Raw genomic sequence first — 142361 nt, 5'->3', positions numbered from 1 at the left:
ACTCACCGGTGAACAGAACCAGAAAACTCGTCCAGAAGAATTTGCAGTTTTGAAGGTGTTGGGGGCCGGTGCGTTGCCAAGTCTCTGCCCGGGGCTGAGGAACGTCTCTCAGGCCTTCCCCTGGGCAGGACACTCGACTCCGCGCCTGGTCTCCAGGCACCGGTGGTCGCCAGGTGCCCTAGATTAGGGCAGAATCTCTCTGGGGCCTGCAAATGTTATGGTCTGAGACTCAAGAAATGACCACCTAAAGTCCGAATTGAGCCAAATCAGGAGTCTGTATTAGCCGGCCAGCGACTACCCTCTGCACTGCCCAAAGGTGGCACAGAGAGCAGCAGGGAGCCTTTGAAACAAAGTCTTTATATTGTAAGTTTGTGGGTGGACAATTACTAAGACAGAGCAAGCAGGGGTACAAAAAGCCTTGAGTAAGCATGATATCATTGTCTTGTCTTTGGTGTAACAGGATCTGGGCAGTTTGGGCTCTGGGCCATATCTTGTTCACACAAAACATGAATGTCATAATAGCTTCACGTAAAACGTGGGGGCTGTAATCATTTACCCACCTGCCTTTGTTCTGAGGACTCACTCCCCCTCACCCGAGGATTAACACCTGACTCTCCTTTGTGTGACTTCGGGTGCACCCTGGGATGCTTTCTAGGGATTAAATCAGTATTTTGGTAGGAACCTTTCAAAGATAATTTATATTATTTTTGTCAATTAAGGATACTCCTTACATCTATAATTAAAAAAAGACAAAGATGGTCATGACACAAGCATTCAAAATCTATGGGATCCAGAAAAAACAGTGTTAAGAGGAAAGTTCATAGCCTTAAATGCTTATAGCAAAAAAACAGAAAGATTACAAATTAAAAACCTAATGTCACACCTCAAGGAACTAGAAAAAGAACAAACCAAACCCAAAGCCAGCAGGAGAAAAGAAATATCAAAGCTCAGAGCAGAAGTAAATAAAATGGAAACAAAAAAACAATACAAAGGATTAACAAAACAAGTTGATTCTTTGAAAAGATAAACAAAATCGACAGATGTCATGTTAGATTAACTAGAATTAGAAAAGACCAAAATAAGCTCAGTCAGAAAAGAAAAAGGAAACATTACAGCTGATACCATAGAAATACAAAAGATCATCTGTGCACACTACAAAAATCTCTACACATGCAAACTAGAAAATGTAGAAGAAATGGATAAATTCCTGGAAACACACAAACTCTCAGGCCTAAATCACGCAGAAATAGAATTCCTGAACAGACCAATAACAAGTAATGAGATTGAACTGTAATGAAACTCTTCTAAGGGGGAAAAAAAAAGCCCCAGATCCAACAGATTGACAGCCAAATTCTAAAAAGAGGAACTGGGACTTATCCTGCAGAAATTATTTCATAACTTTGAGAAAGAGGGAATTCTCCCTAACTCATTCTATGAGGCCAGTATCATTCCAGTACCAAAGCCAGGAAAGGATACAACCACCACCACCAAAAACTAAAGACTATCCCTTAAGAACATAGATACAAAAAGCCTCAACAAAATACTAGCAAACCAATTTCAACAGCACATCAAAAAGATAATCTACCATGATCACATGGAGTTCTCCTCAGGGGTGAAAGTGTGGTTCAGTATACACAAATCAATAAACATGATTCACCACATAAACAGAATTAAAAACAAAGACTATATGATCATCTCAATAGATGCAGAAAAAGCATTTGGTAAACTCCAGAACACTTCATGATAAAAACCCTCAACAAACCAGGTATAGAAGGAACATACCTCAAAATAATAAAAGTCACATAAACAAACCCACAGCCAACATCATACTGACTTGGGAAAAGCTGAAAGAATTCCCCCAAAGAACTGGAACAAGACAAGGATGCCCACTGTCACCACTTCTATTCGATATGATACTGGAAGTCCTCACCAGAGCAATCAGACAAGAGAAGGAAATAAAGGGCATCCAAATTGAGAAAGAGGAGGTCAAAATACCCCTGTTTGCTGATCATATGATCTAGAAAACCTTAAAGACTCCTCCAAAAGGACTCCTAGAATTGATGAATTCAGTAAAGTTTCAGATTACAAAATTAATATACAGAAATGCTCTTGATTTGTTTATACTATAGTAACAGTCAAGTTGAGAGTCAAATCAAGAACTCAATACCATTTACAATAGCTACAAAGAAAATAAAATACCTAGGAATATATTTAACCAAGGAGGTGAAAGATCTCTGCAAGGAGAACTACAAAACAGTGATGAAAGAAACCAGAGATGATACAAATAAATGGAAAACATCCCATCCTCATGGATTGGAAAACTCAACATTGTTAAAATGTCCATACTTCCCAAGTGATTTATAAATTCAGCACAATTCCCATCAAAATTCCAATGTCATTTCCCACAAATCTAGAAAATACAATCCTAAACTTCATATGGAATCAAAATACCCCAAATGGCCAAGGCAATCCTAACTAAGCAAAAATAACAAAGCTGGAGGCATCCCATTATCTGACTTCAAATTACACTACAAGGTTGTAGCAACCAAAACAGCAGGGTACTGGCATAAAGGTAGACACATAGACCAATGGAACAGAATAGAGAACCCAGAAATAAAACCACATAGCTATGCCCAAGTGATCTTCAACAAAGCAGACAAAAACATACACCGGGGAAAGGAAGCCCTATTCAACAAATGGTGCTGGGAAAACTGGATAGCCACATGCAGAGGAATGAAACTGGGTCACTGTCTCTCACTACGTATAAAAACTAACTCAAGATGGATTAAAGACTTAAATATAAGACCCAAAGCAATAAAAATTCTGGAAGAAAATGTAGGAAAAACTCTTAGACATTGGCCTAAGAAAGTAATTTATGAGTAAGACTTCCAAAGCAAATACAGCAATAACAAAAATAAACAAATGGGACTTAAACTAAAATGTTTCTGTACAGCAAAGGAAATAATCAACAGAGTAAATAGACAACCTACAGAATAGTAGAAAATATTCACAAACTACACATCTGACAAAGGGCTAATATACAGAATCTTTAAGAAACTCAAATCAGTGAGAAAAAAAAACAAATATCTCCATCAAAAAGTGGGCAAAAGACATGAACAGACTCTTCTCAAAAGGAGATAGACAAATGGCCAACAAACTTATTAAAATGTGCTGAACATCACTAATCATCAGGGAAATGCGAATTAAAACCACAGTGAGATACCACCTTACCCCTGTCAGAATGACAATAAAAAGCCAAACAAGGATAGATGATGGTGAGATGTGGTATCTGGGGACACTGATACACTGTTGGTCGAAATGTAAACTTGCACAACCTCTATGGAAAACATGGAGATTCCTCAAAGGACTAAAAGTAGAACTACCATTGGTTCCAGCAATCCCACTGCTGGGGCTCTACCCAAGGGAAAGGAGTCGTTTTATGAAAAGACACTTGTACCTGAATATTCATCACAGCACGATTCACAGTAGCAAAGATGCGAAACCAACCTAAGTGCCCATCAATTCAGACAGGTCTCCTCTGTGTTGTAAACTGTTAAAATTATTTTCCTATGCAGGGAGTCATCCTACTTTTGCAGAAAATATGTTAAATCACAGTTGACTTGTCTAAAGTGTGGAATGAAAGTGAGTTGTTAGTGTTGCCACCAAGGTGCCCCGGGGCAGCCTGTGCCTCTGTGAACCCACCTTCTTTCCATCGCCGGGCACGACGTCGTGGTCTTGCTGATCCAGTGGCTCAAAAGGAAAACTCATCTCCTTTTAAGAAAACAGAGGTTGAACCAGTAAAGTTGTACATAAGTGTACACGTAAGTGTACAAATACATTCACAAATTATCAAGTAGCGATACCAACCATGTGGGACAGTCCTTAATAACATGATCTCACTCATATATTATCTTTCCTAAAGTGCATTTCTGCATAATCATTGCTTTACCAGAATTGGGTTGGTTTTTATATATAATTTATTTTTTCAAAGTTTCTGCAGCATATCCTAATGGTATGATTTTTTTTTTTTTTTGGTTAAAGTAAGCATTCAAAATAAACATTTTGATCCCTTTGCTGCTTAAAAAATATTAAATTAACACGTGATGACAATTCCTGCAGTCCAGCTATTCAGCCTGGTGGCGTCTCTGCGTTTTGCTGTGACATAGCCCTTCTGTAGCTGTTCGATTGTTCATCGCATTGATCCCTTACTAACGACAAGCGAGACGGAAATGCAGAGACGATGCCTGTGAGGCACAATGCTGGCTCCGTGACTCCGGACACACGCTTTTAGCTTTCAAGTGTTTACAGAAACAAGTCTGTACATTACTTGTGGGGAAAAAAATATGAAAATTTCAACAAATGCAATGAATAATTCCTTATATCTTGGTAAACAACAAAAATGTACTGAAATTGGCCACCAGGAAGCTGAAGGTGCCTGCTGTGCTGTACATGCTAGCAACATGCCAGTGGGGACACGTTTTAAAGCAATATTTAAACTCAAACATGTAACATGCCAAAGACACAGAGTGTTAATTCCGAACCCCAGTGGCCAGCATGAGATCAAGACCTCACTCTTGTTAGTAATCAAGGGAAAAGTGCATCGACTCACCCTGTGATACCATTTAAACTTGCCGAATTAAAAGCACAGCAACAATATTAAAAACAGTGATAATTCAGCCATGCTGAGGTGGTGGGAGGGGTGTGTTCACAAGTGCTGGTGGCACCAAAATGACAGGGACGCTTGCGGGAAGAGAGGTGAGCTGTGTATGTAGTCGGTGTCCTGTGACCCCCTCTCTGCTGGGAGGGCTCGGAGACGAGGCGCCTGCAGGAGAAGGTGCTGTGTGCACAGTCCAGGGTTGGATCCAATCCAGGAGAAGGTGCTGTGTGCACAGTCCAGGGTTGGATCCAATGCAGGAGAAGGTGCTGTGTGCACAGTCCAGGGTTGGATCCAATGCAGGAGAAGGTGCTGTGTGCACAGTCCAGGGTTGGATCCAATCCAGGAGAAGGTGCTGTGTGCACAGTCCAGGGTTGGATCCAATGCAGGAGAAGGTGCTGTGTGCACAGTCCAGGGTTGGATCCAATGCAGGAGAAGGTGCTGTGTGCACAGTCCAGGGTTGGACCCAACGGCTCACAGAGGGAAACCAAGCAGGGTCCGACAGCAGAACACAGACCCACTGGGGCAGTCTCCTCCTGGGTACGGCACTCCTGCGGGTGCAGAGCCCAGTGATCCCGGGTCAGCAGGAACACACAGTGGTGCATGTGTGGTGACCACACGTCAACACCATGACACACACATGGTGTGAACACGGAAAGGGCAGTGACCAGTGAATTCAAGGGATTCTGAGTAGTGGGCTTGTGTTTTATTATTTAATTTTCCCTCATAGTTGTTGTGATTTAACAAATACGTGATTTCTTTAACAACTAAAAGTTTGATCAAATAATCTGAGGGAGGCGCGCTTAGGGCCGCACACTTACTCGCTGCGGTGGGTGTTCCTGGTCCTTCCACCCCGCTCTGTGGCCCCGTCCTGACAGTACCGTCACTGGCTCTGATGACAGTCATGTGCCGCGCTGTGAACAGGCTTGCCCACGTCACAACGTTGTGGCTGACAGGCGTGGGGACTCTGGGGGAAGAGGACTCATCGCTGGCACAAGTCCCGGAAGAAAGTGTCGCTGGTGTTTCGGCGCCAGCTTCCGATCGCAGCCATCACGGCAACGTGCTTGGTGGCCCCTGGGGGCTCTTCTGGGTGTGGATGGTTATGACAAGGTGCCTTTCTGTCCACAGGACACGTTCTGACGCCAAGTCCGCACGGCCAGGCACGGAGAGAGGCGGAAGGGTAACCTCCCGAATGGGATGCGGACCAGGTCAGGAAGCGGGGGTTTCGCAGCCCGGTGTCACGGCCCAGGACGTGGAGCAGGTGGGTTTGCCTCTGACCTGTTGCGGGTTTAGGATGTGCCGGGTCCTTCCAGCCACACCCAGGGGTCATCAAGCAGCGCTCGGGTTAGCGCCGCACGCAGCCTCCGCCCCGCACTCTGTGTCCCTCGCGGTCCCTGCTCAGTTCCGCACCTTCCCCTGGGTTTTCTCTCAAACAAAATCATAGTTATAACAAGAATAATTTGTCAGGATTTGAGCCTACTTTATAAAAAGTGTAGACAAAGCAGAATCAGTAAACCAGAGGGAGAAGAGTGAAAATGCCTTTCGCTTCTGCAAACGCCTTCACAGCTAAGGGGTGTTTGCCTCGTCCTGACCCGAGAGTTGGCGGGAGGTGCTAGGAGATTAGTTAGAAGCTGAAACAAAATACTGACTTTTAAAATTTGCTTTTCTAAATTAAATAATTATAATCAGTGTGGGAAAAAAAATCAGTCTAAATTTACCTTATACCATTTTTACCTTGCATGCCAGACCCTAAGCGATGGCATCTTAAAAAGTCACCTGTGTAAGTTTGACGTTTGAGCTTAAGGAAGCAGAGAGCAGGTGGTGTCTTCCGGGTGGGACATTGGTCAGAGGACACAGAGTGTTGGTTAGACAGAAATTTATGTGTCTGAGATCGATTGCATGGCGTGGTGACCATAGTTAGAAATAATAACATATCTAATGTATCGTTATGTTTCAAAATTGCTAATAGACTTTATTTTTTTAGATTTTAAATGAACTCACTACAAAAAAAAGTGTGTGAGGTGATATGTTAATTAGTTTGATATAGTCATTCTGCAATATAAACTTGCATTAAAACGTCACATTTTACAGTGTAAATATATGCAATTATTATTTGTCAATTAAACATAAACATTTAAATGTAAAACATCACGTACACATGAGGGCCCTCTCCGACATGATCCACCCACCTTCAGACGTTCAGCTCTGGGCAGACCTCGTCCGTGGAGGCGGGTGGAGCCCCCCGGACACTCTGCTGAGAGCAGGTTGTCTATGCACCTGCTGCCCAAGCATGAACCAAAAATACCCCAGCCTGGACGTGAGGCTCTTCGCAAATGTCATGCACAAATGACAGCTCCTCCAGCCACACGGAGGGCAGGGCTGCACCACCCACTGATTGGCCTGCTGGGCACGCAAGGGCCAGAGCCCGGTGTCTCGCTCATCCCTGTGCCAGCAGGTACTGTGTGCTCACCACGCCTTCTCTCCTGCAGGGCCCTGGGGCCGGATCCCAAATCCTTCTCTGCAAGTAGGAACCTTTGCCCCGTCGGGAAACGCGGCATTCACAAGTGGACCCTCAGCTGCCTTGCAGGAGCAGGTGGTGCACCGTGGAGTCAGGGGCGTCCTGGGCGGGCTGTGAGAAGGAAGGTGGGCCGTCTGCTCAGGGGTCCTTGTGCAAGCCGCTCCTGTCTCCGGCGTTGTCCTGTGTGAAGCGTGGGCTGCACGGAAGCCGTCAGAAGTCGCTCACTGTTAGTGTCTGTGCTGAGCTTGCGCGTGGGCGTGGGCAGGTGAGGGCCGGGACACTCGCGCTGTGGACTCCGGCAGAGCAGCTTCGTGCTCCAAAGATCACCAGTGAGACTTTCCCAAACAGACGAATCTGGCGTGGTGCTCCGGTTTCTGTGAAGCACAGACGTGAGCGCGGCAGCCGCACGCGTGTCCGGCCCTTTGCTGTAAGCGTGGCTGATTCCTTCCCTCGGGGCTTTGCCATAAACATGTACTTACATATTACACGTGTTTATCATCCCTGGAAACATTATTTTCGCCATAATCGTGTCTGGGTTTTGGTGACCCCGACTCTGCTCCAGTTTGCACTTTGCCCCTTCGCCGACCTCCCTGTCCCACCCGGCTGTGGGTTTCCCGCGTGCTCTGGACTCACCTCTTCCTCCTCCTCCTCCTGGGAGGGGGCTGGGGGCTTCCTGCTTGGCTGGTGGGGGGAGGGCTGTGATTCTGGGGGAAAGGCCAGAGCCTGAGGGACTGAAAACGTGACTGGTGCAACACCCAGGGCTTTGCTGACGAAACGAGACCCAGAGCCGAGGCCGAGTGCGCCCAGCGTGGCACACGCCGGTTTAGCTCCGCCCGTCTCTCCTCTCCCTCGGGGAACACAGCCCCGTCGCCCCTGGGGGCCGCTCCTTCCGTCTCAGCTCGGGGCTGTCTGGGGAGCCGCAAGTCGCTGCCACCCTGTAGAGCAGCCACCACCGTCACCCTCGTCCCACACGAGGGGACCGAGTCGCAGAGAGGGCCGCCCTCACCAAGGTGCCCGGGAGCTCCAGGCCTTCCTCAGCCTCACCCCAAACACTAAACCTTCTTTCTGCGCGAAAACCAAAGGCAGGGGTATCACCCTGGAATTCTGTCTCCCTGGGAGCGCGGGGCAGCGAGTCACCCGGGACGGAGCCGCACCACCGGGCTGCGCCACCAGGCGGCGCTCCGTCTGCACCGACGGCAGGGGGTCCTGCGAACGCTCTGCCTTCGGACCTTTGTTACAGGCTGTAGCCTTACACAGAGAAAGCAGGTGTCACTTGTAACCAAAAACTACTGGGCTGTCGTTTCCCCAGGTGCTGGGCCATCCTATCCTGTGTGTCCAGAACTCACATTACTGTTAACATAACACCCTCTAATGATGTGACGATTCAGCCAATATTGGAGAAACCCTGGCAGCTCCCGCCAGTACCCTGCCTCTCAGCCCTGCGGGACGTGCTGGCCACCGAGGGGAGCTGCCGGGACGCCCAGCAGACAGCGGGGGGTGGAGGGAGGAACAGGCACCTCAGGGCCCCTCAGTGGGGGGCGGAGGGAGGAACAGGCACCGCGGGACCCTCAGCAGCTCTGGGCAAGTTCTGCGGGAAGCAGGGTTGGAACAACAGCGACTGGGAACAGCTCGCCTTCCCCTCTCTGGGCCTCATGCTGGCGTCAGCAGCCAGGAGACAGTCCCCGGCTTCTCTCCCTCTGCCCCGAGGATCTTGGTTTCTTATATGTCTGATTCCTGGTCATCTGGTGCCCCGTGGCAGTGTTACTGAACGTCACCAGCCAGAATGAGCAGTCCCATCTTAGGTGTGGCCTTGACTGCATTAGGGACACCTGCATTTCTGGGTCTGGCTGTGAGGGTGTTTCTGGAGGAGGCTGGCGTGGGAGCCCGTAGACACACGAGTGGGGAAGACCCGGCCTCAGTGGGGGGGCGGGGCACCGTCCCCTCACCTGGGTGCACAGACGGAACGGAAAGGATCTCTCTGTCTCTCTCCCTCTCTCTCCCGGAGCTGGGACACCCTTCTCCAGGCCTCTGGACTCCAGGCCTTGCACCAGGGCCCCCGGGTTCTAGGCCTTTGGCCCTGGCCGAGTTATGCTCTCAGCTTCCTGGGTCTGCAGTGGGGAGACGGCCCCTCCAGGGACTTGTCAGGCTCCGTAATCCCAGGAGCCAATTATCCTAATAAATCCCCTCTCATCCATCCCCCCATCTCTCCCTCCACCCATCTCTCCCCCTCTCTCTCTGCCTACCCTGTCGGTGCCGTCTCTGGAGGACCCTGACTCGCGCACGTACAGTAAGAGCCCCAGAATAACCGAGGATTCACGACTCACCTCCTGACAGTGTCCAGCTCGGCTGACGTGCGGACGGGTCTGTCCCGACGTGTGCCCTGTCTCCTCGGTGCTGCAACCCTAACACTCTTTGGAATCGGACTGCCTGGGGTGTTCGTTACTTACTGCTGTAATGGTCCTAGTGGATCTGCCGCCAGGATAGGTCACAGTTTTGCCAAGCATTGATCTATTTAGAACTCTGAACTGGAAGACTTTGCACTGGCTGGGCGTGCGGGGAGTGGACCAACTTCCACCCAGGCCTCTCTGTCCGCCTCGCCGTCCGCGCACTTCTGTGGTGTCTTTTGGGCCATTCGTGGGAGTCCACCGTGCAGGGCGGCAGTGGTTTGTCCTGTTACTGGGATAGTTGGCAGCATGTGGTGTTAGCACTGGACGCCACCTCCAACCACTGTGTGCAGCCCTTTTTTTATAGGGGAATAGTCGAGTTCGGTGCCTGAGAAGAGAGTTTCTGAGAGTCACACACCAATTTAAAGTTCAAAAAGAGATGAAAACAGTTCACAGTCAACACTTAGTGTGACCACATTGGCCCTACTGTGGAATTAACCGTCCACCATCCCTGCCCCAGACCTAACTGTTCCAAATTGTGTGTGCTCTTCACATTGCTGCTTCTTCCTTATTAAAACTTCTGCTATTCCTTAACAGCTCTGGCCAAACCAACCAGAACCACACCACCTCTCGGTCTTACACGCCCGTCCTTGGTGGATGTTACACACCCAGGAACACCTTGACCTAGAGTCACCTGGGAGCTCCGGTTCTGAATGTGTGGACCCCTGCCCCCACCCTTGCCCACCTCGACCCTACCCCAACCCCTAACCCTAGCCCCACCTCTGACCCTACCCCAACCCCCACCCCTAACCCTAACCCACCCACAACCCTACCCCACCCCGACCCTAGCCCAACCCCTAACCCTAACCCCACCTCTGACCTTATCCCACCCCCGACCCTACCCCCCACCCCTAACCCTAACCCCACCCCGACCCTACCTCACCCCCTAACCGGTTACTACCCCTGACCCTATGCCCACCCCCACCCCTACCCCCGTCCCCGCCCTACCCTAACCCTGCACACGAGTCCTGACCGTCTCACTTAGGATGTAATTTCTGAGCAAACTGGCCCTTCCTCAGCGGAAAGGCAAAAGGGAGACTGGATCCTGGCAAACGCCACAGTTCCCGGTAGCAGACAGCACCACCTTGTGGGTAGCCTGGAAAATAGCAAGTCACTGTTTTCCTGACCTAGCATTTTTGTTCTAAAAGAACTTACATGTCAATTTGATTTTCTCGTGCTTGATTTGCATGGAAACCTTTTTATTTTTCTCTATTTTTTTCGCTTGGAGTTAACGTCCCACATTCTCACCGTGCTGTGAGCCGGAGGCACCTTCCTTCCTGCACCCACAGCCCCATGTCCGCGGCCGCTTCTCAGAAGCCACAGGCCCCAAACGCGCCACGGGCACGACCCGCTCTCACCACTAACGAGCCTGCCTGCTCACCTGCACGCCTGCTCGCAGCACACGGATGCAGGAATGCGGACAGAAGGCCGTGGAGGACAGACGGTGGCAGGCGCTGGCCGTCTAGGACCTGCCGCTGGCCGCTCAGCTCAGCAGGTGAGGGTGTCTGACCCCAGGCCAGGGGCCGCCGTGCACCAGGGAGGTTTGCAGCAGCCTCTCCCTTGGCAGAGAGACTTTCTCTCTGTAAGATGCATCTGCGCAGCCTCGGCCTCAGGAGCCCACCGTCCTCCCCGGGAGCAGACGGGTGGGACGTCGCAGCGCTGGGCAGGGGATGGCGCCGGCTCTCAGAGAAAACACGGGACGATGAATGTGTGGAGCCGAGGCCAGTGCACACGGGAAGGGCAGCAGGTCACAGTCTCTCCTGTCATGATCTCCACAGCCAAGAGTGCACTGGAATCAGGACACCAGGCCTGGGGGAGGGAAAACCACACCCGGGGGAGGAGGGAGCACCACACCCGGGGGAGGAGGGGAAAAACCACACCCGGGGGAGGAGGGAGCACCACACCCGGGGGAGGAGGGAGCACCACATCCGGGGGGGGGGAGGAGGGAACACCACACCCGGGGGGGGGGGAGGAGGGAACACCACACCCGGGGGGGGGGAGGAGGGAGCACCACAGGGGGGGAGGAGGGAGCACCGCACCGGAGGGGGGGAGGAGGGAGCACCGCACCGGGGGGGGGGGGAGGAGGGAGCACCACACCCGGGGGGGGAGGGAGCACCACACCCGGGGGGGGAGGGAAGAACCACACCCGGGGGAGGAGGGAGCACCACATCCGGGGGGGGGGAGGAGGGAACACCACACGGGGGGGGGGAGGAGGGAGCACCACAGGGGGGGAGGAGGGAGCACCATACCGGGGGAGGAGGGAAGAACCACACCCGGGGGAGGGAGCCAAGTCAATACTGACTTCTCAGTAACTATGAAAGTCCATGATCAATGATATAAGAAGAGCATGTGTGTCATGTGTAGTGACACACAGTACACATACATGCAGACACATACACCACACCATCCACCACCTGCCACACATACACCACCCGCTACACACACACATCACATACGTACACAGGTCACACAGCCCCTTCACATACACACACCACACACACATCACACGGACACACACAGACACCTCACGACACACACACGTTAACGTTTGCCTCTTGCGCTAGACTCAGAGCCCACGGAGCTGGAATCCACGTCTGGTCCAAGCACCCGGTGCCACCTCCTGGCGCAGTGCCTGGCGCGTGGGCTCACTCCGTACTCAGCGTGCAGAGAACCACCGCATGAACCAACGTGTGGATGGAGGTACAGACAGGCGGGCAGACGAGTGCATGGAAGTGCGCTGGGACCCAGCTTTGGGGGTTCATTTGGCAAAGCTGCTGCCCGCAGGGGGCTTGACAACTGAATGCCGTCCCCAAGGGGGGCGGGGGGTGGGGGCAGGCGCTTTCCTGCTATGAATTTAAAATGAGCAAAAGTCCCAAGTCTTCTAAAGCCTGAAATTTTTAAATCTGAACTTTCTTTATTTAACTTACACTAAATATGGACTTTGCCCCTTGATAAATTGCAGACGATCCTGACACATCTGAAAGGTTGATTTATGGGCAGTTTGGGCGGCTCATTCTTCCTGCCACAAAATGCGCTGTGTCCTGAGCTGTGGTCCCTGCCAGGCCCTGGCAGGTTCTGTCACAGTGAAGCCCCCTCGCTTCCCGGCAGAGCCTGGGGGCTCCCTGTCACCCTGCAGTGAGGGCACAGGAGCCCCCGGAAGGACCGCGTGGCGCTCGGTCAGTGGTGCTCAGCTGGAGGGCGATTCCTAGTCAGTGCACCACCGGCACAGAGACAGCAGGAACAGTGGCTCATTAGGAGAGCAGGGAGGCCAGTCGCCCGCGCCCTCGAGGGAGAGCGAAGCCAGGAGTGAGGGGCCGCTGAGGGGGAGGGGACACCGGAGTGTATTTTTTTTTTTTTTTGACCATTAAAAAATGTCAAATGCACTTTTTATCAACCAGCTATTCTTGTAGGCAATTTCATATGCGTCGTCTAACCTGCTGTCAGGACTCGGAACCCGACATCCCAAAAAGGAGCCCCTTGGCAAGCTGAGCACTTCACTCTCGGGGACATCGGGGAGTCACAGAGCAGGAAGCTCTTTCTGACCTCTCTGCCCCCTTCCCCTCGCCGGGCATCGCTGGGCATCACAGAAACTGGAATCCCCTCCCCCAGGGCAAGGCGCAAAGCCTGGGGGGAGTCGCCACTCTCAGACCCCTCCCTTCCACTGTGCCCAAGGCCGGTGTCGGCAGAGAAAGCACGTGTGGCCCAGTGGCAGGGCCCTGGCTGGCCGCCATTCCATCACACTTTCTGTCCAATCATGTTTCTCCACGACTCCACTTATTTCCTCAGACTTAATATAAAAACAGTTTCCTGGGTCTTTGGGTCTTCATTTCTGAAGTGCCCATGTCACGTGGAACTTGGTTAAACAAGGGCTGTGCCTGCTCTCACTCACTTGGTGTGGGCTGTGGGGTGTCAGCTGTGACCTCGCGATGGGGAGGGACAGGTCTCACTGTCCCTGCACTCCCTGCTCCGACACCGTCAGGGGACACTCACAGCTGCCCACCTGCTGCCCTGACCTCTGGTCTCCAGGAGCAAGAGGTGGGCGCCTGGCACCGGCAGGGCTGCCGCTGCCGGTTGGTCTGGGTGATTGGCTGGGGCGTGGGGGATCTAGGGCAGCCCGGAACTGTCACTGCTGGAGGGACCCTGAACAAGAGGGACCCAGCGTCACCCGGCTGGCGGCTGGAGCCCACCGCCCACCAGTCAGGACGGTGCAAACCATCCCACGGGGAGCACTGGGCGGGCAGGTGGGGTCCAGCCCTGGGGGAAGGGTCTGGTGGGCAAACCCAGCAGAGGGGGCCACGCAGGCCACTGGGCGGTGCCTCCTTAGGGCGGGGCGGGGCGTGTCTGAATTGCCTTGATTTCCTACACAAGTCCCTGCAGGGTGGAGCTTGTGCACAGACTGTGGGGGGAGGGGAACGGGGGACACACAGGCCACCCCATGGGCAGGAGGGCCTGGGACTCCCCCACGTCCTTCCAGACCTGGAACCCCTCAGAGATCAACTCACGTGAGCAGTGGCAGCAGCGCCCCAAGGAACCACGTCCCCCTAGGGCAGAAGGATGGTCACAAGGTTGGCAAGGCAGAAGGACGCAGCCCCAGGGAGAGCTCACCCCGAGGGGGCAGGGAGCTGGCACCTGTGACTTGCAGCAGCGGCACCTGGCGGGGGACTCAGGCCAGAGACGGCGGCCAGAGCAGCACCTGCGGGAGCCCCTCCTGTACCCGCCAGTGTCACCACAGGGAGCTGAGGCCCAGAGCCGCCTTCCATGTGAAGAGACATTGTTACTGCAGTGGCCGAGCTAAAACGTGACGCTAAAGCAAGAATCCCACCAAGAAAACATTCAGAGCATCAGGAAACAGAAAGTTCTTTTTGTGGTTAGCTTTAGCAACTTTGTTGATAGAATTTATATCTCCTTTTTTTTTTTTTTTTTTTTTCAGATGCCTCTCAGGGTCTAACTGCTACATGTTGTTGTAACAAAGTATTCCTTAAATAGTTTTTAATTTGTTTTCAGTCTGGAGAAAGAACATTGTGTATCTGCCCATGCAGTGCCAAAAACTGTCAAAAAATTTTTAAAGGCCCTATCAAAACAATTGCATAACTTAATTTTTTCACAACTAAATACATCTGACAGTTTTTATTTCTGTTAAATTTCACTTTGTAATGACTTTTGGTAGAGGAAAAATGCACTTCAACAATAGTTCTGAAAGGCCAGTGAAAATTCTTTTGCACATTCTATGTTTTCCACTAAGGACTCTCTATTTCAGTGGACTGTGCTGGAGCGATGCGGAAAGTGAGGGAAGGGCATCTACCCCAGCATCTCACGTCTGACTCGGTGGCTCCTACACAAACAGCGGGTGAAAACACAGTGGGCCGTCCACCCCCCGCCCCACGTCACACGAGATGTCAGAGTCTGGCTCTCAGCCTAGCAGCAGAGCCCAACACAATAAAAAATGTGGCCAGAAGTTGGTGAAATTTCAACAAAGACCACTTTTAAATAGAAAATGTCATCATTTTAAGTTCAGCTCGTGCTTAACGGCAAAGTAGCTGCCCGTCTCATAAAGACACCAGCCTGGGACGAAGAACCCCATTTCCAAGGGCCTCTCCTTATCCTAGTGAGACCAACAAAGGCCAAAAGTCTAGCAAACGTCAGGAACTTCCAGAGAAAATCTAGCTCTCCAGGGGTGACGTGTTCATATTTATGATCTGATTATACATTTTAAACTGATCCAGTTCTCAAGTCGATCTTTGGTGAAACAGTAAAAATCACAAAATACCTTTTGTGGCGCAGGAAACACGCTGTGCTCATTTGTTTATTTCATCAGCACCGAGGAAGTTTTGCCACGACTGGTTACTCCGTTAGGGATTTGGAGAACAAGACCCGAAAGACAAGTCGTTCCTCGGTAGGTCGAGGGAGAAAGTGAAGACGTCACGACAACAGTGACGTTGCTCCCTCACTGAAATCTGCGCCGTCGCTACCTGGGGTGCAGGTCACCAAACGGTGTTTGCACTGAGACTATTCGCTACACTGTGCACAAGTGGTTGCACCTTCAGCACGTCGTACACTATACGTCAAGACTTTAAAAAGTGGGCCGGGCGTGGTGGCTCACGCCTGTAATCCTAGCACTCTGGGAGGCCGAGGCGGGTGGATCGCTCAAGGTCAGGAGTTCGAGACCAGCCTGAGCAAGAGCAAGACCCCGTCTCTACTAAAAATAGAAAGAAATTATATGGACAACTAAAATATATATATAGAAAAAAATTGGCCGGGTATGGTGGCGCATGCCTGTAGTCCCAGCTACTCGGGAGGCTGAGGCAGGAGGATCGCTTGAGCTCAGGAGTTTGAGGTTGCTGTGAGCTAGGCTGACGCCATAGCACTCACTCTAGCCAGGGCAACAAAGTGACACTCTGTCTCAAAAAAAAAAAAAAAGACTTTAAAAAGTGGGAAACAGGAATGGGTTAGACTAAGATGTAAAACTAAGAAAGTATTGTTAAGAGAATAAAACGTGCAGAAGAAAATGCCGTCTCTTCCTGTTTGTAAGGAGAAGTGGGCAGAGGAGTCTGCTCACGCAGGGTGGCCCTCGGTGACAGGGCAATGGTCGTCAAGAACGAGGGACTGTCATTGACCAAAGGTAACAAAGAAAAGCCAAAAACTAGTAAAACAGAAAAATATGCATTGTGTAACAGTAAGTGAAAGTTAGAATACAATTTCTATCTATGCAAATGGTGGAAGTGTATGAAATTAAACATTGAAAAATATTAAAAGGCAAAACAGACCAATGAAAACATTGATTTATCTATAAAATATATTAGGGTAATTATGCTGCATCTTCCTAATTATTATTTCATGTAGATTTTAATTTTTATAACATGTGGATATTTTTTGTTATTTAAATGTAGATTCCCCACAAAAAAAGAAAGAAAAATATGTCATAATATTACAGACATATTTCTAAAAGTCTAGCCAAAACGAAGTCTGCCTTCCACGGAGGACTTGCTGGGTCTTTGCTGCTGGTTTTGATGTGGGGGGTTTAATACACAGCAGCCACCGGGCCCCTCAGCGCCGGGAGGGGAATCCGTTCAACAGAAAGGCCACGTGTACCAGGTGCGGAGCGATGGAGAGCCGTGGGCCCTTCCCTTCCCCGAGAACAAGGAGGTCACCAGGTGCAGAGCGATGGAGAGCCGTGGGCCCTTCCCTTCCCCGAGAACAAGGAGGTCACCAGGTGCAGAGCGATGGAGAGCCGTGGGCCCTTCCCTTCCCCGAGAACAAGGGGGTCACCAGGTGCAGAGCGATGGAGAGCCGTGGACCCTTCCCTTCCCCGAGAACCAGATCACCACCTTGAAGCTCCAGCACCGAGACCTTCCTCTGAGAGCAACTGGCTGAGCTCGGAGAGGGACCTGCCCACCTGGCCCTGGCAGCCCGACATTGACAATACACCTGGTCACCCCAGATCTCTGATGGAGAGGTACAAGGAGATTAGTGTTTTCATTCTTGCTAATAAAGCACCCATCTGCAGCCTGTGGATCAGGGACTAACTTTGACTTTCAAGTCTCAATTGAGGAACACATTTCATAAGACTCTAGCTATGAGGAATCGTAGAGGATTCCTCTGAAGGATCTGGGTAAAATCAATTGAAAACTTTGTGGAAAGGATTCACCTTTCTAGATGCTATTATAGGATTCATGAGAGGAGATAAAAATATCAACATTAATAGGATTGAAAGAATTTGATTTCAACCTCTTGGATAATTTTGAGGGGTCCAAGACTTCAGCGGAGGAAGTTACGGCGGATGTGGTAGAAACAGGAGGACTGGAATGAGAAGTGGAGCCTGAGACTGGGCTGAATTGCTGCAATCTCATGATCAAACTTGAACGAATGAGGAGTTAGTTCTTATAGATGAGCAAAGAAAGTGGTTTCAACACCCTTTTATGATAAGAACACTTAACAAAATAGGCATAGATGGAGCTTCCCTAAAAATGATACAAGCCATATATATGACAAACCCATAGCCAACATCATACTGAATGGGGAAAAATTGAAAGCCTTCCCGCTTAGAACTGGAACCAGACAAGGTTGCCCTATAGCACCACTTCTATTCAACACAGTGCTGGAAGTCCTGGCCAGAGCAATCTGACAAGAGAAGCAAATCAAGGTATCTAAATGGGGGCAGAAGAGGTAAAACCGTCGCTCTTTGCTGACGATATGATCTCCTATCTAGAAAACTCCAAAGAATCTGCCATGAGACTACTGGAATTGATAAACAAATTCAGCAAAGTCTCAGGTTACCAAATCAATGTACAGCAATCAGTAGCAGTCCCATATGCCAACAACAGTCAAACTGAGAACCAAGTCAAAGACTCGATGCCCTTCACAACAGCCACAAAGAAAATAAGACACTTAGGAATATATTTAACTAAGGAGGTAAAAGACCTCTACAGGGAGAACTACGTAACACCGAGGAAGGAAATAGCAGAGGACGTGAACAGGTGGAAACCATACCATGCTCAGGCGTCGGCAGAATCAGCATTGTTAAAATGTCTAAACTACCTGAAGTGTCATCTACAGAGTCAATGCAATCGCTGTTAAAATACCAACATCATTTTTCACAGATATAGAAAAAATAATTCTATGCTTCATATGGAACCAGAGCAGACCGGCCCAGGCTGGTGGTGCTGGGCTGAAGTTCCCCAGCAGCCCCTGAGCGAACCCCACGTGGGGCCTGTTGGGTGCCCTGGCGGCTGCGCTGAGGAAAGGGGGCTGGTCCTCCAAGGCCTTGGCCTCTCCCTGGAGTGGACCCCGCACGTCCTTCTGGGGCTGCAGCCCTGGCTCGCTGGGAGCCCAGCCCCAGAGCTCACCTCCTCCTTCCCGCCTGGCGCTCCCTGCAGACTCCTGGAAACCCGCGGGCACACTGCAGTCACCGGAGTCCCCTGTGTTCTCACTCGCGTCCCTTCTGCCCAAGCCTGCGGCACCAGGCTGGGCCGCGTCCACAAGCAGGGGTGCTGCGGCCGCGCGGTGCCACCGGTCCGCAGGGCAGCCGGCTGGGAAGCTCCCTCCGGAACAGCAGAGCAGCAGAGCGTGGAGCTTCATGGCAGAATGGACGTGTCGCGTAGATCATCCCCACAGGACTCTCTGAGAATCTCTTTTTCCAGGAAACATTTGCAGCCCTTCTTAAAATCAGGAACGGGTTTCAGAAGCCATTTTTCCTTAAGGCCTGAGGAGAAAAAGAAATACTGGAACGTCCTGTATTTTTCGACCTCTCCCTCTTCCCCCTTCCTGCCCCACACAACTGCCTCCGGGAAGCACCCTTCACGTGCTGAGCCGGATTAGGGGCCCTGGGTGCCAGCACTGAGTGCCAGGGGCTTCCCAGGCAAGAGTCCATGCAGATGCACCCCGTGTGCAGGTAAGGCGAGCCCAGCGCGGGTGCCTCCTATATGCAGGTAAGGGGAGCCCAGGGCAGGTGCCTCCTATATGCAGGTAAGGTGAGCCCAGTGCACGTGCCTCCTATATGCAGGTAAGGCGAGCCCAGTGCTGGTGACTCTTATATGCAGGTAAGGCGAGCCCAGGGCAGGTGCCTCCTATATGCAGGTAAGGCGAGCCCAGGGCAGGTGCCTCCTATATGCAGGTAAGGTGAGCCCAGTGCACGTGCCTCCTATATGCAGGTAAGGCGAGCCCAGTGCTGGTGACTCTTATATGCAGGTAAGGCGAGCCCAGGGCAGGTGCCTCCTATATGCAGGTAAGGCGAGCCCAGTGCTGGTGACTCTTATATGCAGGTAAGGCGAGCCCAGGGCAGGTGCCTCCTATATGCAGGTAAGGGGAGCCCAGGGCAGGTGCCTCCTATATACAGGTAAGGCGAGCCCAGGGCAGGTACCTCCTATATGCAGGTAAGGGGAGCCCAGTGCAGGTACCTCCTATATGCAGGTAAGGCGAGCCCAGGGCAGGTGCCTCCTATATGCAGGTAAGGGGAGCCCAGGGCAGGTACCTCCTATATGCAGGTAAGGCGAGCCCAGGGCAGGTGCCTCCTATATGCAGGTAAGGGGAGCCCAGGGCAGGTGCCTCCTATATGCAGGTAAGGGGAGCCCAGTGCAGGTGCCTCCTATATGCAGGTAAGGGGAGCCCAGTGCAGGTGCCTCCTATATGCAGGTAAGGGGAGCCCAGGGCAGGTGCCTCCTATATACAGGTAAGGCGGGCCCAGGGCACGTGCCTCCTACATGCAGGTAAGGGGAGCCCAGTGCAGGTGCCTCCTATATGCAGGTAAGGGGAGCCCAGTGCTGGTGCCTCCTACATGCAGGTAAGGGGAGCCCAGTGCAGGTACCTCCTATATGCAGGTAAGGCGAGCCCAGGGCAGGTGCCTCCTATATGCAGGTAAGGCGAGCCCAGTGCTGGTGACTCTTATATGCAGGTAAGGGGAGCCCAGTGCAGGTGCCTCCTATATGCAGGTAAGGCGAGCCCAGGGCAGGTGCCTCCTATATGCAGGTAAGGCGAGCCCAGTGCAGGTGCCTCCTATATGCAGGTAAGGGGAGCCCAGTGCAGGTACCTCCTATATCCAGGTAAGGGGAGCCCAGGGCAGGTGCCTCCTATATACAGGTAAGGGGAGCCCAGGGCAGGTGCCTCCTATATACAGGTAAGGCGAGCCCAGGGCAGGTGCCTCCTATACGCAGGTGAGGGGAGCCCAGTGCAGGTACCTCCTATACGCAGGTAAGGGGAGCCCAGTGCAGGTACCTCCTATATGCAGGTAAGGGGAGCCCAGGGCAGGTGCCTCCTATATACAGGTAAGGTGAGACCAGTGCAGGTGCCTCCTATATGCAGGTAAGGGGAGCCCAGGGCAGGTGCCTCCTATATACAGGTAAGGCGAGCCCAGGGCAGGTGCCTCCTATACGCAGGTGAGGGGAGCCCAGTGCAGGTACCTCCTATACGCAGGTAAGGGGAGCCCAGTGCAGGTACCTCCTATATGCAGGTAAGGCGAGCCCAGTGCAGGTACCTCCTATATGCAGGTAAGGTGAGACCAGTGCAGGTGCCTCCTATATGCAGGTAAGGCGAGCCCAGGGCAGGTGCCTCCTATACGCAGGTAAGGGGAGCCCAGTGCAGGTACCTCCTATACGCAGGTAAGGGGAGCCCAGTGCAGGTACCTCCTATATGCAGGTAAGGCGAGCCCAGTGCAGGTACCTCCTATATGCAGGTAAGGCGAGCCCAGTGCTGGTGACTCTTATATGCAGGTAAGGGGAGCCCAGGGCAGGTGCCTCCTATATGCAGGTAAGGGGAGCCCAGTGCAGGTACCTCCTATATGCAGGTAAGGTGAGACCAGTGCAGGTGCCTCCTATATGCAGGTAAGGCGAGCCCAGTGCTGGTGACTCTTATATGCAGGTAAGGGGAGCCCAGGGCAGGTGCCTCCTATATGCAGGTAAGGGGAGCCCAGTGCAGGTACCTCCTATATGCAGGTAAGGGGAGCCCAGGGCAGGTGCCTCCTATACGCAGGTAAGGGGAGCCCAGTGCAGGTACCTCCTATATGCAGGTAAGGCGAGCCCAGGGCAGGTGCCTCCTATACGCAGGTAAGGGGAGCCCAGTGCAGGTACCTCCTATATGCAGGTAAGGCGAGCCCAGTGCAGGTACCTCCTATATGCAGGTAAGGTGAGACCAGTGCAGGTGCCTCCTATATGCAGGTAAGGCGAGCCCAGTGCAGGTGCCTCCTATACGCAGGTAAGGGGAGCCCAGTGCAGGTACCTCCTATACGCAGGTAAGGGGAGCCCAGTGCAGGTACCTCCTATATGCAGGTAAGGGGAGCCCAGTGCAGGTACCTCCTATATGCAGGTAAGGCGAGCCCAGTGCAGGTGCCTCCTATATGCAGGTAAGGCGAGCCCAGTGCAGGTGCCTCCTATACGCAGGTAAGGGGAGCCCAGTGCAGGTACCTCCTATACGCAGGTAAGGGGAGCCCAGTGCAGGTACCTCCTATATGCAGGTAAGGCGAGCCCAGTGCAGGTACCTCCTATATGCAGGTAAGGTGAGACCAGTGCAGGTGCCTCCTATATGCAGGTAAGGCGAGCCCAGTGCAGGTGCCTCCTATACGCAGGTAAGGGGAGCCCAGTGCAGGTACCTCCTATACGCAGGTAAGGGGAGCCCAGTGCAGGTACCTCCTATACGCAGGTAAGGCGAGCCCAGTGCAGGTACCTCCTATATGCAGGTAAGGGGAGCCCAGGGCAGGTGCCTCCTATATGCAGGTAAGGCGAGCCCAGGGCACGTGCCTCCTACATGCAGGTAAGGGGAGCCCAGGGCAGGTGCCTCCTACATGCAGGTAAGGGGAGCCCAGTGCAGGTACCTCCTATATGCAGGTAAGGGGAGCCCAGTGCAGGTGCCTCCTACATGCAGGTAAGGGGAGCCCAGTGCAGGTGCCTCCTACATGCAGGTAAGGGGAGCCCAGGGCAGGTGCCTCCTACATGCAGGTAAGGGGAGACCAGGGCAGGTGCACCCTTGGGCAGGTAAGGGGAGACCAGAAGCCTTATAATGGTGTGAAATCCCCTTACAAACTCCATGTCATGTTAGCATCATGATTCTAATTGTCTTCCCAGTTAGAAGGTGTGTGCTGCACAGGCCCAGTTTTTTAGAAGTCTTTACTATTTACTGTGCTGAGGGCTGTGGGAACATGTGAAATGTATCTTTACATGTCAGGAAGCTCCTGCATTGACAGCTCACCATGTGCCCAGGGCTACTGACAGGGCCGGAAACAGTAGCCAAAAACAAACAGCAGGAACAAGGCACCTCACGACACCCTTGGTCACCTGCTCTGCTGAGCAGGAGACAGCACGGTGGGCTGCAGCCTGGAGCTGGCCCGGGCAGGCCGTGGACAGTGGGCAGCCGAGGGTCTTAGGAGCTGCAGGGACGCCAGTGTCCGTCTGGCCGGGCAAAGCAAGGCCACCACATATCGCAGCAGAGGCTGACATCACGAGAGGGTCCTTGACCACACCGGGTGGAAGGAAGGGACAGAGGTCACAAAGCCACGGAGCCCTCCAAGGCCCGCTGTCCAGGTAGACCAAACGTTCAGTTCCACAACACTGACCGGGGGCCGTCTGTGTGGCAGGCCCTGTAACAGACACAAGAAATTACACTCTAGTGCGTGTGCATGACTATCTTGGATCCAAGTGCAGGCGCCCTGACCTCTGTGACAGACGGACGGTGTCATCCTGCGGAAGCCCCGACCATGAGCCCCGGTCCTGACTGGGCTCCTGAGCTCCCAGGCAGCGTCGAGAGTGCCCGGAACCCGGCACACAGGGCCGGAGGCCGAGGGCGCCACACCTGCCCGGCGGTCTCTGCTTCACGGACTTGGAGCCAGGCAGGCTCGAGATAAACAAGCTCAAAGTTCTCCTTACACTCTCGGGTCCCACAAGGCCTCTCCTCGTCTGGAATCCAGTGCCCCCCGCGGTGCTGGGCGGAGCCTCCCGTTCCTGGGCGGGGACGACCACCCGTCCTGCCAGGACCGGCAGCCTCCCCTGCGTGACCTCTAGAAGGAACAGGAGGTCGCACTTCTCAGCATCACACTCTGCCATCCACACGCCCCCCCCTTTCCCCGAGACCACTGGCACCTCCAGGACACGGGTGGCCTCCAGTGTGTGTGCCCAGGGTCCTGCCATGACGCTCAGGTTTGCTTCCTGGGTGAAGCAGAGGGGACTCGGGTTCTGGAAAGTGTTGCCATGTCGTCAGTATTAGCTGTTCCCTCGAAACACTGGCAACTGTCTGGGCTGCCTCGGGTTAGCCGGAAGCCTGGCGTCCCTTCCTGACTACACCTGCTTTCCATCACGCTCACCTGCCCTAACCTCACAGCTCACTTGGTCTAGGAGGGGGTGGAGCTCATGGAGTCGCGCCCCTGCCTCCAGGGACGACACCTGCTCCAGGCACCACAGCTGTGGCACAAGCTGCCCGGAAACGGTGCGGTGCAGGAGGACCATGCGTGTGTCCGTGAGGTCTCCGGGTCGGGACCCACAGGGGCAGGGGGGCTGCCCTCTTGTCCGGGACGGCGGCCTCCGCGGGGAGACGAGGCTCCTGCTGGCTGTGCCGGGGGCCCCGGTTCCCGCCCTCACGACTCTCCCAGCAGACTGGGGGTGCGGGGCGAGGGCGGGAGCTGGCTGCCCCCCGCCCCCCGCCCCAGCACTCGGCGTAGCGTGCGGGACACGTGCTCTGGGGCTGGCATGTCCCGGGGAGGCTGACAGGCCTGCAGCGTGTCTGGAGCAGGAGGAGGCCACGGTGGTGGCCCTGCTTTCCCGCCATGAGGTCTATGCCAGGCCTCACCAGCGCCTCTCTCAGGAATGAGGGAAGTGGGTGCGGCCGGATTTGGGGGCACAGCAGGCTCAGGGGGAGCACGGGCTTTGGAGCGGCCAGGCTCAGTGGCAATCTGAGAGGTGCGCGACTCGCACGCCCTCCAGGACCACCCTCTGAAGTGCAGACCTCAGGACTGACGGCAGCTTGGGGACACGGCATGGTCCACACTCAACACTGAGAAACCGTCACTGATTCACCTTCCAACCGTGCGGCACCCGCCGCCCAGAGCCCCCGGGGCCGGCCGGCTGGCAGGAGGAAGGCTGCGCCGGCACGGAGAGGTGGAGGATAGACGTGTGTGGGGAAACCCTGCAGAGAAAAGGGGGAGATGGCAGCGGGAAGTTCACAGTGACGCTGGAAAGTGTCAACACACTGTCCTGCTTTACCCAGTTTCAGGAGTCCGATGACTACTTTGTCATCTAAGGCAGGACGACCTAACGGCTGAGCAGAGGGGCTCAAAGCTCAGGACTCGTAGGCAGCGCTGTGCTGGGGCTGGTTCCTTAAATTCTGCTGACTCTAAACTTTCCGGGAAATTTGTGGGCTGGTTGTCAGGTTTAAAGCCCAAAATCAAGGACAGGGGAGAGTTCACACCACACGGCAGGGCCCCTCCCCGCCTGCAGAGCCAGGTGCCGCCGAGCACCCGCGGGCCCCGGGCAGACTCGAGACTTTGGGCAGGAAGCTCGGCTTCCTGAGTGTGGCCACTCACCTGCAAGGTGCGGGGCGCGGGGCACGGCCCTCCTGCGGGCTGCTGTGAGGGTCATGGCAGCGAGAGCAGCCCCTGTGACGGGGCTGACAGCACAGTCAACGCTCACCGCGTGTCCTTGCTGTCACCTCGCAAGCACCACAGACGTCGGGTCACCGGCAACCTTTGCAAAGTTGGCTGATCAGACAGAAACCCGAGCTGGGAACTGTTTTCTTAAAGGGCGGAGAAGGTGCCACAGAATTTTTCCATAGACTTAAGGAAATGGGTTTCTTCCAGTTTCTGGAATTCATTTCAGGGCAGGCAGAGAGCCGGCGTGTGTTTCTCGCGAGCTCGCCGTCCGTCCCCGAGAAGACGAGGCCCCGCGTGTCTTTCAACCAGCCTCAGCCCTGCGCTCCCGGCCCCGCCCCACCACGCCCAGGTGCCTCGGCCGCCCCCACGGGGCCTGGGGACGTGGCGCGGTCCCAGGTGGGGCTGTGCTGGCGCCCACCCGAGTGGCTGCATGTTTTCTGGCAAAACCCGAAGGACCCTGAGCTCTCCGGGACATTCAGGCCCTGCCGCCCCCGCCCCATTGCAGCCAGGAGGCAGCCACGGGCCCACCTAGCAGCAGGTGGGCACCAGGTGGGCACCAGGTGTGCTTCAGAGCTTCCCGCACACCTGCTGATGCTGCCCCAGAGACCAAGGGCTTTGTGGGTGGCAAAGCGCTCTAAGACACGCGCCTCTGGTCTCCCGGCCGAGCCGGCACCTGGCAGCCTCCCGGTGGGTTCTCACCAGCTCCAAGGACAGCTCGCATCAGCAAGGGACCGGCTCTGACCACACCCAGGGACACCTGCCGTCACTCCCACTCTCCTCTCAGGAGCATAAAAGTCCCCAAAATGAAGGGGCGAAGGCAGGCGGGTCCCTCGCAGAGCACGGCCGAGCCCACAAAGATGTGCCCCTCCTTCCTGCCACCTCCTGCGGAACAACCGCGCCCCGAGTCCCAGTGCGGCAGCTGGGAGCCACGCCCTTCCTTCCTGAACATCCCAGAGTTCCCGCCTTTCATTCCATCAGACAGGCAAGGGCACTTTGCTTTATTGAATAAAAAAGATACAAGCATTACAAAACTAAAACCGCAGTCCCGCGGAAACACTGGCTGTGGATCCGAGCATGGCCGGTTGTCTGCAGATTTCTCCAGAAACACTTTGGTTTCGTTCCTGTCTTGCCTTCCTGGTGACCGGCCAGCAGCGGCTGTGACCGGGAGCTAATTTATAAATTCGATTAATTCGGTTCTTCTCATGTCAGCTGACCTTGCCCCGGTGCACCACGCCTCGGTATCGTGTGTGTGTGTGTGTGTGTGTGTGTGTGTGGACCTACATGCACACTGAGTCACAGTGGACGTGTCATTGCAGACAACATAAACCCACTTCAGTGTGGACATCAGAGAACACCCGGAAGCAGGGCACAGTTGTGCAGCCACCCATCACGCTGACGGGCGTGCAACAGGTGGTCACTGAGGTGGTCACTTTGAGGAAAGAGGGTCGGTGTTTCTCCGACATCTAACATCGGCCGACACGTGCAGGTGGTCCAGCTTCTGCCCTGACCGCCCGGCAGGTCCTGCAGCACCAGGACTCGGAGCTCCCACCGGGGCTCAGAGCTCGCTGGGGCTCCAGCCCGGGCAGACCTGGGTCCCGCAGACGACCAGAGCTGGAGCCGTCGCAGAGGGCGCTGCCCACACTTCCCTGCTGGTCACTGCATAATTGCATTTGCAGGGACAGCGAGGACAAAGAAACCGCAGTTCAGGCGACTCAGACTTAAAGAATGTCCCCTGGGGAAAGCAGCCCTCCGCCCACCACGTTTCCCTGCTGGGAAAGTAGGCGGCTCCACAAGTTGTTCCCTGGGTGTCTGAGGTCTGTTGAGGACGGGGAGCACAGTGCCCGTGTCTCCCGTCCTTAGTTCCCAGACTGCCGGTGACTCAGCCACCCTCTGCCTCCAGAGGAGCCGGCAGAGAAGTAAAAATAAAACCAAACAGAAAACGGCCGCTGACGGCCCCACCCAGGACCCCACGACCATCCCACTGCCCCCCTGCCGGGTAGACCCCGACGGCTGCCCTTCTGCACCCCAACCTGCCTGTGCGATCGGCAACGTGGACACTCAAGCCGGCAGCCGCTGCCGGAGTCACAGGTGCACCCCGGGTGAGGTCAGCGGAGACTGCGGGGGGTGAAAGGAGAAGCCCCCACAGAGCCAGGGTCGGGCACACGCCCAGCAAGCTAGTTCCGCTCGTGCTCCTCAACGTCCCTCCCCGTCTGAGCCTGGCCCGACAGGCGTGGGCAGAGCCGGCGATGGCAGACCCAGTCCCGCAAGGCCTGCGGTCAGGGGCTGCAGGGCACCTCACCGTGTCACTGGTGTCACTGGAGCTACTTGGGGCCCACGCCAAGCACTGGACTCACCGTCAGCACCGACGCAACGCGACCCGTGTGCGTGGCCCAGACCCGCACGCTCGGCAGGAGAGCTGAGTGGGTGTTCGTGAACTTAAAATACACAAAACCGTAAATAGTGAATTTTTACTATGTGATAACCATTGAAAAATAATAAAAATGTATAATAATAAGCTAATGAGGGAGAAATAGAATAATAAAAACCTTGATTAAATTCACAATAAAACGTAAGGAGATAAAGGAAACAAAAATCACATGGGGCACATGGAAAATAAATAATAAGTTTAAAATAAAATACAGTATTAGTAATAGCATTAAGTATAAATGGATTAAATATACTAACTGAAAAACAAAGATTATCTCTCTGGAGAAAATAAAAGATTCCAACGTATGCTGCTCATACCGGAGCCACATTGAACAAGAACACAGAGGAATAACAGAGAAGGCTGGACCCGGTGGACCCGGAGGTTCAGAACAAAGCAAATTCCAGACACGATGTAACTAACGAAGGGAAGAGAGAGGCTTTGAAGCAGGAAGTATTGCTGGCGATAAAGAGGGATGTTTCATAAAGATAAATGGTTCAGTTCGACAGAAATATACAGCAATGCTAAATATGTTCGAACCTAATACAGAAAGCCAAAATTATAGTTGAAAATTTTTAAATATTTCTCTCAGTGGTTGATAAATACAAGAGACAAAAACTGTAAGAATTTAGATTTGAACAACATAATCGACAAATTTAATCTAATTAACTAGAACACACCAACAGCTGCATAGTCCATTCTTTTTAAGTTCACACAGAAAATTCACTAAAATAGATTCTATGCTAAAACTCAGCGAATTTCCAGGCGCTGAACAGATACAGAGCACGTCCTGTGTCAGAAGTGGAATTCAGCTAAAGATCAGTGATAAAAGATAACTAGAACAATATCCAAATATTTGGAAATTAAGCAAAATACTTCTTAATAGCCCATAGATCAAAGAAAAAATCAAAATGTGAATTAGGAATATTTTCAACTGAATAATAATGAAGTTATGAAACATCAAAACTAGTAGAATGCTGCTAGAGCAATGTCTGCAGAGAAATGTATTATCATAAATATATATTTTATTATGAAAATCAGTAATTTGTAGATTCATCTCAAAATCTAGAAAAAGAACAGCAACCTAACCTCAAGGAAAGCAGAAGGAAGGAAATTGTAAACATAAGGGCCTAAACCAAAGAAAGAAAACAAGGGAAATTCAACCAAAAAACATGTTGTTTGAAAAATTGACGAAGTTGGCAAATTCCTAGTCAGACTGCCTGGGAGGCTGAAGTGGAGTGACCACTCGAGGCCAGAAGTTGGTGACCAGCCTGACGGATGCAGCGAGACCCCAGGAAACAAACAAAAAAAATAGGCAAGACACAAATGACTGATACACAGAATAAAAAGGCAGACAGACCATTACTACATAGTCAACAGTTATGGAAAAGATGAGGACATTATAAATAATGTTATGCAAAAAATATGAAAATGTAGGTGAAAGAGACAAAATACTTACAAAATTCTACTGACCAAAATTAAAGTTAAAAAAGATAGAAACTTTTAATACTCACATCCATTAAAGACATTGACTCTGTAATCTCCAACTTTCCTACAAAGCGGGATGGCTTAACTGGTAAGTTCTTCTAAACACAAGGCCAATCTTGTACAAACTCCTCCAGTGAGTAGAAGAGAAAACACTTCCCAACTTGTCTTGAATGCCAACAAACATAATCTCAATATAAGAAAAGGGAGAAATAAGCAAAACTTACAGATCACTCTGTCAGGACTACAGACAAAACGTTACCAAAATATAAAAAATGAATATGACACTATGCAAAAAGAATAATCTGTTGTGCCTAGTGGGGTTTATTTTATTAATGGAAGTTGGCTTAACATTTAAAATCAATCTCAGTAATGCAACATAGTAACAGAATAAACAATAAAATTATAATATAGTATCAGTAATTACAGAAATACGTGATAAAATTCAACATCCATTCATGATTCAAATAAACAATAACCACAATTAAAAAAAAAAAAACCTTCAGTTACCCATAAACAGAAAGGTGTGTTCCGACTGGGACAAAGGGTGTTCCAGGGCTGGGATTCCGAAGGCGCCACCGTGACGCTGGGAATGAGAGGAGGATTTCCACAACCCCTCCTTCAACTCTGCACTGCAAGTCCTAAGTGAGGCAGTGAGGTAAGAAAAAGAAATTTAAAAATTAGGGCCAGAAATAAATAAATGAAACTGTCCTCATTTACAAGCAACATGACTGAATATAGAAAATCCAAAAGAATATTACAAAAACTATTTTAACTAACAAGTGAGTTTATTAAGATTGCTGGATGGTACGTCAACACCCAACAAGCAATTACATTTCCATGCACCAGCACCACACATCTAGCAAGTGAAATTAAAAAAGAAAAAACAAAAAACATTTACAATAGCATAAAAATATCAATAAACAAATCTAATGAGAAGGTGCAAAATCTTTACAAAAGACGACAGCAAACATTTCTGAAACCTATTACAGACGTCGTAAATGCACGTAGGAATGTGCCCTGTTCCTGAGTCTGAGGACTGAACATTGTTAAAGGTGTCACTTGAGCCCAAATTGATTTATAGATTTAATACGATATCAATCAAAATTCCTGCAGGCTTTTCCTTTGTTTTGGTGGAAACTGCCGAGCTGATATTAACATACGTGTGGAAAGGCCCGGGGGCCGGAACAGCAGACACCCTGGGAGAGCAGGAGCAAGCCGGGCCCTGGCGTGAGCAGACGCCGGGAGAATGTCCACAGACCTGCAGCGAGGAACGTGGTGGTGGCGCAGGACACGCAAGCCCAACGCAGGACACGCAAGCCCAACGCAGGACACGCAAGCCAAACGCAGTGGGAATCCGGGAGCCGGCCACACCTGGGCAGCCCCGGTTACGATGGGGCCGGGGGCAGGGCAGTGGGAGGCGCCCTGGAAGGAGCGTGGGAAGCTTCACCCCAAAGGTGACTCCTGGGTGTAGAAAGCATTTTGAATTAAAGGCCTCAGAGATCAGCAGGCCTTGGGAGGGGCTTTCCCTCCATCTGCATAAAAAACAGACCCATCAAAAAGAACGACCGGCTTCCCTCCCCCCACCCCGTTATCTCAATATGTTACAGGAACGAAGGCCAGGATGCCGGGAGACCTGGCCCATCATTTCAACTGCAGCACCTGTCTCGCGGGTTAATTTAACTTCCAAGCAGTCATCTGGGAGCCTGTTTCCCCATCCACAGAGTCTCCCACGTGTGTATCCATCCTCCCTCCTGGCAGTTTTTTACCCCTCAACAGAATCGCTCCAGTTCTCCTCCCAGCCCCCACCCCCGCGAGAATGAGAGCTTTAAATGTCTGTCCGCACTGGGACGCTGCGTGATCACCGCTGAGCGTCTCGTGTGCACGATAAACAAGTCTCTTTCCGTGTTACCCTGTTTTACCGTGAGTTGGTCTTCAGCGAACCTCTGGGGGACGGGCAGGCTTCCCTGACACCCTCCCACACCTGTCCCTCGAGGTCAGCCGGCTGAACACGTGTGCCCACAAAGCGCGGCACTTAAAAGTCACTTCCAGTTACACAGAACCAAATACGAAAGGTGAAATTATTAAATTTCTAGAAGACCAATAGGAAAATATCTTAATGTTCACTGAAGTATCTTAAACAGGACGCAAAAAGCCCATAAAGGAAAAGATTGATGAGTAGGATTTAACTAAAATTAGGATATTCTGTTCAACAGGAGATACTACTAAGAGAATGAAAGGCACAAATTGAGAGAAGATATTTGTGACACATATATCTGGAAAGGGACTCATGTCCAGAATATATTTCTAAAAACACTAAAAAAACCAATAACAAAATGACAAAAACTTATTTTAAGTGAGAAAAAGAGTTAGACGGTTGACAAAAGAAGATATTCCGATTCCCGATAGGTGAGTCTGAAGGCACTCGGCCTTGTGACTATCAAGCCACAGTGACATATATCAATACCACTCGCTCCTAGACCGGCTGCGTCCGAAAGCTGTGAGCACCGAGTGTAGGGAATGACCTGGCTCGGTGGGACTCGGACCAGTCCTGGTGGGAATGCAAACTGGAAAACCCAGTTTGGAAAACCTTTCGGCAGCGTCTCGTAAAGCCGGAGGTGCACGGACCGCATTACAGCAGCAATTCCATGTCCACGCAGACGGGCTGAAATCCTGCGCGTGTGCACGGAAAGACGTGTTCATATCCACGTGATCCCTAACAGCCTAAAACCAAAAACAGGCCGGGCACGGTGGCTCACGCCTGTAATCCTAGCACTCTGGGAGGCCGAGGTGGGCGGATCGTTTGAGCTCAGGAGTTCGAGACCAGCCTGAGCAAGAGCGAGACCCCATCTCTACTAAAAATAGAAAGAAATTATATGGACAGCTAAAAAAATATATATAGAAAAAATTAGCCGGGCATGGTGGCGCATGCCTGTAGTCCCAGCTACTCGGGAGGCTGAGACAGGAGGATCGCTTGAGCTCAGGAGTTTGAGGTTGCTGTGAGCTAAGCTGACGCCACGGCACTCACTCTAGCCTGGGCAACAGAGTGAGACGCTGTCTCAAAAAAAAAAAAAAAAAAAAAAACCAAAAATAAAATAAAAAATGCATCAGTCCTGGGATAGTTAAGTAGCTGTGGGATATTCCTCATGACAGACTTTGCAACAAGGACAAAGGACAAACCACAGACACACAAAACCACGTGAGTCAATCACAGACACGCTGTTTAGTGCCAGAAAGAGAGTACATGCTGTCTGGTTTTATTTGGCAAAACTCATGTCTGGTAACAAATATAGGAGTAAGGTCACTTCGCAAGGGGAAGCTGCAGGATGCCAATGTTAGTGGGAAAACCCAAACTCTGTAAAATAATTCAAAGAGGTTTATTCTGAGCGGAACGGGTGTGACCGGCCTGAAGCACAGGACTTCAGGGTCCTGGGGAAACTGCTGAGGTGGCTGGGCTAGTTTGGTTAGTTTGGCTAGTTTGGTTTTACTCGTTCCTGGAGACAGGAGCTCCACTAAGACCCCACGTCAAGACGAGGAGGGCGTACATTGGTCTGGTCCAAAAATGCGGGACATGGGGGTGGGGAGTTTCCAGGGTTAGGGGGTTTAAAGATGCTTTGATGTGTAATTGGCTAAAGAAAAGCTTTGTCTAAAGGCCTGGAATGTTTTAAGTTAAGGTAAGGACGTCTGCTAGTCAGAGATAAACCACTGGACCGAAGCTCAAGGGGTTTACTAAGCAAACCGATGGCCTGTAGGTGTGGCTCCAGCTTTGTCTCTCGGGTGAGTCAGCACCCTATTGTCACCAAGGATAATCTCCGAGAAGGGAGGCACATGAGGAGGCGTCTGACCTCCCTTCTCGTGGCAGCAACTCAGCTTTAGGGTTTTTCTGGGGCCCTCTTGGCCAAGCGGGGGTCCATTTGGTCAGCTGGGGGCTGAGATCTTATTTTAGTTCTCAGCAATATTCTCTGTCTGGGTGGTGGTGGTTGCTTGCAGGTGCTAATTAACACTGTCGCAATTCCCTGGCCACCGCTGAGCTCTGTGCATGTGCTCTGTGGGCTGTTAGGCTTGTTCCGGGTAGGGACCCGGAAAGTATGTATGGGACAGAATGTGGTTAATGGAAAACTTAAGCTCGTAAAACAATAGCCACCAGAGTCTGCAGCCTCCGTGAGTTGTAAATCTAACCGCAGACGACAGCCACAGGACCACAGACAGCCGCAGCCAGGCTGGCTTTCCTATCCCCTCCCCCATAAGGACAAAGCCACCCCTTCCCCTATCTCCGCAGGTGTTGCTCACCCACCCCCCCAGGCCCCAGGAACCCTCTGCAGAACCCCAGGCTGGCCCCTCCCTCGGGGTGGGCCCCCCTGGCCTCCCCCATCTGCACCCAGATGCCAAACTAGAGGGCGTTTTGCTACACCTGAGGCTTGTGTGTCTCCCTCGGGCCCCAGACCCGGCAGGGCTGCGCTGCCAGGAAGCTCACCCACCGTCTCCGCTCTGGCGTTGGCAGCACTGCAAAGATCGTCTTCTTTTAGAAGGGAGAAACTTTTCCAGAAAAAGAAGCCTAGGAAATACCTCTCCAAAGGAAGTTGAAAGTCAACGCGAAGAGACAGTAAATGGGAACCAAGCAGAGGGCAGGTGCCCTCTGGCCACCGGGGACGGTCCCTTCTCCGCCACGTGACACGCCCGGGCGCCTTGTGGCTGCTCCAGTCCTGCCATCGTCAGGCGATTCCTCGAGGGCTCCCACGTGACCCCTGCGGGGGACTCGGTGCCGCGGGCTGCGGTTGACCCAAAGCGCGGTGCATTCCCGTGTTCACACGCGCGGCTGCTCCCCACCAACTTAGCAGACCGTGAAGACCGTGTTTCCTCCGCCCAGTCCTCCCCCTCGCTCCTCCCACCTCCTCTCTCTCTCAGCCTCCACAGGCTCCCTGGCAGCTGGGTCCCCAGCGGCGGGTCAGGGCATCTCTGCGGCTTGGGAAGTAAACGTCCTCGGCCTTCTCCCCCAGCACAGCCCTGGGACCCAGCTCGCTGCAGCAGGGACGCGCCAGTCACCGATGCCCAGCACCCCCGAGAACTCGGTGACGCGACCACCCACCCACTCCACCCTGTGGGACCTGTGTGGCTGAGTTGGGTGTTTCCAGGCTTTTCTCGGCCGCCACGTGGTTTTCCTCCGGCTCCTAGAACCCGGGAGCTCAGCCAGGCCTTTCTAGCAGACACGACAGCTCATTTCTTGGGGACTTTGTCCCACTCCAGCGTGAGGACTGTTCTGATTGGTTCATAGGAGACGCAGGAAACATCATGTTAGCATGTGCGTTTCTGCTACGAAAGTTTCCTCTCCGATCTGGCAGCCGGAGCCCAGCTGTCAAACCTGCCCCGACTTCCAGTTCCAGCCTGGAGCAGAGCTCGGGACTTCCTGCCTGTGGGACCCGGAGCTCCAGCTCCCCCTCCCGGTGCAGAAGCTCAGACCCTGGGGGACGGGCAGGACCACAAGCCGCGCTCCCTCCGGGTGCGAAAGGCCTTCCGAGCAGGGCGCAGCCGCCTCTGCGCCCCCGAGGCCGTGGCTCCTGCAACCCGAGGGGCGACCTGTCGGCTGGAGTGGGACTGGACCCGGAACTCCGTCGGCCGCCAGGCACGTGTGGTCACCCACGGTTTTCTTCGGTAGAAGCCGGCACTGTCACCGGTCCCTGTGTGTCTGTGTTCTGTGCCCGGGGCAGCGGGCGGGCACCGCCAGGCTGCTCACTGTCCCCACAGCCCGGTGCCCGCCGCCAGCGGGGCCCCTGGCACAGCCGCCCAGCGCCCGTGTCCCACCCTCGCCTGGGGACCAGCTGCCTGCGGTGACGCCTGTCCTGCGTCACTCCCGGGTCACTGTGCTCACGGTTCTGAGGCTGCACCTCAGGCTGAAGGTGCCGGGAGGGGAGGACACGTCCCCCGCCCCAGCCCACCTGCCCACCCGCGCGGCGTGTGCTCCACACCCCTGGCTCCCCCCAGCATCTGGGTCCCTTCCATGCTGCCGTCCTGGCCAAAGCCTGGGACTGCGGGGACGATGACCTGACTCAGGAAATCCGGCTGAGCGGAGGCGGCAGAGGAGGAAGGAAAAGGAAAATCAATCAGAACATGGCAGAAGAAACAGACGTATGAGTCTCTCATTCACAAAAATAAACCAAATTCGTTCCGTTTACCCCAGTAAAGCATGAGACTCACAAGCCAGGACTGAAGGGCTATTCCAATAAGCCCTTATCTGCCGGTCTGAAGAGTCTATTGTCTCAAACTGTGCACACAGACAAGCCCATTTAAGTCAATTCCTTAAAAGTACAGTGGGCCCCACCGCACAGTGACGGCACTTCCGCTCCAGGACTCTCACGCTGAAATCTGCCTTGTCCTGCTCGGGAGTGTGGTTTCCGTCCTGCACACGCAGCCTCACGGCATGTCTGTGTCTCGCCCCGGTTCCCAGGGGGACTGGGCCTCCCGCCCACGGAACCTGTGGGCAGCAGAACCCACGCTGGGTGGAAAACGTCCCATGAGTCAACTCAGGGAAAGCGCTAAAGTCCAAAGGGAGAGCACCTTGTCCTGGATCAGAGGGAGCAGCCCCCACCGGCCCCTCCCCCGCAGCTGTGCGGAGGTTGCCAGGAGGGAGCCGTCACCCCACGGTGCAGCCACCACCTCACCTCGTCCTGAGCCCATGCTTGGCCCCGGTCCTGACAGAGTCCCACCTTCCCCCCACGCTGCAGCCTGTCACCCCTGGGGTGCCTCACTGCTGGCTGGGACCTCCGTGGCCTGCGGGTTCCCCACCTCCCTGGAAAGCCAGCAGGCCCCGAGCTCGGCCCCACACAGCCCCCGGCACAGAGTGGAAAACGCCCCCACACGCCCCTCACCTGGTCGGGAGGGCGGCTGTGGAGACCAGCGTTCCCCTGTCCTCCGGCAGGTGTCTCCTGCCAGGCTTGGTCCTCTGGCAGGTGTCTCTTGCCAGGCTCGGCCGGGCCTCGGAGGGCCCCAACCCTGCCGGCCCCTGGTCTTGGACGTGCAGCTTCCAGAACCCGGAGGAAATACGTTCCTGTGGTTTTCGCCGCCTAATCCATGCTGTTCTGTGACGGCAGCTCCAGCTGACTAATGCACGTGTCAGTTAAATATTAACACCAAAGGCTACAAGGCAGGTGACGCCCCACTGTGACAGGAGCCTGGGGCGTGGAGAGGAGGGTCGGCAGGTGGGTGGCCAGGCGGGTCACCTGGGACCCCACCTGGAGGTCCCTGCCTGCAGGCCTGGGCAGGTGGCCGAGCCCTTCCTCGCCAGACGGAACCTCACCCATACCCTGTGGGCCTGCGCGCCTGTGTCCCCAGCCCAGGGGACAGTCCCGGCATCATCCCCAGAGACAGTCGGTGCCTCGAAGCACATGACCCCACTCGTCTCTGTGGCCTTCACGAGGCTGCAGAGAAAACCAGAACTCAAGGCCCATGAGGAGAGAAACCGCAGCAAACCAAGTCACCGTGACGGACCGATGTCTAGCGTGTCTCAGGCATGTGGCCGAGTGTCTCCTTCGGGGTCGGGTGGCCCAGATCCCGCCAGCTGCCCCCCACAGGGAACCCCAGCTCTCCTCCCACCTGCTTTCTACACCTCGGATAGAAACCCACCCAGGGACGCAGAAGAAATCCCAGAGGACCTGGGTGTGCCCCGTGGAGCTGACGGACCGTGCGGACCCCGTAGCAGGTGCCCGAGGGTCCCACCCAGGCGCCCTGTGGGGACGGTGTCTGCCGGTCAACCCGACGTCAGCGGCACAGCTCACACCACGGCCACCTGAGACCAGACGCAGCCCCGGCTCAGAGGGGAGCGCTGGGAAGACCCCTGTCCCGGGAAGGCCGTGAAGTGCCCAGTCCGTCCCAGGGAGGGGCCGGGGAGGCCCCTGCAGGAAGGGGCGGGACTTCTGGCCACACGTCAAGTTGAACCAACCCCGAAACTATGGCTAAGATAGGTGGACCAGGTGTGTAAGCCCAGGTCGACCGGAGAACACAAGCCTTAGGGAAGTGACGCCGGCCTCTGTCCAGGGGGACCTAACTGTGCCCCTCTGGTGGCTGAGCGCCAGGCATGGGGGTCTCTGCCTCCAGGACCCCCCTCCCTGCACCTGCCCGGCCGCCTGCGCTTCCGGCCCTGGGCAGCCTCTCGGAGCCGCTGCCCCGCCCAGTCTGCTTCGTAAACAGCCCTGGCCGGGCAGCACCTGGCGCCCGGGCCCGGCCAGCACCTCCGTGCGGAGGACTCGGGCCTGTCTGGGTCTTGAGTGAGAGGAACCAGCCCGTGAGAAATGCACTTTCCACTCCAACAACGGTTCATTGAGAATTTGCCGCATTCCAGATGCCGTGCGAAGTGCCAGAGATTTGGGGAGAACAATTCATACTCTCTCTTCTTGGAGCATGGATTTCAGACAGAAACAATTTGTGGCAATTTTCTCCTTTTTCTTACTGATAGAATCTGTTTGCCATTTCACAGGCAGCAATTTGCCCGTCTGCAAACTTGTGTTTCTCAGCCCGTCTTGCAGACGGAGCGGCCAGAGCCACAGTCTGGCCAGAGAGAGGTGCGTGGGGGGTTGGGGGTGAGATTTCTACGGAATCTCTTGGGGGGGATGAACCTAACTGGCAGCACCATTTGCTCTTGACCCTGTCACTTCCTGCTGCTTGAAGCAAATGCACAGTGTCAGGAGCCCGCAGCCTCCCTGAGGACGAGGACACGTGTGAGGACACGCTCGAGGACATGGGCCACACCGGCCCGAACCCCGACCTCCAGGCATCCCAGCCGATGGGAGAAAGCACCTCAACCTCTCTACAGTGACTCGCTTGGGCTTTCTGCTGTAATAGCCCGCTCTTACCTGGGAGTCCAGCGGCCAAACTCGAGCCCTCAGGCAACACAAGCAGACAGATCGGGAGGGTGAGCTCAGCTTGGCGTAAATGCTGCCGAGGAAACTCCTGGGAGAGGGACCCGCAGCGGGGGAGGCACTTTGCATCGGAAGGTGGGAGAGGCGCAGTGTGGCTGGGAGGCCCCGCCGGGTCTCCCGTAGCTCGGTTCAACCTTCGAGGAACTGCCTGTTTTCCACCGTGGCTGCCCCAGCTTACATCCCACTGGCAAGGAGCGAGGGCTCCGATTGTTCTACATCCTCCCCAACACTTGTCCTTCTTACTACAACCATCCTGGGGGGAAGGTGGTACCCCGTGAGGGTTTGGTTTGCGTTTCCCTAAGGACTAGTTGCGTTGAGCATCTTATCACCTGCTTATCGACTATTTGCATATCTTGTTTGGAGAAAGATCTATTCCAATCCTCTGCCCATTTTTAAATTTGATTTGTCCTTTGTTGTGAATTTGTAAGTGTTCTTTATATATTCTGGGTATTAGTCACTTACCAGATATAAGATTTACAAATATTTTCTCTCATTCTGTAGGTTAATTTTTCATTTTCTTCATAGTGTCTTTCGAGCACTACAGTTTTAAATTTTGTTGATGTCCAATTTACCTAATTCTTCTTTTCGTTGCTTGTGCTTTCGGTATTGCAGGCAAGAAACCGCCACCTGATCCCAGGACAGGAAAACTTACAGTTCAGCTTTCCTGTAGGAGTTTCGCAGTTCCAGCTCCCATAGTTCAGTCTTCGGCTCACTGTGAGTTAATTGTTATGCGGTGCAGGTGCAGACCTGTGTGGACGCGGCATTGTCAGGGCACCACTCACTGAGGGGTTGGGTTTCTTGGCGTCCATTGGTGTTAAACGTCCGCTGCCCATAAATGCCAGGTGGATTTGCGGGCTCTGAGACCTGTTGTCCACCTGCCGCAGACGGCACTGCGAGTCTCGGCTGCTGTGCTTCCAGGTAAGTTTTCAAATTCGGCTTTGCTCTTTCTTCCTTTCTCGGTAGCGGTGGCCGCGCTGGGTCTTCTGCTCCGCGAGGTTCTGTCGGCTGATTTTTATCTGTTGCATCAACCTTGTGTTGCTGTTCCCAGCCGAGCTCGGTGCACCCTGGTTTTTATGTCCTCGGACCCGATTCACCAGGATTTTGTTTTGAATTTTTGCATCAGCTCTTATTAATTTGAGTCCTTTCGTAGATTTTCTCTAGTTTTTTCTGTACTCTATTTCCTTTATTTTCCCTGTAATCTTTGTTTTTACCCTCCCTCAGCTTGCTTTGGGCTTAGCTCCTCTTTTCCCAGTTTCTTACAGGGGGAGTCGGGTTACTGATTCAAGACCGTCCTTTTCAATACGCGCAGCTGTCCACACCTGCGGTCCCCATCCACGCACCGCGCCAGCCTGTCCCGCGGTTCCTGTGTCGAGTTTCCGATCTCCTTCACCCAGAATAATCCTGATTCCTCTCGTGGGTTTTGTCCTCGCTCCTCGGTTATTCGGGAGACTTTAACCTCGAGCCATTTGTGAGTTTCTCACAGGTGTCACGAGGGCAGGGACGGCCACGCGCAGCCCCACGTGGGAAGTGAGCCCGGCACAGCCGTCCGGGGGCTCCAGCCCTGCCCGGCCAGTTCTTCCGTGTGACAGGCGTCCTCTCCGACATGCGACACCATGTGCTCATTGACACGCTATTAATTGTCCTCCCTCCCTCCACACCCCACCCTGGGACACTGAGGTGTCAAGCTGGGACGGTGCCTGGCAAGTACCAGCCGCTCCACGGACCTCACATGAGCCAATGGTGGGACGAGTATTTATCGACACGCTCCTGCGTGTCGGGAGCTGGGCTGGGCCCCGGATGCAAACCCGTCCTCGCACTCCTGCTGTGCACACGACACGCGTGGCCGGGCCTGTCCAGGGGGCGGGGGGAGGCCGGGGTGCGTGGCCCACAGCAACACGGCATTGCTGGCTGGCCCAGCCCCACCTCCACCCCCGGTGACCGTCCCTAACACAGGCCACATCTGCCAACCGCACGGCCGGGGAGCTCCTGAGTGGGCTGATTCTTCCCAGATGGGGAAGATTCCTTCCCGGAGAAAACTCAGTTAATATTATTGGCCGCAGACCACAGACGCGCTGGGACCCGCACATGCCCACGTCTGCGGGTGACGTCACTGTGTTTGTGTTCCAGGGCCAGGTGACGTCAGGCGTGTGGAGTCCAAAGCCCCAACCGCAGCTGATTTGCCGTGACCCCCGGCCGTCCGAGGGAGAGGCCGAGACCCCGCGGGAGGCCGGAGGCTGAGTCATCTGTTGGCTGGGTCTGAGCAGGGCCCGGGAAAGAGGCCAGAGACGCAGCGGCCGTCCCCCCGCGGCCCCTCCTGTCCGTGCCCCTCCCAGGGGCTCCCTGAGGACCCCAAGACGCTGGCCGGGTGGCAGCTCCCCTCAGAGCGCCTGTCCTCTCCTGCACGGGGACCCCTTGTTGTCCTCCAGCCACACGCAGAAAGAGAGCAATGCATCCCCCGTGCAGCCAGGGCTCTGGCCCACCTCTCCACCCACCTCTCCACCCACCTCTCCACCCACCTCTCCACCCACCTCTCCACCCACCTCTCCACCCACCTCTCCACCCACCTCTCCACCCTCTGAGCTTTAGTTTCTCCATCTGCGAGGGGACAGCCCCTCTCCTTCCCAGCTTTAGGGAGATTCCCACCTGAGTGGAGGCGTGCCTGCGCGGGAGGTGCACCCGGGAGGGAGGTGCACGCCTGGGCATGAGGCTCACCTGGCAAACTCCACACCGCGGTCTGGCCAGCGTGGAAACGCCTGGCTCTCGGCCCGCGCAGGTGTGCGGGGGCTGGCCGCCCGCCACCCTCAGCTCTACCTGGCTGCAGGGCCGGGATCGTCAGCGCCAGTTTCCTAGCAACCGAAAACCAACATGGGACGGCCGGCCCCTCACGCTGCGCAGCACAGGCCTCGGCTCGGCGCCAACGGCTTTTCTGACCTCAGTGGGGGGCGCCGGAAGGAGGCCCCGGACGCCGGGTGGGGCCGGTGGACACGTCCAGCCGGAGCCTCGCAGGTCACTCGGGACTGTGGGGTCTCTGGGCGGCTCCCGCCTGCCGCGGCCGACACAGGCCAGAGGCGGGACTGGTCAGAGCAAAGTCATCCCGGGGGTGGGGCGGGGGGGTCTTGGGAATGTCCCGTGGGAGCCAGAGAGGCTGCCCCTTCACACGGGCCTGAGGGCTGGATGTCTTTGCCATATATTAACATTTTCTCTAAAAAAAAAGCCTGAGAACCAGTCTCCATTGTTCAGGTCCAGATGGCAGGCGCTTTCACAGTGAGAGTTCCCGTCACCCCGTCCTGGGAGAGCGGGAGACACGGGCAGTCCGGGCAGCTCCGGGAGCTCAGACCCTCGTGTGACCTCCCCGTGGGCGAGCGAGGGTCCCCGCAGACTCTGACAGCCCCAGCCTCTAAGCACAGCATGTAATCGGAGACACGCGGGAGCTGTTCGCAAGGACGGCCCAGCTGCCTTTACAGTTCGAAGAAATGAGAACCTAAAACTTCACCAATAAAGGACTGGTTTTACGAAATTCTTGAATTCCAACAGTAGAGATTAAATATCTTAATTTGAAAATGATAATGGCCATGGAAAATGCTCACAGGACACCAAATTGTCAGATTCATACAATGGACACGTTGTTTTTATTGCATTGTGTGTTTTACTAATTCACTAATTTTAGGCTTAAAAACTAGTGTATTCAAACAACTCATTCATTTCTCAGCCAGAACGCTCCCTCGCAGGCCTGGGGGCTTCGTTCAGCTCCTGCCCCAGGTCTGCCCATGGAGAGCCCCTGCTGCCCCCCAGCCCTGGGACACCCAGCCGCACCCTCGGCCGCCGCGAGCTCCCACCTGCTCCAGGGAGCCTGGCGACCCCGACCTTGCTCCCCAGCCTGCAGGACCCGGGTCCAGCCTGGCACCTCCACAGGCAGGGCCGGCAGCTCACCGCCCGGGGCTCGCGCCCGATCACGCACCTCCCGCTGCACACGCCACGCCCCGGAGCTGGGACTGCAGCTCACGGGACACGGGGATGAGGCCACGCTGTGTCCAGAAGGAGCAGAGATGCTTCTGGATGATTCTGCAGTCAGCCAGGTGCCGCCTGTCCCCCTGGGGGTCCCTTCCTTCTGTCCAGTCCAGGACTGAGGCGGGATGTCCTCTGCGAACCCTGGCACGGCCGCAGCGGGGCCCGCGTGGTGACACTCCCAGCTCAGGCTGGACACAAGCTGCAACTTGGCCACGCCCACCCGCCCCGCGTTGTATCGGGGTCACCGGCCCCCCATTTCTCGTTTCTGTTCTGCCCCCCGGTGTCCCCACATGTGCTATCTGGGCTGGGATGGCGCCAGCTCCGAGGACAGAGCGGTGAGGAGACACCGACCCCATCCTCAAAGACTGCCATTTGTCCAGTGAGCTTTCATTGCCGTCCAGAGGCTTCCTGTCCACGTAGTGACGCCGGCAGACCTGGTGGGGGACCACACAGGAAGGTGGTCTGCGGGTGCCGGCGTGGCTGGTGGGCACTCGGCCGCCCTCGCCCTGCTGCTGCTGGTCCTGAATCTCCGCCGATCGGTGACCAGGAAAAGACCCGCGCTGTGAGCTCCGCACAGAGCCTGGCTCCCGGCAGGGCTCGGCGAACATTAGCTGGTGAGCAAGGGCAGGAAGAGGCCACTCGACGGATGATTAGTCCTGACTTGGGACAAGCCCTGGGCTTGGTCACTGGGCCGAGGTCACCGCTGTTGTGCTCAGGCCTGCGGCAGCACCACACCCAGGACGAACAAATGTCCTGGCCAGACTCTGGCTCCCTCTGCGTGAGGACAAGATCTTTATCCACTGGATCCACACCAAGGACTTGGGACAGTGTCCGGAAGAGCTGGCTCCCAGCTGTCCTTGTGGACTGCAGAGCCATCGGCCTTTGGCCCCGCAGGGCTGCACCTCCCTCCCCCGCAGGGGACGGGCCTGGGCCCAGCTGCCGCTCCCCTCGGTGGATGCTCCCGGCAGCTCACACATTCATGCACACTTCGCTGTTTTCTTTTCACCGGTATTATCTTAATTAAAAGAATTCTTATTAGGTAGATCATTTTGTAAATGAAAACTGAAGCTCAAATGGGTTAATTTGTCTGAGCTCAGAAGCAACTAGGGGCAGAGCTCACCCGAATCTCACGTCTTCAGGTCGGCTACTGCAGGAGAGGCTCCTGCTCTGCCCTGGCCAGTCTGCGAAGCCTCTCAGCTTGCGGAGTCAGGGAGTGAGCAACGCTGTGTAGACAAGCTAAGCATCGCTGGGGATTGGGGTGAGCACTGCTGTGTAGACAAGCTAAGCATCGCTGGGGATTGGGGTGAGCACTGCTGTGTAGACAAGCTAAGCATCGCTGGGGATTGGGGTGAGCACTGCTGTGTAGACAAGCTAAGCATCGCTGGAGATGGAGATCTGATGGGGGTTGTGCCTGTCCCGCAGCCTCTGTCCTCCAGCCGGGGGGAAACAGCTGTCCTGGCGGGGGGTGGGGGGTGACTCCTGCTCCGCTAGAAGCTCGGCAGACTCGGCCTCGCCCGTTCACACCACACACATCCCAGGAGAGGGGTCTCCACGCACTGAGGGGTGGGCCCTGGGGGATGCAGGGAGGCTTCAGTAACGAGGACGAGGGCAGGAGAGGACAGGCTGGACATACACACGACAGCAGGAAAAGTGTGTTCCGGACTCCACGGGGTCCAGCCACACAGCGAGGGGCGGGGACCACAGGGGGTCTGGAAGGCCGGTGCTGGTGCAGGCGCCCGGCCTCGTGCAAACACGTTCCTGGCCGCTGTGGGGCGGGGGCCGCCAGCCGCTGGTCTAATTCAAGATGTTGGGGGTCACACGGGGGAGTTTCTCATCACGATTCCGTGGCCTTTAGATTCAGGCAGCGTGTGCAGTAAGGGTGGGGACCCAGCCCCTCCCCCATCTGTGTGAACACACGATCCAGCCCCTCCCCTCCCCCACCTGCATGAACACAGGATACACTGTTTTTTAGGGGCTCCTATGGGACATGGGGGGCGGCGTCTCCAGGACACACCTGCCCAGGGCCAAGGCTGTGCCCAGCTGAGCATTGAACTCGTGGTCTGTGCCGGCCACTTTGGCACAGGCATCCCAGCTTATCTGTACGGCAAACCCAGAAGGTCACGGTGTAAGTGTCTGTTTTACAAATGAAAAGAAAAAGACGTGGAGAGGTTAAGGGACCTGGCAAAGGCCGTGGAGTTGATGAATGGCAGTGGGGACTGCGCTTGAGCACAAATGGGAAACCGTACTCAGACGCTCAGATTCCCAAAGTACCTGCCTTTGTCCTTCCACGAGGAGCACCCGATGAACAAAGCATTTCTGTCGATATTTTGGGCAAAGCACGGAGTGAACCGGTTTTAACTAAATGCAGATCTTCGGCTTCTCCGAGGGTCGGGAAAGGAGAAGGGAACCGGTCTCAGGGTCAGACGTGGGTTTGAGTCTTGGGCCCCGAGAGTCCTCACTCATGCGGGACAGAGGCGCAGGCAGCGGGCCGAGCAACCCCCCGACCGGCCCAGACTCGGGGCCTTCCCAGCAACATGGCGCCCAAAGGCCCCCCATCTCCCCCCAGCACAGGCCGACACGGCTCCAAACATCCTGTTCCCGTGCCCTTCCTGCACACGCTGAACCACAGGGATGGTGACCAGTCGCTGCTCCCCGAGTTAATCTCTGTCACAGCAATTTTTACAGAATATAAACAGGAATGTTTCCCAGGAACTTCCTGTAAAAACAGCTGCACGTGACTCACGAGGCAGCTCCGTGACGTGCCCCGATGAGCCTGTGCACCGAAGACACAGCAGCAGGAAAACAAGTCGTGTGATGGGAAGGATGCAGTTTAAAAGGCCTGTAACAATGACGTCATACGTTATTTATTTCACAAGAAAACTCAGACCCCGTGGTAGCAGAGAGAGACTGAGTTGGTTTTCGGTTTGTTTGTTTTTTGAGACAGAGTCTCGCTCTCTCACCCTGGGAAGAGTGCAGAGGCGTCGTCACAGCTCACTACAGCCTCAAATTCCTGGCCTCCAGCCATCCTCCTGCCTGGGCCTCCCAGAGTGCTGGGATCACAGGCGTGACCCACCTCATCCAGCCTGAGACTGAGTTATTTGTAACAAATCCCACAAACATAAAAGCAGTCAATTCTGGGGCTTCTGGAACCTTCCAAATTCAAACATCCTAGGTGAGTGTCAAGGCCTCTGGGTTTGGGGTTTGAGGATATTTGTGACCATAAACACAAATGCAGCGACAGTTCACTGTTCCTGCCTTTGTCACGGTCGCTGGCATGTTGACGGCAACTTGGGGATGGCGGTCCCCTACCGGCTGTGACAGGAGGCGCCAGCAGGAGCGAGGTCCCGCAAGGAGGTACGCAGACACGCGTGAGCACACTGAGGCTGGGGCGCGGGCAGGAGTGGAGCGCGCACAGCCTCACCGAGTGCGAGGGGCCGGGCTGCTGTCCGGCCGGTGCTGACCTCGTTGGGTCGCCAGGGCGACGTCCCTGCCCTCTGGGGCGGCTCTTCCTCGCCTGCAGCTGCAGAATAAGCCTCACACCCACTCAGGCCCAGACTCCAGCTGGCCGCGTGGTGGGGACGTGGCTACATTTCCAGCACGTGGTGGCCCACACAGCGGCTCTACCGTGAGTGGGCTCGTTCTGCTCACTTGTCTCCCACCTCCAAGTCCACGAGTGTCCCAGTTACAGGGGTGGGGTGTGAAGGATCGAAAAACCAGAAAGACTGTTCGACAAATCTCAGTTTGTGCAAATCAGGCACCTCTGGAAACTCTGCCAGGAAACACCTGGGCGTTCCCGGAGCTGTTTGGCGAAGCAGGAACAACTGAAGAAAAACACCCCATTCCACTGCGCTCCACCGTTTTGTGCTTTCCAGATACTGCGTCTTTTACAAACTGGAGGTTTGCAGCAACCCTGTGTTGAGCAAGGCCGGCGGTGCCATTTCCAACACTATGTGCTCACTCTGTATCTGTGTCACATTCTGCTTATTCTAGCAATATTTCAAACTTTTTCACTATTTTTGTGTCTGTCGTGGTGATCTGTGATCAAATTGTTCTGGGGAGCCACGAACCCAGCCCACGCGAGACGGTGAACTTAGTGATCAGTGTTGTGTGTGTCCTGTCATTGAACCATCTCTCTCTTTCTCCTTGGCCGTTTTGATCTTAGACACAGTAATATTCAAAGTAAGACAATTACAACCCTACAACAGCCTTTAACTGTTCAAGTGAAAGGAACAGGCTCTCCTGTTAAAAGCTAGAAATGGTTAAGCTGCTGAGGAAGGAGCGTTGAAAGCCAAGACAGGCCGAAAGCTCAGCCTCCTGCACCAGCCACCATGCTGTGAACGCAAAGGAAACGCTTTGGAGGAGACGAAAGTGCTGCTCCAGCGAACACACGAGTGACGAGAAAGCACAACAGCCCAAGTGCTGGCACGGAGAAAGTGTGAGTGGCCTGGACAGAAGGTCAAACCGGCACAGCACTCCCTTCCGCCAAAGCCTAGTCCAGAGCAAGGCCCCGACTCTCTTCAGTTCTGCCAAGGCTGAGAGAGGTGAGGAAGCTGCCAGTGAAAGGCTGGCACTAGCAGGGGTTGGTCCAGGAGCGGTAAGGAGAGAAGCCGTCTCCGCAACAGAAAGCACAAGGTGCAGCAGCAGGTGCAGATGCAGAAGCCGCAGCAGGTCACCCAGAAGGTCCCGCCGAGATCGCTGACGAGCGTGGCGGCACCAGCAACAGGTGTTCAGAGCAGACGAAACAGCTTCCACTGGACAAAGATGCCGTCTGGGACTGTCACGGCTAGAAAGGAGAAGTCAGTGCCTGGCTTCCGAGCTTCAAAGGACAGGCTGACTCTCGTTAGGGGCTGGTGCAGCTGGTGACTTTATGTTGAAGCCACTGCTCACGTACGAGTCCAAAAATCCTAGGGCCCTTAACAGTGATGCCAAATCTCCTCTGCCTGTGCTCTAGAAATGAACAGCAAAGCCTGGGCGACAGCGCGTCTGTTCAGAGTGGGTCACTGAATAGTTGAAGCCCCTATCGAGACCTACTGCTCAGAATAAAAAGATTCCTTTCAAAATATTACTGCTCACCGACAACGTACCTTTCACCCCAGAGCTCTGGTGAAGATGTACAAGGAGATCGATGTTATTTTCATGGCTGCAAACACAACACCCATTCTGCAGCCCATAGGACAAGGAGTAATTTAGACTTCCAAATTTTATATTGAAGACATACATTTTGAAAGACTACAGCTGCCACAGATAGTGATTCCTCTGATGGATCTGGGCAAAGTCAATCGAAAACCTCTGGACAGGATTCACCCTTCTAGATGCCACTGAGAACACTCACGGTTCACGGGAGGAGGGCAAAGTCTCAGCAGGTACCAGATTCGGGAAGAAGGTGATTCCGACCCTCACTGGTGACTCCGAGGGGTTCGAGCCGTCAGTGGGGCAGCCACTGCAGGCGTGGTGGAAACAGCAGGAGAACCAGAGTCAGACGTGGGGCCTGAAGGTGGGACTGAATTGCTGCAGTCTCAGGATAACAGCTGAACGGATGAGGCGCTGCTTCTTACGGATGAGCAAAGAAAGTGGTTTCTTGAGCTGGAACCTGCTCCTGGGGAAGATGCTGAGAACACTGTTGCTATGACAACACAGGATCAGACTATGACATTAACTTAGGTGACAGAGCAGCTGCAGGCTCTGGAGGACGACGCCCATGCTGAAGTAAGTTCGATTGTGGGTGAAGAGCTGTCAAACGGCATCCCATGCTACGGAGAAAACTGTCGTGAAAGGAAGAGTCAGTCGATGTGGCGACTTCACTGTTGCCTTATCTTAAGAAACTGCCGCAGCCGCCCCCACCCGCAGCGACCTCCCCCCACCCCGATCCGTCAGCACCGTCATCCGGGACAGACCCTGCACCCGCAACAAGGCCACGACTTGCTAAAGGCTCAGATGATCACTGGCATTTTTTAGCAATAAAGCATTGTTAATTAAGGTGTGTATGTTGTTTTTTGTAGACACAATGCTACTGCACACTTATTAGAACACAGGATAGCGTAAGCAACCTTTGTATGTACAGGGAAACCAAAAAATTACTGTGACTCTATTTATTGCAACATTTGCCTCATTGTGGCCGTGTGGACCTGAACCCACGGTACCTCTCGGGCCTGCCTCGATTTACGCCACTTCGTACGTATTTTGCACACCAGACACAGATGCTAAGCACTGACGACAAAAGGCAACAGGAATATTTCTATACATTCTACATATTTTGAAGCAATATACGAACGATTAATTTTCGCTAGGTTCACTTTATGCATTTTGCTTAAACCGAAGTCAGGATCTGGCCCTCGTTCCTGGCTTTTCCCCGTGTGAACTGCCAACCAGGAAAGCGCCTGCTTCGTCTGCTGTCAGCTGAGGGCGGCCATGCGGCTGAGCCTCGGGTGTGCCGGCATTCACCGCGCCTCTGCAGAGCTGCAGCTCCAGCCAAGAGGGGGCTGTGGTCCCTCAGGGCCGGCCCCCCCTGCCTTACCTGTGCACCCCAGAGCCGACAGAGGAGGGGCTCCCGGCCCAGGTGCAGACCGCGCTGGTTCCCTGGCCACGCCCAGGAGCCCTGACAGGTGCGCACAGCTGGGGTGCTGCTCTCGGGCGGGGCCGGCCCGGCAGGCGCAGCTGCAGGTAGAGCCCTCGCCCGTGTTTCTGCCGACGTCGGGTCGACTGGCCCACGTGCGGCTGCTCTGCCCGGACAGGGCCTCCCCCGGAACAGCTCGCTCCACCTTGAAGGACTCGAGACCACGTGGCCTAGAAATCTATTCTGTCACACGAGAAATGTCAACATTGCATTTGCCACTCTGAAAACAGAAGAGCTGTTGGAGTTTCTCCACCCAATTCTTACATGTCCGTGGCAGGCGGTGCCCGGCGTGTGACCTCGCGTGAGCAAAGTTCACCACGGAAGCGTGGTCAGGTCGGGAGCATTCGGGCACATCCTCTAGCGATTTGGCAATTTTAACAACTTAATGTTTAATTTTTACCTAATATTACGTTTTCTTGTGAGAATTATATAAACAGGGATGATGATTTCCAGGCTACACAGATGCCAAGTCCTTCCCGGTTTCCTTCAGATGTGGCAACCCCTCCGCCACCCACCCAAAGCCCTGGGGGACCAGACGTCCGCACAGGCAGTGACCCGCTTCCGGCCACACATGGCACGGATCCGTGGTGGGAACGGTGGCTTTCCGAACCCACCCACCCCCGGATCTGTGCTCTTGCTTCTGGGACCCGTGGGCGGGGCGGCCGGCGCCACCCGCTCCTCCCCACGGGGCCGCGTCTCTGCCCACCCACAGGACTCCAGGGGGCCGGGGTGGCCGCGAGAGGTTTCTCCCAGGAGCTCAACTTCCACCTGCCCGAGATTAAAAAAACAAAACAAAACTCAGTCCAGGTGAAGCATCCTGGCTACTTGGAAACAGGCAGACCACTTGGAACCTTTTTCATATACAATCTTTAGTGCCCAGTACGGCTCTTGGGCTTCTTCCCAGGGAGCCCCCCTTTCTTCCTCACGCTCCGACCTCCCCTGGAGAACAAGTTTTAGCTTCATTGATCAGTTTAAGCTAAAAGAAAATAAGCCGATCTCCTTTTGAAAATGTGGCCCATTTATTTGAACGACAGGCATCGTTACACAGTGCAAACATTTCTTTGGTAAAGTATGAATATCATGATCGTAGAAAAGGCATCTGGCTGTCGGCAGCAGTTAGAAGGGTGAATAAACATGTGCATTTGGCTTCGTGTGACAGCAGGCCCCCCCCCCCCCCCCCCCGCCACCGCGGCTGCCGAGGAGCCTTCACTCCGGCGCGGCCACCGTGCTGGGTGACACACACATCAAACCGGTGACTCTGCAGACGGTTCAGTTCGAGTCACAGGATTTCTTTGCAAGTCACAGCTGCCTCCCGCCCTTCAGCTCGGGGAGCGCGTCCCTGGACACCCGCCCCGGCCACCTGTGTGGCAACGTGTGCTCCTCAGCAGCGCGGTGACCCTGTGTCTCCAAGGCACTTACGGGACAGAAAACACTCCCAGAATATAGAACCCGCTGCCGTCTGCACACCTGAGCGACTCAGGTGACCACCAGCTTTCACACAAACATGGACATTCGCTGTTTTACAGAAATCTCTCCCCAGATTTGACCACTACACTTGGCTTGGCGTTTCGAAAGAAGCCCGTGCGCCGCGGAACGCCAGCCGTGTTCATCTGCCAGTTAGTAACATGAAGATGCGCGTCTAGACAACCATTCTTACACATCAGGCCCCACGAAGCCCTGGGAAGAGTCTCGTGGCTGGACGGCCGGCCACACCCCCGCAGACAGGGGTCTCCAGTGGGAGGGGCCGGGGGTCTCTGCCCGTGGGAAGGACACTCGTGCCAACAGGTCGTGTGCGAACCACACCAGACACGGCCCGTGCCCACCACGTGGCAGGGACCACACGGAACCTTGTCTCCAGTTGGTCTCAACGCCAAGCCACCAGCTCTGGACGCCTGCCCCCTGGTACTGAAGCCTCCTGTGACCTCAAGTCCTCCCCCTCCGCCACCTGGACCGGGGGCCCGAGGGGGCCGGGCCGCCCCTGTGTCCCCAGCTCAGTGCCTGGCACCTGGCGGGCACCCAGGGCGGGGTGTGTTGGACTGAGCCTCCTGTTCAGGAAGACAGGTCCCCTAACACAGGTCACTCCGTATTCAGGATAAAGTGGAAGGTTTTGGCCAACTGGTTAAAAAGAGGGAGCCATGAGGTATGGCAGCTGCCAGTCGCTGAATTCTGGAAGAGCTTTCGCACAGTGGGGATGGTTTCCGGTCCCATCTAATACCTTATAAATGCGTGAATTTTCATGAAACATCATGCATTTTAAAAATACAAATGAGGTACAGGGATTTGTTTTTTTAAACACACTCACACACCTGAAGTTAGAAAATTCCCGACATTGGAATTCCTCCTGCCCCTGCGGAGAATCAGTTGTTCCCGGAGCCCTGGCCAGGATCGGAGCCTCCGTTACGGGGACAAAGCCAGAGCCGGCTGCCGACCGAGTCGGCACGCGGCTGGGCCCTCGGTGTCGTCAGACACGGGAGGGGAGGATTTCCACATTCGGGTCACAGCTGCGCGGCGCGCACGCAGCTACGCGTGAAAACAAACCTGTCTCTAACTGTGGCTTATCAATGTCACCGTCATGCGTGGAAGTCGCAGGGTCTGCGACTGCTCTGTGCGGGGCGTCCCGCCTACGGAGGGAGCCGTGTCCGCTCTGGGCTCACCCCACCCGCGAGGACACACCTGCAGGCGTCAGGGCCGGTGGCACTGAAATTTAGCGGTACCTGCTTTGTTGAAAAAGAAACGGTGTTGTCAGGTGAAATCAATTTAGGAGCCTAAACGATTTAACTGTGCAATTTAATAGTAGCACCAATTTCTCATCTTAAAAGAATTAAATAAAAACCTGAGAAACCTAACGTGACGTTAGGACGCACGCGCTCTGCCCCTCCCCGGGGTGCCCCGGCCAGCAGCCCCCCACGCCTGTGACAGCACCGGCCGGACGTTGTCGTGAAACGCTTCGGTTCTGGTGTCTCTTTGGTCTGCAGCTCCCGTCTCGGCCCCCGACCGACGGGCCCCCGGCCGCGACGGCTCGGCAGACAGGCCCCGCGGAGCTGGCGGGCTACGGCGTGTCCTCCGCGGCTCTCTGTGAGCAGACCGGGCAGCAGGCTCCTGCGACCCTCACGGGCGCCGGGCAGGCGGCAGGCTGACACGCTTCCACGAAGCAGGTGACCTGCCCATCCTGGCGGGGACAGACGTGCTGTCAGTTCCGGGGTGGCCGTGGGCCGGCACACACCGTGCCTCGCCCTGGTCCCCCCTGCCCTGCAGCGCTCGGACCCTGCGCAGTTTCACCCCCCCTGCGGATTCTGAAAACCCAGGAGGTGCCGGGACACAGGCTGGGCACAGCCTCCCCTGCCCCAGAGCAGGTCAGGGAGGCACCGGAGGGGACACGGCCATCCTCTCCCCTGGCCTGTCCTTCCCAAATCCGCCCAGCCCAGGACACTGTCACGCCCTCTCCCCAAGGGACCCCACACTGGGCCACCGTCCTCGCCGTCCACCTCCCGACATGCTGCCCGGGCTGAGTCCGGGGCGTGACCTGTGCGTGGAGAAGCCACACTCACTCTGCACAAGCACACGGTGCACGCGTCCGTCTTCCACTTGGCGTGGTTGGCGTGCGGCTCGCCGCTGGCGTCCACGCACTCCGTGGCACTGAGCCGAGATTCAAGTTTCTTTATCTGCAGAAAAACACTCACGGTCAGTTCAGAGTCACAGCTCAGCTCCTGCCTTAAAGACGCTCCTTCGTTTGAAACGATGCCTTAAAATACACCACGTTTGAGACGAGTGTTTCTGAGAACTGTGGAATCTCAGGTTTACTTATGGACAGAAGACGGCTGGGCGGAAGCTCTAGGTCGAGCGGGCTGACCGCTGAGCTGTCACGAAGTGCCTTGGAAACAAAGCAGGATTTTGCAGAGTCGTGAGAGCAAGAATCAGTCGGATGACAAAAATATTCTGCACTTACATTTCCAAAGGAACGAGTATGACCGATAAGGCCCAGTATCAGATCTTCCTTGTTTGCCTGGTAACAAAACCACTGGCTTTTACGTGGGAGTGCGGCCCCCGGAGTAGAGACCACCTTCCCAAGTCCAGGTGTCCCCGGTGTGGCCAGGGACCTCACAACGGTAGCAGGAGCCGGACTTGCTCACTGGCAAGTCCTCAGAGAGGGCTCACACCTGTCCTGTGTCTTGCTGGGGGAGCTTGGACAAGGTGACGGTCACTGGGAGTCCCTGGGCAGGAGGTGACCTTAGAAACAGGCCACCCAGGAGAGCAGCTGGTGGCACCCGGGCCCTGAGCCGTGGAGGACCCGGCAGCCTGGACCTGCCACCTGCAGACTCACCTGAGAGAGAGTGAACTCGGACCTCCCTGGGGCCGTCCTTAAGCTGGGTTCTCTGTCCCTGGGAACCGGCAACCAAACCTAAACTAATTGCTACCGAGACCTGGAACGGACGCAGTCAGCGACACGCATGTCTCAGTTCTTCTGACAAACCTCATCAAGCCTGTTCGGCTGCAGGTAAGGCATCTGCTTTGACGAGGGACCATAATGGACATAAATAACTTAAACCTTGAACGTTTCCCTTCAACTAAAACGTCTTCAATCGCAGCCTAAACACACGGCCCCAGCCCACCGAGCCCGGAGCCCCCGGCTGAGCAGCGCCAGGCAGCTCAAAGCCCCCTTGTCCTCCGGCGGTGCGGCTCTGCGGCCGGAGGAAAGCAAACCATCTTTCCCCAGGAGTCACTGGTTAGCAAACCGGATTTAAATTACCAAATCTTAGAACTTTCTACTTGAAACCATGAAGAGGAAGAGGAAGGGTCTCCGAGGCGCCTGGAGCAGGGGGGCCAGGGAGCACCAGCCAGGCCCGTCTGTCCCCCGCCGGGCCGACCAGCGGTGCCGCCTCTGCCCACGTGAGCCTCTGAGGCCGTGGGATGAACAGACACATCTGCAGCTCTCGAGGGGCCCCCCCGCGGTGGGGACGATGACCACGGCTGCACACGGCCTCCTGAGCCGCAGCGGCTGCAGGGTCACGGCGGCCACGCCTCATCTCCCAGCCCCAGCACCGCGCCCGGGCGCCTGCCCGTCCGAGGGTGGAATCAGGAGGTGGGCACGGGCGGGCACCCAGTGCCACTCTTGCCTCTGCTCGGCTGTCCCCAACGCACCCCACAGGCAGTCAGACTGTCCAGGGTGGCCAGCTGGGACGCCGCCCTGACCGACCCCCAGGTTCCCAGGACACCCACAGCCCCCACAGCCCCGAGGGTCCCTCCAGGGCAGCGCGGAGCTGGGTGGGTTCCACGGAAGGGACTGTGAGCAGGGAGCTCCTCTTCTGCAAAACCCCTGCGGCGCTCGGCGAAGAGCCAGCCTGGAAATCCCTGCTGCAGGCGCCAGGGCCTTCCTCACACCCGAGAGCCGACCAGGCGCACGAGGACGGACCGAGACACACCTCCGACCCCCCCTGGCCCGGCGTGAGTCCCCGGCAACTCCCACCCCGAGTTCCTGCCACGTCCTATCTGGTGCCCAGTGGCAGCCCCTCGCCGACGACACCGAGAACCCCCTGCCCAGGTGTCCCCTCGGGGAAACCCGAGGACCACAGCGCCACGTGGCCCGGCCACGGCAAGTTCAAGGGAGGAGCCCGGCGTGCAGATAGGGCCTTCCCGGGGCCCAGCGCCGGCCGCACCTGCAGGCGGGACCTGTGTGGCTGGAGGGAGGGACGCCGGCCGGCCCTCACCTGTCTTCTGAGGTCCGTGATGGTCTTCTGCATTTCCAGGACAAACTCTCTGAAGTCATTCGTCCCTGGTCCCTTCGCGTGCTCGCTGAAGGCGGAGGTGGCGTTGCTGAGATGTGAGCCGTGTTTCCCAGCACTGCCAGAGGGGGAGGGGGCAACATATAACCCCGGCGGGTTACCAGCGGACTCGGTTTCCCCACGTTCAGATCACTGTCTCCTGAGTGGGGCATCCCAGGGGCGGGTGCTCTGAGCAGGATGCCCATCCCCCCGCGTCCCAGGACGTCCCCGCCCTGTGGTCCTGCCCCGGTCCTGCAGCGCAGGCCCCTCCCACACGGTCTCGCCCTTGGAGACGACCGTACCTCAGTGTCTTCCGCGGTCGGGTCTTCCTGGTGGGCTTGTCCTCCTGGTAGCTGAATTCAAGAGACCGTCGGCCTCGGAAATGGTACGAAAAGACATTGAACTGTCCCCGGGTCCTGCAGTCTAACAGGAGAGCACAGAGGGCACGTCAGGGGTTGGCGGCTCTGATCCTGGTTGAAATTAGGGCAACCTGTCACACATGCATTGTATGCACATCCACACACATGTACACACATGCACATGTATATATACCCCTGCTCACAGAAACAGAGAGACAGTCATATGCAGCAAAACGTTAACAACCGGTGTATCCAGGTGAAGTAGGAGTTTTCTGTAGCCTTTCAGTAATTATTGCAACGATCTCAACATTGTGTCTGCGTGCATATGCAAGTGTGTGTGTGTGTGTGTGTGTGTGAGCCTCCTGTGCACATGTGAGCACACATACTCAGGTGTGTGCATATGTGTGTGCGTGTGTGTGTGCGTGTTCTTCCTTACGAATGATTACTCCCACAAAGAAGTTCATAGCTCTGTTCAGAAGAAAAATAAACTGCATTTACCCAGGAGTTGCTTCTCGGGTTTCCTACGTGTCCAGGTATCATGTACGAATTTAAAAACACAGAAATGATTACGAGGCACAACCTGAGGAAGTTTGCTTTAAGTGTCTTTTTTAAAAGTTGAAATGAAAAGTAATAGCAAAGGGCATTTGGTTCTGTCAAACCGCAATTCTCTTTTTTGTTATTTTTCTGCTATATTAATAGCTTAGATAAGGCTATGGGGCCAAAATGGAAACAGGTAAGAGCTTAGCGAGCATCCTCCAAGCTCGTGAGCTCAGGGCCACGCCTGTAGCTTTACGAGGGAAGAAACCAGGTCAGCGGCTGCTTGGAGCAGCCGAGTGTTCCCAGCAGCCGACCCACAGAGAGGTGGCGGCTGGTGACATCGTGATGCTGCAGGGACTGGCTTCAAAGTCTGTCCAAGCACTTGGATTTTCTGAGCAAAAGAACAAAAAACCAGGCTCTACTCCTTCTTAAGCAGCTATAGGGAGCCTGGTAAAGCTATCAGAAAATGGAGTTTTTGGTTTGTTTGTGCGTTTGTTTTAGAGACAGGGTCTGGCTGGCGTGCAGGGCGGGGCCACAGCTCCCTGCAGCCTCGACCTCCTGGCTCCAGCGTCCTTCTGCCCCCGCCACGCCACGCCACGCCACGCCACAGCACACGGCCGGACACAGAGCTTCTGTGTCTGAGAGTAACAACTGGCTCTCCCCAGTGAGTTCAAGAGAACAGATTTCTGCAAACAGAATGAATTTCCTGCCATGCTTGTAGAAAAGCACTCTGAACTTCACAAACCAGTGAAAATATAAAACAAAAACAAAACTGAACAAAAACAGATACAGGTTTTGAACAGAGGGGGTAGTAAGAAAGTAAATGACTTGGAAAATTGGGTATGTAGCAAGCACAATTCTATTTCTTACGTGAACTCTCCTACATAAATGCAGAGTAGAGACAACGAGGAGGAAACAAACTCAGACCACACACCCCCCACAGACACACTCCATCTTGGAAGGAGCCATTAAAAACCAGCTCTATTAGAAACGCAGATTCAAACACTTAGCAAACTAAATAACATCCTGACCAAAACTATTACTTCAGGGAAAATGGGGCGGGACGGAGAACAGCTGGGGTTGCTGAACTTTGTGTGTCTCTTGGAGACCACGGAGCAGCCACGGCCGCCAGCTCCGAGCGCCAGGCGAGTCTCTCCGTCCGGCTTTCCTCCCCCACGGCCCTCGCTACACAACGGTTCTACACGCGCCCTGGCTTCGTCATCTCCTACGGGGCTCTGATCATAGTTTGAATAAAGCCAAAATCACATTCAAATTGCAAAATGGAAGTTGAGGTTAACCGAGAGTGGCATCTGGGAATGCAAAGTGGCAGCGCGGCCACGAGGACGGTGGCCGCGGACAGCGGCTCTGGGGGAAGACCGTCCCGCACACCAGGACACGCCCTGGCTGAGGGGTGGGCGCCAGGGAGCCCCTGCCACGGGCTTCACACCCTAGGGCGAGACCACCTCACACCTGCGGGCACTTGTCACTTCCGCGTGAGACGGTCCCCAAGTCCCGTCTCTGGCCGTGCAAGTTGTCACAGACATTTACAACACTCAGCATGACTTTGAAAGAGCTCTGATGTACTTGGAATGCCTCTCTCATATGCTGGTTCTCAGCCTTTATCTGTGGACGGGATACACAGGCTGACACACTGGCATCTGGACATATGTTAGGTTTTAAAGAGGACGCTTGTAACAGCCTGGTGCGCGTTCCTTTTACACGGTATTTCAGTCGGCAGGAGTATTACCCCGTCACTGCGAATTCCTCTAGGCCGTGACTTATGTATTCACACTCTGGCTCCGCAGCCCACCTCAGCATGGACACACCGTAATTTACAAATCCCCGAGAGCTGAGTGTTTTCCTCCGCGTCTCCGTGTCGAGGACACGGTAGGTGACCCAGCTTGCACGCAGCCCCCGTCCACACCACAGCGGGACGGGGCGCGGGGGGAGGCGGGCCCTGCACGCACCTTCGCAGCAGTCCTGCCACACCCTGAGGTCCACGCGGGGGACCTCGCCGCAGTCGCCGTAGCCGTGGGGGAACTCCGCCACCCGGAACACGTCCCGCTGCACACGCGTGATGTTGTCCGAGTTGTCACACAGGATCCTGGCCAGCGACGTCTGCTTGATCTGGGTCAGCTGGGCGGGAGAGAACACGCCCGGGTTCTCGTACCACAACCTGGATCCCGAAACAGGCAGGGTCAGCGCAGGGCCGGGGGTCAGCGCAGGGCCGGGGGTCCGACATGCGTCTGCAGCCCCCGACAGCGCGGAAGCTGCAGGTTTCACTTCCATTGTCCCCGAGACACGGACTCAGACCCTGCTCACTCAGACACAAGGACAAAAGCAAAGCATCTGGGACAGGAGGGAAGTGCCAGCTCTTCTCACCAGCGACAAAGAGGGCACCTGTCAAAAAAAGCTGTCACGGGAGGCGGCTGTCTGCTGAGTCGGCCGGCACAGGCGGGACCACGCTCCCGCGCACCCGCCGACGCGGTCGGGCTGCTGAGAACGAACTCAAACCCTGCCGGAAGCCCCGTCTCCTCCGACGGCCCCCCGTGGTTTCACTGCGGGGACTGTGGGCCGGTTTCCAGGAGCAGAAATAACTCTCGTGAGAGGAGGGACGTGACAGCGGCTCTGAACTGGGGTGGCTACGCTCTGAGGCTGCGGTGACGGCCACCTGAGGCCGCGGTCCCCAAACACAAGGCTTGAATCTTCCTCATCCTCAGCAAGGACGGCCCCTCCTCCCTGGGGCCCGCACGGGCTGAGTCTGGGAGGGGACCGCGCTCACCTGTCCCCGTCCCGCAGGCGCCGGAACTGCGCGCTCAGCAGGCACATCAGCGTGGGCCCCAGCCGGCTGCCGGGCACCAGGTCTTCCACCATGAGGGCCGGGAACAGGTCGATGTTCAGCGTCGAGCCGTACAGCCTGGAGAGGGACGAGGGAAGGTCACTGTGCCCCGCAGGGCTGCAGTGGCCGGAGCAGCACGGCGAGGGTCACGTTCCAGCGTCCGTCGTCACCGTTTCACGCTATCTGCCCTGTGACCTAACACGGAAACCCACCTCTCCTGCTCCGAGGCATCTGCCCGCTGTACTGAGTACTTTCTGTCAAATGTGCACAAAACACACACATTTATCTATTTACGATGGGAACTGTAGAAATGCCAGGGAAACACACAGAAGCCAATTTAAACCACACCTGTCCTGCTACGCAGGGTCCACCGCACTTCACATCAGCGTCTGCCCTTCAAACCTCCTTTTATAACTGCATGAACAATAAACTATATATAGCTACAGACACATTTTTAGAAGAATAAAAGTTGATTCTGCTAAATATTGAAAAGATATTTGCCATAAAGAAAATATTTGCTAAGCAAAGAAGGCAAAAACTGAGATGTAAATGTTTAAGAAGGAACACTTTCATCATCTTCCAGTTCCTTGGAAACATACGCTTACAAGCAAAGAACCAACAACTTCCACCACAAACCTTTCTTCTCTAAGAATTCTACTAGGCAACCGATGATGTCTTAGTTTCAGCTGCTATTCAAAGCCTAACTAGATTTTTTAAAGCCTGTGTTCTATAATCCTGGCTGCCTTTCCCACAAAGCTCAAGGCAGCGACGTTGGACGCAGCCCCCAGTCCAGACAGACTTTGCTGCTCCATGAACAAGACACACGTGGCTGCGTCCTCAGTGGCCACCCATCCCACAAGCAGAATAAACGCAACTTCACTGAAACCAGCGTTTAGTCTTTCAAAGGACAAATTGTGCCCGTTTTCTTCTAAGTTCAATGCCCTTCACGCTAAACCTCCACTGTAAGACGTCCCCTGGGCAGTGGGCCTTGGTCAGAAGGCACCTAGCGGCATCTGGTCTGTGGCTGGGGACACACACAGTGGGGCCTTTGCCCAGAGGAAGCAGCGCTCCAGCCCGGGCGGCCCCCTCCTCCCGTTCTGCCCGCCTCCCCTCCTGGAGGGACCCGGCGCTGCGGCTGGCGTGGCCACGTTCCTCGGGCACCGTGGGGGGAGAAAGGAGCGTGAAGCCTCCGCTCCAGCCCAGGACCTGTCTCCTTAGAAGGGTGTCACCGCCTGGATGCAGCGAGGTTGGGGACAGCGCCAGGGCCAGCTCAGGCCGCCCCACGCCCTGCACCAGCCCAGCTGCCTTGAGGCACAAAGCTCCCCGGTGCCTGTGGCGTGGGGAACCGCAGGCTCCCCTGAGGTCGGCTGCAAACAGCCCGTCCCCGAGAAGCCCTCCCAGCCCCGCGGGCTCGTGTCTTCGTCTGACTGTTCTCCTGCTCATGTCTCATTTCCTCTGAGTCAGTAATGGGCTGAGACAGGAAAACAAACAACTGAGTGATTCAGTGCGGGCGAGTGAGTTCCAGGTCTTTGCCGGGGTCCACCGGCCACCAGCAGCGCCAGCTGGGACGCTGGCTGCGCCGAGTTGTTTTGAAATAAGTTTGGCAGAAGAGAGAGTGGCCTGGGAACGTCATCTGTGCCAGTCTGCGCAAGAACAACGGAGGATATTTAAGCACATAACAAACAGACGGTTCCCATAAATCCTAATTAAGCAAAACCGTCACCGAAATGGCACCAGTGGAGAACGCGTGCATGTCCTTGTGCCAGTGATTTAATACCAGTATTTAAATGAACACTGGGACATTCTGAACTTGATAGGTCATAGGTTCATCTACCCATAAACGGCAGTAAGTTACAGGTGAAAAGTCATTTCTATTCAGCAGGCACAGGGCGACCCTGACGGGGGACGTCTCCGCTTCAGTGTCCGGTGTTCAGAGCAAATCGGAGAGTCCAGAAAGTGCGGGGAGTGAGTCTTAAAAAGAAATTTTTTTTTTAAAAAGAATTCTTTCAAATGGAAATGAATATGTCTTAAATACACAATGACCTACAGACTTAATTCATAAGTCCAAAGACTATGAAAGACCATAGTGGAAAAATGCCAATGAATAACTATTCTTATTTCCATAAATACTGAAGGCAAATAAATTGGCAGAAGTAACATGAACAAAGAAGTTGTGGGGCGAAGGACAGATGTGACCACTAGAAAAAGGGGGGCCGTTGAACATCGACACTTTGGAGAGCTTTCAACATCTACCTGGTGACCGGACCGTGGTGACCTGGTGACCGGGAAGGGACTGGCCGTGGGTCAGGGAGCCTGAGCCCGACGCAGACCTGGGCCCTGGGTGCCCTGTGGCCCCCGCTGCACCTGTGAACCTTCGCCATTGGCTGCCCAGGCAGTGCCAGGTGCCACCAGGGCGGCCAGTGAGATCTGCCCCCCGAACATGTCACAGCTGCAGCCCAGAGGCCTGCGTTCGGGTGACACGGTGAGTGGGAAGAGGCTACAACGCGCCAGACCGTAGGGCTGGTGACCCTGGGGTGTCTGCCATGGCCGAGCTCCGCCCAGCCCTGTGCTCCTGAGGGGACAGCAGGACCCTCCTCCCGGCAGCCCCGCCCGGCTCAGGCCTGGCGTCTCCCTGTGGCACTTCTCTCTCCGGTCACCCCAGCCAGAGAGACACAGCCCACCTCTGCGCTGAAACCTACTGCAGCTGGGCAGGGCCTCCCTCTGGGACAGGGCGCCAGGCCGGGGGAGGAGGCCGCAGCCCGCCCAAGCTGGGCCTTCATCCACCTGTTCATGGAGCCTCTTTCCGACATGCACAGCTCAACACGGAGACAAGCACCAACGCACACCCACGACGCGGGTCTACGCGAGCCACGCACACACGCTCACCTTTTCAGCTTCTCCCGGATCTCAGGGTTTTTGATCTCATTTTTCAGGTCCTCGAAGGTGTGCGCGGCCGACAGGTTGCAGTAGACCCTGTAGTCGTGGTAGGGTGGGATGCCGTGGTCCCGGCCACGCTGGATGTTGATGGCGGCCAGGTCCAGCGCCACCGTGTGCGCCATGGAGAAGAGCCGCTCCGTGAGCTCCGTGTTCAGCAGCTGGGAGGGCACCCGCATCTTCCCCGCCACCCCGAACAGCCCCCGCAGCAGCGGGTCGATGCCGCCCTCGTTCACGATGCGGAAGGGGGAGAAGAAGGCTTTGTGGAGGGGGAGGGGGCCTTGAGCGACGGGCTGGAAGTTCTCGTCCAGCCGGTGCAGCACGGGGTTGACCAGCGTGTGGCCGAACCGGAAGGCCGCGGTGGCGAAGGCGTTGAAGATGCCGGCGTTGACGCCCGGGTCGTAGCCGCGGTACTCGCCCAGCATCTTCATGCCCGCCTCGCCCAGGACCTTGGGCAGCCAGTGCTGGTAGGTGATGTGCTGCATCTCCGCGCCCACGATCTTGCGCGTCTCGTAGTAGATGGTGTCGCCGTCCCAGTGCGGGTTCAGCGCCAGCAGCTCCGCGGCGATGCGGTTGTGCTCCCGGAACCACAGCGTGTGCATGCTGGTCAGCCCCAGCTGCTCGTTGGCGCGGTGGTCCCCGGCCAGGAAGCAGGGGATGGGGCTCTCGTTCTCATCCCGCATGCACTCGGTGGGCGGCCCCGCCGCGAAGGGGAGCAGCGGCTTCCCCGACCGCTGCACGATGCCCTGCCGCAGCAGGCCGCGGTGGCTGGCCAGGTCGCGGATGCCCCGCGCCTCGTGGTCCGTGCTCCCGTACACGTTGGACGCGTCGATGTAGGACGTGAGCTGGTTGATCTGCTCCCGCGGGTACACGGAGTTCATGAGCAGCGAGGTCATGCCGCTGCCGCACACGGGGCTGGAGCGCACGAAGAACATGCAGCGCGCCCCGCTGCGGGCGCGGGGGTCGTTGGGGGGGATCATGACGGAGAAGCAGGGGGGGTCGCTGCTGCACGCGGAGCTGCAGTGCTGCCCGTCGGAGAAGCGCGCCTGGCTCAGCGCCACCACCGTGGAGTCCAGGTCGTGGTCCAGGAACTGGCCCCACTGCATCAGCATGTGCGTGAACTGCTCGTCCGGCGTGATGGTCTCCGCGCCGATCAGGGTGGTGGACACCAGGCGGGGCGCGGGGAGCGCGTGCCCGTGGTACAGCCGGTGGGGGTTGACGCCCCGGGGCGTGTTGAAGCCGTTCTCGTACACGGCCTTCAGCAGGCGCTCGAAGGCGGTGAGCGAGGCGCCCCACATGGGGTGCTGGAGGTTGTTGCAGGTGCCGTCGTGCGTCCGGTACTTCTGGTGGAAGCACATGTCCGAGCAGTTGTTCACGCGCCGGTGGGCAGTGCAGCCCGACAGGTTGGCGATGAGGTGCAGGTACTGCGGGGACACCAGGTCGTTGTAGTGGTAACCTGCAGCGGGCAGAGCAGGGGACCTGACCCACCGGGCACGCCCGCCCACGCCCCGCAGCGCACTCTCCCTGCTGGGGACCGGGCGGGCTGTGTGGGGGGACCCGCGGGGGCCTAACCAGCCCCCGGGGTCTCATGTCCCCGGATTTTCCTGTCAGACCCCAGGTGAGGGCTACGGGACGTGTGAGCTCAGGAGGACCCTGGTTTGAGCACACAATCTCCCAGTGCCTGGGCGCAGTGGACAGGAAGTGCCAACCCCTCCCGCAGGGCAGCGCGGCGGGGGCGGGGCGGGCACTGACTTGTCCCGTTGAGGTCGACCATCAGGCCGTGCTGCACGTGCTCCTGGATGAGCTGCAACGTCCGCTCGAATATCTCCCCTGCCCGCGCCTGCTCCACCGTGTACGGGTCCCTCGGGTACCGGAACAAGGCCAGCAAGTCGTTTGGAGAGCGGGGACGGCTGGCGGCAGTGTGGGGAGAGAAGAGGGAGAAAGAAAGGAATTACTGAGGATAAAATCACCAGTATCCAAAAATGTAATTATTGCTACTAATGTTTCCATAGCTACGTGCTACAAGCTGATGTACTATACCTTACTCATCCCACGTAGGAGGCAACAAAACAAAACAAACAAACAAAAACCAGAAGACACTAAAAACAAAGCATTAATTCAGTCAACACAGAGAATCACAGATCTGCATTTCAGTGAGGTGCAGAGAAGCTGCTTTGGCGTTGGCAACGCGCACAGATACACTTGCGGCCTTTGAGATACTTTGTTTCTGCCCAATCATTTAGTAACAAGCGAAAACAATGAGTTGAAATTTTGTAATACTGCTTTGGTTGCGAATCATGGTTCAGATTCTGTTAGAAAAGCATGTGTCCTTCTGTCACCTCAGCCCCCAGGAAAGTGAGACATTAAGTTTTTGTCATCAGATGAAGCAGGTCAAAGTCAGTGGCTAGGACCACACCCCTCAGGCTCCCCGACCACGCCCAGCAACCTGGTCAGCGCCACGTTCACGTCCCCACAATACCTGTCAAACAGGTGTGTTCGGGTGGAGTTGATGGCTCTGTCAACAGTGGCAATCGCTTCCACAATGGACGTGGCTACAAACGGGTCCCCGTTTCGACTGACATCAGGAACTAGGAGACAGGAAATGCACGTTACCAGGAAAACTACTCCACAAGTTCTCATAAAGCAACGTCTGGACACTGCATCACTTAGACGTCGGATAAACTTTCCTGCAAATGTTATTTCTAAATTATTTTACCACAAATTCTATTAGAAGTTGTTCTCAAACAGTATGGAAATTACAGATGTTCTGGTATTTGAAATCATGTGGTCTGGTCCCTAGTAAACAGCATGAGGCATGGAAGTTCTCACACCACCTTGACAGCACGTGGGACGGCTGCGCCCACCCGGGGTGCCGCCCGGTGGATGGAGATGTCAGCGGAGTCGCTTCAATCCCGGCAGATTCTGCGTCTTCCCACCCCGGCCACGCCCACTCTGAACCTGCCCCTCCTCAAACGTGGCCTCCGGGACCCCAGGACGGGTCCCACTGCCAGGAGCACATCCGCACGGGGGCTGCCACCTCCTCACACCACACACACACACTCTATACACCACACACACTACACACCACACACACTACACACCACACACACACACTATACACCACACACACTCTATACACCACACACACACACTATACACCACACACTATATACCACACACCACACACACACACTCTATACACCACACACACTACACACCACATACACTATACACACACTATACACCACACACACACATACACACATTATACATCACACACACACACACACACACACACACACGCACGCAGACACCACGCAGAGAAGCCTGGTCTCTGATGCTCCCAGCCCCCGACACTGGAGCCGGGGCCACGGGCAGGGCCGGCGCAGGCGGAGCCTCTGCGGTGGCGGCCAGAGCGCGGGTCTTACCGTTCACGCCGAGCACCACGCTCACCGAGGCCGACCCGATGGTGTTCCGGGCCACGCATTCGTAGCGGCCGGCATCCGCGGTGCCCACGTCGTTGATGGTGAGGAATCCTTCGGGGCTGATGTGAAACTTCCCGCTCTCTGTCACCTGAACCCCGTCCTGCAGCGACACAGAGGAGAGGTGACAGCGGGAGGAAGACCACGGACCACGGAGGCCGCTGTTTTTCCCGGTGCGTGTGCGGGGAGGGTCAGGACCTCGCGAGTGGGGGCGTCAGCGGCTGCGCTCAGACCCCCCAGGCCTGGAGACAGAAGGAGACGCGATCGACTCTCCCAGTGCAGCCCAGAGGGACACACTCTCCGGGCACCTCGCTCCCTGCCGAGGACAGAGCCCGGCGCAGAGGATGGACCCCCGATCACAGTGGAGGAGACAGCGGCTCCCCTGCACTGTGTGCCCCAGAGAGACGGCACCTGGGCCACGCCTGAGAGGGCGGCCCCCAAGCTGAGACACAAAGGATGATCTGGAGGCAGACACGGAAGGACAGGCCACGTCCCAGACGTGCTGGGCGGGGGGCAGCAGAGGATGGAGTTTCGGACTCTCCTTCCGCGGGGACCTGCGCGGCCGGCCCTGGGCTCCCAGGTGGCGGGTCACGGGCAACTGTTGCCCAGATATTCATAGTGGGCTCATTAAACAGCAAAGAAAAACAAACTAGCCCCTTCTTTTCGCTGATTACGAGACCTAAACAAGGGTTTTTCTTTGCTGTTGTCACTGAAAAGAACAAAAGCACAGAATGCTCGAAGTTTTCATTCTTTTTATGTTTTTAGAGAAAGGGTCTCGCTTTGTCTCCAGGCTTAGAGTACAGTGGTGTGATCATAGCTCACAGCAGCCTCTAACTCCTGGGCTCAAGTGATCCTCCTGCTTCAGCCTCCCAAGTAGCCGGGACCACAGGCATGCGCCACCACGCCTGGCTAATCGTTCTGCTTTTAGTAGAGACGGGGTCTCGCTCTTGCTCAGGCCAGTCTCAAACTCCTGGGCTCAAGTGATCCTCCTGCCTCAGCCTCCCAAGTAGCCGGGACCACAGGCATGAGCCACCACGCCTGGCTAATCGTTCTGCTTTTAGTAGAGACGGAGTCTCGCTCTTGCTCAGGCCGGTCTCAAACTCCTGGCCTCAAGTGATCCTCCTGCCTCGGTCTCCCAGAGTCCTGGGATTACAGGCATGAACCACCATGCCTGGCCAATTTTTGTTTTGTTTTGGTTTGGTTTCTTTGAGACAGCATTGCTCTGTCACCCAGGCTGGAGTGCAGTGGCATCATCACAGCTCACTGCAGCCTCCAACTCCTGGGCTCAAGTGATCCTCCTGCCTCAGCCTCCCGAGGAGCTGGGACTACAGGTGCACACCACCACACCTGGCTAATTTTTCTGTTTTTAGTACAGATGGGGTCTCACTCTTGCTCAGGCTGGTCTCAAACTCCTGGGCTCAAGCCATCCTCCTGCCTCAGCCTCCCGAGTAGCTGGGACTACAGGCATGCACCACATGTCCGGCTAATTTTTTTTCTATATATTTTTAGTTGTCCAGCTAATTTCTTTCTATTTTAGTGCAGATGGGGTCTCATTCTTGCTCCTGCTGGTCTCAAACTTCTGGCCTCAGGTGATCCTCCCGCCTTGGCCTCCCAGAATGCTGGGATCACACATTTTGCTCTCATTAGTAAGGACGCCCCATGTTGTTCTGCACTCCAGGCTCGACATTTCAACACCCTTCCCCCGCTCTCGGGAGGCTGCGGAGCACAGGGCGGCGGTGGTGGGGTCTGCACACGCCCCGCAGCAGGGCCGGCCAGGGCTCCTACCTTGTTCCAGGTGATGGCTGGCTCAGGCTCGCCCTGGGAGCTGCAGGGCAGCTGCACGTTGGTGCCCACCTCCACCGTGATGTCACTGGGAACGCTGGCGAACACCGGGGTGACTGGAAGGCAAATGCGCAGAATCCGGGAAATGAGTGATTTATACCAAAAGGCTTCCAAAGAGTAGGCCCCTGCCCCCATCAGGCAGCCCCGGGCCCCCAGCTCAGGGTCCAGGGTGGTCCTTTTACTGCCTCCTAGTGGCACCTGCATTGGGCAGGGAGCCACGAGGGCTTGAGAAGAGACCTGCCCATCTGCCCACGGCAAACTAGGACCCACTCAGAGACGGACAGCACCAGGCCCTCGACACCACCACTGCTGCTTCCTCCCACCACGCCCCACACGAGGGTCGGGCAGGCCCGTGGCTCGCTGAGGACACCACGGCCTCCCGAGACAGCTGCGTGCCAGAGGAAGGAAATGCCACCAGGGAGGTGCGTTCTCGTCTGAAACTGGGGGCGTGGCCTACTGCAGAGGGTCTGGGCCGGGCGGCCTTTCAGGAGTCCTGACCCTCCGCGCTCCCGCTCAGCGGGTGGGCAGCATCCGGCCAGGTCAGGGACAGACAGGGCCGGCCACCAACAGTCCACCCACAAGCCCAGGAGCCCCAGGCAGTCTCGCGGCATCCTCCACGGGGGAGCTCGGGACAAGCGGCCTCGGGCCCCCCCCCCCCCCACGCCAGGCTCAGGGCACAGCGGCCTGTGCTGCCTCCACTGTGGGGGTGCTCCGCGTTCGCGCCCTGCACTTGCAGGGGTTCCCGGGTCCTCCCACCCTGGCACCACAGGAGCACGACGAGGAGCTGGGGTCTTCCAAGCGGGGGAACAGGCAAACGGGACGTCCCCGAAAGGACAAACAAGGCCCAGGCTGGCAGCTGAGAGGGCAGCAGGAGAGGCCCGGGGACAGCGTCTGGGTCCCTGCATGGGCAGGCACCTTGGTGGGACCTCACGCCCCCCCCAATAACTGCCCTGGATGGGGAGCCAGGAGCCCTTTCCTGAGCGACCATCAGTTATGAAGGAAAAAGATCTGACGGAGCCTCATCTGAATCCAAAACCATCCCTGGAAAACGAACAGACTTTCCCCAGCTCGCGGGACAGAGCCTGAACGAGCAACACGCAGACCCGGGGCTGCCAGCACGACGACAGTCCGTAAAACACAGAGCGAGGAGTCAACGCTTTAAACCCACAGTCGAGTCCACGTCAGCTGCGGAAAACCCGCTTCCCGACCCGGAGCGCACCTCTGGGCTGCACGGTCAGGTGGGCCACGACCTTCTGCGAGCCGATGATGTTGACAGCCTGGCACTCGTACTGGCCCTGGTCGTGCAGGGCGACGCCGGAGATTCTGAGTGTCCCCGAGGACAGGACCAGGTGGCGCCGGTCCACGGAGAGCTGGCTCCCTGCAAGGGACATGCACCCGTCACACTGAGCCCTCCCAGTTGGGAGGACGTCACAGAAGCTGGTCTTTGCCTGGACAGCATTAGGGACCTGTCTGTCCTGCTGGACACAGGCTGGGGGACCAAACTGTCCCTGCCTTCCAGTGGCCCAAACAAAAGGGCTACGAGGGGCAGAGATGGAGAGAAAAGTGCCACATTGGAGCCAGGCACTCCAGTGTCTGCAGGTGTCACCTGCCGGGAGAGCTGGGAAGAGGACGCAGGGGCTGCGTTACTGAAAAGTCAGCCGAGGTCCTGGCACGTGACTCCTGGGGACAAACCCTCCCACCCCAGGCTGTACCTGCCTGAGCACAGCAGAGCCTGGGTGCGCGGCAGGGCTCACACCTCCACCAGGGACATCAGGAGCCCTGGACGGGGCCCCAGGGGGATGGGGGCGGCCCTTTGGCTCAAGCCCTGGAGGTCGGCCTAGAACCTTTCGGCGGGCTCAGCACCTGCCCTCACCCCAAACTCCCCACACAGGCTGGGCCCTCTCAGCTAACGTGCCCAGCATTCTACCTGCTGGAAAAGTGGGCCAGGATCCCCTCCCAAGAACCAAAGTGAGAAGAAAAGTTGTTATCTGTTTGAATATGTTCCCTGACTGCTTCTGGAAAATTCTATCCCACCCGCTACCAAGTTTTGTCACAGATGCTAACTGCAGGCAGACGTGCAGACGCAGAGGCAGGTGCGAGGGAGCTGCAGGTGGGCACCGAGTCCCTGCAGTGACGACAGAGCTCAGTGTTCCTGCCCAAGTGATGTCCTTGCATCCATCACCTGCGAGTGATGTCCTTGCGTGGACCAGGGAGCCAGGGGAGAGGTGTGGACGCCGCCGCCCCCAGTGCCTGGGCTGTGCGGGTTCAGCCACAGCCGGGCCCTGCCTTGGGGGCAGGGAAAGGGCCCGCGAGCCCGGACGCGCCTCACCTCCCTTGGTCCAGGCGATGACGGGCTGCGGGTTGCCCGTGGCCTCGCACTGGAAGTCGACTGTCTGACCCTCGATGACAGCTCTGTCCTGGGGCGTCACGGTGAACTCAGGAAGAGCTTCCGAGGAAAAACATTTGAAACAGGACATTTAAAAAGCAGCAGGTGTGAAAGTGTCCACAGAAAGTGACCCGCTGGGACAGGAGGCTGGACTAGGGGTGCGACGTCCTCGAGGAGGAGGACTGTGAAGACGCTTGGGAGAAACTGCGAGGGACCCAGGAAGAGGATCAAGGACAGGTGCGTTGTTGGTGTGGCCGCCCCTCTGATCACGCTGCCAGCTTCCCAGGGCACAGCGGTGACGTCACGTTTCAGGCCGCAGGAGTGAGGATGACTTAAAACCATCATCTCATTCCTCGACCTGAACATCTGCAGATGGTTAAAAACTGCCAGCTGGTGCCATCGCCCAGAGCAATGGGAGTTATCGCTGGGATAGAAAAGCACACGTGGAACACGCACATCCAGTGTGATTCCACTTCTGTCGTCACCACCGCACAGAGCAGGGAAACCGCGCAATGCGGCTGCTGCGCGGTGGCACCTGCAGGGACCGGGCAGCTGGATTCACAGCCACCTGTCAGGGAGGCGGGGACGGGTGGAGATGAGCGGGGACGGGATTTCTGTCTGCTGTGCACGTCTGTCTTGTTCCCCAACGCACATGCACGTTACAATGAAGCCACGTGGACGTCAGGGCAGGGGGTGCAGAACTACAGATCTTCCCAGGGCCCCACTCCAACACCGACCCTGGGGGAGCGTCCACAGCTGTCCTCAAGGTGTGTGGATTAACTGCGGCACACCTGCACGCACTCACACATGTACTCACGCACTCACACGCACGCACACACACACATTCACGCATGTACTCACACATGCACTCACACACATGTACTCACACATGCACTCACACACGCACTCACACGTATGTACTCACACACGCACTCATACACACACATGCACTCACACGCATGTACTCACACACATGCACTCACACACGCACTCTCACACACGCACTCATACACACACATGCACTCACACACACTCGCACTTGTACATGCACACACATATGCACTCCCACACATGTGCACACACATGCTCACTCATGCACAGACACTGCTATGGGCCAGGTGCTGGAGGCGTGTGGTCAGCGCAGCCACACGCCAGGTGTCCTCCTGAGGTTTCTGTTCCAAAACCAACCCACGGCCGACTGTACGTCAGCATCCAGTGGTGCCGAGGGCCACGGGTCAGTTCAGTGGGCCGAGCGGACAGGACAGAGGCTGCCGAGAGCCTCACGCAGCAGACGCCGGCCAGGGGGACCAGGGAGGACGGAGCCAAACCACGTGGCCCCAGTGCTGCGGCGGACGCTTACCCTGCACGATGATGAAGGCGGTGGCGTGCACGCTCTCCACGCTGTTGGACGCAAAGCATGTGTACTCCCCGCTGTCGCCCTGGACGACGTTTTGTATATAAAGGCCGCCAGAGGGGGTGATGTTCACGCGTGGGTCCACTGGCAAGGGGCTCCCGTCCCCTCGCGTCCACGAGATCCGCGGTGGCGGGTGCCCCGTGGCGCTGCACTCCAGGGTGACGCTCTCCCCGACCAGCACCTCCGTGTTCTGTGGCTGGATTACAAAAGTGGGTCGAGCTGTCACAATCAAACAAAAATCCTCAATTAATTTCTCCCAGTTTGACACAGTTTTTGCTTGATTTTATCTACGTTCAGGCTACTCATTCTATTTCGACCTCCAAAATGCGCAACACTACCAACATTTAATGGCATTCTTTCTTGTTTTTTTTTTTTTTTTAAAAAGTGCACACGTGGGAGGCCGAGGCGGGTGGATCACTCAAGGTCAGGAGTTCGAGACCAGCCTGAGCAAGAGCGAGACCCCATCTCTACTAAAAATAGAAAGAAATTATATGGACAACTAAAAATATATATAGAAAAATTAGCCGGGCATAGTGGCGCATGCCTGTAGTCCCAGCTACTCGGGAGGCTGAGGCAGGAGGATCGCTTGAGCCCAGGAGTTTGAGGTTGCTGTGAGCTAGGCTGACGCCACGGCACTCACTCTAGCCTGGGCAACAAAGTGAGACTCTGTCTCAAAAAAAAAAAAAATAAAAAAAAAAAAATAAAAAGTGCACACGATAAAAACGGCTCAAAGCCTCAGGCCAAACAAAACGCAGGCACCGGTGGGCAGGCAGCTCGAGTGGTGAGAGCTGGTTCCTTTCATTAAACACGTGCCGGACTCCAGAGATCCTTACTTTAGTTCATACTACACACATCATGCCAATCTTGTTAATAAGCTTCCCTAGTTCTCACTGGCGAAAAATATTGTTTGTAAAGTGTATTTAGAACATATAAAATTTAATTTCACTCGCAAAAAGAGAAATGCAGAATAAAACTACACTGAGATAACATATTTCAGCTCTAAATCTAGGGCAAAAATCCACTCACTGGCGTGTTTCATGGGTGACTTCGTGGGGACAGAACCCTCACGTGTCAGCTCGGCCCCCACTTGGGGAGATGCAGCCGTGGGCACCAAGACTAAAGATCTGCACACGCTTCACCCAGATTACCCTGCTAGGAATTTCACCCATAGATATTTTGCAAGCATGTAAAATGACATGGGTACAAAGAAATTTGTATTGGTTTCGCTTTTGTCATGTTATGTCTTTGAGCCAACAATCCTTATCCAACATTTTGGAGTCCTAAAAGCTCCCCAAATTGGAATTTTTTTGTAACCTGCTTGCTTTCAAAATTGGATCTTTGCAGCACGAGGCTACCTGGAGTCCCCTGATCCCAGGCACTGGACCTCTCCTTGCCGGGGGACGCTGGTGCCCTGATTACAGGCGCCGGTGGGGACTCCGCAGACACACAGTCGTCACGGGGATTACGCGTCACGTCACTGTCTACAAACTTTCCCAAGTTTCTGAACTACAGACAACATCTCACCCAAAGGCTTTAGAATAAAGGGTATGGACCCGTGATGGCTACGGGTTTGGGAAAACCCCAAACGTACTGCCAAGGGGAACTTGTTACATACTATAAACTGTGGTACGTCTGGACAACGGAGTTCTATGCAGCTAGGAAAACTCATGTCCTGAAGTGAAAGACTGGAAATATTCTAAGACGTGGCACGTAAGAAACCCCCCTGCGGGCCCGGGCCTGTGTCTCCGTGGGAGGATGGAGAGACTGGGTGTTCCGGGGCTGGGCATGGAGGAGGAGTCAGGTGGGGGGCAGAGGAAGTCAGAGGGACACCGTCCGCCCTCTTGCATTTGTTAACATTTGGGCTACACTGATCAGGTGTCTACGCAACCATAAACTATAACAATCCAGAAATAACACTTAGTACTGGTGTTTCTACCGGAATGGCAAAGTGGAAGCCAAAGCTACGCACGGGGTGAGAAAAACACCAAGGTCGTCTGCAGAACTTTGCAACTTAAATTTGGCTTTAAGGAGCCTCAGAGACACACAAGAGAAGGGAAAGGCCAGGGAGGGGGGTCAAACAGGGCAGCCGGGTCCCCAAAGTGCCCTCAGTGAGAGAAGGAACCGGAAAGAAAGTCACACCTGCCTACCCCGCCGAGGGGATTGCCACACAGAGGGAGAGACAAACCTCAGTTAAACCTAACACGGACTACACTCACACGGTTTGCGGCCCGATCCCCTGCAGCAGGCAGTGGGAAAGTCACCCACAGGGAGCTACGATGACACAGAAAGAGCCAAGGACGTGAGAGCCACATGGACCACGTGGACCACACTGAAGGGAGGAGGCAGCAGCAACAGGCTAAAACCAGAACCCAGCACACAGCTAAGGGGGTGATTGCATGTTGGAGGTTAATGTCATAACAACTTAGACTCTGGCAATGTGAGAACACACTTAAATTTTCTAGGATAACCCCTAGAAGAATGGAAGTAGAGCACGTAATTTCCAAACTAGGAGTTGGAAGTGAAAGATGAAAATAATCACTTCAGAATAAGGCAAGAAACACAGGAAAATTTGGACAAACACTTCAAAATAAGAAGTACAATTTACAAACACTGGGAACTACAATCAGTGTAAATGGACTCGCTTTATGAAAATGTCAGTCTGAATTTTTTAAAATACAGCACTGACAAAAATGGAAGTGTTAATGATCAAAGATTTAATCCACCAGGAAGATAAAAATTGGAACCCCTTGTGCCCCTAGTAACAGAGCTTTGACACAGACAGACAGACAAACAGAGAGTGTAATTTAGCCCTTTGTGGCCAAACTACCTACAAGTCACTCTATTACTATGACAACAGATTACTACCATCCTGAGACAGGGCTGGCAACTCTTCCCACAAAGGCCACATAACACATGCTCTCAGCTCTGAAGGCCGCACAGCCTTGTTGCCGCCCCTCAGCTCGGCCACAGGAGTGTAAATGCAGCCACAGACAGCACGTCAAAGTGTGGTTAGGTTCCAATAAAACTTAATTTACAGACACTGAAATTTGAATTTTATATAGCTGTCCTGTGTTGTGAAATGTTATTCCTCTTTGAAGAGTTTCAATCATTTAAAAATGTAAGAAGATACCCTTAGTTCATAAACCCAGGAGTGACCGGCAGGGTGTGGAGCGCTGCCCCGGCCCAGGCCACGGGGCTCCCTCACGCCGTGGTGATAGTGGGAGACCCTCCCCGTGTGTCTTAGCTACACCAACCCGCTCACACTAGTGTATCACATAAGCCTGCTGTTCTTGAGAAAAACACAAAAATTCAGATCCAGGGGTTAAATTTGGAGCTTTCAGGCCCTAAACAGCTGGCCAACTATTCCCGTCCAATAATGAATTAACCTAACCTAGCAACTCTCCTAAATAAGTTCATTTTTCACAATCTATCGTTAGTCCCCTTTGTTCTATAATGCAGCTGCCCCCGACCTTTTCAACACCAGGGAATGGTTTCATGGAAGACAGTTTTTCCACGGACCAGGGGTCGGGGGTGTAAGCTCAGGCGGTGATGTGCGGCCGGTTCCTAACAGGCCACGTGCCATACTGAGCTTGGTCCAGGGCCGGGGACCGCAGCTCTAACACGCACATACAGCATTGTTAACATGTAACTCAGGCCTGTTCTGTGGCTGTTTCACTCCACACAGACAGAGCGCGTGCTCCTCCAGGACAGCAGCCATGTCTCATCTTCTCTGCGCGGGTTCACGCAGCCCGACTTGGGAAAGACGCTGCAAGCCTTGTGCTAACCCTGCCGAGAGCCGTTTGACTGACGGCTTTGATTCGGCAGGGAAGTGTTCCTTTTGTTTCTCTTTGAACTAAATTCGGAAGCCACGAAACCTCACTCATTGCTAAACATTCCCTGTACCTATGTGGGAATGTACTTAGTGACAAGTGATGCAAAGGCCACACCAGTTTTTAAAGAGCTGAGAACCTAAACATGGAAACAAACACGAGACCACTCACGCTGCCGTCCAACAGGTTTTATAACTATGACGGCCTGAAATATGAAATTCCAGGGAAACGGCCCCAGAATGATGCGTGGACTGCCCTGGGCCCGGCTCCCGCTCCGGCCCTCCGCATGGTGGGCAGGCAGACGCGCCACAGAGGCAGCACTGCCCTCCCGGGAGGCGGTGGGCACAGACCCCTCCGCAGTGCTCCTCCCCAAGGGCCCGGGCCTCTCCCGAACCCGGGCCGTGCATAAGACAGAGGGACGAGAGCGAAGTTTGCAGCCTGGCCAGACCCAGCTGGATCAGAGGCCACAGCTATGCTGGATGTGGCTGGGACAGTCCTTTTAATTTTTTTAAAATTAGGCGCCTATATTATAAACATAGAAATTTTGCATAAAAATCTACATTTTGGGGCTGTTTTCAAAACGACCAAAGCCCTTGGCAAAACAGAGACTTCACCACAAATGGTGAGGATGGGCCGTAGCTGTGCCGTGGCCCCTCAGGTGGCCGCGGCTCAGTCCCGCGCCTTCCTAAGGCCCCTCTGGACAGCCGGGCTCGCTGCCTGGCAGCCTCGACTGTGTCCCAGGTTAGTGGCCGGCTGCAGCCCACAGCAACACCCACGAATCTCCCACGACCCTGGGCCTCTGGGGCCGACCCTGTTCTTATTTTACCAAGTCAGGGTGCAAGGAAGGGACGGAGGTGACGGCAAGGGACAACTATGAAGGGAAGCCTCTTGGAACTCCTCACGTACCTGTAGACCCAAAGTACCTGAGGGTCACCTCCTGCGTCTTCACCTCCCCGGCCACGTTCTTCGCCATGCACTGGTAGATGCCCTGGTCGGTCTCCTGCGTGTTTTGGATCATCAGGGTCCCGTCGTCCAGCAGGTTTAGGCGGGAATCTGTCGTCATGCTCAGCTCGTTGCTGCGGAGACAGAACCGGCTCACTCAGAAGTTTAAAGCACAAGGAAAGGCCGCGCCCACCCGAGGACGGCTCCTCCCGCAGGGAGAGCACGCGCACGTCCCAGGCAGCCTGACACCCTCCTCCAGGCATCCGCTTTCCCAAGAGCAGCCGGCATTTCCGACAGGCGCCCAGCACGGGCATCTGCAGCTCACACACGTTTCCTTTTGTTGCCCGCACGTCCGAGCCACCTGGGCGTGCTAAGTGGTCCCAATTCCCAATGAGGAGAAACGGACACAGTGGGAAAAACTTAAAGGAAACATTTAGGGGTGAAATATATCTTTACGTCACTAACAGCAAAAACCACATCTGTCTTTTAAAAATCAATGCCTACAAGCTGCGGGTAGCTTCCCTTCTGGGAAATACCATGAGTCCACGGAGCCCGTTGTGGGCACAGGGACAGTGAAGGACATTATTCTCTTTATCCTCTGTGTGACTCGGTTGGCCTCCAGCAATGATGACCTCTCGCACAGCCCCGAAAGGCTGCGACACCCCCGCCCTGTGCTCGGCCCCACCAGGGCCCCCACCTGTGACTCTGCTCTGGCTCCTCCCCTCAGAAGCAGGTGGGGAGGAGGCAGGTGGGCTCCGACACTGTGGAGGTCACAGGGCAGGCGTGAGCCTCTGGGAACCTGGAGAGACCCAGAGGGACCCTGTGCTGCGAGAGCATCAGGCAGACGAGGTCCTCTGACGTGACGGGTCCTTGCCGTAGCTCACAGGTTAACCCCTTGAGTGCCGCGCACGGCTCTGCCTGTTTCCTCACAGCCAGAGCCCAGTATGTGCCCGGTTGTTTGTGCAGAAGGAGCAACGCCAGTGTTGTTTGAAAGCTTTTCCCCGAGACAGCGCTCAGGAAACCTGCAGGGTGCTCCGGAACACCTAGGACGCTCTCAAACCTGACCCGCACCCGCCCTCTCCCCACACACCTTCTGCACACTCTCCCCTGCCTGGCATGGACCCGCCCAGAGCGAAGTCTGTCCTCAGGCCCCGGGGATGGGCTACAGTTACAGCTGGATGGACACTGCAGTCAGCCCAGGACCCACAAATGGGACCTTTCTGATGTGGCCCCATCCCCGCCCCCAGGAACATGGGGGCACCCGCAGGTGGGGCAGGCGGGCAGGTGATGGCGGCCGGCAGGTGAGGTGCCAGCCCAGGCGCAGTGGGTGTGCGGCAGAGCCCAGCCCCACGCCCAGGGCTTTGACTCTGGCTCTCTCACACTTGGCTGACAGATTTTAACTTTCAGCATCAATTTTTATAAAATGCAGTGTGAAGGATCTGCGCCCGCTCCATGCCCCTCTGCCTTTAAATGCACCCTTCAGAATCCCTGCGGCTCTACTCTGGATTTCACATCCTGCCAACTCTGGAGCACTCCCAGGCGGGAGGCTCTAAGGAGCAGGAAGCGTCTTACCTCGTCCCCCCGGGCACTGGGCCCAAGGCCGAAGTGACCTCAGGGTTATGAGGGTGACGCAGTCTAGGCCCAGAACCAACTTCCTGTGTTTTCCTAAGTTCCTGAGTGTGAACACATCTGATTCTGTGCCCGATGGCCTGGTGCTCAGCTGTGCACAGACCGCTCCACCCGGAGCAAAGCCTTGTTTGTTGCTGAGGTCGGCCCCTGTCTGCAGGGACCATGACTCAGTCACGATGGCACCGTCTGGCCCTGAGCACCGCTGGGCTGGGACCTCTGGAGCGGCTCTCTCCTCCCTCACGGCCAAACGCAGCCAGAGCGCGATGCGGACATGCCGGAGCCCGGTCTACGGTGACCATCTCCACCCGTGTGCGCACCCTGCCGTGCCCGTGTGCGCACCCTGCCGTGCCCGTGTGCGCACCCTGCCGTGCCCGTGTGCGCACTGGGGAGCCACCACGCGCAGTTTCCCCTCAACGGTTCCTTACAAGGATTCATTTCAAAGGATGAGCTGGGAAGTGCTGCACTTCAACTTAGATGACCCTCAGAGAACTGACCCCGGAGCCCTGGGGGACCCGGCCCTGGAGCCTTCCAGCGACCTGCCCCTCAGGGCCCCCTGAGGACACCACCCCAGCAGAGGTCAGGGCCCCTCGCACCTAGTCAGGTCCGGTCACTGTGCCCCAGGCCACAGCCTGCTAGTGCCAAGGGCCAGAAGCCAGAATCCTCTGGCCAGAACAAGTCCTCTGAGGTCACAGGGATGAGGACAGGCGGGGAAGAACCAGCAGAACCGGCAGGGAGGGGAGTGACTGGCTGCCGGGCAGCACACGCCACTGCGCTGCAGACCCGAGGCCGCCCGGCCACCGAGGAAGGCGGCGTGAGACCAGGAGCCCTCCCTGACGCTCTGGCCACGAGACTTCCCCGCCTGCCACGTAAGACCAGAAAAGGTGCCGCTTCCGTGGCTCCCACCGTCCCTGCGTGTCCGGAGGGTGGTGACAGGCAGCCCAGCGCGACCCCAAGAGGCGTTTCCACTGAACCCCAACTTACTTGTTTCGCAGCCAGATGATCTCGGGCTTGGGGTTGCCTTCGGCTCTGCAGGTGAAGTAGACCGTGTTCCCTGAGGTGACATCTGCATCCTGGGGCTCGGACGTGATCCGGGGCCTTTCTGTGCCCAGCAAGGAAACAGAACCTTTCTCAGTCTAGAACCACGAGGTGAAGTTACACACAGACCCCAGCAGGTCCTGTATGTTCTAGAGCAAACCATGCAGCCCGAGCACGCCCTCCGCCACGAACACGCCCCACGGAAGGGACAGGCCGGCTTCTCCGCAGAGACCCGTCGCAGCACGGACCTCACACTGCGTGAGCAGCTCAGAGACACGGCGCTGAGAACCGGAGGCCCCGGCACGGAGGGGGCTCCAGACAGCAGCGGGCGAGCGGCCACTCGGGGCAGGTCAAGCATGGAAAGAACTGTGTGGAGTGACACTCCACAGTCGACTATTTTCAGTGAATTAAAGAACCAGATAATACTTTTCGGCTAAAGAAACCCGGAAAGAATAGATCTCCCACAGCACAGGCAGGTGCTGGGCACCAAAGCTGGCACGGCGGCTCCCACCTGCCCCACGGGTGTCCCGGCACCCTCCCCCCACCTCCCTGCCCTGGTGACGGGGGAGGGCTGCTCTCCCTGCCCCCGCCTGCCCCCCGGGTGTCCCGGCAGTCCCCTCCCCTGCCCCCGCCTGCCAGCCCCTCTGCCGCTGCCAAGACCCCTGAGGGCTGCGGCTCCGCCACGAGCGCCAGGCGGGTGTGGGAGTCGCTGGGGCCCAGGAGCAGGAGCCGCCTGCACCCTTCTCTGCCAGTCCCTGGCGTGCTCACCCGTGTCCCATGTGTGTGCGTGGGCACTGCGCCTGACGTCTCACTGCGCCAGCACCGCTGGCCCCACCCAGCGGCCACAGGACAGACCCTCAAGTCAACGTGGGCTTGGCCAACGCGGCGGCTCCTGTCCCCTGTGCAAACCCTCTCCGTGCCCCCCAGCAGCTCAGGCGTCAGCCCCGCCCCTTCCATCACCGTGGGGATCTCACTGTCCCCCCGGACTGCCAGAAAGAACTTTCCAGAGCACAGGCCCCATCGTGACACTTCCTGAGTCCCTGGATCCCACCGTCAGAAAAGCACGGCTGGCACCAGGTCGTCAGTACTGAGGCTGCGCAGCTCCGAATCCCCCAAACCCGCCAGGTGTGCCCACTCGGGGTGGGCTGTGCAGTACGTGGAAAACACCTCAGGGAAGTGTCGCAAACCTCGGGAAGGAGCGACAGTGTGGCGGGACCGCAGAAGCCCGACCTCGGCAACTCTGCTGCGGAGGCCGTGGGCTGAGTCTCGGGGGGCAGCCAGGACGCGCCGGCTCAGGGGAACCTTCGCAGCCGCCAGAGACCTCCCGGGGCCGCAGGGGCTCTGGACGGAGCTCCCCAGAGCTGGGGACACACGGGCCCCTGAGCCTCCCAACCACGGTGCGGCCACTGACCTCGCAGGCGCCACCCGACCCCGTGGGGGCCCCTGGCCTTGCGGGGGGCCAGGCTCACTCACCACAGTCCAGCTCTTCGGGGGTGACGGTGGCCACGGACCGGCCCTGGATGCGCCGGGGGTACTCGCAGGTGGCGGCGGCCTGCGCGTTCCCGGACTGCGCGTAGGTCTTCAGCAAGTCCGCCAGCCACAGGACCTCGCAGTCACAGTGCAGCGCATTCGAGTCCAGCCGCCTGCGGGAGGGCAGAGGCGGCCGGTGTGACCCGGGAGCCGGGGGACGAGGGCTGTCACCTGGCCCCTCCATCCAGCCCGACGCGGCCACCAGGGCTGGTCCTCACGAGCAGGCAGACGCTGCAGGTATCAAGCCTCAACCGCTGCTCGAGTCAGGAAAGTTCCAGAAGGAGACAGGTGGGGGCCGTTTACAGAAAATCAGCAGCTCAATAGTAACCACAGCTGCGACCCGCCGCGGTTACGCGCTCTCGTGGAACCCAGCGCATTTTAGCACCGGGTGCTGCAGCCCCGGCTGGGCTGACGCCTGCGCCCTGTGGGGACCCAGCCATCCTGGGAAGCTGCTGGCAAGAGTGTCCTGGGCGCCCGGCGGGCCTGGTCCCAGCGAGGGGACACAGCTGGACCCCGTGCACCCTGGGGACCGCTGCATGGGGGGGAGGGTTCCCGGCAGGAGCACTGGCTGCAGGGCAAGTGCGGGGCAGCCTGTCCCCTGCAGGGGCTCACGGCCACACCCCGGGAGGCCACACCCCGGGAGGCCACACCGTGTCTGCTCCCTGCGGGGGCCTGGGGCCAGGCCTCACCCGGATCACAGAGCTTTGGGGCAGTGGGCGAGACCCTCGCTAAGTTAACACTCACAAGGCCCAAAGATGGCCTCGGGGTGGGGGTGACATGCCTCCCATCTGTGTTCCCCCAGGACGTCAGCCTGGAGGGGACAAGGGCACACAACTGGCCCTGTGGCCGGTCTGCCCTCTCCCTGGTGGGCACAGGCAGCGTCTGGTGCAGACAGGACCACTCGGCTGCACCTCGTGCTCAGGTGAGGCGGCCGCGAGGTGGGCGGGGTCTGTGACTTGCGCTGGGCACCCAGCACCTGCCTGGCGCCAGACCCCGCGGCCCCTGCAGAAGGCCACGCAGGACCATGGGGTAACACGTATGAACTGGGGACGGGCACGGGGAGGCGTGTGCCACCTGGTTTTACTTTCAACAGCGACATGCATGGAATTGAAACTCGATTGGAATTTAAAGACGATTTGTAAGAATGTCTCCCTGGCCCATCACAGGGTCAGCTTCCTGCCACCTCCCTGAGCCGCCTGCCTTCTCCCGCACACGTCTGCACACTCCACACGCATGCACACGCGTCATGCACGTCCCCACTGTCAAAACCTGCACAGGACCCAGGGGGACGGAAAACACAGGGACGAACGCGGCTTTGTGGAAGGCAGCACGGACGCCGGGTACTCACAGTCTCTTCATAGACTCCAAGTGACTGAACGTCCCCGGAACTAAATGTGTGATCCGGTTGTTGTGTAAAAACCTGTGAAAGAGACATTATGATAATACTATATCAGAAGCCTTTTAAATACTTCTTAAATGTGTACAAAAGAACATAACTAGTCAAATACGTCACCTTCCAAAAAAATCTCAGTGATTACATTTATTTAATACAAATGAATTTGAGAATATTGTGTAGTCCAGAAAAAAACTGGATTCCCCATGTTTTATCACCGTTCCCAAATAAAAAGATCATAAATCCCGCTTCGCAGCTGGCAGGCGAGGCGTGTAGTGGCCACCGACCTCAGCTCTGCCAAAGCCGTGAGCAGACGGGGCCGAGGCCCGGAGGGGAAAGCAGAGAACGAAACGCGACTCACAGCCTCTCGAGCTTCGGTAAACGCTGAAACGACTCTGGGTCCAAGGTCTCGATCTGATTAAAGTGCAGGTAGCTACGGAGTTTACAGAAAGAAGAACACAATTTAAGCAACTTCATTTCCCTGTACAGATCCAGTCTGCTCAGAAACTTATTCAAGTCATTTCGATTTCGTACGGCAGCAGGCAACGCCCCGACTTCCCACACTGCGGAAACAAACGGATGCTCAGATCGAGCCCGGCAGGAAACCGGGCGCAGACGCCGGTGCGACTGACCGGGCCGGGCGAGGCTGGGTCTGTCCCGGGCCGGGTCTGCTTCGCGCCCACGGGGCAGAGCGGCCACGCCCAGCCCTGCTGCCTCCGCTTTCCAGATATTAGTACGTGGATCTCACTGACGGCTCACACGCGTGTGCGAGCACCTGCCCTCCAATCTGTCAGCCTGCACGTGTGCGTGTGGCCGGGGGATAACGTGCACTTTATCTGGACACTGAGCGTGTTGCCAGGCACAGAAGCTACAGAAACGATCTTTAAAAAGCGCTGGGTTAGTAAGAATGACGCCTGCTTCATCGAGGGTCCCTTGAGTTTCTAGTTCTTTCCACGTAAGTGACTCCTCACGTCCACATTTACACATTCTTGCTATGACTTGTTTTCTGATTTTCCTGACTGCTGACGTTCTCTGTGCAGTGGGGGGTCTTTTCCTCTCAAGGCCACAGAAGTCACCGCCTAAGTGGGCTTCTGCAGGGCCTCCCGCCACAGCAAGAGGGGGTCTCCGAGAAGGACCCCGTCTAAGTGGGCTTCTGCAGGGCCTCCCGCCACAGCAAGAGGGGGTCTCCGGGAAGGACCCCGTCTAAGTGGGCTTCTGCAGGGCCTCCCGCCACAGCAAGAGGGGGTCTCCGGGAAGGACCCCGTCTAAGTGGGCTTCTGCAGGGCCTCCCGCCACAGCAAGAGGGGGTCTCCGGGAAGGACCCCGTCTAAGTGGGCTTCTGCAGGGGCCTCCCGCCACAGCAAGAGGGGGTCTCCGGGAAGGACCCCGTCTAAGTGGGCTTCTGCAGGGCCTCCCGCCACAGCAAGAGGGGGTCTCCGGGAAGGACTCCGTCTAAGTGGGCTTCTGCAGGGCCTCCCGCCACAGCAAGAGGGGGGTCTCCGGGAAGGACCCCGCCTAAGTGGGCTTCTGCAGGGCCTCCCGCCACAGCAAGAGGGGGGTCTCCGGGAAGGACCCCGTCTAAGTGGGCTTCTGCAGGGCCTCCCGCCACAGCAAGAGGGGGTCTCCGGGAAGGACTCCGTCTAAGTGGGCTTCTGCAGGGCCTCCCGCCACAGCAAGAGGGGGGTCTCCGGGAAGGACCCCGTCTAAGTGAGCTTCTGCAGGGGCCTCCCGCCACAACAAGAGGGGGGTCTCCGGGAAGGACCCCGTCTAAGTGGGCTTCTGCAGGGCCTCCCGCCACAGCAAGAGGGGGTCTCCGGGAAGGACCCCGTCAAGTCAGCGTACGTTTCCAACGACGTCTAGAGAGCGACACGGGAACAGAGCCAACACGCAGGTACCCGTCTTTGCCATGAACCAAAGGAACTGGAGTGTTTTCAAACCTCATGCCCAGGGATCACTTTTATTAACTTTTCCAGATGACTGTCACCGAAAGGGCACCGAGGTTCCCCTGCTGGTGGCCCATGCTGCCTGGCCAGCTCCCGGGGCAACACCCAGCCGCCTCACGGAGTCTCTGGGCGCCTACGGCCCCTACTGAGACGCCAGCTCCACCCGCCGCCCACCCTCCCTGCCGGCTCGGGGACAGGCCTGTGCCCAGCAGCCCTGCGCGAGAAGGGGGACAGGAGAGGAGGAGGAGAGTCGCAAGAGTGACTCAGTCTGACTCCAAGGTCCCAGTGAGACAGGATCAGACAGACCTTCAGGAGCCGCACGGAGCCTCACCTGGGCCCAGCCAGTCGGGGCAGACAGGGCACGAGTCCCAGCACAGCGGGAGGGAGGAGTGAAGCCAGCCGGGTTGAGAAAAGCGGGTACACGAGCCCCACCTCAGAGAGCCTCCTCTTAAAAGCCTCCACCTAGACCAATGGCACAGCCGGCCAGGAAGGGGCCGAGCTCGGAATCGGGCATCTGCCTTGAAAGGCGCCAGGAAAAGTCACTGTCAGGGCTTTGCAGGGTCCCGGAGAGGCTGCGGCTCCCAGCAGCCTGGGTGTCGTCCGCCCCTCCCTGAACAGCCGAGGAAACCGAGGGCCTGAGACAGCGAGTGACGCCCACGTGCACTGAGGCCATCGGTGAGTTCAAATCCACATCCCCTCACTCAGGCCAGGAGTGTTTTCTGACGGGAGCCTCTCTGGACAGGAGGTGGGAGGTGGCTCAGCAGGCCCCGGGCCGCCCAGAAGGCACATCTCCGGGTCCCCTGGGATGTGGACGGAGTTGGCAGGGATCCGGCAAGAGCCGCCCCTCCCCAGACACACCGAACTCTGCAGACCCTGCTGCGCGTGTGTGACCCGTGCTCGTGGTGGACACGGGCATCTCCTTCCTGGACAGCGCCCTTCCCCAGAGCAGGGCTGGGCCTCCCTGGGTGCCCCAGACGGTCACGGAAGGAAACCAAAACTTTCACAGCAGAGACGCTGACTTACCCAGCCCTGGGCTCACTCGCACCTGACTGACCCAGGCGCTCTCCGGCCGCCAGAACCGTCGGGCAGAAACTCCACTGGGCCATTCACAGAGGCCAGCCCTCGCTCCTCTCAACTTGGCCCCTTTCTTCCTTAGAGCTAACACTCAGCTCACCTCCTCGGGAAGCCAGGTGGGCGCCCCCGGCCCCAGGGAGGATCCCAGGGCTGTCTGCGGTGACGACGGCATTTCCCCCACCGCGTAAAACACCCCGTGTGCAAGAACTTGCTCCTCTGAAAACTCCCTGCACGGGGCGTCTGTGCAAAGATTGAACTCTGTGTTTGGCTCTCTGTGAAGCAGAGACTACACAGCCCTGATAGATGACTTTTCCCAAACATCCGTGCCCTGCACAGCGGAACGCCGTGCTGGCTGGAGCAAACGCACAGTAGTGCAGGCAGAAGCACCGGGGGGCCCCACAGCACACGGCTCCGGGGTGCGCACGGCTCCGGGGTGCGCCCGCTCCCGGCTCTGCCGCACGTCCTCAGAAAACAGCTCTGTGCTCCGTCAACCAAGGAAACAGGAAAACTCACAGCGCTGGCAAAGAAAGCCACGCGGCACCACAACAAACAGCTGTTTCCATCCGTGTTCCCAAACGGCATGACGACCTGCACCTCCCTCCTCAGGAACTGGACCCTCTCACATTGAGGAACGTGACCGGCTGAGCAAACAGACCAGGATTCCCCACCGGAAATCAACATCCGACTTCACGTGTGGCCAAAGGAACAAGGCACATTCAGTTTCACACTACACACGCCCACTAAAGTGGGCATTTTCTCCAGAATAATGACATTGGGATCAAGGAAATTAAACTGCATGTGTTTGGTTGCAGACGGAAACGGTGCACAACGAAAGCAGCGTCCTCATCTTCCCGGGGGGCCTGGGCGCCTCCGCCATGACAGCTGACTTGCTTGACTTTGTTTGCACTTCTGCCCCCTCAAACTGTGACAAGGGAGTCGCTCAGCTGATCTCACTGTTCTCGGCACCAAGAGTCAGGGCGCAGGCCCCGGTGCGCCCCAAGGAACCCAGCAGGTGTCTGTACCCGGTGCGTGGGGAGACGGGACCCCTGGCCCACGGCTGCTGTCCTGTCATGCACCTGCTCCCTGCACCCCACTAGCACAGACATGCATCATGCAGACAGCAATCTGGGTCCACTGCTCCCCGCGAGAGGCAGCGAGCGGGCGCGTCGGGACGGAAGCGCGAGGAGGGGGCACTTACAGTTGCTCTAAGGAGGCAAGTCCCTGAAACGCTTGCCTGTCAATTGCCTGGATCTCATTCTTGTACAAATAGCTGAAACAGAAACAGGGAGTGTTAGCACACAACGCGCGGTCACGGCTTCAGGCGGAGAAGAGCCACACCGACCCGTGCAGACAGTTCAGCTGCGGGTTGTGCGAGGATGCACACGGAACCCCCCACCGTCGGGGGCTGCCCTCCCCGCACGTCTCAGGTGGCTCAAAGCCTTGGGCCCCACCGGGGGAGGTCGCACCATCGCTGCGCGTTGTCAGGTAGTTCAGACTCGTGCACCGCGGCCGGTAATTGCTGACAACACACGTGCTTCAGAGCCTGAAGAAAATAAAACCACATCCCCACAAACACGGACGTGCATCGGTGCTGGGATTCTGTAACTGACGCTGACACAGTTCTACGACTCCCAGACGGGCTTCGGGGGTGGAGGACCTGGGACTGAGCATGTCCTGATTGCTCACCACCGAGTCCCCTCCTCAGAGACAGCAGGAACAAGGCACACCAGAAGGGTCACGTAATCAGCCCACCCCGTTTTTGTACGGCTTGCAAGCTAAGAAAGGTTTTTACATTTTTAATGGTTGAAAATTTCAGAAGAGGAATCCTATTTTGCGACACATGAAAAGTATATGAAATTGAAACTGCAGTGTCCACAGATGGAGTTCTGTCGGACCACGACCACACCCGCTCGTCTAGGGGTCTGTGCGACGTCAGAGCACAAAAACAATGCTCTTCCGAGACAGCCACAGAGCCGCGCACGGTGGGTCCAGGCATCTCAGACACGACTTGGTTCAGCCGGCTGTCCTGGTGACACGGCTCTATGGCAGCGGATCTCTGGGGCCCCCGGAATGCTGTGGCCCACAGGGGGCGTCTGACTCACGCAGAGACGCCGGCACAGCCCTTCTAAGGGTCCACCTGGCTTCGTCTCTGATGCAGGTGGGCAGGTGAGTCAAATCCACACTTTCCTACACTCGCTTCAGGTGGAAACTTCCCTTCCAGCCGATCACTCAGCGGCTGGGTTTTACCTGCCTCTTCCACTAAACAATCGTGTGTTTTGTCTTAATGCCTATAATATTACATGTGCGATTTACAGAAGGGCAGAGTGTTTTAGTGCATGTTAATTAATAATGTTCGGCGCAGGATCCAGTTTAATAGGACCTGCTCTGCTACCTTTAATCGTTACAACTCATCTAAGGGGATCTCACTTCTTCCCTCCGTGCAGATTTGCCGAGGGGCCCTCAGGGAGATGACACGCCTCAACGCTGACCAGCCAGAGCCCCCAGCAGAGGCCTGGCAGGTGGGTCCTTCTGCCGCTGCACGGGTTGGAATCCTGGAACTGCCACTTCCTGCCTGTGTGACCTTGAATGAGATATAAACCTCTCTGTGCCCAGTTTCTTCTCTGCAAAATAAACGAATCTGTAAAAAGCTCTTGGAAGACGGCCTGGTGCGCCGTGACTTCTGTTCAGGCGTGAGCCGTTGCCATCAGCTTTAAGGAGGCCAGTCTGGATGGTTTCGTGCCCATTTCTTAATGAAACAGAACGAAAATGTCAAAGTGAACATCACTTTGCATGCACTTTAAAAAAATAGAGTAAAGGAATCTTTTTAAAGAACACATAAAGTAATTGAGTCAAATTAATATGTATGAATGTATGTTTATAAAGACATTGGAACATAATTTGTTTTTGTAAGAGTAGCTGGGTATTAATCATCTTCTAATAATAAATTATAATTTTCTACATCATCATAGAGTTATCCTTTGAGTCTCAATTCTATCTCAATAATTAATAATTAATTTCATCATTAGGAAAATATGGATCAAGTAACTGGGGTTCCAGGAAATAAGAACTACTCAACTTCTAAAACTATACTTTGGTACTAAATAAATATACCAGGCTAAACAATGGATAAACTTCAGGAGAATTCCTAAGTATTTGAATTATACTACTACAAAGCTTCCTAAATCAGTGTGTATCAACATGGACCCAGCGGTGGCATCTGAGGACTTTGGAGCAGGAAGCCAGGAAGGGCCAACAGCTGGATCAGGGGTCACCCGAGGCCTCTCTCTGCACAGACGCCCCCACCCCGCGTCCCCAGCCTGACGCTGAGTCAGGACCCATCTCCCTGCACCCCCGGCCTGCTGAGTCCCCCACGCCTGTGCCCACTGCCAGGGCACCACCACGTGTGACGGTGGCAGAGCAGAGGGGAGGTTGCAGTGAGACACCTGGACTGAACAAAGACGTCTCGGGGGAAACAGAATGTCCCAAACTGCCTAGCGTGGAGCACATGTGCAGAGCACGGGATACACTGCTCTTAGGTAACTCAGAACCAAAAGCAAAAAATAAAATAAGACAGAAACACACACACACACACACACACACACACATACACACTCACACACACACTCACGCTGGGTATCAGCCAACTACTCTCCAGGAAACAAAAGCTTTCTTCCAGAACTTGCCCTGTACTTAAAATGTCCAAAAAGAGGGTAAAAAAACAAAAACTCGAAGAATAAACAGAAGGCCTGTCTCTCATTTTTAGAATGAGGAACAGGCTTAGTAATGTTCATACAGAATTTAAAATTAGCATAGTATGCCAAAAATAACGGAGAAAACGTGTTTATATATAATGCTTTCAAATATCTTCACTGAGGAAAATGTATTTTAATAAACAGAATTAAAGGCAGCTCTGTAATTAAGAACCACTGATACAGCTGAAATAAAAACCTATTTCGGAAAATGCAAACACACTAGCAAGACTTTCTAAAAAAATCAACATATCTTAAAAGATGTTTAGGCTGTTATGACATAAATCTCCAGTAATAACAACTGACAAGAATCCCTAATTAAAAACGGCTTTCTTTGGAAAGTTATCAAAGTCCTAAGAGTAAGAACAGTTGGCCCAAAGCACATGACACACATCTGCTCTGTCGAGAGCAAGGAGGAGCCCGAGTGCTCCTAACCTTTCCAACTTTGGAATCAGCCCGTGAAGGACAGTCCACCAGTGTTTCTCAGGGAGCTCATTTCCTAAACTGTAAAACTGACTTCAGTAAGTGGAAGTTCAAATGTTAATAAATAAGTTAACTAAAATTAAGTTTTTAAAGTAGAATAAAATTTAACTACAAAAAAATAACAAGTGAAATCAAGTGGAGGAAGACAAGAAAATCTGCAGGAATTGGTGACATTCCGCAGGGATGAGTGAGGTACACTGTGTGTCCCTGCGCCAGGATGGCCCAGCCACCGCCACGCTGGAGCACGCTCTGCACAGCACACGCCAGCTGCCCGCACCGGACCCTGACACGCCGTCACCTCCCATGGCCAGAAGCATCGCTATTACTCCCACGGGGATTCTCAGAGGCTATGCATTTTAACTTTATTTATTAACCTCCTTTACTGAAGGCTTGGTAACCAAATACTAAAAATCACATAATGTAGCACTAATTTATAGTGATGGGAACCCATTTAAAGAAACCTCAGCCAAACTTTTACTCACCTTCTGGAAATAAAGCCTCTTTAGATGATACGTGTATGGTAATTCATACACAGTATGACATTTTGTTACTATATTTAAATAACCTGAAAATAGACAACATAAGCTTTGGGGCTAAAGAACTGGTCGTTAACTTACAGATACTTCAAATTCTCCAAGTCCTCAAACGCCCCGCCAGGAATCCTCCGGATCTGGTTGTTGTTGAGGAGCCTACGAGACAGACCATCAGGGAGGATTTGAAACACACAGTCCAAAGCACCACGGAAGCCTTAGCAGAGGCCATAGCATGATGAAGCTGCAGAGTTCACTATCGACATGCCATACATGCTGAACTAACGCAACAAGCAGTTTCAGTGTATAACCCTTGTGGTTACAGGTCTGCTCAAATAGTGTCTGCAATAGTCCCTGTTTTTCCACCTTTATCTACAACAGAGAAACAACTCCTCCCCTGCACAAAGGAGGGGCTGCACTTTCCTCCTGCTCCAGCCAGGGCCCAGGTGGAGGCGGGATGTCTCGGCAGACGCATCCCTAAGCGGGTCCCGGAGCCAGCCACGGTCCCTGCACAGACAAGGACCTGGCGTGCAGAGCAGGCAGGTCACCTGCCCTCCAGGTTGCACAGGTGGCTGGTCGTCCCCACCCCCCATGGCCCTGCACTTGGGCCACATATCCTGTCAGTGAGGAGGAGGAACCAGCTTCCCACCTGGCGGGGCATAAAGAGCCCCGGGTCTGGTGCAGCCCCCCGGGGACACTGGTCCCGCCGGCCCCTCAGACCACCCTGGGCTCTGAGCACTGGGGCAGGACCGCATGGCCTGACCCCGACAGGGTCCATGCTGAGCTCAGAAGCACCGTCCTGCTCAACCTGGCGACGCGAGAGGTGACAGGCCACAGGCCAACCTGGCCCAGGAGGCAGAGGTGGGTTACCTACACAAGGACAAGGCAGGAGCCTGGCTGTCCCCATGGTCCCCGGTCTGAGGTAGGTGGACAGGTGCACAGCCCGGCGGCCCCTGTGCACGTCTCTTCCTCACCCACCCGCCTGTGCCGCGGACCCTGCACAGCAGACCCACCCACAGGCAAACAGCGCACGGATGTTTTTTTCCGACTTACAGTGTGTTCAAGTTTCTCAGCCGCCGGAAGGCTCCAGGTTGGATCTCTCTAATTCTGTTAAAGCGGAGATCCCTGTGAAAGAAGAAGAAATGCATTTATACGTGGAAAAAAATCTACAAACATCACGACTCCTTTTGCTATTGTTCTTCAACAGTCGGTTTCAAAATGGTTACGTGGCATTTAAAAAATGAAATCACCCAGGTCACCCCTTGGATAAATCTTCTCTTTGTTGAGGCTAACAAATACACAAACATTGATCTGAATGACAGAACGACAGTACCACGTTACAGAAATTCATATAAACACTCACTATGGGAGGCAAACACTGCATTAACTACCTACACATCCTACCTTTGGCCAACCCACCCACAAGTTAACATCAGTCTCAGGATAATAAACACAGGTTAGATCTGCACATATTCAAGAAGAGCCGTAGCACCTGCGCCCTCCTGCGAACGCCTTGGCGTCCACTCCAACAACCTCAAGCGCTGGCGTTGGGCTGTTCATAGCTAACCATCTGCAGTGTCATTTCAGTGACGTGTAGATAGTGCCTCAAAACCACATGCCAATTCAGCACGCACACTGAGAAAACAGGATACCTAACTGTGGGTTTTAACCAAATGGTTCCAAACAGGTTATATTTTAAGTTAAATGCGTGCTGCGAAACACGTATGCTTTCCGAACAGCCCAGGAGAGGTCAGAGAGCAGGCCAGACCGACAGACGGAACCCGGGACTGGCCCAAGGCAGGAGGTCCCAGTTCCCCTGGAGCCGACGCCCAGAGAGCAGGCGGGAGGCCCTGGGGGAGGTCCTGGGGGGCAGCCCACAAGTCCAGGCGCAGCACAGATGTTTGCGCAAGACAGGAAGTGAGGACTCGCAGAGACGTCCACTTACCCTCCTTAGAAGGCCCGTGTCCATCCAGAATTAAAAACTAGAAATGCAACAAGTCCGAAAGCCACTTGAAAATAAACAGAAAGCCCGTTTTCTGTATCAAATAGTCTTATAAAAACACCTCCTTGCTCACAGGCCCAACCCCTTCTCTCGCGGTCCAGGAACTGCTCTGGGCTGCACGGCCCCCACACTCACAGCCGCAGTCCCCACCCCAGGGCAGCAGAAAGTGACCTCATTGGGAGGTCAGGCCTGAACAGACGAATCAAGTTATAATAGGGTAACCGGGGCGTCTTAGGACGCGTACTGAACTCTTGAAATGTTTACACTCCTTTAAGGAACCTGATTGTTTTGAGCCAATTTACCCATTGCCGGGGATTTACAGAGGTGGTTCTAGTTTAAGGCTAAGAGGCTTCTCAAAAAGCACGTGAGTCACTGAAGTTAACTGTGCTCCCCTGTCGGGAGGTGGGCGTGGTCCCGCGTGACCCCCGGAGTGGGCAGGTGGGCGTGGTCCCGCGTGACCCCCGGAGTGGGCAGGTGGGCGTGGTCCCGCGTGACCCCCGGAGTGGGCAGGTGGGCGTGGTCCCGCGTGACCCCTGGGGCGGGCAGGTGGGCGTGGTCCTGCGTGACCCCTGGGGCGGGCAGGTGGGCGTGGTCCTGCATGACCCCTGGGACGGGCAGGTGGGCGTGGTCCTGCGTGACCCCTGGGACGGGCAGGTGGGCGTGGTGCTCTGGTGCTGTCCCCTCTGGTCGGCTTCCTTCCGGGTCCCCACAATCCCCTCCTCCCGCACTGACGCGTTTGTTTCCAAATAAATGAGACTTTAATTTACTTCCCCGCGGAGCCGAGGGAAGGCGGAGCGGGAGGCCGAGGCGGAGCGGACGGAAGGCGGAGCGGGAGGCCGAGGCGGGGGAAGGCCGCGTCCAGGGTGGCGATTTTTAACGCCGAATCAGTCGATATGTAAGATACGGATAAGTTATTCATCAGGAAGGAATTCTGACGGGCTAAGACTCAGCGTAGGTTACAAATGCCGGGGAGCAGGTCTCCCCCCGCGACGCGCGGACGCGGGCTCTCCCGGCCACTGCGCGGTAACGAGCCGCCCGGGCCCGGCTCGCCGCCGCGACTGCTGCGCTCCCGCCGCCAAGACCCAGGCGCCCGCCGAGCTCGGGACGCGCGGGACACACTCCTCCTTGACTCCTGTTGCCCTCCCAAACCCTCGCTCAGACCACAGAGGAAGGCGATGGAACATTCTGGAAGCTACTAAGCAAACTGATGAGGACCTGGCCACATAAACATGAAACCTCAGTAGACTGCAAGAAAAGTTCCAGACTTTCTTATTCATTACATGCAAATCCTTCCCCAAATCTGAAACTTGGTGCCGCCAGACCCGCCGTGGTGGTGGAGAGGGAGGTGCCGCCTGGTCCGGTCAGGTCCGGAAAGCCCTGGGCTCCCGACCCGTGGCCAGGAGGGAGAGGTGCACAGCGACCTCAAAGGCTTCATACCAACAAATGGAATTTAAATGTGCCACTGATAAACTTTTACACTGATTACATGCTGACATATGTATGTTTGACGTACAGAGTTAAATAAAATATTATTAAAATTAACCCATTTCTAATTTTCCAATGAAGCTACAAGAAAATTAAAATTACAGTAACATATGTGGGGCCATCACATTTCTGCTGACAGCGCTGGTCTACGCTGAAGTTATTTCACAACCGTCCACAGACAGAGCCACCTCGCCCGGCTCAGCGGGACGACCAGAAAAAGCCTTTTACTAAGGAGGAGGCGTACGTAGCAGAGGGACCCTCTCCAACAACGGGGGGTTTTATTACAGAAAATGACATGATTAAAAAAGCCTAACTGAAACCCCAGACCTGAGAAATTGCACTGATTTAACACATTGCGTATCACACAGGGAAGTGAACTTGGAAGCAACACATTAGAAATTGTCCGATCTGGAGCACAGAGCACACAAAGGTTTGCACACCCCCTGTTTACACAGGCAGACATCCACGCGTGTGTAGTTTTTAAAACATGTCGTCCGATACCACAGAAAACCATCACGCAAGTGTGCTGGGGTCAGCTGACCTCACAGAGGCCCATGTTTCTTGAAACCAAGCACTGTTCCAATCACTGCAGAGACCTCTTGAGTTGGCCTCTCGTGAAGACTTGCGGTTTTCTCCTGACTCAAACCGTTTAATTTTGCAACTATTTCTTCATCATCTCTGATTTAAACACAGACTCTGTGCTGCACACACAGCACGGCTGGGGCCTCCGGAGCCATCTTGGGTCCAGCTGCCTCCAGCTCAGAGACGCCCGAGAGACAAGACAGAGCAGACAGAGGACGGCAGCGGTCGGTTCAGACATGAGCCCCAAATTCACACGGCAGACTGCAGGGGCGGATTCTCACGTGTGCGGATTCTCACGTGTGTGGATTCTCACGTGCGGATGCCACGGCGCAGCAGGTACGTACGTGCCCCCTGAGCACAGGGTGACTCTCCTGAGCAGTGTCTCGGGGGTCGCAGCTCAGCGGCAGTGCCATGTGGGGGCTTGTCAGGTGGCAAGTTCAGGCCCCCCCGAGTCTACACAGAAACTCGGGGGTGGGTCCAGCAACAGGGTCTTCCAAGCCCTCCGGGTGGTTCTGAAGCAAGGTAAAGTCTGAAGATACAACACAGACATGTAGTGTGTGTGTCCGAGTGTGTGCGGGTGTGTGTAGACACGGGAGTCACACTTGCACACGCGCACACACGCGCTCATGTCTTCTGCACTTTCTCCACTGCTGGCCGGAGCCCCCTCCTCATTACTGACACAAGCTGGTGTTCGACACGGGCACACTGGACTCTCCAAGCAGACGGGGCTTCAGTCCAAGTGCACAACACAAGCCCCCCGCCCCCGCCCCCCGCCCCCAACTTGGAAACAACGTCTGCCCACATCAGGGCAGACAAAACCCCCAAACCCAAAGAACAAGCCCATGGGGCCATTCGCCCCCTATAAGGCATTTGTGCACAGCTCAGTTATTGACAAGTGGAATTATTTTCTTAATAAATATTCCTACAAATCCTAACTGGGGAAAAAATTCCTTGAACTTTAAAAATTGAAGAGCCCTTCAAAACATTGCGCACGGCCCCTCCCTAGGGCTCCGCGCCCCCACCCCCACCCCCACGCGTGACACTGCTGGCTGCTGACAGGGCCCTTGGTCACCTGCCCTCAGCAGCCGGTGACACCACTTCTCCCAACAAGCAAGGAACGTTTGCCATTCCCTCCATGAAGCATGAGAGAATGGAGACAGATTCTAGAAAGTTCTGGGACACCCATAAATGGAATGATTACACATGAACTTTGACAGCGGACATCAGCCAGGGCATCTGGGAACCTTCTGCTCACACCAGGACCCCTGCCCAGGACATTCCTGTGATGGCGCCGCACCTGCCCACCAGGTGAGCTGAGCTGTTCGTCCTTCGTCCTTGCTAGAGCTCAGGGCCTAAACCACAAGGCACCAGGCAACAGGCACTCAGTGAACAGGTTACAGGAGGACAGAGTATGTTTGAGAAGAGCTTCCTCAACCTCAAACCTCCCCTAAAAGTCCATCCTGGACGTCACCTGCAGTTCCAAGGGACCTGGTCGATTCATTCATTGATATAGCAACACCTGCTAGGTGGGAACCTCTGGCTTAGGCAGTCCCTACACGGAGAACCTGGGCGTGTGCCGAGAACCAGTCAAAGGCCCCAGCAATGACAATTCTAGGACAAGGTCACCGCCTGCTTTATGGTCCACTTCAACCTCATCTGGCCACGTCCCGGGAACAGCCGAGGAGCCTGTCGGGGCACACGGAGGTGTCAGCTAGGCGGGGAGGAGGGGATGAGAATCAGGTTGGAAGAAGTTCCTTTACTTGACAGATGAGAATCTAGAAACTAAGATTTGTAATTCGTCTAAACTCAGTGGGTCTCAGCAGCAGAACTGGAGATGCAGTGAGCATCAGCCCGGGGCTTCTCTGCATAAAACCGCCCCCACGGGGGCTCCAGAGAGCCGCCCCTACACACACACACACACACACACACACACACACACACACGCTCAGGCAGGGGTCCTCCCACCTCCGCACGGGCTGCCCCTCGGACTGCGCGGCCCTCGCTAGTCTGCAGAACAGCCTGGAGTAACTATTACACTGAAACACCAACTTCAACCCAGAGTCACGGAAACAGAACTCAGGACCACTTATACTTCACATTTAAAAGGCGGGCAAACTCTGAGTTTCTGAGGCAAGGAGGTTTAGGGTGGTTTTTTTGTTTTGTTTTGTTTTTAGTGTTTCCATTATTCCAAAATCTTACACTGGAACCAAAAAACCTACCAGGAAGGAAAAAATAAATTGTCAAAAACTGCAGTTGGGAATGAAGCGTCAAAGTCCAGGTTTATACTCAGTATCGAAATCACAATTCACTGCAGAGCCACAGTATAATTAGAGGTTAGAAATAAAAGGGAGCTTGGAGCTCCAGAGTTTAACCTAGTTTCCCATCATAGCAACATAAAAGGCACAAACCACTCAGTAAGGCTTAATTTAGTCATGAAAAAGTTACTATGAATAAAAAAGGGTAATCACTAAAGATCCTTTTAGAAAGTTCATTCTACTATAATCTTCAATAATATTGATTTTTAAAATAAGATAGGCTTGACTCTTCCTATTTACAAAAGTGCCTATTTTATTTTATTGAGAGGCAAGGCCTCTAGAGCGCAGTGGCATCATGATAGCTCCTGCAACCTCAAACTGCTGGGCTCATGTGATCCTCCTGCCTCAGCCTCCTGGCACAGGCACACGCCAGGACGCCCGGCTAATTTTTCTATTTTTTGTAGAGATGAGGTCTCACTATGTTGCTCAGGCTGGCACTGAACTCCCAGCGTCAAGCGATCCTCCGGCCTCGGCCTCCCAAAGTGCTAGGATTACAGGCGTGAGCCACCTCGCCCGGCATCGTTTTATTTTTGAATAAAAACAATTACGAATGATTTCTCAACAAATTCAAAATTAAATAATATATTGTCTGGTTTCAGAACCAGAAGTATTTCAATTACAGAATTAAAATTTAACCAGCTCAGAGTATCAAACCTGGACAAAAGTTACTTTCCTGGTGTGATGTTTAGAGCGCTTGCATTTTGTTCCTTCTCGAGTGTTCTGCTTCTCCTGCAAGAGGTCTCTGCAAACAAGGCGCTTCAGATCGTCTTTATTCTCAGCATGGTTTCGCTGTGACTTCCTTTTTACTGTCTGGATTTTTAAAAGGTGTTTTGGGCACTGTTACATGTTACCCAAGATTTTTGGTCACACGTGGGCCGCAGTGTCACAAATCGTCCTGTGCTAGTTGCAGAATTACCCTCGTTTTCATGCCCCTCCCAGAATTTCGCGGCAAGCGTCCGGTCCAAGCAAACAGCGGCTGCGAGGACGGCGCCCTGGTTCTCAGCCGAGCGTCTCCCCAGCACGAGGATGCGCGGAACAGCGGCGGCAGACACTGCTCTGCGTCGCGGGGGGAGCGTGTGCAGAGACACTTCACTGACGGTGAAAGTCGGAGCTGCCGCAGCTGCAACCCCGTTGCAGCAGGGATGTGGGAACTGGGCCCCTCACCCGCTCGCCGGGTGGAGAATCGATTCAATTCCTGCTGAAACTGCAAAGCCGCCGAGATTTACAGCCGTGGGAGAGTCTGAAAAACAACATTCTGAAACCAGACCTTATGGGCTTTCATCGCTGTTTGCTGACCTAAAACCACTTCAACGTTTCCTACTAACGAAGGCCTTCTGGAGACAGAGAAGGGCGAAGACTCGCCCTGCGTGCCGAGAGCACGGCGTCACAGCACGTGTAGACCCCGCCTTCCACTTCCGTGTCTACCGCGATGTCTCTGGACACACAGAGCTACAACCAGGGCTCAGAGACGTCGCCCACCTACACGCCTAGCGCATGCCACGGGACAGCGATCATGGGCCACCGATGCGAACGGAAACCACGGGAGAGTTTCGCACCTGACTCGGCGGCCGCAGGGGAAACTGGCCCGGAAGGTGGGGGGTGTGGGCTCGTTCCGGGGAAGAACCAGTGGGCTGCAGAGGGTGGGCCGTGCGGTGCGACCCTCGCTGCAAGTACTGACGAATGTTCAGCCGCTCGCTGAGAACAGGTGGGGGGGCCTCTCAGGTGGGGGGGGCTCAGGTGTTCCATCCCGGGCACCTAAGCGTGAGACCCAGTTAGACACCACGTGGACGCACCAGGTGGCCATGGCAGGCTGGGGCTCAGAGGAGCCTTGCAGATGAGTATAAATTTGAAAGCTTGGGCATGGTGGGTCACAGCACTGACACGTAAAGCCCTGGGGTGGGAAAGATCCCTCCTGGACCTTGTGCAGGGGTGGGGTGGGGCGGGCGGGCAGAGCCGGGGAAGCTCTGAGGAGCACAGGGCAGAGGACAGCTCAGGAAATGGAAGGCAGGCGTGTTCCTAAAACTGCAGCAGAGAACAGGCTCTCGCAGGGACGCTCCGGCCCGGGGACCTCAGCTGGACCACGCCTGCCCAGCTGTCACCCACGCCCGCTGCAGGGCTGTCATCTGCATGGGTGGAGGGCACTGACCTGTCCACGTTCTGGTAAAAACCTCTCCAGTGGGGAGTAATTTCACAGAATCCTTGAACGGGACGAAAAAACCATGCTGAGATTTAACCCCGAACACACTCATCCCCTGGAAGGTTTAAACACAGAACTCACAATGCCTCTTCCTGAGTCTGCTAAAGTGTCCAAGGACGACGCAGCACATTGTTATCCTTAAAATGCTGAGTTTTTAACGTCTGCTACAGGAAGAAGTAAACTCAGCTGCTCTCTGGGGCAGAAAATCCAACAGAACAAGAACTGAGGAGATTTTTCACACTGGGAAGTGTGAAAGACTCCATAATGTTAGATTCCATAATGTCAGAAGATTCCATAATTTTCGATTCCATAATATGTTAGGAGATTCCATAATTTCAAAGCACACAATGGAAATAAATTCCCTAAATGTATAAAAATAATCTAACTTTTATTTGGAAAGTTGTATTTTTTTCAACGTAATTCTAATCTAGTCCATTGTAGGAGGAATGAAATTGCAACCTTGTTGCTGAGCACTGGAGTAGCATCCTAACGCGTAAATTTTAGTTCCGGGCACAGTTTATGCAGCTACATCCCTGCTCCCCCTCGAAGCCGTACGTGCCGCGTTCTGCTCTGAGACGTGCGGTGCTGTCCCGTGGAGCCACCCGGCTCGCAGAAGCAGCTGTGCGCCGACCACGACCCCCATTATCCCCACGACCCCCTCCAGCTGAGGACGCCTGGGGCTGGACAGGAGCCGAGACCTGCCCGACCTTGCTGGGAAGTGCTGATCCGCCGAACACAAGCTAATCGTTTTTGAAATCCAGCATTTTACTGTAAAATATGCAAATGCATTTCACATGCTACTCCCAATTACCAGGAATGCTTTAGAACAAAATGACACATGGAGAAAGAAGAGGAAAGGAAGGTCCCCACCCCGTCTGTCACCTCTCTGGGCTGGGGCAGCCCTGTGCTAGGCACAGAGGACGAAGCATCGGCAGGGGCCCGAGCCCCCTCACCCCCAGCACAAGCCTTAAGCCAGAACTCGGGGTCTCCATCTCCCTGACTTCCCTAAGGCGGCTGCGTGAGCCTCCGCGTCCCCTCATCTCCGCACCCGCGACACACCCCTGTGGGATCTCACACAAGCGCCCACCCTGCCACCTCCACCACTGACGCCCCACCGGCCACCCCCAGAGAGCACCCCTCCTCCCATGGGGGGCCCTTAGGAGGCCTTAACCCCAAGACAGTCCCTCCTATTAGGGCAAACGTCCTCAGCAGGAGCGGTGAGGCCCCTCGCAGCCTCCACACTGGCCTCCCTCCTTTGCCTCCCTCCCTTGGCTCAGTGCACCCGGTCCCCCACCCAGGGCCTGGTCCCCCCCCCAGGGCCTGGCATGTGCAGGCCTCTCGCCCTGAGGACCCAGCTAACTCCTCCCGGGCACTGAACTCCTCCCGGGCACTGCGGACAGTGGGACCTGCCTCCCAGACCGGGACAAAGAGCCCATCGGGGATGCTGTTTGCACATGTTGCCAAGAGTCTTTGTAGCCCGGTTTGGAAACTGTCCTTGGGCTTATAACAAAAGTCGGAATGTGAACACGGCTTCCTGCCAGCGACGGAAAACCCGAGACGATTTGCTTGGGGATGTTTAGGCTTTGTAACTACAGAGCAGAACTCTGAAATGCAGCGTTATGAATGAGTTTCTTAAAAACAATACATTTGCTAAAACAGACGTAAAATCTTGACCCCACGGCAGCAAAGCAGCTCCTGGGCCGGAACCGCCTGCAGACCCACCGTGTGGCTCATGGGGGTGGGGGGGGGGGGCTGGGATGGCTTTTACAAATCGAAATTATTGCCCACATTTCCTAAATGGGATTTTCTCTCTAAAAATTTTTGAAAAAACTCTAAAGCCTGGGCCATGCACTTCCAAAAGCCTCGTTGTCGGGAGGCCAGCTGCCCCTTGAGAAAGCTGTGACACGGGCACCAGCCCTCTGCCCTGGATCCGCGACCCCAGGCCAACCTGAGCTCTGCCCTGCCGGGGGGGCACGAGACTCGGCGGCTCAGGGCCTTACAGCCCCCTGAACCCCGACTGCCGCAGACTGAATGTCTGGGTCCCCCAAAGTGCACATGCTGCAATCCTCACCCCCCAGGCCATGGTGTTAGGAGGTCAGGAGGGTGGCGCCGTGACGGGGTCAGGGCCTCGTAAAGGGGCCCAGGGAGCCCCTGCCCCCCTCCCTGGGCGGACACAGCGGGAAGGTGCCCTCTGCCGACCACAGGCCAGGTCCTCCCCAGGCGCCAAATCTGCGCGCCTGGACCCTGGACGTCCCGCCTCCAGGACTGAGGGGAGTGAGTTCCTGCTGTGCACAGGCCGCCCAGTGCACGGGACTCTGTTTCTGGGTCTGAACAGCGTGAAACACCCACTAGAACAGTTTAACAATGTCAGCTGCGTCAGGCAGGACACGCCTGCCTGTCGGTCACGGAAACCAGCCTAAACCCCCACGGCGTAAAGGGCTCATTTGTTGGCAGGATCCTGAAACGTCGTAGGCACCTGCGGCAGAACTGACAGCCAGGGCTCGGGCAAGGTGAGGACTCACCCTGCGTCCCAGGCGGCAGCGAGTGGGGCGACCCCTCCCTGCCGGGTCCCCTCTCACCCACAGCCTCTTGGCTCCCTCCGGGCCCCAGGGCGCAGCCTCCCCTGGGTGGACCTGGGGAGGAGGTGCTCCAGGAGGAAGCAGAGAGTGAGGCCAGCACAGGTCACAGACGCCACCACAGTGCCATTTCCTGGGAACCAGACATCACATTATAGAAGAGCAGGTTAGACATTATTCGTCCGACATTCTGAGGATGCAACGAGATGATGCACTAGGGCCTCGTGAGCACCGACTAAAAACAACGGGAGAAAAGGCAACAGCAGTACCACCACCACCCGGTGTCACCTGGTACCACCCACTGGGGAGAACACGGCAGGTCCACACAAGTCCCAGCACCCAGGGACTCCACCTGCTGGAGAGTCAGGATGTCCCAGTTCACCCCAAAAAGGACCTGCCCCACTAAAAACACTCTCTCTAGGAAGGCTGGGGTGGGAGGGGTGAGTGCAGGAGGCAGGCCAAGCACACCCATGACCTAAGATGTAGGGTACAAGGTGCAGCTCCCGTTACCCAGGATGCATAGTGCGGCTCCCATTACCCAGGATGCACAGTGCAGAGTGCGACTCCCATTACCCAGCATGCAGAGTGCAGAGTGCGGCTCCCATTACCCAGGATGCACGGTGCAGAGTGCGGCTCCCGTTACCCAGGATGCACGGTGCAGAGTGCGGCTCCCGTTACCCAGGATGCACGGTGCAGAGTGCGGCTCCCGTTACCCAGGATGCACGGTGCAGAGTGCGGCTCCCGTTACCCAGGATGCACGGTGCAGAGTGCGGCTCCCGTTACCCAGCATGCACGGTGCAGAGTGCGGCTCCCGTTACCCAGCATGCACGGTGCAGAGTGCGGCTCCCGTTACCCAGGATGCAGAGTGCAGAGTGCGGCTCCCGTTACCCAGGATGCACGGTGCAGAGTGCGGCTCCCGTTACCCAGCATGCAGAGTGCAGGGTGCAGCTCCCGTTACCCAGGATGCAGAGTGCAGGGTGCAGCTCCCGTTACCCAGCATGCAGAGTGCAGAGTGCAGCTCCCTCATGACCTGGATGCCCAGGGTGGGTGCAGCTCCCTCATGACCCAGGATGTAGGCTGTAGCCCTGCATTTCCTCTGCTCTGAGGCCTGCTGTGGCTCTATGCCCAGGGCCCTGACCACTCTGGTCACAGCAGCTTCCCCACTGACTGCCTGTTTGCTTCTGGCTCCCTGGCAGGGCTGGGGTCGGTGCATGGAGCCACCGTCCGTGTTGCTGGCCACCCCTGGAGGCCACTCTCTCTCCCTGGTCCAGCTTCTCCAGGGTCTCCGGCCTCGGTCAGACCAAGCACTCAGATCTGACTGGACACTGGGCTCAAGTTCCCTCCCGCTGGGTTCCTGGGCTCCAGCCAAACCCGAGACTGTCCCAGTGTCTCTGGACTTCCCGGAGAGGGGAGCTACCGGGTTATTCCGTGAATTTGGGAGCTGGTCTGCCCAGAGCACAGCGACCTATCTAGGAAGTGGGGCTTCCCACCAGATCGCAGGCCTGCGTTGGGGTCCCAGCAAGTCCTCCGGACTCCGAGTGGGGAACTGCGCAGTCACAAGCACACACCTGTCTCAGCACGAGCAATGCCAGCACGCCGACGTCAGTCGGCTTTACCAGGTCAGCCCCCAGTGTCATCTGCCCCATGGAAAACAGCCTGAGATCACGGTGTATTGTTTGATCAACCCCAGATGCCTTATCTAAGCCTTTTAAAAATCAAATTGTCAAATTTAATCAATCAAAAAGAAATTATATTGTAATCAGATATGTTTGGCTTTTGTGTAAATAAACCCACACAGCTCAGTTCTCTCCAAACTTTTTCACCCAAATTTTTGGAAGCACAATGTTGCCAAAAGTCTTCCAAAATGGAACAGAACTGCCTCGAAGCGGCAAGAGCTGCCCGGGAGAGGACAGGAGGAGGAGACCCCACTGTGCGCCAGGCTGAAACCTGGGGACAAAGTGCCCACAGCAGCCACCTGCAGACATCCTTCCCCAAGAACAGCCGGTGGCTTTGCACAGGGGACAGAAGCCTAACGCCTGGGACAGAGCGTGAGGACCTGGGTCTCCCCACACAAGTGCTAGGGACACAGTCCCGGGGACACGGGCGCTCACACAGGGCGAGAGACAGAGTCGCACCCAGCGACCACAGGCAGAGCAAGGGGCAGGGCCACGCCCAGGCCGGCAGCGCGGGGCCTGCGGCTTCTCAAGGCATCGGCCCATCTCGGCTGAGCCAGCCCAGGAGCTGCTGTTTGCTTTGGACCCACACCTCTCCCCTCACACGGCCAGAGCCGGGCTGTTTGCACACGTGTGCCCGTCCACGCACACAGGACGGGCCCGTCCCTCGTCCTCTGTTTCCGCCACCGTGGAGCGGGGAGCAGAGTGTCTCTCACTCACGGCCACTGGCTGGGTGCTCCAGCCGACAAGGCTCGTGGGTTGAAAAGAAGGATGTTCGATGTCTCATTCCAGGGTAGGACCTCTTGCTCTGGCCGTGGAGTTCAGCCCTGAGACCGCCTGTGGGTCCCCTGCAGGATGGAGCCTTCCCCGCCCGGATGGCCCCTGCGCTCAGCGCCGCCCGGCCCACAGCCCAGGTGCACCCTGCCCTCCGCAGCAGGCCTCTTCCCGACTAGTGGTGAACACCTTCAGATCCCAGAGTGACCCTCGAGTCCCCATCACGAAGCGCAAGCGCAGGTCGGGAACGTCCTTCCTGACCCAGCAAGGCGGAGGGAGAAGGAGGCAGGCCCTGACTCAGTTTCCCAGCCGGCAGCCCCACCCCATCCTGCAGGGCGGAAGCACCAAGAGCTCCCTGAACCACGGCAGCCTCCGGGTCTCCTCTCCAAGGCGCTGGCGCTGTTGGCGCCTGACCCCGGACTTCCAGCCTCCAGAACTGGGAGAAAATGAACGGTCACGGCGGTCCCAGCCGACTCACACCGTGGGCGCCATACGCAGCACGGCGGTGCCGGGCTTTCCGCACATCCCGCTTCTGACTCGTGTCACTGCGTCTGGGGAACAGGTGCTAGAAACGGCACTGCCAGGTCAAAGGACGAGCCCCTGTAGGGACAGCTCCCGCTGGCCGCACACCTGCTGAGCGTCGGACCCCCCTGTAAACACGCTTCATCCCACAGCCCAGAAGCTGCTGCAGGTCGGGCGCTCGGACACGGGCGAGGCCGACACACGACTCTGCCGAGCGCAGACCTGGGCGGGGCTCTTCCTTGCACGGTCGTGGCCAGCGGCAAACCAGGATCCGGACCTGCCGGCACCTTCATCTGGCACTTCCAGAACTGAGGAAACCAGTGTTTGTCTTGAAGACACGGAGTCCGTGGCTGTCTGTCGTAGCAGCCGGAGCTCAGACTCTGGGCACAGGAAGGTCACTGTGACTAAGGCAATGCTGGGAGGGCGTCGGGAAGAACTAACTGCACCAGCCATCCGGGCGCAGGAGCTGCTCCCTCCCGTGGTGGCCAGGCCGCCACCCAGGAGCAGCGAGAAAACTCCGGCGGCCGGGACAGCGAGCCCACTGAGACACGGAGCCACGAGGTGCCGCATTCCGGCTCGGCCCCTCTCTGTCCAGCCACGGCCCAGGGAGCCAAAAGGCCCCAGCAAAGCTTGCGGCACTCAAGTTCTGACTTCATGAAAGGTTCAGCACCCCGTGAAATATTATTCCTTTATGATTTTTTCAATCATTCAGAAACATAAATGCACAGCTCTTGGAGTCGGACAAAACCATGTGGGGCCGATGGGCCTGGGCCGAGGTGCGATGAGGGGGGCTTCTCCAGACTCTGCAGGGCTGGCCCTCTCCACCCACCCAAGAGAATGAACCTCCTTCCAGCATTTCTGTTTGTGAATACCCTTTTCCAGGCCACCTGCAAACACAGCCAATGCCTGCGAAGGCTCCCCTCTGCCTTCCACATAAACAATTAAAATCCATTTGTTCATGCACATACTGTTGCTGCCAGGAAAAAAAACCCAAAAGTTCTCCAGTGGGTGCTAAAAATAACATCAGCATTTTTCCTGCTTTCCAGACAAAGACTGGCCGGAACTGCGAGCCTGGAGGCTTCTTCCAAGGTCACTTCATCCCACCCCAGGCAGCCCCGTGCGGGTCGAGGGTGGGGACAGAGCTGTGATTAGGAGGGAAGAGCCAGGCTCACCTTCTAAACACGGGGGTGGGAAACAACCGCACGGTGAGCATGAAACCCGCCATTTCCCGCGAGTGTGTCCCCGCACACACAGAAGGCTGGCAGCTTCTGGCCGGAAACGGCAGAGAAACAGCAAACCGGTGGGAGCCAGTTCCCGGCTGAATCACGCAAATGAAATCCCAGCCGACGCGCAGGCGAGTCCTGCGTCTGCCGAGAACCTGCACACGCCTTCCTGTTATGAACACAGGACGCACGTGCAGGTCGGCGGCTGCATCTTCTCAGGGAAAGGGCCCCCCAGGTGCAGGCTGTTTCCCAACGTCAGGACACACAGAGCAGCCCACGGCCCCAAGACCCTGCACTCCCTGGGCCCACCCCGGGCAGCCCCGTCACCAGGGGCGATCTCAACGTTCCCCAGTTTTAACTTGGCTGAGATGCGTGGTGCACCGACGGAAAGACAAACCGTACTCTAACGTGACCGTCTACCTAGGACGCTAAAAACATCCCAAGTTTAATGTCCGGAACACATGGCCATGTGAAATGTCCCTGTGCTTGGCTGGTGAATTCTTGTCCTTCGCCTAACAATGGGGTAATGACCAAACCAGGCTGGAAAGTCTGACAGGGCTTGCGCAGCTGTCTGTTCCCATCCGCTATTCAAGGCCTCTTTGTTCTCCGGCCTGGGGTGGGCTCGGTGCCTTAGCCCGGGGCCATCTCATTCGACTGGTCTCAGCAGCTTTTCCCGACTGGTCACCAGCGACCGGGAACAATCGGTGCACACACCAACGGAGAGCACTGCCGGACTCCTGACTCTGTGAATTCCTGTGGGGGACAGCTTGCTACAATAGACTCACCTATTTACTAACAGGTGAAAAGTTAAGAATCAGGTCCCCAGATTGTTGGTGTGGGAAAATACTTATTTCTAGAAGGTCCTCTAATAAATGCAGAAGGAATCACGAAATAGCTAATCCGGAGCTGAAATCACAAGGACTATGAATTACTGACCTAGGGCACTGATGTGCTCTACTCACCAAGTTACCACACTGGCCTACTCTACTAACTCACTACACTAACCTACCCCACTCACCTACTCTACTTACCTCCTACACTAACTTACCCCACTAACCCACTCTACTTACCTACTACACCAACCTACTCTACTAACGTACCACACTAACCTACTCTACTAACCTACTACACCGACCTACCATGCTAACCTACTCTACTAGCCTGCCACACTAACCTACTGTACTATACTGCACTAACCTAGCACACTAACCTACTATACTAACCTATCACACTAACCTGCCACACTAACCTAGCACACTAACCTACCAAACTAACCTATCACACTAACCTGCCACACTAACTTAGCACACTAACCTACCAAACTAACCTATCACACTAACCTGCCACACTAACCTACTACACTGACCTACCACACTAACGTATCACACTAACCTACCACGCTAACCTGCCATGCTAACCCGCTACGCTAACCTGCCACTCTCACCCGCCCGTGAACGCCGATGGACTGTCTGGTGTCCCCACCCAGAGGGACTGAAACGCAGGCTCCGGCTGGGAGAGAACGAGCAGTTCCCAGGATGGCCGCCAGCCAGCAGGGTGTCTGCCACCCGCGGGAGCCTGGCAGAGTGACGAGGGCAGAGGGCAGCGGAGGGCCTGGATCCGGAGCAGCAGGAGCAGAGCGCCAAGGGCCCAGTGGTGAGGACCATGCCCGCAATCCAGAGTCAGCCCCTGGCAGGCCTCTCTCCGAGTCCTTCTTTCTCGTGTGATATGGTCAATTTTCAGGCTGACACTAAACCACATGTCACGATTTATTGTTCCCCAGCAACTCCAAAGACTGGTCAAGAGAGGAACTTTCATGACCGTGTGCAAAGCCCCAGCCCTGATGAATGTGCCCCTGTAGATGGCGTGTCAGGGGCACATCCAGGCAACGCCGACAAGAAGCAAGGTCCCTGCAAAAGCAAACACCTGGCAGAACAGCCTGAGCTCAAGTACAAGAGGAATCACTGCAGCAGGCGGGGTCTTGGTTCCCTGGGACAGAAACCAGAGCTGAAGCTTGGGACACGCTCCCCTGCATTGCTCAGCCACTGAGGGCGCCTCTCACCAACACTCCATGCTGTCCTGTGACATCATGTGCTTCCCGCGCCATCTCAACCTATCCCCTCAGCTGCCAGCCCTGGGGACGCTCCCAGCAGGAGGCCCAGCAGGGACAGTGGCAAGCTCTCCCCAGAGTCTCCCCTGGGGCAGAGCCCATGTCCCCAGAGTGCTCTCCCACCGAATCCATACACAAAGTCCACAAAGCCTTGACACTACTGGGGACCTCCCAAAATAAGGCCTGTACATACGGAGGGCCTGCAACACCATGTGGGCCTGAGCCCTGGGCCGGGCTGCCTGTGTGGGGTCCTGGCTCTGCCCTGAGACCCTCCAAGGGGGCCCTGGCTTCACCCCGCACCTGGTTTGTCCCTCACCTGGGGTGGGGCTCACTGCAGCACCTGCCCAGTGGTCTGCAGCGAGAATGCCCTGAGATAGTGACTACCCCATAGGTGCAGGGTGAGTCCTGGTGAAGACCATGTCCACCTGCCTCAGGGTAGGTAGGGAGGGGTAAGTGACCAGGTGACCACAAGGAAAGATCTTTGCCATGCCAACATGATCTCACCACGAGAGCACACTCTGGAGTGAAGCAGGTGGCACAGGGACAGGATGGGATACCTGTGGAAGATAGGATGGATGGATAGATGGATGGATGAGTGGTTATGTAGATGGGTGGATAGATGGAAGGATGGAAGGATGGATTGAAAACAGGACAGATGGAGGAACAGATGGATAGAAGACTGGATGGATGAATAGATGGATGGAAGATTAGACAGATGGATAGATGGATAGAAGGTGGGATGGATAGATAGATGGATGGAAGACTGGATAGATAGATGGATGAGTGGTTATGGATAGATGGGTGGATGGATGGAATGATGGATAGAAGATAAGACAGATGAGTGGATGGACAGAAGATTGGACAGATGGATGATGGATGGATGGATGGATGGATGGATGAGTGGTTATGGACAGATGGTGGATGGATGGAATGTTGGATAGAAGATAGGACAGATGACTGGATGGATGGAAGATTGGACAGATGAATGATGGATGGATAGATAGAGGGATGGAAAACTGGATAGATAGATGGATGAGTGGTTATGTAGATGGGTGGATGGATGGAAGGATGGAAGGATGGATTGAAAACAGGACAGATGGAGGAACAGATGGATAGAAGACTGGATGGATGAATAGATGGATGGAAGATTAGACAGATGGATAGATGGATAGAAGGTGGGATGGATAGATAGATGGATGGAAGACTGGATAGATAGATGGATGAGTGGTTATGGATAGATGGGTGGATGGATGGAATGATGGATAGAAGATAAGACAGATGAGTGGATGGACAGAAGATTAGACAGATGGATGATGGATGGATGGATGGATGGATGAGTGGTTATGGACAGATGGTGGATGGATGGAATGTTGGATAGAAGATAGGACAGATGACTGGATGGATGGAAGATTGGACAGATGGATGATGGATGGATAGATAGAGGGATGGAAAACTGGATGGACAGATGGATGGATGAGTGGTTATGGATAGATGGGTGGATGGATGGAATGATGGATGGAAGATAGGACAGATGAGTGGATGGATGGAAAATTGGACAGATGGATGATGGATGGATAGAGGGACGAAGACTGGATGGATAGATGGATGGATGAGTGGTTATGGATAGACGGGTGGATGGATGGAATGATGGATAGAAGATAAGACAGATGAGTGGATGGACGGAAGATTGGACAGATGGATGATGGATGGATGGATGGATAGAAGGCTGGATGGATAGATGGATGGATGAGTGGTTATGGATAGACGGGTGGAGGGATGGAATGATGGAAGGAAGATACGACAGGTGGGCAGGTGAGTGAATGGAGGATGGTTATGAACAGATGAGTGGATGGGTGGGGGACACAGGCACTGACCTAAGAAAATTACACAAAGAAAAGTAACACGCACAAAAAACCAAATGTTCGAGATTAGTATTTAGCCATCTGTCGCCATGCCAATACAAACATCTGATGACTAACTGTATCTACTTTAATTGCTATTTTTAAAAGTTAAAAGCACCGCTCTGCTGGTAATAGATTTTTAGAAATATTTGTTTCACACCAGGAAGCAACAGCCTCATCTTGCTCCCCAAAGGAAGCCTTGCTGCCATGAGGAAGAGGCACATAAATTTAATGACAAAGACTTCAGACGAGGGGCAGCCTTGGTTGCCACGGTGAAACACACAGACACAGGCACATTTTGCCTAGAGCTGTATTTCTGTCCCAGGACATTTCTGAGTGAAGAAATCTTCTTGCCAGAGAGCTGTAATACTCTTATCTTCGCTGTTAGAAAGAGGAAATACTAATCCAAGAGTTCCAATCAGTGCTGAGTCGCAATCTGTCCATCCCACCAGTGTCAGCCTTATATTTCATTCAGAGTAAGTCTGAATTTCCATTTTCGTGTCCTTTATTCTTAGCAAATAATTAACATTAGGCCTATGTTGGTATGACATTTTAGAAAATGAGAATTGTTTTTAAAAATAAAGAACGGACTTTGGGAAGGGAAGGGCATCCCAATCACAGGTCACTTCCTGTTTCCCAGGACTGGGGAGGGTGCCGTTCTCAAGAGGAAAAACCAGATGTTTCTCAAACGTCTGAGTCTGGTCTGTTAAAGAAAACCGTCGCTCTAAAATGCACTGAGAACTACGCCTTGTGAAAATTTCCTGTTTGCATGAAGGTGTCTGCTTCAGTGACAGTCAGTACACACAACACTGGGACAGTACAGCCCGCTCGCCACGGGACAAACGCCACTGCCCGGCACCAGCCATCTCAACCTCTCTGGCTCCTTGCTGAGCCTGTCCCCCTGGGTGGTCCCCTCCCCGTACTCCCTGGGCAGGGCCACACAGTTAAATTTTCCACACTTACATCTGCACTGATTCAACACAATCCAGATTTTGACGGTAAAACAGCAGCTGCCACTGCACAAGCACCGACCGTGCCGGGCCCCGTGTTAGAGGATTTGTATGTGCCCGTTACTCCTCAGCGCGCCCTGTCGATGCAGCTGGCCGGGCTCCGAGAGGCGAGCCCACGCACTCCAGGTGCACACGTGGGAAGCACGGAGCAGGCACCTGGCTGTGCCCGCACGTGCCCGGCACCCGCAGGCTGCAGCGCCCCTCAGTGCTCAGGCGGGCAGACCCGTCTCTGAGGGCAGATCTCGGGGTGTCGAGGTCCTTCCCGTCCCTCTCATCAAGGACAGTGTCCACCACGTCACACCGTGGTTCAGGAGTCCGTCCCACGGCCCCTGGACCGCCAGGAGTTGAGGGCAGAGAGGCAGCCTGTCCACCTGCACCCAGGGCTGGCCATGCCTCCACATAGGGGTCTTCCCGACTTTTCATGGGATAATTAAATTTAACATCTCTGAAGCTGACGCAGCCTCGAAGGCCTGGCACTTTCTCCCGAGGACTAGTGAGGACTGCTGAGAATTTTAAGTGCCTTCTCATTCTGCACAGAACTGCTCTTAACGACTAATGTAAACTCAAGGCACAAATTCCAGGGAGGTTTCCCTTGAGGCGGGTCACAGGGCAGCGGATGCCCCACCCCCAGTTCAGGCCGCGGCTCTCAGAATCCGGGGGGGGGGGGGGGGGGGGGGGGATGCCATCCTCCCCCATCGTAGCAGATTCCACATTTGTGAGACCACCCACCTGCTAAATGTACACGTACCCCCAAAGCCAGTACCTGGAGCACTTTGGTGGCCAATTGTGCACAGGACAGGACGGGCAGAACTGAGGTCACAACACACAGGTCCCAGCTGCGGTGGAGCAAGGGGACGCCGGCCTTCCTGTCTCTGCCCCTGACTGTCAGCCAGGTCCTTCAAGGTCTACTTAGGACAACGTTTTTCACATTTTTGTGCTTTTGCTGGTGATTTTCTACTTACAACAGGCCCAAGCATCGAAGTTTTGCCTGGTGTTTCCCAGCTCAAGACAGCTATGCGTTCCATGAGCTTCATTCAGGGATGAGGTGTAGGGCTGTCGGCCACGAGTTCCATGTTGATGCATCAACAATGTATACAACGTGTCTTTAAACAGAAACACACAAGAAACACGAGTATCTGTGCGTTATCTGATCGGCTGATGGGAACTTCGTGAGCAGAGCTGCAGGACCCTAACCCTGCAGCCCCTCTGGGAGCCACAGTTCAGCGCTCACTCTCCCGGCGTCCAGCAACTTCACCGCACACAACTACCACAAACGGCAAGAACCAACCAGAAGTCACCTTGGTGGCAGAAGGCAGGGTGCTGAGGGGACCTGGAGCTCCCCCGGCGCCGTTCTCAAAGCTGTGACGTGGCTGTGGGTCCGGCAGGAGCAGCTCACCCGGGCAGAGACCAAACGAGTGACAGACAGGCCCCAGGATGGGAGCTGTCCGAGCCCAGCGCAAGGGCAGAACAAACCAGTTTGGTGAAAGACACAAACCCTACACTGGGTTAGTTCTCGGGGATGCTGAGAATCAAAGCGTGTGGAGAGAAAACAAATTATAACAAGCAAAAGCAGTTGCTGCGCAAAGCAACACAGGCGCCTGCCCCGCCATGGATGTGGCCGGTGTCCCCTGCACCTTGCCCTCCTTTCCGCACTTCATCCAACTGCCCGGGACTCGCCCCGTCAGGTTTGTGTCCTATCGGTTCTGCAGCAGGTGCACGATCAACGCTCAGCTACTGGGGAACATCTGTCCTGGGAAAACGTGGACGGTGTCCAGGGAGGAAACAGGACAGGGAGCACATGCAGTGTGACAGCCATGTCCTCGGAGCAGAGCACACCCTTGCAGAAGGTCACAGAAAAGTGCGCCACAAACACCCCAGACGCAGAGCACACAGCGGTGTTTCGGAAGTCCTGTTACAGTAGCAGAAAAGTGGAAACAAAGAAATGACCCATAGTAATAATCTGGTTACATTTGGTAATTTGTAACAAGTCAACACCACATGGCCATTGACCACGATGACGCAGAACTCTCACGACTGCACACACGCGCGATCGTAACACGCTGCCAGATCTTAAAATATACAAAGCACGTTACAGAGCAGGAATATATCATGACGTCACTTTTAAAATCAGTTTATGTACAGATACGTGACAGACAGATGGAACAGACAGGCAGGCGGGCGTATGCACGCTCACGAGCACACACAGAAATGTCTGTGTGCATCTGAGGGAAAGACCCACAAAGTTAACACTTCTCCCCAGTGACAGGAATGTCAGCAATTCGTTTCATTTTGTTTATCTGTATTTTCAAATTTTTCTACTATGAATGTGGACAAGTTGCATAAAAATTGCTTTAAAATATGTTCTAAAAAGAAAATAAACAGGATGGTGCAACTAGTGGGTGAAAGGGTGGCTTCATGATGCCTTAGCTCCAGCTCGTGGCGCAGCTCAGCCCTCGTGTCCAGCAGGACCGGCAGACCGGACACGTGTGCCCGCGAGCAGACCCCTCGCCTACACAGGGAGACCGTGCGGAACGGGGGAGGGCCCGGGGGAGACTGCGGGCGAACGTCCACAGATCCTGCAGATTCACACACAGCTTTGGAGTCGTGCGAGCAAACAGGGAGGGCTGGGAACCCTCCGGCCGCAGGGCAGGGGCGCAGGCGGGCTCCAGGCGTAATCGGCAGGTACCCCGGGCACACGGGCAGCAGGGGACGCACGGCTGACATCCGAGGAGGAACGTGCAGACCGACAGCTGAGTCCCGGCCCCAGAAGCCGACGATCCGACCGGAGGATTAAGTGTCCCCTTTTCCTGTCACTTCACCTGTTACTTCTGCTGTGACCCAGGGCAGGCACGTGTCAAACCCAAATCGGGCTCATTCCCTGGAGAAAGGTCTTTAGTTCAGCAGTCGGCCCCCCAGAAACCCGGCTGTGATCGGAAGGCTGCGACCGCCGAGACCACTCACCCTCCCCCCGACAGCCACTGGGCAACTGCCCACAGAGCACAAATAAACACCTGCAATCCCCAAATAATGGTGAAATTCCTCTTGTTAGAAGAAGAGGGAGAGGGTTTTTAACTGCATTCATCTGTGACAGTGTTTGCTACGGCCACCTTTGGAGCTGAGGGGGGAGGTGGGTAATGTCACCACAAGCCGCAGAACATAGAAACGAAGGTAACGGCAAGGTCACGGGCATCTGGGGCCTCCCTGGAAAGCGCTGGAGCTCTGAGCCGCTGCCCCGGCAGGGCAGACAGCAGCCCTGTGTGGGGACGGTGCGGAGGAAGGAAAGTGCACGGGGGGCAGGGGGTCTCGGAGACAGCGGTGAGTGCGGGCGGGAAAGTCCAGGACAGCTCCACAGACAGCGAGGACACGCTCGCCACCCTGCCCCTCCCGAACACGCAGCTGGACTCCACACCCGGGGCTTTGCGTCTGGGCTGGGACACATCAGTACTGCTCACCCACGCAGTGTCACCTCCAGCAGTCGAGAGCAGTGAGTCTCCCAGGATGGCTCTCTCTCTCTCTCTCTTCTCCGGGACAGCTCCGAGAGCCAGAACTTCAGGGGGGACAGGACTGGGATCCCCGGGTCAGAGCAAACACGTTCTCCAAGAGCCAGTGTGTGAGCAGTGGGGCTTGTGGCCACCGCTGGTCTCTGCCTGTGTAGTCGCAGGCAGCCACAGTCAACACGTGGCGCGGCACATCCCAAGGCAGCCACGCCACAAACAGGCAGCACCTCTCGGGCCGTGTCTGCCCACCCCAGGCTTAGCGCTGACCTCCAACAAAGAGCTGCCCAACCTCGAGTATCTGCGCTGGACTCTGCGCGCGGAGGAGCTTACATTGTTTTACTCCAGTGGGATTTGCGGTTGCTCATCATGGCAACGGAGCACAAACCGCCCAGGGCACAACAGCTTTCCAAACGGAAAACACCATCCGAGTATAGTCTTTAGTTCTTAATTTTTTTTTAATCTGAATTTAGGAATGTGAACTCAGTTATTATTTTATTCTAACTGTTATTTATTTTTACCACACCTTGAGCAGAAGAATTTAAAGAAGGTAGAACAGTGGGTGGGCAGTGCGTCCCTTCTGGACAAGGCGGAGTAACAGGACAACGCCTGCTGTCCTGACACAACGAAAAACTCACAAACGACATGAAGCAAGTGTTTTCCAGTTACTGCACATCAGCCAACAAGGGACGGGATCCCTGTGCCATGGGAACAAGGGGTGACCAAGCACTGCCCTGCAGGAGGGAAACTGAGGCTGAGCGTCCAGAGGCCAGGCAGCAAGGACCTACAGGGCGGAGGGCAGCGACGAGCTGCCTGGCCACTCCAGAGAGAGGGAGGAGGAAAACCCCAGGATCTGCAGGCTGCTGAAAGGTTCCAGGGAGAAGATCGGGAGTTCAGTTTCGAGGATTTCGAGTACGATACATCCCAGCACTGCCAACTGGAGGCACTGGGCGGGCACCTGGGCCTGCCACTCTGGAATCCAGCAGGATCTGGGAGGAAACATCCAAAGGGACCGAGTGACGTCTGAGGACGTGTCCATGTACTTCTGTTGGGGGTGGGGGCCTCCCTCACGCAGCCCAGAGGCGTCTGTACCACAACGTGACACGGAGAATGTGGAGCTCACGGCCTCCCTGGGACTCACACCTCTGAGAGCCCTTGCGTTCACCCAACTGGAGAAGCAGGAAGAGTCCCGGGTGCCCAGCAGGGTGGATGTGACTCCCGTCAGCAGAGCGGAGGATGGGAGGGTCCTGGTCTTGCTTGTCCATGTGGAGCAAAGAATGAGGAAGCCCCTCCTAGACATGTAGAGTGGCAGGGCCCTTCCATCAAAAAAGGCTTTTTCCCGTAGGAAACATGGCACAGACGTCCAGCCAGACTGGGCCCTCTGCCACCAGGTCACTGACACCAGAAGAGTCACACAGGAGCACCCTTCCACAGAAACACAATCGCTGCAGCTCCTGGAGTGCCCGCGGCACAGAGGCCCGTCCAGCGCAGCCCGTGGGAAGTCCGCTGGCAGAGCTCTCCCTCCCCAGACCCCTCAGAGCCCCCCCGAAGAGAGGCCACATAGATGCCCATCAGGCAGAGACGTCTTAAAAAGGAAGTCAACTCACTACTAAAAGCAGAGTTCACATGGAGGGACATGGACAGGTAAGGAGTGTGGAGAGGACGTCTGTCACCTGCCTGCACCAAGGAAGCGCTAGACATTCCCACTGAGAGAAGCAACACAAGTGCAGCGACCGTGCGGAGCCTCTGTGCACAAACCCACGCTCGCGCATCACACACACTCGTGCAGGAGAAAGGCCGTGAGTGCAGCGACTGTGCGGAGTCTCTGTGCACAAACCCACGCTCACGCATCACACACACTCGTGCAGGAGAAAGGCCGTGAGTGCAGCGACTGTGCGGAGTCTCTGTGCACAAACCCACGCTCGCGCATCACACACACTCGTGCAGGAGAAAGGCCGTGAGTGCAGCGACCGTGCGGAGTCTCTGTGCACAAACCCACGCTCACGCATCACACACACTCGTGCAGGAGAAAGGCCGTGAGTGCAGCGACCGTGCGGAGTCTCTGTGCACAAACCCACGCTCACGCATCACACACACTCGTGCAGGAGAAAGGCCGTGAGTGCAGTGACTGTGCGGAGTCTCTGTGCACAAACCCACGCTCACGCATCACACACACTCGTGCAGGAGAAAGGCCGTGAGTGCAGCGACCGTGCGGAGTCTCTGTGCACAAACCCACGCTCACGCATCACACACACTCGTGCAGGAGAAAGGCCGTGAGTGCAGCGACCGTGCGGAGTCTCTGTGCACAAACCCACGCTCACGCATCACACACACTCGTGCAGGAGAAAGGCCGTGAGTGCAGTGACTGTGCGGAGTCTCTGTCCACAAACCCACGCTCACGCATCACACACACTCGTGCAGGAGAAAGGCCGTGAGTGCAGCGACCGTGCGGAGTCTCTGTGCACAAACCCACGCTCACGCATCACACACACTCGTGCAGGAGACAGGCTGTGAGTGCAGCGACCGTGCGGAGTCTCTGTCCACAAACCCACGCTCACGCATCACACACACTCGTGCAGGAGAAAGGCCGTGAGTGCAGTGACTGTGCGGAGTCTCTGTCCACAAACCCACGCTCACGCATCACACACACTCGTGCAGGAGAAAGGTCGTGAGTGCAGCGACTGTGCGGAGTCTCTGTGCACAAACCCACGCTCACGCATCACACACACTCGTGCAGGAGAAAGGCCGTGAGTGCAGTGACCGTGCGGAGTCTCTGTGCACAAACCCACGCTCACGCATCACACACACTCGTGCAGGAGAAAGGCCGTGAGTGCAGTGACCGTGCGGAGTCTCTGTCCACAAACCCACGCTCACGCATCACACACACTCGTGCAGGAGAAAGGTCGTGAGTGCAGCGACTGTGCGGAGTCTCTGTCCACAAACCCACGCTCACGCATCACACACACTCGTGCAGGAGAAAGGTCGTGAGTGCAGTGACTGTGCGGAGTCTCTGTGCACAAACCCACGCTCATGCTTCACACACACTCGTGCAGGAGAAAGGCTGTGAGTGCAGCGACCGTGCGGAGTCTCTGTCCACAAACCCACGCTCACGCATCACACACACTCGTGCAGGAGACAGGCCGTGAGTGCAGCGACCGTGCGGAGTCTCTGTCCACAAACCCACGCTCACGCATCACACACACTCGTGCAGGAGAAAGGCCGTGAGTGCAGCGACCGTGCGGAGTCTCTGTCCACAAACCCACGCTCACGCATCACACACACTCGTGCAGGAGAAAGGTCGTGAGTGCAGCGACCGTGCGGAGTCTCTGTGCACAAACCCACGCTCGTGCATCACACACACTCGTGCAGGAGAAAGGCCGTGAGTGCAGTGACCGTGCGGAGTCTCTGTGCACAAACCCACACTCACGCATCACACACACTCGTGCAGGAGAAAGGCCGTGAGTGCAGCGACCTGCGGAGTCTCTGTGCACAAACCCACGCTCACGCATCACACACACTCGTGCAGGAGAAAGGCCGTGAGTGCAGCGACTGTGCGGAGTCTCTGTGCACAAACCCACGCTCACGCTTCACACACACTCGTGCAGGAGAAAGGCCGTGAGTGCAGCGACCGTGCGGAGTCTCTGTGCACAAACCCACGCTCACACATCACACACACTCGTGCAGGAGAAAGGCCGTGAGTGCAGCGACCGTGCGGAGTCTCTGTGCACAAACCCACGCTCACGCATCACACACACTCGTGCAGGAGAAAGGCCGTGAGTGCAGCGACCGTGCGGAGTCTCTGTGCACAAACCCACACTCACGCACCACACACACTCGTGCAGGAGAAAGGCCGTGAGTGCAGCGACCTGCGGAGTCTCTGTGCACAAACCCACGCTCACGCATCACACACACTCGTGCAGGAGAAAGGCCGTGAGTGCAGTGACCGTGCGGAGTCTCTGTGCACAAACCCACGCTCACGCATCACACACACTCGTGCAGGAGAAAGGCCGTGAGTGCAGCGACCGTGCGGAGTCTCTGTGCACAAACCCACGCTCACGCATCACACACACTCGTGCAGGAGAAAGGCCGTGAGTGCAGCGACCGTGCGGAGTCTCTGTGCACAAACCCACGCTCACGCATCACACACACTCGTGCAGGAGAAAGGCCGTGAGTGCAGCGACCGTGCGGAGTCTCTGTGCACAAACCCACGCTCACGCATCACACACACTCGTGCAGGAGAAAGGCCGTGAGTGCAGTGACCGTGCGGAGTCTCTGTGCACAAACCCACGCTCACGCATCACACACACTCGTGCAGGAGAAAGGCCGTGAGTGCAGTGACCGTGCGGAGTCTCTGTGCACAAACCCACGCTCACGCTTCACACACACTCGTGCAGGAGAAAGGCCGTGAGTGCAGCGACCGTGCGGAGTCTCTGTGCACAAACCCACGCTCACGCATCACACACACTCGTGCAGGAGAAAGGCTGTGAGTGCAGCGACCGTGCGGAGTCTCTGTGCACAAACCCACGCTCACGCTTCACACACACTCGTGCAGGAGAAAGGCCGTGAGTGCAGTGACCGTGCGGAGTCTCTGTGCACAAACCCACGCTCACGCATCACACACACTCGTGCAGGAGAAAGGCCGTGAGTGCAGCGACCGTGCGGAGTCTCTGTGCACAAACCCACGCTCACGCATCACACACACTCGTGCAGGAGAAAGGCCGTGAGTGCAGCGACCGTGCGGAGTCTCTGTGCACAAACCCACGCTCACGCATCACACACACTCGTGCAGGAGAAAGGCTGTGAGTGCAGTGACCGTGCGGAGTCTCTGTGCACAAACCCACGCTCACGCATCACACACACTCGTGCAGGAGAAAGGCCGTGAGTGCAGTGACCGTGCGGAGTCTCTGTGCACAAACCCACGCTCACGCATCACACACACTCGTGCAGGAGAAAGGCCGTGAGTGCAGTGACCGTGCGGAGTCTCTGTGCACAAACCCACGCTCACGCTTCACACACACTCGTGCAGGAGAAAGGCCGTGAGTGCAGCGACCTGCGGAGTCTCTGTGCACAAACCCACGCTCACGCATCACACACACTCGTGCAGGAGAAAGGCCGTGAGTGCAGTGACCGTGCGGAGTCTCTGTCCACAAACCCACGCTCACGCATCACACACACTCGTGCAGGAGAAAGGCTGTGAGTGCAGCGACCGTGCGGAGTCTCTGTGCACAAACCCACGCTCACGCTTCACACACACTCGTGCAGGAGAAAGGCCGTGAGTGCAGCGACCGTGCGGAGTCTCTGTGCACAAACCCACGCTCACGCTTCACACACACTCGTGCAGGAGAAAGGCCGTGAGTGCAGCGACCGTGCGGAGTCTCTGTCCACAAACCCACGCTCACGCATCACACACACTCGTGCAGGAGAAAGGCTGTGAGTGCAGCGACCGTGCGGAGTCTCTGTGCACAAACCCACGCTCACGCACCACACACACTCGTGCAGGAGAAAGGCCGTGAGTGCAGTGACCGTGCGGAGTCTCTGTGCACAAACCCACGCTCACGCTTCACACACACTCGTGCAGGAGAAAGGCCGTGAGTGCAGCGACCGTGCGGAGCCTCTGTCCACAAACCCACGCTCGTGCATCACACACACTCGTGCAGGAGAAAGGCCGTGAGTGCAGTGACCGTGCGGAGTCTCTGTGCACAAACCCACGCTCACGCATCACACACACTCGTGCAGGAGAAAGGCCGTGAGTGCAGCGACCGTGCGGAGTCTCTGTGCACAAACCCACACTCGTGCATCACACACACTCGTGCAGGAGAAAGGCCGTGAGTGCAGCGACCGTGCGGAGTCTCTGTGCACAAACCCACGCTCACGCATCACACACACTCGTGCAGGAGAAAGGCCGTGAGTGCAGCGACCGTGCGGAGTCTCTGTGCACAAACCCACGCTCACGCATCACACACACTCGTGCAGGAGAAAGGCCGTGAGTGCAGCGACCGTGCGGAGTCTCTGTGCACAAACCCACGCTCACGCATCACACACACTCGTGCAGGAGAAAGGCCGTGAGTGCAGCGACCGTGCGGAGTCTCTGTCCACAAACCCACGCTCACGCATCACACACACTCGTGCAGGAGAAAGGCCGTGAGTGCAGCGACCGTGGGAAAGCCTTCAGTCACAGCTGCAACCTCATCCAACACCACCAGCGCTCGCGCTACATTAAGGCCACGTGTGCGTCGGATGCAGGAAAACCTACAGCAGCATCCCCTGCCTCACTGGGCACCCGAGTTTTACACTGGAGAAAGGCCTCACGAGAGCAGCCAGCATGGAAAGCCATCATGGAAGGGCCTCACTTGCGAAAGCTGTCGTGGAAGGGCCTCACTTGCGAAAGCTGTCGTGGAAGGGCCTCACTTGTTCGCCCCCGTAAGGTTTGCCAGGTAGAAGAAAGGCCTCCTCAGTGCAGCACACATGGAACAGCCTTTAGCTCATCTCTATTTGTTCAGCACCGGAAAGCTCACAGCACAGAAAGGCCTTAGACGTACAGGGAATGTGGGAAAGCCTTCAGAAGTAGCTCTCGCTTCACTCTCCATCCGAATGTCCGTATCAGAGAAAGGCCTAATCAGGGCACTGAGTGTCAGATGCTTTCGAACGTGGCTCCCCCTAGTCCAGCACCAGCAGGCTCACACCCAGGAGGGACTTGCTCACGTGGCGGATGTGGGAAAGCCTTCAGTAAACCTCCACCCCTCGGCACGAGAGAATGTGGGAAAGCCTTCAGTAAACCTCCACCCCTCGGCACGAGAGAATGTGGGAAAGCCGTGAGCCATGGCGGTCACCTCATTCCACACGGAAGGGCTCACTCCGGAGGGCAGAGCCCGAACAGCAGCCTCAGTGAGGGAGCCTTAGGCCAGAGGGAGCCTTACGCCAGAAGTCGCTTCACATACATCGCATGACTCCAGGGCACCTGGGAAGCTTCTCTGAGCCACGCTGCACTTCTGCCCTCCCAGGGCGTCGGCCCTTGTCCAAGGTAGAACCTGTCTCACCTGTGCCAGCTGGCAGGTCCCCGCAGTGTGCATGGGTCGTCCCCATGCCATCAGGGAAGCACACTGCCTTGCTCTCTCCCACTCCCTGCAGGGAACCACAGATGTTTGGGGGCCTTTGGGGCCAGGGCAAGTGTGCGTGTGACCCAGCTCTGGCCAAGAGGTCCTGAGCTGGGGTCGTTGGAGACTTTCAGGGAAAATTTCTGTCTTCGTGGACACTGTTGACTCCACACGATGCCCATGATAGACTTCAGTGTCGGGGGTTTGAGAACAGACTTGGGCTGTATCTGCAGGAAGGAGGGTGAAGGGCTCTCGTGGCTGCCCCAGGAGACACGGCAGGGTGGCAGGGAGAGCTGGTCGTGTGCCTAGACGGCAGGATGGCGTGTGGGCTCAGAGCTCACACCAGGCAGGGCAGTGGATGTGACAATCGTCAGGGCTTCTGGGAGCAGCACGTGTTAGATCCTCGTTCCCAGCACGACTGAGAAGCAGCTTTCTCCAAGCACCTGCCCGGGAGGACTCCGAAGTGTAGAACCCCACGGGCAGGTGTTAATACCCTGAGACACAGCGTCCCCTCCTCGTGGAGCTGGTGCTCCAGCGGGGAGTCACGCAATCATCAAAAATATGCAAAAACAGTGAAAAAAAAAAAAAGAAAGAAAAGAAAATACATTGGATTAACAGCGAATAAGACATTGCAGAAAAAAAGACTTGTTGCTTCGAAGACATTAAAATAGAAACTACCCAAAATGAAACACACAGAGAAAAAGATAGTAACAAAAAATTGAACAGTGCTTGAGTGAACTCTGACCTCGTATACAGGTGACCGGAATCTGCCAGGGAGAGGAGACAGAGGTGCAGACAGAAAATGTATTTGAAGAATTAATACCCTACAATTTTCCAAATTTGATGAAAACTATAAACCCGCAGATCCAAGGTTTAAATAAAAAAAAAACAGGCATGAGAACCGTGAAGAAAGCCACACAGATGCTATAAAAATCACATTACTCAAAACCAGTAATAAGGAGAAAATCTTAAAAGCAGAAGTGTTATCAACGGAACAAAGGTGAGCATAGGTTGTAGGCTTAGCAGATTCAGTAAACCACGCTGTGAGCAGATGTGCTATCATCCAAGCCTTGCTGTTCCCTTTGCAGCTGTGGTCCCCAACCAATGGGATGTGGACCGGTACAGGTCCGTGGCCTGTTAGGAACCACAGCAGCAGGTGAGTGGCAGGTGAGCAAGCGAACCTTCATCTGCATTTACAGCCGCTCCCCATTGCTCCAATCACAACCTGGGCTCCGCCTCCTGTCAGATCAGCCCTGGCATCAGGCTCTCACAGGAGCCAGAACCCTGCTGTAAACCGTGCATGGAGGGATCCAGGTTGCTCCTTACGAGAATCTAACGCCTGAGGATCCGAGGTGGGGCTGAGCGGTGATGCCAGCCCTGGGGAGCGGCTGCAGATACAGATCATCATTGGCAGAGAGGTTTGAGTGCACAGTAAATATGATGCACTTGAATCATCCCAAAACCATCCCCACCCTGGTCTGTGAAAAGACAGTCTTCCACAAAACTGGTCCCCAGTGCAAAGTGATTGGGGACCGCTGATCTACAGAGCACAGGCAGAGTAGATTTAGCACAATTCTGAAGTGTCCTAGAGTTTCTGGAATGGTAAATGAGCAGTGGCTTTAACATGAAGTCACCTGCTGCATTGGCCCCTAATGGGAGAGTCAGCCTGTCCTTCGAAGCTTTGAAGCCAGGCATTGACTTCTCCTCTGTAGCTATGACAGTCCCAGATGGCATCTCCTTCTAACAGAAGCTGTCCCATCCACACGAACAATCTGCTGTTTGGTGAAGCTACTTCCAGCAATTCTCTTACCTGATCTTCTGGGTGACTTGCTGCAGCATCTACGTCAGCACCTGCTGCTCCGCCTTGTAGTTTACGTTGTGGAGACGGCTTCGTTCCTTACACCTTGGGAACCAGCCTCTGCTGGCTTCAAACTTTCCTTCTGCAGCTTCCTCACCTCTCTCAGCCTTCAGAAAACTGAAGAGAGTCAGGACCTTGCTCTCGGTTAGGCTTTGGCTTATGGGAACGTCGTAGCTGGTTTGATCTTCTGTCCACACCAAACTTTCTCCACATCAGCAATAAGGCTGTTTCACTTTCTTATCATTCGTGTGTTCATAGGAGTAGCAATTCCAGTTTCCTTCAAGAACTGTCCTTTGCATTCACAACGTGGTTAACCATCTGGCAAAAGAGGCCTGACTTTCAGACTATCTTGACTTCACCAGGTGACACGCCTTCCTCACCAAGCGTCGTCACTTCTAGCTTTCAATTTAAAGAGAGAGACGTGTGGCTCTTCCACTCACTTGAACACTTAAAGGTCACTGTAGGGTGATCGATGGTCCTAATTTCAATATTGCTGTGTCTCAGGGAAGAGGGCGGCCCGAGGAGAGGGACAGAGACGGGGGCGGGGTTGGGGGTGGGGGCTGTCAGTGGAGCATTCAGACCCACACCACAGGTATCGATCAAGTTTGCCACCTGACACTCCGGGGCAGGCGGTGCCAAGACGATTGTAGCAGTAACACCAAAGACCACTATTCATGGATCACCACAACAGATACCACAATAATGAAAGGGTTTGAAATTTTGCAAGAATTACCAAACTGTGACAGACACAAAGTGAGCACCTGCTGTTGGAAAAATGACATGAATGCACTTGCTGGACACCGGGCTGCTACAAACCTCCAATTTGTAAGAAGCGCACAGCATCTGTTTAAAGCACAGTGAAATGCGGGTGCCTGAGTCCTACTGTGAGACTCCTACACCGTGTCTGTAGCACTGTAATTGGAGATAAGTTGCGATAAAATATTACGGTATATAGTATAAATCCTAAACAACCTACTGAAATAACAACAAAAGGTTTACAGCTAGTAGCCAAAATAAAATACAATAAAATAATTTTTAAAGATATATTTAACTCAAAAGAAGGCAGAAACGTAAGAAAAAGAAACAGAACAGATGTGACAAATAGCAAGATGAGAGATTTAGACCCAAGCATACCAATTATCACACTAAAAGTGAACAGTCTAAATACTGAAATTAAAATGCAGAGGTTGTCAAATCGGATAAAATGCAAAATCCACCTACAAGCTGCCTACAAGAAATGTACTTTGAATATAAAGACATAAATAAGCTAAAAACAAGGATGGAAAAATATAGTGTGCTGGCCGGGCGCGGTGGCTCACGCCTGTAATCCTAGCACTCTGGGAGGCCGAGGCGGGTGGATCGCTCGAGGTCAGGAGTTCGAGACCAGCCTGAGCAAGAGTGAGACCCCGTCTCTACTAAAAATAGAAAGAAATTATATGGACAACTAAAATATATATATATACAAAAAATTAGCCGGGCATGGTGGCGCATGCCTGTAGTCCCAGCTACTCGGGAGGCTGAGGCAGTAGGATCGCTTAAGTCCAGGAGTTTGAGGTTGCTGTGAGCTAGGCTGACGCCACGGCACTCACTCTAGCCCGGGCAACAAAGCGAGACTCTGTCTCAAAAAAAAAAAAAAAAAAAAAAAAATATAGTGTGCTAACACTAATCAAAGAAAGATGGATTGGCAATATTAATACTAGACAAAGTAGATTTCAGAGCAAAGACTGTTACCAAGAATAAAGGAAACCGTTCTGTATTGATAAAAGAGTAAATTCATCAATAAGAATCCTTAACATTTAGCCTCTTCACAACATAACTTCTACATACACAAAGCAAAATCTGACAAAACTTCAGGAAGAAATAGGCAAATTCACAATTATAATCAGCCATTTCAATACTGTTCTCTCCCTAATTGGCAGAACAAGTAGACAGAAAATCAGTTAAGATACCGAAGATAAGAACACTATCAACCAACCTGACCTCACCGACATCACAGAATGCTCCACCCAACAGCAGCAGAACACACATCCTTTCTGGTACACAAGGACCATTTCCTAATTAAGACACATTCTATGCCACAAAACAAGTCTCAATAAATTTAAAAGGATCTAAGTCACACAACGTGTACTCTCTTTCTATGATGGAATAAATGAGAAAGAAAGAGCAGAAAGACGTTTAGAAAAATCCCCAAATATTCAGAAATCAAATAACACAATACCAAATAACCCGTGGGTCAGCAAAGAAAATAAGAGGGAAATTAAAAAGAATTTTGAGCAGAATGAAAATAAGAACAATGTTTATAACACTAAATATCTATTAGAAAAGAAGAAATATCTCAACGCAATAGCCTCAACTTCCATCTTAATAAACTGGAAGAGCAAATTAAACCCAAAGTAGAAGAAAGGAAATAGCAGAGATCGGAGCAGAAATCAGGGAAACAACAAAAGAGGAAAATCAATGGATCCAAAAGTTGGGTTTTTGTGAAGATCAATAAAACTAACAAACCTTTAGCCAGACTAATTAGGGACAAAAACAGAGAAGATACAAATTTCTAACATCAGCATAAGAGCAGTGACGTCACTACAGACTCTTCAGACGATACGGAAGAACTTTATGATGAAAACTTTAACCACTTAGGTCAAATGGACGAGTTCCTTGGAAAACACAGCTTACCGAAGTTCACAGAAGAAGACATAGCTACCCTGATGGCCTTTCATTCATGGAAGACACTGAAATTGTAGTTTAAAGCCCTCCCACAATGACAACTCTCAGACTGGGTGGCCCCACTGGGAAATGCCACCAGACATTTAAGAAAGAAATAAAAGCAATTTTACCCACATTCTTTCAACAAATTGAAGAGCAGGAACTGCTTCTCAAGTCACCCTGTGTGCAGTATTTACTCGGACGTGCCAAGATCAGACAGAGGTGATCCAAGCGGGGAACCGGACGCAAAACTGCAAATGCGGAAAGCAGGGCTGGGCGGCGGAGGGGCTACCAAGAAGCAGGGAACTGGGGGTTCAAGCACATGCCACCACCGTGACCGCTGGACTGCAGGGACAGTCTCACAGGAGCAGAGGCGTCACAGCTCACCAAGAGTCTTGAAATAGAGGCACCTTTTCAAACGTCAATTACGTCTGACAAGGCTGAGTTTTTTCTTAAGTCCAGAGGTCAAGTCAGGGAGTACCAGTCCTTGGTTAAGCTTCTACTTCAGGCCTGGCTATAGAACAAAGGACCGATCACCCTGCAGGCTCCCTGGAAGCCTCTGGGGGAGGGGGCAGGTAAGGCTGGCCTTCCAGTAAACACCCCGCCCCTGAGCTCCTCAGGTGGGCAGGTCACCTAGACAGGGACACGGCAGGGCCCTGGCTTCAGCGAGCTGACATCCAGCCTGCATCAGGCCCGAACACACCACCCTCAAAGGAGCTCAGAGTAAACCCTGCCAGCGCCACAGAGAGGCCCCGGGACCCAGAGGGTCTGAGCAAGCAGATCCCGGGCAGGCCAGGCTGCTCCTGGGCGCTTCCCAACCTCTGCATCAGGACAGCCGTATGTGGGGGAGAAAGACAACAGCCTCCAGAACAGAGAAACTAATTACCAAGTACCAGGCACAGGGATCCGGGCCAGGAGAGGAATGCCAGGCCTAACCAGGCAACAACCAGCACATTGTTACTCGACGTCGTTGCCAGTTGCAACTTCAGTCACATGGGTAACATTCGGTTGAGAAACCGCTCAGGCTTTACCTATTTTGTTTGTGGACTTTGCGGATCTGGAGGGAAATCAAGTGACTAGGTGAAAAATATGTCTATTTTGCAAAATAACCTCAAGACAAAGAAAACATAAATCACCAGAATTATCAAGTTAGAAAGGTTTTAAGCCACCAGTGGTATTATTTTAAGCACCAGAAAAACCAACGTATCTATCTATGCTGAGTTGTTTGTGTGCAGGTGGCGTGCGGCACTCGGGGTCCGTGTACAGGTGATACACGGGGTCCGTGTGCAGGTGGCGTGTGGCACACGGGGTTTGACCACTCAGCAATCCAGTCCTCACCCTGGGGAGCTGCTGGCCCACAGAGAGCCGTCACTGACACACACAACGTCCCAACCGCTGCAGGTCTGCCAAAGGAGCAGAGGGCCTGGCCTTCCTGTCCCTGTCCCTGGGGCTGAGAGTGTCCCCAGAGGACAGGGTCAGGAGAGGGGCATCCGCAGCGTGGAAAGTGCTCGGAGCTGGGCCCAGCCGCCCGCCCACCCCACGCAGCAGTTTCCGCCTCAAAGCAAGTGTGAGGAAGGGCTCTCCTCTCCAAAGAGGGACCAATTTCACACGGGAAATTGGTGGGAAAATTAGATTCTCCTCAAAGCCAGTTCTGGGGAAGCTCCAAGGAGGATGACAGAGATGGGGTAACCACGATTCTGGGGACAAGGTCTCCAGGCACAGAGTGAGCCAGTTACATGGCCCAGAGACTCACTTCTCCCCCTGTGGGTCCTGACCCCCAGAGGGGCCTGTGGGAGGCGCAGGTAGGTGGGGACTCACGAAGTGGTCACAGGGGGACCTTCCACCCCCGTGGACACAGGCTGGAAGGGGTCCCAGACCTCCAAGGGTGCAGTGTCCCGAGCGCCCCTCGGCCCTGCCGGTCCCATGCAGCCCTGGGAGCACCTGCACAGTCGTCCTTGTCACTCCACTGGAAGCCCCTCACTCTCTAGGGCCCCCGCTGGGCTGACAAGTCCATGAGGGTGGAATCCGGTCCTGTTTAAAGCTGGTCGTCCAGACCCGAATGCAGCACAGGCCCAGACACCAGCAGGCGGTGAGAAAACAGGAATGTGGGAACAGCTGTCTGGCAAACCAACGGAGTAGCAGGGAGCCAGCCTAGCGCTGCAGGCCTGGGGCTGCGGTGAGGGGCCTGCCCCGGGGTTTCCGGCAAAGCCCCTCCCTGGGCCTTCCCCGAGCGCCACCCTGAGCGCCCTCCAGCCAGGCCTTCTGTGACTGCACTTGGGCGGCGCGTGGCCCGGGAGCACCTGGACTGTGCTGTGGACGCTGGTGTGACCCCCACAGTGGAGGCTGCAGAGAAGAGCAAGGGTTGGGAGCGGGAGGCAGGCCGGCATTCCAGCACTGCTGACCGGGAAGGCTTCAAATCTCCTCCCCAAGAAGGTGGGGTTGAGAGGAGGGAAGGAGGGGGCAGAGAGAGAGGCAGCTTTCCGGCTAATATTCAACTGTTCTGTGACAAACTTCTACTGCAGTGCGGCTGTAGTGTAACACCGCATGAAAAACTACTGTCTTTCTACAAAACCTTCCCAGCCGAACGGAGTACTATCCACTGGCCGGGTCCTGCAGGCACCTCCACCGGCAAAACCAGAGCCCCAGACCCAGATGCCACAGGGCCTCTGCTCCGCTGGCCGGAGACCACGGTGCCCTTTCAGCCCTCCGGGCTCGGTCCTGCATCGCAGGGTGCTCAGACCGTCGCTTTCTGCAGCCCCAAACAGCAAACGAAACTGTCCAACTGGAGGCCCGGCTCAAACCCACTCCTGAGGCACCGGGGCTGGGGCAGGATGCTTTCGGGTGATTCTGACTCAGTTTCCTCGGGAGGCCGGTGTGGGGACGAGGGCTTGGAAGCAAAGGGACAGTGCGATGGCTGGAGGGCCTGACTTTGGGGCCAGGTTCTTCATTCTCCTATCTTTCTGTTCCCAATTTCCCCCAAGTAATGTTTTATAACAGAAAATAGTAGCATACACGCGAGAGCAGAGACCTGGGAGAGAACTGACCGTGAGCGTGTCTGCACGTGTGGGACTGAACGCATGACCGTGTCTTGCCCAGCAGCGCCACCCTGGACCCTACCAGATCCGGCCCCCAGCACACCCCACCGTGCAGCCCCCACAGGACGGTCCTCCTCCTACCCCCAGGTGCATCCCACGCGACTGCTTCCTCTTCATTCCCCAAAGCCTGTGCCCCGTGCCCTCGGTCCACACGGCTACACACGCATGTCCTCCCAGGGGACAACTGCCGTGCCAGATGTCGGCTGGAACATGTCAGTCCAAGAGCCGACTCCGGCTGCCGGCTCTACCCTCTTCCCTCCTGTCCACAATATGAGCAAGAGAGAGCTCGCTCCGCCCCTAGAGCCCTGCTTCACAAAAACCCAGGGAAGTGTAAGGAACAAACTCCTGCAAACCTGCTTTCAGGGTATCTGCAGGTGCTGGCTGTGGTCACCCCGTCCACTCCGCTGTGCTCACAAGTTGTCGGGTTTCTGTAGAGCACCACGCCACGCACAACAGAGGGCCTCATTTTTGTTCTACAAAACACCCCACAACACTCGTATTCAAACATTACTTTCAAAAAGCAATTAATATTTGGGGGCAAAGCACAGTACAAGTATTAGACTTTGACCACATGTAAATAAATGCTCCAGGGTCCAACTTTTTTCCACTGACTCAAAAAAGTACTGCAAAATTAAAGTATCCCCATCCAAAGACTCCCTCCCCACGCCCAGCCCCATTTTAAAAGCCTGCTTTTGGCGAGATGCCCTCAGACACCGGCCTGGCGGGCCCCTCACTCTCTCTGGAAGGCGGTTCCACGGGCTCAGGAGCCCGGCGCCCCCCAACCCCCGCCCGGGACCCTGCGGGAAGGGCCGGAGCTGCGGTCTGTCCCAGAGCTTGGCTTTGGAGGTAACACACCGACCGCCCACTTCCTGAATAGTTCGCTCAAATTTTTACAACTTTTGCAGACTCTCCAGCGGTGCCAGAAAGTCCTCTGGCTCAGCGAAGAAAAGTGAAAACTATTTTTGGCACGCAGGACGGCAGCTGCCGGACGCCGGCTGTAGTCTGCGCCTGAAGCGCAGCCCGTGGTTCCAGAGTCCGAAAGTTTCTGATTCAGTTCGCACCAGAACCCAGCGGGGCCCGCAGGGAACTCTGGCCACACTCGGGTCCGCGGACCCCTCCCCGGGCGCAGCGCGGGACCGAGTGTAGCGACGTGCGGGCCAAGTGCCGGGGAGTCTGCTCGTCCGCGCGCGGCCGCCCAGGTTAGAAACGAAAGGAAAGGGGCACCCCGAGCACAAACTAGCGCCGGCCCGGCCCAGTCCAGACCCCGCAGCCCCACACTCGGCGATCCGCCGCCGGCCCCTCCCGGGAACCCCGCCCGGCTCGCCCCGGGCAGGGAAAGCCCCAGGGAACCCCGGCCCCTCCCTCCCCGGGGGACCGCAGGCTCCCGGCGCCCGGGGCGGATGCGAGGCCCTAAGCGTGGGGTGCCGCGGCCGCAGGTACCCGAGATCCGCGAAGGAGGCTCCCCAGAGCAGGGGGCTCGGGGTGGGCACCTCGCTGCGGAAGAGGGGAACGCGCGGGGGCAGGAGGCCCGAGGAGGAGGAGGAAGGGGGAGGAAGAGCGGGGGAGGGGAACGAACAGCACTCGGAGCGGCGGGGGCGGGGGCGCCGCGCTGGGGGAGGTGAGGGGTTGGGGGGCTGGGCAAGCAGGGGCGCGGAGGCGGGGAGGGGGCCCCTGAGAGGACCCGCAGGGCAATGGGGCCGAGCAGAAGGAGCGGCGGGAGACGAGCGGGGCTTTCCCTGGCGGCTCGCGGCGGGGATTCCTAGCTCGGAACAAAGGCGGCTCCCCGGGCCGCGCGATCAGGCCCGCCCCCCGCGTCCCGGCCAAGGCGGACAAAGGCCCAGCGGGCCCCACGCCCGCCCGACGCCCCGATCCCCCCACGCCCCGAGCCGGGACCCTCCCGCGCCCCGGCCCCCAGGCTCCTCGCGCTGCCCGTGACCCCAGAATCCCTGGGCCCGTGAGCTCCATGGACCCCGGACCCACAGGTCCCGGATCCCCGCTGCGCCCCGAGCCCGCGCCCCCCGCGCCCCCAGACCCCCGGACCCCGGCGCACTCACAGGATGGAGGTCTGCGGCGCCACGGCGGGCACCGCCTCCAGCAGCAGATGCATGCAGCGCACCGTGGTGCGGAAGCACAGGCAGCGGCTCGGACACCCGGCGCCCGGCTTCGGGGCGACCGCGGCCAGCGCCCCCCAGCCGCACCACAGCACGAGCGCCAGCAGGCAGCGGCGCGCGGGGCTCGCGGGGCGCGCGGCCATGGCCGACGGCGCGGACGGACCTCGGGCGCTCGGACCGACGCGGCGGGCTCGGACTGCGCCCGCCTGGCCGCGGCCCACGTCCCAGCTGTGCGCAGGGGGCGGGGGGCGCCAGCTGTGCACATGCGCGCGGCTCCTCCCTTCCCCCTCCGAATCCCCGAGGGCGGGGCCGGGCGAGGACCTGGGGCGGCGGCGTCCGGCTGCGCCCCCATCCCCCGCGCGGCGCCCAGGCCGGAGATGGCGCGGTGAGGGCACCGCATCGCGGGGACCTCTCGGCGGGGCCGCCCCGGGGTGCAGGGGAGAGCGTCGGGACCCGGGTTGAATCCCGGATTCTGCACGCGGGACCTGGGGGGAGGGGTAAGTCGAGTATCTCCACCTCGTTTACCCGCGGTTTTACGTGCGTGCAGTAGGGCTGTCTCGTTGGCGCGTTGCTGTTTTGTAACACTTTGGAGTCTTACCGGTCCCGGCGCGGTTCCCAGCGCTCTCGCTGCTGCTGCTCTGTCTCCCTCTCCCTCTCCCTCTCCCCAGGCCCCAGGAGCCCATCCCCGGGCGCTGCACCGGCTCAGAAGGGGCGTCGGGCTCCGGGCGGGAACCACCTGCTCTCTGCCCACCGCTCGGGCCCTGTTGGGAGAGCAAGATCGTCTGTGCAGGCTCCTCCCCGCGAAGCGCACTGGGGGTGCCTGGCACACTTTGGAGCTCCTCCTGGTGGGACTGGGGACCCACCCAAGTGGGGGTGTGTGGAGACAACGGAAGAGTTGGAAAGGATTAAAAATACGTGCACTTAATGGTTGCATTCTAACACCTCCACACGTTCTCTCCGTTGTGTAGCCAGGGGAAGCAAGGCTGAGCTGTTTGTCCACAGTGACAGGGTTACCAAGTGCCAGATTCGGAGAGCGTCGCCAGGGTCTGCTCTAGGTCTGTCGTGTCCCGCAGACTGTGTTCTGCTGCCGCGTGTCTGAAGGCAACTGCAGTGGGACTGGCCAGGGACAGTTAGCAAACCCGGGTGTCTTGCACAGTTCTGAAGGTCCACCACCTGGGGCCAGGCTTGCCGGGAGGGCCACGCTCAGGCTCTCAGGAGATCGCAGGTGCCTTCTTGGCCAGGCCGCGGCTTCTAAGGGCCAGACTTCACTTCCTGCATGCGGGTCTCTGTGGTCTGCACACAGGACAAGCCCGCAGGCTCCCAGAGAAAGCATTCCAAGGAAGAGAAAGAAATTGAGAGCACAGGACAGAAACCAGGTCTTCTAGCCTCGAGGGAGACGTGGCCCCCATCACCCTTGCGGGCTCCTGTCCACGCTCACGCTCCAAGACAGGGCATTGTTAGGTTGGTTCCAGGCAGGAACTCGAAAAATATACATGGGACGGAATGCGGTTAATAGCAAACTGAGGTTTATAAAGCCATAGCCGCAGGAGTCTGGAGAGTCCCAGAGATTATAAACCTCACAGACAGCGGCAGTCAGCACTCCTCCCCCTGATAAGGAGGGAGCTGCCCTACTCCCTTATCTCTGCAAGATGAGACTGAGACAGGGGTCTCAGAGACTAGTTATTTAAAAAAAAAAAAAATTACAGTGCCTGTTCTGTCCCAGATACTCGCTCCCCCCTGAAAAACCCTCCATAAAACCCAAGACTTCCCCCTCCCTCAGGGTAGACGCTCTTTGGCCTCCACCCGTCTGCACCCAGATACTCAAAATAAACATTTTACTACACTTGAGGCTTCGAGTCTCGGCTCTGGACCTAACAGGCATCACCTGAGAGGGTCAACCGCAGGAGGCCGGACCACTGGGGACCACCTCAGGGGCTGCCTGCACAGGGGACCTTGTTAGGTTTGACTGCAGAGTCTGTGCAGGACCAGGGCCATGTGCAAGAATAATTTTCCTAAGTTTCCATCAGGGCGGAACACCTGGTGGGAGTCACCAACAGTGGGCCGAGCAGTGGTGTGGGCAGCGTCCTACTCGACTGCGGGCACTGACTGCCTGGACTTAGGGCAGACCCCGGGGGGCACAGGTGGACCCCAGCAACACAGGCCTCCTGTCAGCACCAGCTGAGAGTTCGGGGGGCCTCAGGACACCCACACTCTGACCAGCTGGTTACAAATTCAGAGGTTCCCAGGATCCCCTCTGGGTCGACAGCGTGCTAGAACTATTCACAGGGCAAAGTGCCACGTCACGATGGCGGCTTTATTATAAGGGACGCCCACCTGGATCCTCAAAATGAAGAGACACCGGGGCGAGGTCCGGAGGTTCCCACATGCAGAACCGCTGTGTCCTTGCCTTGTGGAACCAGGGCCTGTCACCATCCTGGCACCTCCACCTGCTCAGCCGGGCGGCTCCACTGAGCTTTGGTGCCCAGGGTTTTGTTAGGGTGTCCCTGCCTGAGCGGGACTGAGGAACCCACTGGCCATGAGGTTGAGCCCCGAGTCTCCAGCCTCCCTCCCCTCTGGAGGCCGGGCTGACACCGGGGTGCTCCCCGCCCCTCCCTCATGGCCCGTCTTGCTGGGGACCAGCCCTCAGCCTGCGTGTCCCCATCAGCGTCAACTCAGACGAGACTGACGGCCGGCCAGGAGTAACAGACGCCCCTGTAACCTGGGAAATTCCGAGGGTGTAGACGCTCTGTCCCAGGAAAAAGACCAAATTCTTTCTTACACAGCACAGGCTCTCCCAGGTGTCGTGTTTACGCAAGTGGCACCCAGGCTGCTGTGTGTGGTTGCAGCCGGTATCCCTGTAAGCGTGTGATCACCTTCCCGGTCATCTGGAGACACTTAGCAAGACATCCAGGTGTCCCGGGCACTGAGGAGACACAGGTGTCCCCGAGGCAGGCTCCTGCCCCTTCCCGTAGCTGCTGACCGGTACTGGGGTTCTGGCCTCCCCACGGCCCTGGACCAGCACTGAGAGGCCCCCGTGGGCCCTGCCTCCAGGTGGCGTGGTTCGTCCCCACCTGCTGCTGCCCGTGCAGGCGGCTCTGGGCCCCTCCAGTGCAGCGGGGCGCGGAGCTCAGGTCCTGGTCCCACGCGCCTCCTCCCCAGCCACCAGACACCGAGTAACTCCAGCGTTTCTGCTGGGCAAACTCCTGCTCAGCTTTTAGCCCCAGATCAACTGCATGCCCTCCCCGCCCGCGACTCCGGCAGGCCCTGTGCCCGCCTCCCAGCACAGGTTCCTGTCTGGCGCCGCAGCCGCTCCGCAAAGCCCTGAGGTGAGGTTTCTGTGCCGCGCACCCTGCCCGCCCCCCCCCCCCCCCCCGCCGTGACCGGGAGCCCTGGGGAGGGACTAGAACGTCCATTTTTGAATGACGGCAACAAGCTGCACCGCATGCGTCTCTGCCCGTCCCCAGATGACCAGGACAGCTCTCAGGCAGCCTGGCAGCTCTGCGTCTGCCTGGCACTGACCAGGGGTGGGCGGTGCTTTGGAAACAGCCAGATGAGACCTGAGCATTCTCTGCGCTGAGTTTGTTTAGGAGTCCTCAGAAAAATCCCAGTGTTTGTGACACTTTGGATCATTTTGCCCCCAGCACGGAGCTCCCGGGTACAGCCGGGCACCCCTGTCCCTGAGGAGCTGGCCAGCAGCCACTACCTGTGCTGGCGCCTTGCTGCGCTTCTCAGAGGGTCACCTGCCGTCAGTCCACCCTGGCTCAGGTGCGGCGGGCCCACACCTGACGTCCCAAACCCCCACACCTGCCGCCCACGGGAGCAGCGGCCTTCCGGGGCAGCACGGCCCCTCTCTGTCATTTTGTGTCCCCTCAGCTGGCTGCAGCACCCAGTGATGCGATCAGAGGCTGATGTGTTGCGCGGCAGGTGTTTGTAGATGTGGCCGACTCTCTAATCAACTGCCGTCAGGTGAAGGACCCTTGGCAGTGTGGGTGGCCTCCTCCAACCAGCTGAAGGCCTTGAGAGCAAAAGGCGGTTTCCCAGAGAAGCAGGAACCTGTCTCAAACCTGCGGCAGCCGCTCCTGCTGGAGTTTGCGGCTGCGGCTCTGCCCGCACGCAGAGTTCAGGCCTGCCAGCCCCACGATCACCCAGCCGGTCACAGCCGGTCTGTCTTCCCGCCCATCCTCCACCTCTCCTCCTTTCCTTCCTCCCAACCCTCCACCCCCACCCCGCCGTCCGTGCACACGTCTGTCCTATCAGTTCTGTGTCTCTGAAGACCCTGCCTGGCGCGCCAGCCACTCACAGAGCCCTGGCCAGGCAGGTGTGGCCATGGGAGGCCAGAGCAATGGCAGTGACAGGGCTGGAAAGAGCCTCCGCGGTAGCAGCGAAGCTCCCGCTCTCGTCGGGCTAAACGTCCTCCCGTGTGTCCTGTCACCTCCTGCATCTGTCCTCTGGAGGCCCCGGAACCCTCACAGCCCCAGGCCTTGACCTCTCTGTGCAGGATTGTTGGGGGACGGTCACAGCCACTGAAGGTTGTGTTGCCCGGACCCAGGTGAAATATTCCCACTTCCCTCTAAGCACCTGGCAAATCCCATTATCTGCCCCAAATCCTGTTACTTGTCCCACAGCAAACGTTCCGTTCCCGTGCCAACTGTACTGACTGACAGTCTTTTGTTGTCACGTGAAACCTTTAGTTACGTGTAGATTCATAGAAGCAGAGAGTGAAAAGGTGCTACCTTCGCCCCAGGTCCCCCCTTCTGTGACCAGGACCTCAGGTGCCACCCTGGAGGTGCGAGGACACACCTGCCTCTCTGTGGCCAGGCCCTCGCCGGCACCCACAGCTGCCCGAGCACAGACATCTCATTTTCAGACCCTGGTACAGCCAGGGAGGCAGGTGTTATGATTTTGCAGATGAGAAACCCAGCGCTTAGGGGATTTTAAGTAACTTGCTGACTTACAGCTGATAAAGGGAGGGAGGGAGAAGGAAAAACAGCCCTGGCTGGGCATTTGCACGCATGAGGCCTCGTGCTCTGCGCTTTCTGTGGCGGAGACACCGGCGGGGACCCTCCCAGACCTTGCGGGGCAGCCGCTCTGAGCCGCAGTTGCTGTTCCGTGGCGGCTGGCGTTTTCCGGGAGTTGCCAAGTTGCACCTGGAAACGCCCAGCACTCTGCCCCTCCACCCGCCACGGACTCAGGGCCGCCCCGGCCTTGCGGTGGAACCCACGGGCAGCGTCCCCCTGCGGCAGCTGAGGCTGCACCACCGCCCAGGCCTCCCCCAGCTTCACCCCTGCTCACGGGCCCCTCAGCCCGTTGTCCGCACGGGCCCAGGTTTGCCCCAGGAACCCCCCCCCCCCCCCCCCCGTGTGCATGTGACGTCATCGTGCTCAGAAGTGCACAGTGTGCGTCTCCTGCCACCTGCCTGGTCTGCTTGCCCGGCTGTCTCCCTGGCCAGTGAACACTCTGCCCGCACTTAGGGCAGAAAGGACAGGGGCTCTGGGACAAGACACACCTGGAGGCAGTCTCGTCACCTCTGTTCCAGTTCTGTGACCCTGCCGACTTCCTTCCTTTCTGGGCCTCAGTTTCCTCATCTGCAAAACCAGCAGAGCAGCTCCTACTCACCGGTGCTGAGGACCGAGGAGAGCAGTGGGGCACCGGGCCCTCGGCACCCCCAGGAAGCAGGTGGGATGGAGGGGCCAGTGAGGCGCAAACGCACCTCCTGCCTGGGAGACTGCTGGGTCCGGGGGGCCGTTCCCAGACGGTGAGTCAGCCCCAATCGCAGGGCCTGCTGGGCCGGCGCCAAGACCTCCCCGGGCAGCCGCTCCGCCCTCGGCAGGCAGGTTCCGCCCAGCCCACGGTGCGCTCAGCCTTTGCATGGCAGGGGCCGGGCCTAGGGGCTGCCAGCGCCCTGGGCCGCCCCAGCGGAGTCACAGCTGGCAGCTCAGACGGCAGATCTCATCCCCCACCGCGGGGGCCAGAGCCGGGGCTGAGACGTCGGCAGAGCTGGGTCTCCCTGGAGGCTCTCAGGGCGGATCTGCCTTCCTCTCCCCCAGCCTCTGGTGGCCGCCAGCAACCCCTGGGCCCTTGTCTGGGAGACACCGCACTCCAGCCCCGCCTTCCTGGCCACACGTTGCCCTGTGTCTGTCTGCTCGTGGGGACATGGGCCGTGCTGGCTCAGAGCTCACCACGAAAACCTCATCCTAGTTCAAGCGCCAGAAGCCCGGGGACACCATTCACTCCGGTGCACTAGGGACGCAGGTGGACAAGACAGACAGCGTGGCAGGGTGGGGTCAGGCCTCCGAATGAGACCTTTTTTGGAAATGGGGCCCTGTCAGGTGTAATTAGCTAAGAGGGTCGCGCTGGAGATCTGTGGGGTCTTCGTCCACAGAGACTATGTCCTTATGGGAAGAGGGAGACACATGAGACAGAGACAGAGACTGGGGAGACCCCCCCACGCCTGAGAGTGCCGACGGTTGCCACGCCCCCCGACCAGACGTGCCGGGACGTGCCCTCCCCTGGTGCCCTGGGAGGACCCTGGCCTTCTGGCCCCGCAGCCGGGAGACGACTCCTGCTGCTGTCTGGACGCGGGGTCTCCTCACAGGCTGATCGAGGTCTGAAGGCACCTCCGGCCCTGGCCACGAGCTCCTCAGGGCAGGGGCGCGAGCCGTCTCGGCCAGGCTGCCCGAGAGGGACCCACGGCCAGGACAACCCGGCCACGGGCCGCCCGAGCCTCCACTGCCCCCACGCCTGCTGCGGCCGCAGCTGTCCAGGGCGGACCTGACCTCGTGTGCCCCTCCTCCCCTGTCACCGCCACTGCTCGGACCATCCCGTGGGGGGCTGGCCCGTCGGCCCTGTCCTTGGGGGCCTCGCCCCAGTGCCATGCTCCGCTCCGGCCACTCTGGCTCCAACCCGGCAGAGGCTGGGCCTGCGTGTTCCTCAGCCGGCTCAGCGACCCACAGCCTGAGCCCAGGCGAGACCACGGGGAAGGTGTGAGCGTCCAGCCCCACCATGCCCCTCCCTCGCTGCCAGCCGGGGCCCCGGCCTGGCTCTGAGAAGAGCGGAGCACGAGGGAGGAAGGCCCGGGGTGGCCCTGGCCTGTGCCTTGGTGGCCCACTCCCAGGTGGGTGGTGTCCTGGCCTGCCCGGCTGGCCTGTCTCTAGAGTCCCTGTCCCCCACTGGCCAGAAGGTTCGTGTGTCCTCGCGCTGAGGGGAAGGAACCAGCTGTGCCAAGCCCTGGAGGAAGGCGGGAGTCCCTCCGTCTGCCAGCCCTGTGGCACTTCAACGTGACCAACCACGACGACCAGAGAAACAGCAACTCCTGGGACCTCTGGCCGCGGATAGTGTGGGCCACGGATAGACCGTGGATGGTGCAGCGGACAACGCGTTTTGCGCTGGGCCTTGGTCTCGCAGTATCAGCTCGACCTCAGGACAGCCCCATGCAGTCCCTGCACACTGGGGCCCAGTGACCTCGCCTGGTTGGCAGTGCCGTGCGTCTTGCCACACAGCGAGGCCGGGCCAGCTCAGCACTGTCTGCAGGACTGCACCGGGGACGCCAGCTGGAAGCTCCTGCCGGGTCTCTGCGGACCCCTCCCCAGCCCCTTTCCCCGTGTGGAGTCTAATCTGCCCCACGGGGGCTCCCGGGTGGCCCTTCTACCCTAGAACTGTACAGGCACCAGTGCCCCTGAGGTGTCCCCGGGACCCACCACCTCAGCGCTGGTCTCCCACGGGGAGATGGAGCCGGGCTGGCCGGAGCCGGGGCTTCCAGACAGACGGGGTCTGGGGTGCAGCTCCGGGCTCTGGGAGGAGCAGACTGTAAGATGCTGGACCCTTTTGTCTTTGGGAACAAAACAACACAGAATAACACGGAACCCCCCCCTCCTCCCCAAGCAGCATCGAGGACGACCTCCGGCCAGAGGCCTGCGGTCCCGCTGTCTCTGGGTTCCAGCCGGGCAGATTCCGGCAGGTTCCAGCTGACCGCAGGCACTGCAGCCGAGCCGTCCACAGCCGGCCCTACGCCCTCCGCCCACACGCGCCGGCCCCACCGGGCTCCCCCCAAGCGCTTCCCCGCGTCCTCCCCTTCGCTCCAGCCTCTGCCCCTCCCTGCCCACAGCCACCAACTGGGCGTCCTCTGTGCATGTTTCCCAAACGTGCCCACAGCAGCGTCCACGTGTGTGTTGGAAAAGCCCCAAGCTTCGCCCCTGGAGAATCAGATCCGGGAGGGTGAGGGGGGGGCAGGCTATTTCTGTCCACAGGCAAGTTGAGAAACGGTCTAGGGATAAAGTGGCCTCCTGACCGGCCCCTGCCCCCTCCCTGCCCCCAGCGGCCCCCTCTGGTCCACTGGGCACTTGCCGCAGCGGCCCCCCCCCGGCAGCCAGGGCCTCCCAGCCTCGACCCAGGCCACCTGCAAGCCTGTCCCCTTTGTCCCCTTCCTGCTGCGAACTAAAATAAAATCTCAGCCTCCAGCTGACCAGATCGGCCCCTCTTGGCCAAGGGGAACCCAGAAAAACCCTAAAGCTGAGTTGCTGCCATGAGGGGGCAGGTCAGACTCCTCCTCATTCCGCCCCCCCCCCCCCCCCCCCGCCTTCTTGTGACTCCTTAGCAGGCTGCCGCCACGTGGGACAAAGCTTGAGCCACCTGCCGGGCCTAACTGCTTGACAGATCACCAGAATGTCAGTGTGTGTCCCGCGCCTTGTCTCTGATTAACAGACTTCCCTATCTTAACTTAAAACCTTCCAAGCCTTTAGACAAAGCTTCATTTCTTTAAACAATTACAAAGCAAAGAGTCTTTAAACCCACCTGTAACCTGTAATGCCGCCTAGCGATGTGCTGCCTTTGTGGGCCAAACCAGCGCATGCGTTCTGTGTGTTATTCGTGACTACGTGTAATTCCTGTCTCGCCAAAACGTGTAGAACCAGACCGTAACCCAACCACAGCGAGGCCACTTGCTCAAGGCTTGCTGGGCGTGGCTCTCTGGGCTGTGGTTGTGCAAATTCAGCTCAGAATAAACCTCTTTAAATTATCGTACAGAGTTTGGTTCCTCTCCGGTGACACTGCCAAGCTCTGCGAGAGCTTACATAACCATCTTTATAACCCACCTTACGTGTGTCTAACCAGACCTTTTGGGTCCGTCAGGAGATGGAAACCCGGAGAAATTGCCAGGCTACCGCGGGCAGACGGTGGAGCTGGGCTTTGAGTCTGGTACCCTGACCCCCAGCCTGTGCCTGCTGCCACTTCCGGGCAGACCCAAGCGCTGGCACGAAGACTGGCCTGTCCTGCTCCCGCCAGGGACGTCCCTTGTCCAGCACATCTGAGGACTTGGCCACATGGGTGGAAATCGGTCGTAGTACTGAGACTCCCAAGTGCTGTTGAAGGTTCTAGGTCTGGGGGGCAAGAAACAAAGGAGGAAAAGCCTATTAAACTATTAACCAACCTGAGCTGAAAGTCAGGCCTGCGTTACTTTGCGCTGCCCTGGCCGATGTTTCTCAGGCAGCTCTCACAGAACCTGGTTGCCCTGGGATGCCCAGGGGAATTTCTTTTACTTTCCCCCTAAAAACCCCAGTGGTAAATGTGTGGGACTCCTGTCCCTCCCTGTTCCTAGCTGCAGACCTGGCTAAGGCTGCTCAGGTGTGGTCCAGGTGAGGGTGAGCACAGGTGAGCTCAGGTGAGCTCCTAGTGAGATGCTGCTCTGGTGGTGGCCTCTTCCTAGTCCCCAAAGTGGGCATGGGCCCGAGTTCTCAGGGAAGCGTTTTATTTAAGGCCGTTTCTACTGCGGGAGCCACAGCAGGAAACATGTCTGTTCCCAGAAACTGCTGTGGGACCAAAGCGAGGCCGGCTCCCCCGGCACAGCCATGCCGGACGCTGTAGCCAAGAGCGGCCGCACAGAAGGGGGCTTCTCTCTGCAGGAGCCCCGAAAGGACAGCAGCCAGCGCCGCAAACCCGAGCCCCAAACCCGAGCTCCTCCGTCGGGTGTGAGGGCAGGGCCGGTTCAGGCAGGCAGGATTGCAGATCTATACATGGGGGTGACACGAGTGTCCGGCCCCCAGACTGCATGTCCTCCAGTGAGGTCGGCCAAGGATACAGAGAAAGGAAGGGACGACGGGCGTGGCCCTGCGGACGGCAGTTTAGAACAAAGACAGGGGTCAGAGTTCAATGCCGCAGCTCCCCATCTGCGTTTTCCATCAAGTGGGGGTTTCTGAAAAACAACTCGAAAGCCTATGTTAAGTTTTGTCAACAGAAATAAAAGCCAAACTCTGTAAAATAATTTTAAAGCGCTTTACTCTGAGCCAAATTTGAGGACCATGACCCGGAGCCACGCCCAAGAAGCCTTGAGCAGGTCGACTAGGTGTGGCTGGGTTAGTTTGGTTTTATACATTTCAGGGAGATGGGTTACAGGTGAAGTCATCAATCAATACGTGGGGGGCCTACATTGGTTTGGCCTGAAAAGCTGGGCCATCTCGAAGGTAGGGAGGGCCTACAGGTTATAGGTGGATTTGAAGATTCTTTGGCTTGTAATTGGTTAAAAACATGAAGCTTTGTCTAAAGGCTTGGAATGTTTTAACATAGGAGCTGTTAATCAGAGACCAGACACCGGACATGGGTTTATTGTGCAAATCGAGGACCTGCAGGTGTGTCTTGCAGACCCTGGGGCCTGTTAATGGGTTACAAGGGATGTCCCCAAAAGGGAGGGGCATGATGAGGCCTGTCTGACCTCCCTCCTCCTGGTGGGCAATTTAGTTTTAGGGTATAACTTTGGCCATGAGGGGGTTCATTCAGTCAGCCGGTGGGGGGAGCCTTAAGATTCTATTTTAGTTCACAGTTTCCAAAGGGAACAAATCCCCTCCCGACTCCAGCTCCCGGGGTGGGGGCGCCTTGTTCTCCCACTCACTTTTCCAGGCGGGGGTGGGGGGGTGGTGCCGGAACTTCCCATGAAGGAGCCCCAGGTCTGCCTCTGTTTCCCCACCTGCGGCCCCTCAGGGTCCCTGTTCGGCTTCAAAGCCACAGTCAGCAGGTGTGTGTCCTTCCCGTGGGTCTGACCTGGAGAAATGTGCGTGTGCGTGTGCGTGTGCATGTGTGTGTGCGTGTGTGTGTGTGTGCGCTTGCGCGCGCGCGCGCGCGTGTGTGTGTGTGTGTGTGTGTGTGCGTGTGGTTGAGATGACCATCATTCCTCCGAGATCCGGAACAGCTCACCCAGGGTTAAGGACACGGAGGATGTGACTAAGTACAGTTTGTTCTGTCCCACACGGAGGACGCTACTCGGCCACTGGGAGCAGGGAGCGAGTTGTCCTGAGTACACACAGTGATCAGCAGTAGTGACCAGTGGGATTTAAGGGGAAAAAAGGCAATTCCTAAATTGTTTACCAAGAATTTGCATTAAAATAATAAGCTGTTGATAGGCTACACATTGATCTTCCTATCACAAATCCCAGGAAGATAAGCTGCGGCTGTCAGGACAAAGGCCTTTAAACAATTGTCCCTGCAGGGAGTGCTGGACTGACACCCACTCGCCCTGCCCCCCACCTGGAGCTGTTTCCCGCCTGATTGATGGGAGACTCCGGGGAGGGGGGGGGCTCCAGCCCCACCCCCACCCTAACCTGGCTGGCAGGACGAGGGCTCAGTCCCTCTGGGTGGGGCTGGGTCACCTCCGGGCCCAGGTGGTGCCGGTGCCGGATCTAAACCCTCTGACATCACGTTCCAGCTCCTGCTTCCAGCCTAACATTTTCTTCTCCTTTTTCTTCCTTTCCTTCTCCCCCCCCCTTTTTTTTTCCATTTCCTGAGAGCTGCAGACTTGCTGTATCTGGTGTTATTCTTCCAACGAGCGCCTGCAGGGCTCCCCCGGCCTGGCCCTTCCTCCCATGGGGCCACCGCACGGCTGGGGGAGCCCCAGATGCCTGGGGGGGCTGCTGGATCTGGGGCAGCTCTGGGGGCGCAGCCCAGGGCCCCTCGGCACAGCCCCCGCCCCCGGTGGGGCCAGAGCAGAGCCCAGAGTGTGGGGCTGGCGTGCGGGGCCCTTCGTGCCCGAGGACACCTGAAGCCTGAGAGGAGATCTTGGCCACTTCTCACCCTCGGTCTCCCCAAGCCGCCCTAGAAGCCAGACTGCCCCTCCCCCGGGTGGGAGCTGGAGTCCTCTCCCCGAAGCTGCAAACCTAGGTCCCCTCTCCTCCCTTGAGCACCTCATCCCAGAGGGCCCTGCCATGCCGGGGGAGGAGCCGCGAGGGCCCAGGGAGAACCCGCCCGTCACCCTCTCAGGTTTGCTGAGTCAGCGGCAAGAGGGGCTCAGCAGGAGACGCTGCAGCACATCGTCGCAGGGACAGTGGCAGAGAGGGTGTCCCCAGGCAGGGGGGTGTAGACGGTTGAGCACCTTCCTCTTGGGGGAAGGGAGGTGGGGAAGGGTGGATGAGTTTGGGGTGAGGCAGTGGTTCCGGAAAGTTCCAGGCGTGTTGACAGACTGCAGTGCTGGTTCCCGGGTGTGAGTTCATTCATGGGGAGGTGGGGAGAAGGTCCGAGACGCCTCGGCCTCTCCGGCTCAGCAGGTCACAGCGCCGTGTTTTGGGGTATCGGTTTCTGACCCCGACAGGAGGCTGCACAGAGAGGCAGGAAGACGCCACAGGCCCTGCTGGGGGCCCGGCCTGTGCTGCAGCCCAGCGTCGTCCCCTCGTCCCATCCCAACTCCCTGTCCCAGGCTGGGTGCCGAGGTGCGACCACAGCCCACCGCAGCCCCCACTCCTGGGCTCCAGCCACCCCCACCGGGGCGTCCCCAGCAGCGGGGGACTGCAGGTGCCACCACCCCCGCCTACTTGGTTCTTTTAGTAGTTCTGCATGCGCATAGCCAGGGAGCCACGATTAAATCCATAACGAAAATACACATTTGAAATTGAAACCTCAGGGCTGAGGCGTCCTGCTAACTGGCCAGATTCTCTTAAATATTTCAATTGTAAAGTACCAAAAAATGCCCAATTTTACCACAAAGAGGTGCTTTAATTCTGCACTATCGCAAGGTTCAAGGACGCCTACTACTGAGAGACGAACATACAGTTGGACAACGCACAGACCGCAGATAAAAACAGAAGTCGGACCCAGAACCGCAGGCAGCCCAGGACTCCGCCCGGGGTCTGAGCTCAGACGCGCAGGAAGCCGGACTGTCACCCAGTGACAAGCCAGGAGGCTGAGCTATAGCCTCTGTGACAATCGTCCCCAAGGGGTCCAAACTGAGTAACTCGCCCCACCCTAATTTTTGTTCCTGCTTCCGACTGAGGGCGGACCGAGAAAGCCAGCCAGGCTCCCCTGACCACTCATGGGGCGGTCAGTGCACGCCCCCAGCGCCCGGCCAGCAGGCTCCACGGGGCCCTGAGCCTCCCGTCCGCCCGGAAGCTCCCCACCGAGTCCCAGCAAAACGCCAGTGACGTGGGGCTCCCGGCTCTGCAGGCTCAGGGTGAACGGCCTGTGTGTTCTCGCCTGGCCGTCTTCCTACTGCCCCCTGCCAAGGAAATAATCTGGGGCCTCCCACCTAATCCTGGGGGTCACCTTCCCAGCCTGCTGGGGTCTGTGAGCCGCCAGGGACCGGCCAGGAGCGTCTGGGGGACACATGGTGCCTGAGCTGTGGGCTCATTTCAAGGAACCCCAGAAACAAAGGCCTAAATGGCGTCAGGACCTAAATTTCTCAGTTTTCTCGTGAAGTCAGTTACCTCCAGCCAGACGGCTGCGCGGCCGATGAGCCTCCGCCCTGTGTTCCCTCTAAGTGGCTTTAGCTCCCGTGTCCTGGAGATCGGGGGACGTGAGAAGGCCACAACCTTTTCCTAACCTTTCCTTGCTAGGTCGTGTCCTACGTGGGTGTTTACGAG

The 142361-nt window shown here is 56.3% G+C and overlaps 1 protein-coding gene and 1 long non-coding RNA gene across 3 annotated transcripts in view; both read right to left on the bottom strand.

The window, feature by feature from the left end:
* The window catches only part of LOC138399798 (uncharacterized), a 10121-nt gene extending 2666 nt beyond the window's left edge, over window positions 1-7455 (bottom strand). The window contains exons 1-3 of one of the 2 annotated variants that reach the window (XR_011236190.1): window positions 7125-7455; window positions 4633-6285; window positions 3703-3771 (exon numbers count right to left, since the gene is read on the bottom strand). This is a non-coding gene — a long non-coding RNA (uncharacterized lncRNA). Of the gene's footprint in view, window positions 1-3321; window positions 3772-4632; window positions 6286-7124 lie in introns of those variants that run through there. The other variant, XR_011236189.1, reaches the window with a different exon arrangement.
* A 43155-nt stretch (window positions 7456-50610) lies between these two features.
* On the bottom strand, window positions 50611-128684 carry PXDN (peroxidasin). Its single transcript, XM_069495276.1, has 23 exons — window positions 128473-128684; window positions 88861-88932; window positions 87895-87966; window positions 84244-84315; window positions 80390-80461; window positions 79984-80055; window positions 78579-78748; window positions 77052-77169; window positions 74406-74575; window positions 69616-69888; window positions 68199-68315; window positions 67089-67247; window positions 65813-65925; window positions 63974-64130; window positions 63025-63133; window positions 62298-62455; window positions 60498-62001; window positions 57555-57689; window positions 56740-56948; window positions 54179-54299; window positions 53823-53955; window positions 51666-51779; window positions 50611-51286 (listed from the first exon to the last, which is right to left on the bottom strand). The coding sequence occupies exons 1-23, from the start codon at window positions 128670-128672 to the stop codon at window positions 51167-51169; spliced, it is 4440 nt and encodes a 1479-aa protein (XP_069351377.1). The 5' UTR covers window positions 128673-128684; the 3' UTR covers window positions 50611-51166.
* Between the last annotated feature and the right edge of the window lie 13677 nt (window positions 128685-142361).

This window comes from Eulemur rufifrons, chromosome 19 (genome assembly GCF_041146395.1).
Source record: "Eulemur rufifrons isolate Redbay chromosome 19, OSU_ERuf_1, whole genome shotgun sequence".
In the NCBI taxonomy this organism is placed as follows: Eukaryota; Metazoa; Chordata; class Mammalia; order Primates; family Lemuridae; genus Eulemur; species Eulemur rufifrons.
The sequence above is the reverse complement of the archived record's forward strand: the minus strand, read 5'-3'. Positions and strand labels throughout refer to the sequence as shown.

Coding starts and splice junctions, on each gene's coding strand:
- PXDN (XM_069495276.1), bottom strand. CDS start 128,672: ATGGCCGCGCGCCCCGCGAGCCCCGCGCGCCGCTGCCTGCTGGCGCTC. Junction 69,889..74,405: donor CAGGTACTTTGGGTCTACAG/GTACGTGAGGAG, acceptor TGATTGTGACAG/CTCGACCCACTTTTGTAATC. Junction 64,131..65,812: donor CAGCCATCACCTGGAACAAG/GTAGGAGCCCTG, acceptor GTGTCGCTGCAG/GACGGGGTTCAGGTGACAGA.